General features: G+C 35.3%; 8 protein-coding genes and 1 long non-coding RNA gene across 14 annotated transcripts in view; 3 read left to right on the top strand and 6 right to left on the bottom strand.

The window, feature by feature from the left end:
* Positions 1 to 4,953: 4,953 nt before the first annotated feature.
* LOC126828240 (vascular non-inflammatory molecule 3) lies at positions 4,954 to 22,890 on the bottom strand. 2 transcript variants are annotated; one of them, XM_050557902.2, is made up of 3 exons: positions 22,737 to 22,890; positions 13,063 to 13,272; positions 4,954 to 8,164 (listed from the first exon to the last, which is right to left on the bottom strand). In XM_050557902.2, exons 2-3 carry the CDS (start codon positions 13,270 to 13,272, stop codon positions 6,827 to 6,829), a joined length of 1,548 nt encoding a protein of 515 aa, XP_050413859.2. In that variant the 5' UTR covers positions 22,737 to 22,890; the 3' UTR covers positions 4,954 to 6,826. The 2 variants fall into 2 exon arrangements, with proteins under 2 accessions (XP_050413859.2, XP_050413858.2); XM_050557901.2 differs by lacking the exon at positions 22,737 to 22,890 and adding an exon at positions 13,368 to 13,735.
* Positions 22,891 to 28,400: 5,510 nt separating this feature from the next.
* LOC126828239 (pantetheinase) lies at positions 28,401 to 39,283 on the bottom strand. Its single transcript, XM_050557900.2, has 3 exons — positions 39,176 to 39,283; positions 32,351 to 32,574; positions 28,401 to 31,603 (listed from the first exon to the last, which is right to left on the bottom strand). The coding sequence occupies exons 2-3, from the start codon at positions 32,561 to 32,563 to the stop codon at positions 30,215 to 30,217; spliced, it is 1,602 nt and encodes a 533-aa protein (XP_050413857.1). The 5' UTR covers positions 32,564 to 32,574; positions 39,176 to 39,283; the 3' UTR covers positions 28,401 to 30,214.
* A 5,698-nt stretch (positions 39,284 to 44,981) lies between these two features.
* Positions 44,982 to 49,879, bottom strand: LOC126828247 (uncharacterized). Its single transcript, XR_007682956.2, has 3 exons — positions 49,616 to 49,879; positions 47,945 to 48,157; positions 44,982 to 45,979 (listed from the first exon to the last, which is right to left on the bottom strand). It is a non-coding gene; the product is annotated as an uncharacterized LOC126828247 (long non-coding RNA).
* Positions 49,880 to 53,527: 3,648 nt separating this feature from the next.
* On the top strand, positions 53,528 to 60,814 carry LOC126828242 (uncharacterized). 2 transcript variants are annotated; one of them, XM_050557906.2, is made up of 8 exons: positions 53,528 to 53,662; positions 54,521 to 54,694; positions 55,120 to 55,276; positions 56,304 to 56,364; positions 57,530 to 57,680; positions 58,320 to 58,473; positions 59,052 to 59,167; positions 59,394 to 60,814. In XM_050557906.2, exons 1-8 carry the CDS (start codon positions 53,576 to 53,578, stop codon positions 59,586 to 59,588), a joined length of 1,095 nt encoding a protein of 364 aa, XP_050413863.2. In that variant the 5' UTR covers positions 53,528 to 53,575; the 3' UTR covers positions 59,589 to 60,814. The 2 variants fall into 2 exon arrangements, with proteins under 2 accessions (XP_050413863.2, XP_050413862.2); XM_050557905.2 differs by lacking the exon at positions 57,530 to 57,680 and adding an exon at positions 57,327 to 57,477.
* A 1,106-nt stretch (positions 60,815 to 61,920) lies between these two features.
* LOC126828234 (exportin-T) lies at positions 61,921 to 79,241 on the bottom strand. Of its 2 annotated transcripts, none has more exons than XM_050557891.2 (23): positions 78,854 to 79,241; positions 78,058 to 78,143; positions 77,572 to 77,698; positions 77,212 to 77,430; positions 76,472 to 76,555; positions 76,010 to 76,279; positions 74,779 to 74,858; positions 73,852 to 74,047; positions 73,030 to 73,092; positions 72,616 to 72,687; positions 71,949 to 72,077; positions 71,390 to 71,476; positions 71,095 to 71,214; positions 69,947 to 70,041; positions 69,202 to 69,367; positions 68,623 to 68,765; positions 68,046 to 68,331; positions 66,936 to 67,193; positions 66,631 to 66,679; positions 65,853 to 65,968; positions 65,295 to 65,342; positions 64,893 to 65,018; positions 61,921 to 64,713 (listed from the first exon to the last, which is right to left on the bottom strand). In XM_050557891.2, the coding sequence occupies exons 1-23, from the start codon at positions 78,911 to 78,913 to the stop codon at positions 64,687 to 64,689; spliced, it is 2,907 nt and encodes a 968-aa protein (XP_050413848.2). In that variant the 5' UTR covers positions 78,914 to 79,241; the 3' UTR covers positions 61,921 to 64,686. The 2 variants fall into 2 exon arrangements, with proteins under 2 accessions (XP_050413848.2, XP_050413849.2); XM_050557892.2 differs by having other exon boundaries at positions 71,390 to 71,458.
* Positions 79,242 to 80,567: 1,326 nt separating this feature from the next.
* Positions 80,568 to 84,633, top strand: LOC126828246 (60S ribosomal protein L18a). Its single transcript, XM_050557910.2, has 5 exons — positions 80,568 to 80,629; positions 82,161 to 82,340; positions 82,743 to 82,872; positions 84,001 to 84,110; positions 84,503 to 84,633. The coding sequence occupies exons 1-5, from the start codon at positions 80,612 to 80,614 to the stop codon at positions 84,593 to 84,595; spliced, it is 531 nt and encodes a 176-aa protein (XP_050413867.1). The 5' UTR covers positions 80,568 to 80,611; the 3' UTR covers positions 84,596 to 84,633.
* Positions 84,634 to 87,480: 2,847 nt separating this feature from the next.
* Positions 87,481 to 99,609, top strand: LOC126828241 (transmembrane protein 43). Its single transcript, XM_050557903.2, has 12 exons — positions 87,481 to 87,646; positions 88,119 to 88,289; positions 90,510 to 90,644; positions 91,519 to 91,613; positions 91,750 to 91,799; positions 92,855 to 92,924; positions 93,331 to 93,401; positions 94,000 to 94,124; positions 94,461 to 94,532; positions 94,934 to 95,035; positions 95,721 to 95,838; positions 96,596 to 99,609. Exons 1-12 carry the CDS (start codon positions 87,632 to 87,634, stop codon positions 96,820 to 96,822), a joined length of 1,251 nt encoding a protein of 416 aa, XP_050413860.2. The 5' UTR covers positions 87,481 to 87,631; the 3' UTR covers positions 96,823 to 99,609.
* Positions 99,610 to 100,254: 645 nt separating this feature from the next.
* LOC126828244 (uncharacterized) lies at positions 100,255 to 109,240 on the bottom strand. The gene is made up of 4 exons (XM_050557908.2): positions 108,882 to 109,240; positions 103,278 to 103,666; positions 102,586 to 102,775; positions 100,255 to 101,249 (listed from the first exon to the last, which is right to left on the bottom strand). The coding sequence occupies exons 2-4, from the start codon at positions 103,634 to 103,636 to the stop codon at positions 101,139 to 101,141; spliced, it is 660 nt and encodes a 219-aa protein (XP_050413865.1). The 5' UTR covers positions 103,637 to 103,666; positions 108,882 to 109,240; the 3' UTR covers positions 100,255 to 101,138.
* A 3,078-nt stretch (positions 109,241 to 112,318) lies between these two features.
* The window catches only part of LOC126826866 (optineurin), a 21,178-nt gene continuing 17,463 nt past the window's right edge, over positions 112,319 to 116,033 (bottom strand). For all 3 annotated transcript variants that reach the window (XM_050555964.2, XM_056102368.1, XM_050555965.2), the window contains exon 12: positions 112,319 to 114,472. In XM_050555964.2, coding sequence (XP_050411921.2) covers positions 114,344 to 114,472 — 129 coding nt within the window. In that variant the 3' untranslated portion in view covers positions 112,319 to 114,343. The remainder of the gene's footprint in view (positions 114,473 to 116,033) is intronic.

Here is a 116,033-nt window from a genome sequence, read left to right as displayed (position 1 = left end):
AGCAATTTGATGGCATGATGATTTACAAATAATAAATGCGCAAGTAATTCATCTTGAAGTAGCAGGACAACGCATTTGAGGCTATTTTAAAATAGTCTCAAGGAGGCACCCAATCCCCCCCCCCCTTACGCAATGTAGCACGTGCCGCAAATCTGTGGACTCTTCAACAAGAATTTTTTTAGCATTTTATTTACATCCCAGTCCTCCAAAATCTGGAATTCAGGTGGACGTGGCATACGAGATTTTGGTTGCAAACACCATTATAGGGCTTTGTTTTCGTCACGTGACTTCTCACGATACTGTTAGAATTATCCCTGCTTCTGTTCAATGTCTATGCATCTTGGCGAATTGTTTATACCGATACTTTGATTTTCCATATGAATCATTGATTTTCTGTTTGAAACAAATTTTAATACAGCAGAAATGTAAATAATGCCAAATATAGAGAGTACCGGTAGACTGATTATCATTCAGTGTCGGAAGTGTAATGGCGGTCCGTGTTCCAAAAAATCGCTATTTGACTAAATCAGTGGATACGTTTTGACATAGTACTTATGGTTTGTAGTTTAATTAAGTATTCTTGTATTGTAAATGCATTTTCAAGGAGGCATACGCTTGAATGAGAAAACACGAGTTTGGAAGGGTAAATGAATAGCATTCAATCGTACACGTAGCAATAAAAATATGCACGGCAGAGAACACAAACTAACATATTTCATAAGAAAACTGACAGAATCTTACAATCTCAACATAAACTGTTAATTTACGTTAGAAAACTAACCATAAACTAACAGTTAGAATCTTGACGTAAAAGTAACGTTAGATTTATGTTCAAATTATCACCAATAGCACTTATGTCATTAGCTACGAGAACGTGTTGTTGAGAGATGAGGTTTGTTATCTATTACTATTATGTCATTATATCTGAATGTAGTCCATTAGTATTCAAACTCGCATCCCGCTCAACCAGCCCAAAAATAGGAATGTTACATGAAGATACCCTTGTTGAAATGTCACTGGGAATATGCATTTCATATAATTGTGTCGTATTTTATTCGCTATCAATCGCTAGATGTGTTACTAAACTGAATGAAAGTCAGTCAGTATATTTGGAGTTATCACCCATTAACTTTATTTATCGCCCAATAATACATTCCACAGTAGATATCGCTTGTGTGATAAATTTCATAATCTACATGAATTTGATTGTCAGTTAAAAAGGAACTACTTTTTTTTATTTTCAAAGAACAGTTCATTTTTTTATTAAAAGTAACTTCTTTTTTTTATTAAAAATGAACTACTTTTATTTTATTGACCTTGATGGAAACATTGGGTAATGTAATCAGGTTCAGTAAAAATGAAATCTATAGCAAAGAATTATATTTATTTATTTATTTGTGCATGTAAGAAAGGATTGTGTGATAAATAAAATCTCCTACTCGTCTTTTTTTGTATCAAAAAAGACTCGTAGGAGATTCTCTATTTAACCAAACAAAGAGAAGTTTTTTTTAAAACACCAACGGTTAAGTCCCCAGCACACCAAACTAGTTCTCAATACCTTCCGGAAAATGTTGCCGAACGGGCGCAGACTTTGTGCGAACATGGTTAGCAACTGTTTACAACGACGGGAACAGGGCTCGAGAACCTTGAGTCTGTTCAAAATTTTCACCGTCCTGCATTTAGACGGAGTGACAACGTACCTAAAACGGGATGGGCGAACTACGAATGGAATTGCCGTACTTTGATCCTACAAGGGACGTGTTACAACGTGACATGGTCGAGCATCAATTAAGCTCCGATCACACCAAACTGGTTCTCACTACGTTCAGGAAAATGTCAATCTCGTTCAAACTCTAGGCGAACGGAGTGAACGTATAGTAGCAACTGTTTAAGTATTCACATGGATGTACAATCAATCATAATTTAAGAATACATATAGCATTAATGGGGCAGGGGGTTTACGCTACCCTCTTTAGGGACATTCTTACGCTTTTCCCCGCTTAACCTGATATATGTTGATTTGATTAGGCAAGGCGGCTTACGTCTCCCTCTTTGGGGACATTTTACGCTCCGCCCTGCTGTGTATTTTAATTGTTTAGTTTAGTTGCCAGATGGTTTACGTTTTTCTCTAGGAGACACTTTTACGTTCCACTCGGCTTCCTTTTTGCATAAGATTATATGCGTTTTGTCATTGCTATTTTCTCAATGTAGTCCCAGATAAGCTGAGAGGTCCAGTATCTGTCGTTTGGGGGTGGAGATAGGAGAGTTTTAAGACAAAGTGATTTGTTCTTCCCTTGTAACAAGAACAGCTGTCTAGTTGTTCGGATGAGACCGAAAAACCGAGGTCCCGTGTACACATTGGCGTGTACGTAAAAGATCCCTTGGCAGTTGGAATTCGATGTAAGAGTTGGCCGTAGCCCCGCACACTGTATGGCGTGTGCCCGTCTTCATTAGCCCAGGTTAGGAGCAGAACAGTAGGACGTTAAACCCCATTTCATTTCATTTCATTTCTCCCCTTGTAATTTGTCAGTCATTTGTTGACGTTCCTTCCTTGACTACGTCTATGGTTTGGAGCTTGCATACTTTGATTAATGGGTGATTGACATAAATATTGTCTACAAGATAGCTATCTATTTGATTGCGATGGGTGTTTTCTTGTATTAGACGGGTTTTCCATGCAATTTTGATCTTATACTTTGTTATGCTTGCAAATTCCTGATTTCTATATTCTAAATTATCCAACTGTTTTATGATTTAGTGACAACCCGTCCTTCGCTAATTTGTCGGCTTGTTCGTTGCCGAAAATATGACTTGTGAAGGGATCCATGCAAGAATCACATCCCTCCCACTGATTTTTATCCTTTGGTTCAGATTCCCAACTTCGTGGATTAAGTCTTGCCCGCTTCCTATTGGAGCTCGATTCAATAGATTTGATACTACTCAGGGAGTCAGACATGAATACGACTTTTTTGTGTGTCTGCCTAGCAAGCCTTCTAGTGCCGTTTTAATGGCATTCAGTTCTGCGGTGTACATAGAACAATATCATGATAACCATTTCCTGACGTTCAGCTTTGCTTTGGGTGTGTATATGCCATAACCTGTTGTCCTCTTTGCAGAATGCTGGGGTTTTATAGCCCTCGAGCCAGGAAGAGATAGCACACGTAACGGGAACACGTTCGAACGCACTAAGAACGAGACGAGGACGAGTTGGGCTGTCTCTAAACCTTGGGTTATAAACTATTTCGAACCAGATATCTATAGGTGGCGGGTAGCCGTCCCAGACTTCTCTCATAAGTTCGAACTCATCAGGCTTAAATGAGATTGTGCGACTGTTGTTTTTATATAGTCCTCGGGACCAGAGCACAAAATATATAATTCTCGGGTGGACCGGCTCAGTTCTCTATCACCGTAGCAACTGCTTCCGTTATTGGTGAACAGAGAGACCGCTAAAGAATTGCCGTTATAAAAATGCTTATTTGCATAGACTCTCAAACTCCCAACCCTTTAGACTATGTCGTTTACAACTTTTCGTCTTCAACGGAATTATCAGTGAGTTGAAATCCGACCTTGTATCTGTTATCACCGATTCTTTCTGTTATATATAAGAATAACTCGTGTTTTCCATTTTTTGCGTCATTTCCCGTTTCTTCAACCGTTACGCATCTATCGTAGTAATGATCTTCGTGTTGAAATTATATTTTGAATGTGCTTAACCAGTTTCTATCACATGTGATAATGACGGACACCAACATTGTCCTTCAAATCAAAATGGATTCACACTTATAAACTTTCGAAATGGATGGCTATACAATCAGATTTAGTCCCAAAGGGTACCCATCTTCTTTATTTATACTAGTTATAACCAGTTGCGAATGTATTGGGGACGAGCTATAACCAGTTACGAGCGGGTTTAAACTGACTACGACAGACTTGGACTGCATGGAAATGGCAAATTTACCCGATCTGAACTTGACACGAAATGACTGGGGACGGCGCACAGACGAGATGGACGTATTGTGGACTGTTTATGAACGAACTATGATCGTATTATAAACATTATTTACACATTCTAGTTATGTTCAAGTCCAACTTGATTAAGTTGACAGAATATTTCAAAGTTTAAATATTGAGTTGCATAGTATACCTTGGGCGATAGCAAGAACTAATTAGAATTTTTGTCAAACTTGAGCGAAAAAAAGATTAATAAATCTGCACTCTCAGACAAATCAATAACAATAATCGTTATTAATAATAATAACACGGGTTAATCTGTTAATCTGTGTTATATTTATCAGAAAAATGTCAAATCATTGAACCCTCTTAAAACAAACTGATCACCAGTTCAGAGGGAGAGGAATAGTGTGTGTCGCCAGTTGTGGCGACGCGGGTGTGGGTGCAGGTGATGTGGTGTAACGTTCTATCAATAGTAAAAAAAAGAAAGTAAATCTGAGTTTCTCTGGATTTTAAGCCTAGGGTTATCTGTCCTTGTCAATGGTGCAAGACCAGGGCCTGGGAATGGCAATTGTCTATTCGCTCGTACGAAAATTCGAAGTCAAGTTTAAATCATTAGAAGCTCGTTAAATATTCACTCACATTGAAAAATCGAAATGTTAGTAGGTGCAGCACAGCTGTCTAGTCAAAATTTCCCTCAGCGCACATTGCATTGTGTATGTCAGTCTTCATTAGCCTACCGAGACTATTATTAGCCCAGATGTCATCGAGTGTAAACCAGAATAAAATATATAGAATTATTTCAATCAATTTGTCCACTGCACTCAAACAGATAATAAAACACGAGACCGGAATTAAAAACATGAGTAGAATCATTGAAGCTTGATACAATACAAGAGATTGTTGGATAAAATATTTTAAATACACAAGATGGAAAAATCAGATAAAATTAACAATTTTACATCTTGATTATATCTTGACTTGATTTAAAACACACGCATAGAAAGGTAGAAAAAACAGATATATTTTATGAAGAAAAGACAACACAATTAATGGAATTAATTAATCAACACTAATGACAACTTTTGGTTTGGTTACCGTTTTGCCAATTCTAATTAAACTAGTCTTAATATCGCATTTTTGTTTCATATTTTTAAAATAAATTAAAGCCACTGATCGTCAATATCTAATTTTCAAGCCATAATCAACGGTATAGACAAACCCTCGATTCAATCGGATTAAACACTATTGATTTATGTTTGGGTTGATATTCCTTTTAGAGACCCAACTTTCACAATATTGTAGTTAACAGTGGATTAAACATCCCTCAAATGACGCTCAGAGACTTTATACTTAAGTGCATCTAATACCAGTTTCAGTTGCTATTGTTAAAAGTGAAATAATAAGATAAAATAAGTATTTTCGTATGTAGTACACAAAATGCAACAACGCTACTTAACTGTACATTGTGATGAATTCCATGCGATTCATAAATTCATTATCACAAATACACATTATTTTTAGTTTAATATTTTCACATCTACGATAAATATTTATATAATGAATATGTACAGCAATAATCATAATTATAAAATCTATATATCTTTAAATTTAACATCATATACTATGTAAAGAAATTTCATTCAATCACGGTGCTGGAAAGACGTCAACAATTCGGTCAATTGGGTCAGCGTTAGTGAAGAATCGTTAAAACGTTTAAAAACAATAAATCGACACTCTCTAAGTGGGTTCCCAACCTTCTTTTCGCCCCATCTAACCTTGTCAACTTTTCGAAAGTAAATTTACCCCCCCCCCCCCAGGGCAATATTGAAAAATTGTTTTAACCATATTATTTTAAAGATACATTATGTAAGATTTAGATAAAGAAATGGTCGTTCTTGCTATAATAGTTGGAAAATAGATAATGCAAATTTAATATCTTGAAATTTCATTCTGTTTGTAGTTTTGACAAGATTGTTTATTATCGTAGCAACAGTACTTTGCATCAAGACGTACTAAGCCTCGATTCACCATTTTTAATTAAATTGTTAAATGGCGATCGCGTTTATATCTCGGCCAACCAATGATTAGTGAGGTGATTATAGGCTTGTTCTGTGAATAACTGTCTAAATAATAGTTAATATAACTTTTGAAGCCAAAATAAAGACCTGCCATAGGCAGGTTTAGCTCTTACATTATGCATCTTTAAGTTTAAATAACAATAATAATTGCACATAACATGGTTTCTCTTATTTCCTTCTCAACTTCAGACTTTTTTCAAATATGATAATTAATAAAAATTGTACAAATTCAGAATGGAATTACATTCATGCTAGATTGGGAGACCTTGCTCTAGTATTTAGTGATTTACACAAATTACAGATACCATTCCTATAACCGTGAATGCAGTGAATATAGAAGTCTATCCCTATTTTTGGATTTCTATAGATGACACTTAAAACTAGTGAGTTACAAAACATACTATACTAACATTGATAAATGTGATTGACTAAACAGAAAGAACTATTTCAGTACCGATTCATATATCGGCACGGTTAATAATAAAGACCAGCCGTTTGACTACCAACGGTTATCGTAAGGAGGCATTTACGGACTGCAGTGTATTGGCGAAAAGCCTTATTTAGTTTTTCAATTGCCTTATATTATTCCATTCTTTTGGCGATTGAAACAAATCGACATTTGTCTGCCAATTCCACAGCCCCAGCTGGCTTTATTAGTCCGTAACGTCATTTAGAAATAAAGAGGATATCTGAACACTTCATTCCACGATAGGAAAAACTACATCTACGATTGATACATCCCGGCAAATGTCAATAAAATATTTAAAATATAAAAATTTATCAATGATAGATTATTAATTATAAAAACTACAACTGTTTAAAGCATAATACACGCACGAGATTAATAGAGCAACAGAGGCACAAATAGTTTGGCTGTTGCTAGAGTCACGTTCGTAGATTCGACCATAGAAACCGGCTGAAACCAATGGATACGTTCTCTGTCGACTCCATAGGACACCATCTTGGTAGTTCCATTCAGATAAAAGAATCAGCTGGCCTCGGCGTGAAGCTACATGCAGTGGATAAATGTAATTGGTGCTGAAGAATGCGTTGATCCTAAGATGAGTGAATACAGACGATGCATCAGTTGATTGTTTTCCACACGATTCCTGGGTACTGTTTGGGCACTTGAGAACCATGCAGCTTTGATAGTAATTGTACTTGCCATTTTTCGGTTGAGCGTGGTTTCCAGAAAATACCCCAAAGGCGTAGACATCCCCAGATCGGAACTCAATGTCATATTCGATCTCACAGCACATTTCTGCAACGCAAAGTCTCAATGATCGCTGTCTTGAATCCAAAATAACCAGCTTATAACTGTCACCGTTAACATCAGACATGAAGGTGTCCTGACTTCCTCCCTCGGCTTGCATGCTTGTTTCGTATTGTGGCAAGCGTTGTCGTACGGGACGTCGGATTACCCCTGTCGTGGCGACAAGAAGTTTGCCGCTACTTCCAGAACGATTATCGTAGTAAGATGCTACAACTCCGTCAGGACTGTAAATGCCACTACCTTGCTTTCCCATGTCCGGTCTGTGGACGTTAGCAGCTAGCATATTTATGCCAAAGCCTCGAGCAAATCCTGATAGAGTCTGAATAGCGATTCCGTTAGGATAACTGTCACGCCACGATGTTGGGCAAACCACATTGGGAATTCCCAGTTCATCAATCATGCGCATGGCTGGATCATAATGGTAGATTTCATCGCAAAAGTACAAACCAAATAGTCCGAAAGGTGTATTGAAGGACACCAACTCCGCCTTTTGGGGATAATCGTATTGAGGTTCGTTGTTGAGGTTTCGCTTGTTGTAGCTGGCAACAAGATCTCCATTACGGTCAAACACTACGGCTGTATTATACTGATACTGGCCGCCGTCGGGACAGTATCCATCCGCATTCTCGTCACATTCAATCTTGTTCCCAAGGTTACCAACAATATATAAAGAATTATTTCTCGCCATGCAGCTGAGATGGTGCTGTATTTTAGAATCAGGGTAGGTTCCTGGGTGTGTGCAGGGATTCCATTCTCCTTGTTTTGTAACAGGAACGTGTTCCAGGTATGGCGTAATAGTGTTTCGATCGAAATCCCAACCAAACAGACCCCCTTCCGGAAACACCAGTATATCTACTCTCTGAAAATAAACAAGAAAAACACAATTGAAATCATCTTTGACAGAATCATGACATTCACGCATCACAAGGACTATACAATACTTTTAGCCTTGAAATAATTCCTGCCGTATTGTGAAATGAAATGAAATGAAATAGAGATTAACGTCCTACTGTTCTGCTCCAACATGGCTAATGAAGACGGAATTATGAAATGAAAATGCCCGCGTCGTATATCTTTCGGTCAATGTTACCGTCCACCACTTTTATATATGTTATAGTTTAATTAGTCTCAAAATATAATCTTAATGTAAAGACCTTTGCTATGGTTCATTAAAAACGTCTACGTGCAAGTTCCAGATGTGACGCAAATACAGGACATCAATTATTGGTAATGATATTAGTGCAGCGCAGTGACAACTATGCCAAGGATTCAGCTCTCTTATAATTGGGCCTACCTGTGCGGACGAAGAATTGTAAATAAACTATATATACGTGTAACCATTGTACAAGTCAAATAGTGCCTAAATCATGGAACGTCTAATGCTATAAAAAAATCATTAGATAATGTTTTGCATTAAAATAATATATTTTTCTTCTGAGAAACAAGTGAATCATCTTTAACTAATTCTAAAGAATGCGAATTAAAAGAGACAAATTTATATGCTCTATAGAGTTGATTAATTCTTTAAAATCAATTCTATCAATACAGATTTTGATTTCATTAAAGATACATTAGTTAAAGGTACATTTGGAGTTCGCTCATTTAGTGTTGTTGCTGCTAATTTGTGGAACTCGCTACCTGAAAATCTTCGATCCAGTCCATCATTAGACACCTTTAAATCCAGACTGAAAACATACTTATTTGAGATATATATTGGTTTTTTGTATATGTGGAATTCGATATAAATGGACTTAATAAAGAGTTGGCCATTCTTGCTATAATAATCCAAAAATAGATGACAAAAAGAGTGAAAATATTGAAAATTTCATTCAAGTTACTTTATTCTGAACGGAGTTGTCACTGTTGGAAGTTTGGACTCGAAATAGGCATCAACTGTCCCCGCACCGTCTCCGAGAATTGCGGATCGTTTGATTGACAGGTGATAACACCATCCACATATTCTCGAATATTAAGTAATATTCTCAATGGCTACGGTACACTCGATTGGTATTGCCGTCAGTAACTAACGGTAAACGTTAGTTTGGTCAGCCATTTATTGATTTAATTATTAAATGGACGATTGTTTAAATCCAAGCTGTACCCAAGCCATCCGAGGGTCTACATAGCTGATTTTGAGCTTGTCATGTACATAAAGATCTAATTAATAATTTCTATAATATCTGAAGCCTAAAGAAAGACTTGCAATAGGCAGATTTATTTCTGAACTAATGTATCTTTAAACAGCATCAACAGCAATTTTAACTATCTGTTGATACTAACAATATTTCATTTAGCTTCAACGCCTTTTCCCAATTACCTAAACCAGAATGTTAACCGACTGGAACATTTTAAATAGATTTTTTTTAATTTTTGGCTGTTTAGTTCTTTTAGTTCTTTTTGGTTTTTCCCCTTCTAATTCTTCTAATTTTGTTTGTTTGGCATTTGAAGATATTTCCTTCCACGTGTCAAGTTCTAATTACACTGACGCTGGCTCGCCAGCCTGGAGGTCGGGTGTTCGATCCCTGCATTGGCCGAGAAAGTTCATCCAGATTTTCCGGCGTGGTTCCCCCTTGTCAGTGATGCAGGACGGAGGGCCTGACAAGGACAACTGTCTAGTCCTTCGGATGGGACGAAAAACCGAAGTCCCGTGTAAACATTGGCGTTCACGTAAAAGATCCCTTGACAGTTGGAATTCGAGATAAGAGTAGGCCGTAGTGCCGCTGTCCTGGCAAAATTTCCCTCATAGCACACTGTATGGCGTATGCCCGTCTTCAATAGCCCAGTTCGGAGCAGAACAGTAGGACGTTAAACCCCATTTTATTTCATTTCATTTTTTGATAAAACATTATATCCAAATGACTGGGTAATATATATCTGTTGCAAAGCAAGTACAGTCACTGCTAGTGTGCTCCCACGATCAAAATATATCTATTATGTCAAAAAATTCACCTATATCACAAGTCTTGCCTTATTCCACACGGTCAATTTTAAGTACAAAATAGATTGGGGCCCTTCGAGTAGTCGCACTAAAGCAGTCTTGGATTATCGAGATTACTTAATACGAAACAATATTGACAACTACAGCGAAAAAATCCGAATGCGGGAACTTCGTAGGAACAAAAGGCAAGACCTACAGCATTTATTCTTGTCGCTGGTGCGATCTTCAGAGATATGAAATAGTTAAAATAGTACAAGTTCAACAGCCGCCCACCCAATCCTATCTCATAGTCGATTGGAATTGAAAGGGGTAGGGCTAAAAGCCCAGACCCATGGCAGACTTCGTCAGGTCACCACATGTAGTTAGTGTCAGGGAACGTGATTGGCTGATTGTTGACGAAATTGTGGGTTAGGGTTTGTCTTACACTAATTCCTATCCAAACCCTAACCCTATTTACATAACCTATGACGAAATCTGCAATGGGTCTGGGCCCTTATTCACGAAAACTTAAACTAAGTTACAACCGAAATTTTAAGAAATACTGCAACTTCATTGGATATATGCAAATTGATTTTACTCAGCCAATCGAATTGCAGTATTTCTTAAAATTTCGATTGTATCTTAGTTTAAATTTTTGTGAATAAGGGCCCTGGGCTTTTAGCACTAACCAAATCATCGTGTGAAAATAAAAACGTCCATTTTCTTCAGGTCACACTAAAGTCAAAGTGACCTATCATTGATACAATAGTGGGTCTAATCGACTGTATATGGGACTATAATACGAATTAGCCTAATGAACGGAACCTTCATTGTCCTTCATTGAGTTGATATCTAATATAATGCATTTGAAAGAAAATTTAGTCTCTGTTAAAGAAAATAAACGGCATTTAAGTGAGATGATTTTAAGTTTGTTTTTGTTATCTGTTGTTTCGCCCTCAAGTGATGTTTAATGTTGTTATTTCTCGCGATATCCTGAAAGAAACAAGATTACATAATTGAAAATGTCACGAAAGCTTAAGTGATCATCTCTTTATGTATATAGAGTTTCGGTCCTCGATAATGAAACAAGCATCTTCTCGAGACATGCGTTGAAATTGCCATGTAATATAACCTTTGCCATCCCTTCTTTTTCCTTGCGAAGGAACAGTGTCAAGGTCGGAACACGCAGCCCTGATTAAGTAGATGAGTACACTCTGATCAAAAAGGTTAAACGATAAAATAAATAAACGAGACAATCTTGATGGTCAAGTACCGGTGCCACGATATTAAACAATATACGCAACATTTTGTTAAAAGTCATAACTTCTAACATAATAAAGCCATTTTTCATTAATAATATTTGAATTATTATAAAACGGCCAGTTCTTTACCTAAATCTTACATAATGCATCTTTAATTTGTACATTCCGGATGTAACTAAACTATAAAATTTCTGAGAATCAAAAATTATATTTAAAGATCTCCATGGTTTTTTATACGCGCACATTGAAATGTGGTCGTATATTGTTGTCGCCCCTGTCCGTCCGTCGGTCCGGCGTCCACAATTGCTTGTGGACGCTCTATAGGCTAAAATTAATATCCGATTGACTTTAAATTTATACACAGTGTTTAAGGTCATGAGACGAATAAGCCTATTGATTTTCAGCGAGTTCCGATAATTACTGCCAAAGTTATGGCCCTTGATCACTTTGAAAAATCTTTGACGCTCTAGAGGCTAAAGTTATCATCCGATTGACTTCAGATTGATACACAGAGTTTAAGATCTTCAGACGAACAAGTATATTGATTTTCAATGAATCTTTATGACTTGAACAGCTAAACCCATGATGTTAAAAGTTTCGAATACAAAACGTTAGCATGGGGCAGAAATTTATAAAAACCAAACAAATTCTAATGGTTTTCTGATAATAACTTAATGAGTTGTTACTCTTATCAGATTTTAATGTATTATAAATGTTTCATTACCGAAAAAAGTAAAAATAAGCGACAAGTCTTGTTGACTGCCCGGACGATATAGCTGCTGTAGGCGTATGTTTCGTTACCTGGCAACCTATATTTATAATCCGCAATGCGAATTGTTTTAGATCCCACCCTCCACCAGAAATGCAATAACTACCTCTATAACATAAATATCATACACCATCAGCGTCTGTCATCTCACATTATCCTTGAGCAGATTATTGGCAATATTTCTATGCATTAAATATAGAAGTAGAACTGCTGACTGTTTACGAATTACATGCACTGGAATATGTTTACAAACTATAGAAGAATTAGAACACGGGCTATGATATCACGCAATGATCCGCTTGCCAAGATAAATATAATCCACCCAGTAAGAATTATGGTATACTCCTACAAGTTCTCATGAAGATAAATAACTAGTAGACTATTTATTCACATCGTGTATTATAAGATGGAATCCGTTTGATTTTATTTGTCTGTGTCTTGTATCTCTTGCCCGCCCCCACGTTAAAATGATTTTAATCCCTCTCCATATTGCCAGTGGCGTGGTAAGGCGTACGGCAGCTGTGCACGGCGGTCTGGGGCGTAGCCCGGAATTCAAAGAAGCGCAAACTTTATCTGTTAATCAGTAACACATAAAGCAAACTGTTTGAATGTGTCGTAAGAAGACATTGGATTGGACGTTGCAAGGGTGGGTGCCCTTGTGCGCAAAACAAACCTCTGCCCGTTACTGCCTTTTGCCATTTTTGCATTATTTTGTTTTGTTTGTTTCTATTTTTTTCTAGTTGCCACATTGAGTGAATTCTGCTTTTTTTTAAAAAAAAAAAAAACTATTTGTAGTTTTCATTTGTTACCTTTAGAGCTGCCATTTTAGCTTGTGCTGAATAGATATCTATATTTGTCATGATGGTTTTTAAGGCATCTCTCCTGCTAACAACACCATCCTTGGAACCTTGTGGTAGAATTACAGCATGTTCATATACTGCCGCTGTAAACTCTTTCTGGCGTTCACACACAGCGACGCCTAGAAAGAGAACAACAACTCCTACCACCAACACATTCATCTGAAAAAATAAGAAAGAGTTAGGTTTAAATAATCCCAAAGATTTAAAACCACTTTATATTTGTACATAGATAATTGTCGGATAGCCCCACTTACACCGTCACGCAGCCAATACATAGTCAGGAGCTTAGGTTCCCGGGAAAGTCATCTCTACCAGCTATAAAAGTGGAATAATATTCGATTGGTAACACTGGCCCTTACTGCATTCAAACGACATAGGGTAAACGGGGTGATAATTCTAAATTTTGACAGACATTCCTTACGCCCAAATAAATAATACCACCAAATTTCTTTCTTTTTTTACCCCCCCCCCCCCCCGCCAAAGATTGAGAACGTGTCCTGTATCGCTTTTATATGATTTAAGAGTTAAAATTGAGAAATAATTGCGACATTCCTGTTCAAACATGCAATCTGAAAATTCTGAATTTGAATAGGGTCCCTCATTATCCCACTTTATAACGGAACAATTGTAAGAGCCAACGTCAAGGTTTGTCCTCATTATATAATGTGGAGAGACTAAAACGTCTCAATGCTTTAAGCTGAAACCTCCAACCAATAACAGCAGCTTATTTCTTTACATTTTAAAACATTTTTTGCTTATCATAAGTCACTTATTTCAATGTAGAACATGGAAAATATGTGGCAAGTCCTCTAGAAAAACCCTGGCACTTTAATACGTTTATGCTAGTTTGACGACATAATTCGGTGTATTTCCCTTTTGTCGTGTAGGTAACTCATAATTAATTGGTCTTAAATCAGTATATGCTGATTTTCTGCATTCTACACCAACAACTCCATCCATATTGTATTATTTCGCACTTTTTAACCTCAACTAACGACCCCTTTGTATGATATTAGAGATACAATTTATAGCGGACTGAGATTCTTTAATGGTCCTCATCATCCGACCTTTCACCGTTAACATCCTTTGTTTAGGTTGACCCCAGAAAGATAACAATAACACATGTAGAAGGCATATTGTTCTATTTTCTAACCACTGCTTTTAATTACCGTGCATCTTGTAACTAAGACCAAGGAAACGGGGCAATGGCGGCGAGTTAGGTTTGTAACCAATGGAGGCGTACTATTTGTTTCACTTTTTATATGTCCACATAAAATTAAAAATGTGGTCGTATATTGTCGTCGGTCCGGCGTCCACAATTGCTTGTGGACGCTCTAGAGGCTACAGTTAATATCCGATTGACATTAAATTTATACAAGGGTGTTTAAGGTCATGAGTTGGAGGCGCCTATTGATTTTCAAGGATTTCCAATAATTACTGCCAGAGTTATAGCCCTTGATCTCTTTGAAATATCTTGTCATGAGTCGAAGATGCCTATTAATTTTCAAGGATTTCCGATAATTACTGCTCGAGTGATCATTCGATTGACTTTAGATTGATACAAGGTATTGAGACGAACAAGTATATTGATTTTCAATGATTTTTGATAATTTGAACAGCTAAATCCATGATATGACATGTTTTGTATACTATAAACGTTAGCATGGGATAGAATTAGAAGCCAAACAAATTCCAATGATTTCTGATAATTACTTAATGAATTCTTACTCTTAATAAAATTTTAGTGTATTATAAATGTTTCATTATCGGCAAAACAAACAAAAAAAACCAAAAAAAAAACTTTTGTTGACTGCACGGACGACTTTAACCGCTGTGGGCGTATGGCTTGTTGCCTGGCAACCTATCTTTTTTTTTATTCTTCGATTGTTTTGTGTTTTTTATGTTGTTAGTATTTTGGTTGGAGTTTTAGTTAGTTTATAAAAATTTAACCGTTATTTTTTTTTCAAATATTGTATATCTTTAATATTGACCCAACCATACGAATTTAATATATGATTCAGGAATATTGAGTATACGATTCAGGATTACTGAGTATAAAATTCACGAATATTAAGTCTAGTCTACAATTCACGAATATTGAGTATACGATTCGACTAAATCTTGACTAAATCTTCGACTAAACCTCTCCCCCAAATTCTTAAACCTAACCCTAATAACAGATATCGGTGGACTAATGAACCCGCAGACTAGTGCACCTTAACCCTAAACCTAACCCAACCCCTAATAATAGATATCGGTGGACCAATGAACCCGCGGACTAGTGGACCCGCGGACTAGTGAGCATTCCCCAATTTATAACAACAGCTAAAAATATAAAATATCAATGAAGAATATAACGATTAACCTCGATATTGAGCAATTATTGTGGAACACTATATACACACTTCCAACTGTTATGACATTTAGTAAATGTATAAATTATACATGTCGCACAAAAATAGACAGGAAGAATACAAAATAACCGACATGCATTCAGTCAGTGTAAATAAGCCTATTATTCTTTCAGACATGTTTAAATTTATCCTTACCCTAACTTGTTATGAGACTAACGTCAAGGGCAATAATACTGGACAAAATTACAGGACGCTACAATACTTAGCAATGCAAGTTTCATTAACTTCTGGGGATATTCAAGATTAACCATGTAGGGCCAAAAAGGGTCAAGCGGTTAATGAACTGACTGGAATGCCCATAGTGTTTGACGGTACGATATTTCTGGATTCTCTTAGCTCCATTGTACTTGTTGGGTTTAACATTTGTGGAGTAAAAAACAATATGTAAGATGTAAAACGAGGTCCACACGAATACACATTGGCTGTGCAGGTGGAAAGTGCAATAAGTAAAAGAAAAGAACCTTTAAAATTGTGGATGCGATACATACAGGTAGAATCTAGAAGATTCCAAACTACTTCTCACTTTACAAGTTCACAGGACTAACAAACTTTTGTTTTATATTTGTATAGGACCTGAAATCGTGATAAAATGTGGATCAAAGCAACATGGTATCGTGGTACGATATTCAAATATTCTTTTAATGTTGAAATTATTTTGAGGTTAGATAATATATCTTCTTATTGTAACTAAATTCTGAAGTCATGATAAAAAGAGGTGGAAATAATTTGGCACCTTATTCAATATTCGTCCTTGACGCTGACAAACAGAATCCAGTATAAATACATATATATAAATAGTACCGGTAGTTAATGTTGTTCTACTCTCGTCACGATTTGTCCTAGAATTCACCATACATCACTTATAGTGGGAATGTCATATGTTTCATGTTCCATACCGCAAATAAACAATCATCTTCGATAAACCAGGAATTATATTAAACATCCTCATCTGGTATGAATTCGGTCTATCAAATAGTCACGATTTATCGAGTAACAATCTCGTGACTCTAGATGCCCCAATAAATCTCGATCGACAATTTCCAAATCTTCAGTAGGAATAGACGACGTCTAGCTTATGGCCATAGATCACCAATGATTGGTCAGCTGCGTCCTTATAACGTTCACTCAACACACCTCGGTCACATCCGGAATAGTACACTATAGACTCAGCCCTGCACGCAACCCAGGGTGTGCTGAAATCCAGTGAATTAAGGACAATCTAGCGTTTATTTTTGACTGCCACCAAACGCCAAATCCACAGCTCAGAGATAATAACATACAAACTAGAAATGGGGACCATTGCAAAACTCAGAATAAATTCGGCCATCTTTATTAGAAACGCCGACAAAGACCCGCCCGTTGTAATCCCCATAGATCGGATTACATCTCAGTCGTAGAAAGACAATTATTGAACACGCCTTTAAAAGATGCAGGATATTACAACAAATATGCAGACAACTTGGTATCCTACTATTACAACCGTGGTTATCCCAGATATACATTGTTGAAAGGAAAGTCCTATTTAACAATAAAACATCACCAAAGGATAATACAGTCCAGTTTCTAATTATGGCTTCAATCCACATTTGTTAATATACTTAAACACAAAACCACCCATCTTAACCACATATCACATCTTAACCACAGATCCACGTGTCATACTTCTTAACCATCTTAGACACAGATCATTTAACCAGATATCATCATCCATCTTAAAAACACAGATCATTCAACCACATATCACTCATCTTAAAACCACAGAATACTCAACCGCGTGTCATCCATCTTAAAGATACTTTCCCAGAAAATTATTTATTGGATGGTTATTTCTAATAAAAGTATTGCAATTTTGGTATATATAGAAAGTAAAAATATTCAATCTTACTTGAAAAATACTAGATTCCCTTAAAAACACCCATAGAACGCATATAGGACAAAAATGTAAGGGTTTCCCTAATCGGCAGCCCGACGATTAGGAGTGTCTGCTCGCGTCACGTCAAAGGTAGCACGCGAAGATTGGGCGATTGATGTATATGTTGATAAACCTGATGAAGAGTTAAACGTACAACACGGGAAAAGACTTGGGCAGTGGATAATCCGAAAATTTAATTAGGCTTCGATATTTATGATTTATTGATAACGATTAAAGACAAGATCGTCTTGTGTATGCAACGAAATCTCTTCCGGCTTCGCAGCCGTTGCTGGGTAGCGCGTCAGCTAAGTCACGTGACACAAACATGACTTCTTTTAATAGATTTTTTATAGTAGGGATATTCCCTCGCGAAAACAGTGTTTTGAGAAGGATTTGAAGCAAAATTTTGATAGATTAATTAGTTTGAATATGATTTTAGTCCAAATACATCATCAAATCACCCAGTTTGTTCGCAGGAATGTATCTTTAACCACAGATCATTCAACCACGCATCATCCGTCTTACCCACAGGCCTATCAACTATATATCGTCGATCTGAACCACGAGTTCGACCCCCTGTAAGTTACAACTAGTAAGGTAACTTGGCTAATCCTGTTTTTCCGAATCTCCAATTTATCTTCCGCTGCACCTGCACACAGAAATAATCTGGTTTCCATGAATGTTTAACCCTATTTTGTTCATACCTGATACACACCAGTTTGATAACATTTTTGATATGGACTCACCTCTCACAGATCTGACAGGGTTGCTTGGGAGGTAACATCATAGGCTATTTTGGTGACCAAAATGACATAAAGTACGTCATTTTGGTCACAAAAATAGCCTATATACACTTTGTTTTGTTTTGTTCAACCGATTGATATGATCGAGACCCGGAAATATGTTCAAAGCTCGTATAAAACTCGATTAAACAGGCCATTTCATGTGCTAATCTTCCTCATCAATTTAATGCTGTTTAATAAGACCCCCTTCCAGATCCTACTGCCTGTGGGGGGTTGGATGGCCGAATGGTTAGCACGCGCTCGCTGTATCATAAGGCTTGTCATTGAGTCAACTGATGTGGTTTCGAATCCCCGGTTGTACGTGACAAGGATTAGGGTCGCCTGTACAACCTCGTGGATTTTCTCCGGTTCCTCCGGTATCCTCCCACTGCTAAAGACCCATACGCGCTAGCAAATTATTGAAATAAAATTAAAACCATATGTTAGTCCCGAAATGACCTAGTTTGTGTCGAGTGGACGTTAAACCCAATTTCTCTCTCTCTCTCTCTCTCTCTCTCTCTCTCTCCTACTGCCCGTGGAAGCGGGTGTATATCACTTGTAGTAGTACTTACTGCTAATGTGACAAAATATATATATATAACACAATATATACTATAAAATAAAACTAAAAAATTAGGACATGGATTTCAGTAAGATTGCAGTTTCACGTATCTCCACCCAACTCAACAACAGACCGCCCTTCCCAACAGTCATAAAACAATCTAACCAAAGATCAGTCAACCCAACAAGAGAGCATCCACCTAACCATAGAACATTCTGGAATATGGGTGTTGTACTTTTACACCGCGAATTGTGAATGTGAGATTAGAATGAAAGGTAAATAGTATATCACTAGGAACTTGTTTACTATAAGACCATGTGTTATTTATAAAATCTGGGTGTGTCATATACTCTATATATACTACCAACACACAACAATATAAAACATTTTATATATATACTATAAAAACAAGCAATAAGAAATGTTCCGGAACATTCCTGATAATAAAGTCCTACGATCAGAGAAGTGGGTGGGGTCTGTAAACGATTTTATGTGTTATTGTTAACAAAAAGGATACAAACTTCGATTTGATTCACAATAAATGTGAAAAGTTTTCAAACTGTTTATTACCACGAACTTTGAAATCTGTATTAGCTACTACGTTTACAGCCCACATATTCATATATTACACATTAACTTACTGTTAAATAAATTTATTATGTTGGATAAATCACATTATTGCAGTATTACCCAAATGTTGCAAATCGGTTTCCCAAAACATCCAAATTCCATCTTTATGCAAATAGTTAATGTGAACAATGGTTTTGGCAAAGAGATTGGAATAGAATGGAATGAAATTCGTTGATTCGACAAAAAAATAGAGTTTAGGTTAGTCAAGCTACAATTCTGCTGGTCACTTTTTCAAATTAAAAAAAAACACATTTGGGTAATATATGCGTGACGGTTTGTGTAAAATGCTCTTGCATTCGAAATGATTTTGTTACTGGATGACCGAACCCTTAACCCAAATCCCAGTTTGGTAGAGTTCAGCTGAGATCAAGAGGGTAGAACCCAAAATTTAAAAAATGTATGTTTTAAATTCTACACGAAATGGTCGAGCTGAGCAAGATTATACAATGTCACAGATACATGTATATTGTTATCCTGTCTGATATGTTGTATATTGTCTGATTGTGTGTATCTAATTCTAAAGTATCTACTGTGATATATTGTTACTTTCTTGTTTTTATTTTGTTTTGTTGTTTGTGCAGTTGTCCTTAATTGTCTATTGTTATGGTCGATCCAGAAAAAGTTTCAAGTATTTCACAACGAAAATCATAAAGAAATATCAGATACAGCACGAAAGATGATATTGCCTTAGTAATCACAACATTTTCACTTTATAAAATCAAACATTAACCTATACAAGTTATCAAAGAACAGTTCGTGTCATTTCTAAATAGCTTTTAATATTAATTAAAACACCCGATATCTTTTCTTTTGCTTTTATAATCAGCAACCGATCAATCCTCGTAGAGTAATGGTTATTAAAACAATTCAGATAATTCTTTTAAAGAATTTATAACTGTACTAGGTGGTCTTTGTCAACACTTCACGATTCTAAGGAATCAATTTATGACAGTTCCATGCAGATTAAGGAGACACGGCCAAATTGTATTGAGTAAGAAAAACAAAAAGAAGCATCAACATACGAATATACTGGGTTTGAACGGTTTATAAAGATGATAAGGGCAGCCTAATGAATAATTCATATTTGAAACTCCCAGTAGGACATATTTGACTCTTTCCATGCAGTAGGACATATTTGATTCTTTTAATCCAGTAGCACATATTTTACTTTTTTCATCCGGTAGGACATTTTGACCCTTTCCATGTAGTAGGACATATTTGACTCTTTTGATCCAATAGGGCATTCATATGTAATGAATGGAGCAATATTCAAAGTTCTCTTTTTAAGGATCCTTTGCTCTGACTTCATTCGTTGTTCCATTAGGCTTAACGTCCGTTTACACCTTTGGTGATATCACAGACAAATATTTCCTGAGAAACTTGCCAGAGGGACCAAAAAATAGGCTTAGTGTAGCATGGGTAGGAGACGCGAGGTCGATTAGGAGGCCTATTCGATTCCGTTTCATTTGAGTAAAGACACAATGCCTTTTGCAGGGTAGCGTCCAAGGTAAATCGCATCCAAAGGAGTGGCGCCAAGTACTAATAATATGTATCCCGGTACTAACAATATGTATCGCATAGGAGACCGTGGTAAAGATGGCGAGCGTGTGTAGTCTGGCCCGCGTTGCTATCAACGATATGATCTTGCTACGGCTCGACGCCTGGCCCAACATGGCGAGTAGCCATAGTCGCGCTGCGACACGTTTCAAATTCCGGACACTAATTTTCAGCGACGGCCCATAGGGTAGGGAATGACGATTTTTTTCCACCCCTTCAAAACGGCTGGGTATTGAGAACAGTAAGTTACTGATTATGAAAGAAGAGGTCAACCCCACGCGGATCAATCGGGTAGGGAATGAATGTTGCCGTTCCTGTCTTTTGATGTAAATGACAACACTCTTGACTAAGAATGCCTGACTGTGCCATCGCCTGCTTGGACCATCCGCGGCCGTATTTGCGCAAGGACCAAGCAGGCGATGGCTTAAATCGACGCCTCACTAGGAACTAGTAATTGACAATGCACAACACTAGTACGCCATTTTTCTGGATTGGTAATGGAGGATAGATCTGGCTGGCGTCTGGGCCTAGTGGCCCTTACCGTTTTAATAACATATTCACCAGGCCAGGCGTTATCGGTCCATTGGCTTTCCTAAGAAAAAGAAACGGCTCCTTCCAGACCACCCGATTGTTCTGACTACTGATACAAACGATATCATGGAAAAAAATGGATCAGATCGACCTAGTTTAAAACATTATTTGGCCGAAATCTAAGGGGTTTAGTTCCTTTAAAGTTATTGACCATGACGTTAATTAAAGTACGATATTTTGACGTGTGACAGCAAACTGATTAAAAGTAAACACAGATAGACATAAACACATACTTGATTAATATATAATATAAAATATTGTCAACAAACTATCAATCTATACAGTATGAAAGGGTATTTCTAACTAATAAGATCACTAATTAAAACAACGAGGTAATTAAGCTATTAAATTAGGATTTTTGTTCATGTGGAAATTTAACCGAGTCGATCTCATAATTTTTTAATTTAACATTAAGCTCCTCCGTGTGCGTAACTCTGTACACAATACATTATACAACTCTACCATATTAATTAAAATGTAACTATTCACAGATAACTAAAGTATTTCAATGTTTGAGTACTTTGAAATACTGATGGGGAGTGCTTTGTTTTGTTTTTAACAAAATTTACACCCGAAATGGCCACATCAACAGGAGTAGACTTAATTAACACTATCTGGTGTTTTAAAATCAAAAGGTTTTGAAAAGGGAATGGAATAGTTCTACTGCACATTGTAGTTGGTGTATCTATATGTGTTTAAAGTGTTTTAAATCGCAAAGTGACCGAAATGACTTCAATCATTAATTAAACGTTGATAATATTGACCCAAAGGCACTCTCTGTTTGCTGTCTCATTAACCATTCCGTTAAAAAGAATTTTATCGCATTTTTATCTTTATATATTTAAAATTCCTATAAAATAGTCCAGCTTTAATGTAGATTTGATCAAAGTTAATAGAGAGTGTAATTAATAACTCAATAATTATTTGTTTTTCAACGTTTTATTCTCAAAGCCATCAAGGTCGTAAACAATTACGCAGAAAGGGCAAAATTAAACTGGGAGCGGTGGTTGGGGAAAAGGGAAATTGGCACAAACCAAATGTGCTCTGTTCATTATCTTGTAAGTGACTTAAATACGGCACCAAATCTCCATTTCAAATCAAAGAGCAGCTATTTTATATAAGAACTTTAATATTATATGAAAAAATGTCATTTATAGTAATAAATATAGTCTTACCTCTCGAAATAAGAATTGTCCAATCTACGGTGAAGAGATATTAGGCTAAGAGATGTGATGTAGAAATACGTTAGTCAGTAGAAAATTTGGTGTTCCTTAGTCTGCCATAAACTGTTGCCAAAAACAGACCATACACATCTCATTAACTTATACCATCCTCGCCAGCCAGGATGGGGCGTTGTTTAAATGACCATTTATACCGTCCATAGGGACAACGTTTATTATGATTTGTGTGTAGTTCGCAGTGAGCATTTTCATATTAACTGTCTGAGTTCCAAAAACAAATCTTTGTCTGCGTATGCTGCATTTCTTTTGTATTTATATAGCTGAGAAAAACGTTGAATCTGTATTTCATCTCGTTGATTTAAAATTCAGATTGCCACGCTTACACGAAGTATTAAAATGTATAGTAAATGTATAGATTTCTTCATGTAAATAAGGTTAGCGTTAGCCCTGTTTAAATCTCGTGAGCTCTAAATATGTTATCGTAAAGTGTCTGGTGACAATCGCGGCTACATTACGTCATAACGCGGGAAATATATTACGCTCAGAAACTAACTGTGTGATAAACGAGGCTATCCAAAATAGCTACACTGTAAACATTAGGTAATCGCCTGGCACGTGGAAACTTTTTATCATGCCTTGAACCACACAGCAGACGAACAATATTTTCACCATCTTTTATAGAATTTATATCAGAGATATTTGAGCCAAAGAATTTTCGTTCCAATAGCGAGTTTCAGCGACGGCCAGATTTACAGCAAATATCGATGTTTGCTCCCGATGCATCCAAGAGTAAAAACTGTCTTGAAATTAGCACTAACAAACACTGGGATTTGTTTTTTTTTTTTAAAGACGCCACTCCGTTGAGCGGCCAGTCATGAAAATTCCCTTTATTTTACTGTACTCGGGAGAGATTTGATTGGACGATGGGAATGGACATACTCCGTCAACAACTCTAGTTTTCAGTCTCAGTACAACAATTGCTAGAGAGGGATTTCTCGGACCATTGCTTCAGGAATATGATGAACTTTGTATCTAATACATTTTGTAAAATATTTTAACAACGTTTAATCGATCGGATGTGACGAAAACCCGAGGTCCCGTGTACACGTTGGTATGCACAAAAGAATCCAATGACAATTGCTGTCCAGGTAAAATTTCCCTCATAGCATACTGTATGGTGTATGCCTGTCTTTATTTATTATGCGGATAGTTGCAGAAAGGTAGGACATTAACAATATTTCATTTATTCATTATTTCAGAAATCAACCAAAGCGAATATTTCATGCGTTTTATTTTCTATGCGTAAATGTGAAATGTATGGATAAATTTGACCAGGGTAGTTGTTTTCTTCAATCTGTTCGGCTCCAATTGGGCTAATGAAGACGGCCATACACCATAGAGTGTGCCTATGAGACAAATTTTGCACGGACAGCGGCGCTACGGCCTACTCTTATATCGAATTCCAACTGTCAAACGTTCTTTTAGGTGCACGCCCATGTGTACACGGGAGCTAGGTTTTTCGCACCATTCGAACGACTATACTTTGTCCCTTGCCAGGCTCTAGGTCCTACACCACTGACAAGGAGGACCCACGCCGGAAAATCCCGATGAACTTTATCGGCCAACGTAGGGATCGAACACGGGACCTCCAGGTTAGCGAGCCAACGCCTTACTCACTGAGCCACCGTGGCTCCCGGAATCACAAAACAGAAGTATTAGAGTGTACTAGTATTTTATTCTATACAATTGTAGGTTGCAAACCACGTGTTGTGGTATGCCTTGTAATATAAAACCATCTGATTCTATTTATTGCTCACTAGAACACGTTCCACTATCTGCATTCAGAAAAATTTCCATAAACTACAGTGCAACCTGTGTATGCAGACCGGGGCTTTTTCAAAGGTTATGGGACGAACTTTTACTTTCATGTGCCTTATGGTATGTATTAATATCCTACAAAACTTTTAAAAAGAAACGACCAGGTAAAACTTTAATAACGCCTGTAACTGATTGTTTTCAGAATAACACTTGAGAGGGTCAAGGTGCTTTGTGGGCATGGATGGCAAGTTTTAATCTCGACCTCCCTGTTTGAAGGTAATATTCTATTTATCAACGACGGTAGTTTGTGAACGACGATCTATCGGTGACAATCTGTCCTGAAGTTTCGCAGATTGTTCGTTGGCGAAAAGAATAGCGGTGAAAAATATTCCACCTTTACCGTGTCACTAGGATATAAAACCATCTGATTCTATTTATTGCTCACTAGAACACGTTCCACTATCTGCATTCAGAAAAATTTCCATAAACTACAGTGCAACCTGTGTATGCAGACCGGGGCTTTTTCAAAGGTTATGGGACGAACTTTTACTTTCATGTGCCTTATGGTATGTATTAATATCCTACAAAACTTTTAAAAAGAAACGACCAGGTAAAACTTTAATAACGCCTGTAACTGATTGTTTTCAGAATAACACTTGAGAGGGTCAAGGTGCTTTGTTGGCATGGATGGCAAGTTTTAATCTCGACCTCCCTGTTTGAAGGTAATATTCTATTTATCAACGACGGTAGTTTGTGAACGACGATCTATCGGTGACAATCTGTCCTGAAGTTTCGCAGATTGTTCGTTGGCGAAAAGAATAGCGGTGAAAAATATTCCACCTTTACCGTGTCACTAGGATAAATTCTCAGGAAAATACATGTGGTCGTATTTAGCAGATACAACTGTATAGTTACCTTCATATCTATGAATGTGATAACAGAATGTTTTGAAAACAAACCAACAACTTGTTACAAAACATGTTGTGTTTATTCATATTCACTACACTCTAATATTAATGTATCGGAAAGTGGGGTCTAAATACGAAATATCGAAATTAACAGAAGGATGTGGCGTGAGGAAGGGTGAGGGTAGTGAAACTGTTTAGTGGCTACAAGCTACAGATAGTTAGTTCGACCCTTCTCGATAATTTGATGTCCTGGTTCCGAAGCTAATTTACGTTTTGTGCGTTTGGTGGCGAATCGGTCCAATTTATCAGCTCAACGTTGACTGCTTACAAGGGTCTGGTTGTTATATCATTTTTAATAATTGACTCAGGACAAAATCTGGGCTAAAACTAGCGGATTACATGACAATTTGTTCAAACAATTTTCGCATATATCAATATTTATTAATTTTCAAAACCAAATAATATTAATAGCCGGCGTTATCTGCGGTCGGTAATTATACAGCTATTAGTAACTGGAAAATCTAAACTAACACCGCCAGTAGACGCGACAGTTCAGGCTGTAGAATCTGTATTTCAATATTAATGCATATTGCAGAGGTCTATAATACCGCTGGAGGCGATATTCGTGCACTAGAACCCATAATGGTTTACATTCCCCAACGTATAACCATAATAATTGTTAATTTTCTTTACTGCTGATCAACAATAAAATAACTAGGTACTGCCCAGTTGTCCGTGAAATTAATAGTCTTAGTTGTCAAGTTAGATTCACGCTGCATATAGTGGTGTTTAGTTTCTGAATTACAAGGCCACTCTCAGTGCCTTCCTTTGCGGTTTAATATAGCGCGAAATGTCAAAATCACGAGACGACCAAAAAATAAAAATATAACCAGGTCGATAAAACGGACTGGAAAACTTGACAATGCGGCCTGTTTTGTCAAGATATTCCCCTAATTTATGGTGATTGCCACCTTGATTTACCTTTCTGCTACTTAATTGATAGCTAGAGTATAAGAGATTACCCAAGAGAACCACAGAATTACTCATACATCCCAACATGTAAAAGTTAATGGTAACGCCGGTTTGTGTTAATAATTCACACTGTCGCATCCAGGATATTCCCAACAAAGGCATTCCCTGGAGAATGATCTTGTAACTGGGTGGGCCCATTGATTGGGGTGGGTAGAGTGGTCTATCAACTTGATATCAATACAAAAGTTTTGTCGGTTCATAATTAAAGTTACTATTTTGTTTGTTTCCGTTTGAATTGTTATGTTTTCTTCGAATTCAGAAACCTTATCCGCACTGCAATGTACTGCTGAAACGTCTTTTCCTCGTATATTATGTGTATATGCCCCGACAAATACAACGGTATATAGAACCCTATCTATTCATGTTGCCCTGGTTTAGTTTGTCAACTTCAAAAAGCTAACAAATTTGCTGTTCTCGATGTAAATTTTTCCGCGAGTTAAATTGAATTCACACACGTCACATTTCTGTTCTACTGAGTCATGGTGAAATCGCATGACTATGTCCAAATGTTTTGTCATACACAAAGAATTTAAACGACACCCGACTGACTCATGTAATTGTAACTATATGAACCTATTTTCCGTTTGATGCTTTACATTGACTACACAACCCACTGCCATCTAATAATGCAATAAGAATTTGAATTGTGGATGACGGTGAAAGCAGGTTGTGTGTGTGTGTGGGGGGGGGGGGGGTCAAAAACAGAACTAATTCGATCTTGACATCGGTCAAAAAGGAAGAATATTGGCACATGATCATGGATGATCGATTCAAAAAGTAAATTCAAATATTTAGTGGAACCGAACCAGTGATAACAATAATGCATTCCTCTCTTTCTTTTCAGTGCGGCTCACTAAACAGGGGGTTCGAGATATTGAATTAAAAATAAAATGAAACCAAGTACGAACAATCCAAACCATAAGACAAAATTCGAAAATTAGACAAAATTCGAAGTCCTAAAAAACGGTAAAGGCGAAATAGTGTAATCAGCAAATGGACTGTTCACTGTGTACAAACAATGGTAAAAGGTGTCCGGAAGAGTAAGCTTACCCTGCCTGGCGCCACACCCGCCATAGCTGCATTCAAACCATTAGACGAAATCTCGGTATTTCAAGATTTAAGTATTTGATAAACAATAATATCTACCAACAATTTGTTTCCATATGGGTTATAACACTAATGTACTTAAATTTTATAGTTAACATTTCCGTAAGGTAACAACGTTGCAAATAGCAATTAGCATCGACAAAATAAAACATAAGAGGATTTCTATGAAGCAAAATGCCATATATCTTATTAAATATCATACAAATCTTATTGCTATTGATATAACCCATTTATATCGAATTGTTAGGGGTCATGGGGTCAATATGTACCACACGTGTTAAACACTGGTACATATATCCACCGATTCCATTACTCCAGTAGAATGAAACCGGTGTTCATGAAAGGTCAGGGGTGCTAATATTTTCATCTGTAAAAATATCTTCTTAAGTACGATTCCGTGTTCGAACATTATATTTATAAATAAGTCACCACCCATCCTAACCAGCGGACGAATTCATCAAAATTGAGTAACGATAGTAAGGGAAACTGATACATGAGATTATCATATATTGTTAAGTGGTACCAGATGGTTTGTAACGAAAGGGGAGTCGTAGTGGCTCAGTGGTTAAGGCGATGGCTCATTGACCAGAAGGTCCGGATTGACGGCTTATCAGGGATCAGCGATGTGGTGGGATTAGCATTTTTATGTGCTTAGAATTAAAATTTGAGTCAGGATTTTAACCTGTGCTTATAACCCCAAATATCAGTATATACGAATACTGATTTAACCCCAGAGGGAATAATAACAAAAGGGTCTACAGTTCTGAAAGTGGGTTAAAAACTAAAAACAAACTTGTTTTTTTAATAAATATATTATTAACATAAAAGAAAATTGATACAAATGATACAAATGTAGTTCAAAGGTGTCCATATCAAATTTTGTTTACAAAAAAAACTAATATACCTTAGGCAAACTAATTTAAGTAATCTACATGACTATAGGCTTCGAAGGGGTTAATTTACCTTAAGATATTACTATAAGGTTGTCATAATGTGAACTAACACATTATTCATACAATAATCTATAAACAACATTAAGTATTGTTTATATTTCTATCAACACCGACAGTAATATATTAAAACAAACAAACCTAGCTTCCCTTTACAAATAAACACTTTAAATTGGCTATATTCTATATCAAACACTATACTAATTAAATAAAGATTTTGCTTCGGATTTTGACACCTTTAAATTCTTTTCAGTGTTGAAGTACAAAAATAAAAGATGTCATCGGTTTTATATAGTGATCCACTGCTTCGGATTTTGTAACCTTTAAATTCTTTTCAGTGTTGGAATACAAAAATAAAAGATGTCATCGGGTTTATATAGTGCTCCCCTGCTGTTTAGGTGTTTAGTGTAGAAAACACAATAAATTAATGAAAAACGACGTTTGGTCCACCGGTACTATATATACATATACCATCCATACAACATTTCATATTATCGATTTTACTTAGTTTCCACCCCCTTAATACTTGGTAGCATTCCAAGGAAAGGGTTATCAGACAAAAACAATATGTAAAATCAAATGCAAAGATTTGCACGACCTGTACATCATTTCCTGACTTGCCATTCAGGATGATCTGCTTATTAAAACCCCCAAATTGAATGCAGTTAGTTTCAACAGAATGACCCTCACGTTGTAAAGCCAGGTCACGAGTTCACAAAGCATTCTGAGACTTAAGTTATGATTTTCTCAAATTTGTTCGCCTTATTTAAATAAAATATAGCCCTCTATAAATTTTTTGTTGTTTTAATGTATCAAATACACCAATAAGAAACTATATGCAAAGTTTTGTTTTCTAGAACAAAGATGTTTCTCATCAACAGTGATTGAAAGTGGAGTACATACTTAACTTAAGTCTGAGTACATACTTAACTTAAGTCTGAGTACATACTTAACTTAAGTCTGAGAATGCTTTGTGAACTCGGGATCAGAAATTAGTTCTAACAAAAGGTAAAGTGAAGCGACACCTCATGCGTGACTCAATAATATTCACATAGACAATCTTACTCTTATCCTTGGCAAAATCTAAATTTCAATTAATGATTATAAGTAATTCAAAACGATATCAATTAATGTTGTTTAAATCACGTATAATAGTTAAACATGTATATTAGTTATGAATTGTTACAAAAATATAATGGTAAATTTGATAATCATTTACAAATATTTGTCACAAAAAAAGTGATTAATTTAAAGGAATTTATTAACATATTAGAAGTAAATCTTTAGCAACGTCTTGTAAAAATAAAATGATGATGCTTTTTTTCAGGTCAACATTGAACGTACATAAATTCCAATGGATGAGATTTTTTCTCTTAAAATAGCATATTACTTCATAATGATTTCAGTTGGTGAGAACATAACAGGTTCCTGGATTTCGCAACACATTTCTTGATAGACTAAATGCGTTTCGTGTGTACCTATGTGCTTTGTATCGTAATTTACTTTGCTCTCGTATTTATATTAGGCCTATATGTAGGCCCACTTCTTGATTGATGTCTATTCCTTTTTGTTTTAAAATGATTGATTATTTATTTAATATGGCAGGACCTATGACGAAACAAAGATTTTCAAAAAATATTTTGAATCTTTGTAAAGTCTAATTGTTCATTCTAGTAAATAATCCACAAGCGATACTACTTCCGTAAACTGCTAGCAGTAAAGCAGGCGTAAGAAGCGATACATAAAGACTGGAAGATAAAGATTTGGACCCGCTTCCGGTAAAATGATATCCGGGAGGAAGTTTGTCTCGTGAATAGATCCTACCAAATAAGGAAACAGAGAGAACTGGGTGGGTGGTTTTGCGAGTCGCCCTTAAGACGCCGTTGTTGTATTTCCAGCCGTTCGTCGCTAAATTGAGTTGTCCGTCCCTTTTTCGACTCTTCAATACTTCCGGGAAAACGTAGTTGGTCTGGAACGTTCCGTAGATTTTAATGTCATTAAATTCAGAATAAGCTTGTTTGGTTGGTTGGCCGCAACTGGATCTGGTTTTGTTGGCGCATCGCAATAATGTGCAGATCTGCAGATAATATTGTCCTTCATGTGTGTGCAAACCGTCAAACGCACCAAACGCATACATATCGCTGTTGTCTTTATTAATGGCATACTCAAGGTGGCAACATAATCTATTGTTGCAGACGGACAGAACACCGGAGGACCTCTGCAACTCAACAAATGTGAACTTATCGTAGAAGACGTACGAGTGGAATGTTTTTTGCTCAGAAGAGGGTCGCTGTACCTTGTTGTAAGCTACATGTTGGTGTCTATTTTCGATGACATTAAGTTGCGAGATAATTAATTTTCCTCCACCATAGCCAACATCGTTATAATAAAACTTCTTTGGTCCGTCTGGTGTATAGATTCCACTTCCATGGAATCTTTTGTTTGGCACGTGGATATTTGCCGCCAGGAAGTTCACACCCATCCCCTGCGCAAACGCAGAGTGAAATTGAATGGCAGATAACAAAGGGAGAGCATCCATCCAGGCCGTGGGAAAAACGATGTTACTAACATTATAGCGTTCTATAAGAGTTATCGCAGGTTCCTCAAACAAGATATCGAAACAGGTAAAGGTACCAAATCTTCCAAATGGTGTTTCAAAAAACGCATAATTTACTGATCGCGGTCGGTCAAACTGATATTCGTAGAATAAGTTTTGTTTGTGATATCTTGCGATGAGTCGTCCATTTGGAGCATAAACAACGTTTGTGTTGTACTGGTATTGTCCGTCGGAGGGGCAGTTGGAATCTGTTCTTCTTGTGCATCTTTGTTTGTTGCCCATGTTAGCGACGATATACATGGAATTGTTGAGAGCCATGCAACTCAGGTAGACCTGTATTTCCGTCTTTGAATATCGATTGGGTTGGGTGCAAGGGTTCCACACTTCACTTTTAGGGTCCGGGATTTCTTCCAAGTAATGTTTGATTGAATCCCTATTAAATGTGTAACCATAGAGACCATCTTCTGGAAACACTAAAATATCTACATCCTGAAATGACACGAAAAGGCCATATATTCTAATGAATTTAGAGTTTTGACCATCGTTTCAACTAAATACAGCATTTACTCATGGAAAAATATACAGGAAGAAACTAGAACTAACCAGAGACACTTCTATGGGATGTTAAGACATAACAATACAAGAAAAATGTATAAGCTAAGAGAACTCCTCAAATGAAAAATGATATTAATTATCGTTTAGAATCTGGGTTTTAACAGGAAGGAGTAAGCATACTCTTGTAAAACACACGTCACTATTTATAGCTACCTAAAGCAATGGTTTGGGCCAAGATTTCAGCGGTCGAAGTTACTGGGTTTAAGATAAGAGAGCCTTAGGCACGTCAGATAATATGCATCAACAAATTTGAGGATTACAAGACACACAGGAAGAAGACTGAAATGAAGTGATATTGCTAGACTAAGAACTATATTATTTTTGATATTTAGATTGTTACGGTTATATTAAATACAGCGTCGGCAAGCAAATGCAATTTTGCGTAAGACGGTAAAAACGCCATTATCTTGTCGTGGTCGGTTAGCTACATCTGGTATGGAAAGACTATAACTATCATATTACTGTATAATCGAGATTAAACACCATGCCATCACCAATCTCCAATAGAACCTCCGGTGTGAAGCCAATCAATGTTGAGTTTGGCCTTTCACTTTGTGATCTTATAGGGATATTGTAGTATTGTTACATACGACAACCAGGGGTTAACCATGGAATATTTACCTGAGAAGCAGCAAATTTAGCCTGTTGGTCGTAAATCCGCAGATTTACCATCACATCAGCTAAGGCATTATGTCTTGATGCCACAGTGGAACGATTTGGTGGGAAAATCAAGGAATGTTCGTACACAGCAGCTGTAAAAGTCTTTCTATTATAAGCATTGGTAGACATGGAATTCAGCAGAATTCCTGCTACCACCAAGATTACTGGAAGCATCACAACTCAATCTGAAAGTATAAAAAACACCAGAATTTTATTCTTTACCGAGACCGTCAATATTAGAGCGTATTTTTTGGAAGCGTCTTAATATCCAAAATGTGACGAAAGCTTCAGATATTTGCTTGAGGGTAGAATGAAAGATTCTAAAAGTCTTCAAAAATATAACCAAGTATTTTCACTGAAAGATATCTGAGAGTACTAACTCAAATTTAAATTGTATTCATTTATTCGTACAGGGTTTGATAACACAGAATAAAATAATCTTGAATGTATCGTACACGGCACAGCGATAGCCCACTACAAGATTTTCAATCTGTTTTACAAACCTAATGCGACATCCGTCTTTTATCTCTGTCCAAGATGACTGACCTTTAAAAGGTCAGACCGCTGTAGTTCTAAGGGTGACGTCACCTCACAATGTTTACCAACAAAGCAAGATGGCATCGATAACGCCAAAAAAGATTACTTCTGTGGCTTGTTTTTGTTGTTTTAAAACAAACACGAGCAGGTCAATCAGATTAGACGGTAAAAAATGTACTTCTGGAAGAATTCAGAGTAAACAAACAGAAAAAACGTCAAATTGATGGTCACACGTGCGTTGTTTACATCGAACGTAGTAATATGAACTGGTACGGGCAAAATTATATCGTTTTACCCATTTTACGCCTCCGCGTACTTTTTTCTGTACCTATTTACGCTAAATATGGAATATTTTTTATCAAGATATACTTCAAACACCTTTATTTATTTTTCTAATACTAAAAAAAAATGTTTCAGAATTTAATTTGTCGAAAGAAAAAAGTTAATATTTTGTAGTCATTAAGTCGCATCGATGTCATCCTTATCAGTGATTGTAGCGGCCAAGCGAATATTCACTGCGGATCAGTGTGCAAGATTTTGTAAGATCGCACGTTTGCTTCCTGCCGCATACCGTGTAAAATTTCAAACCGACGAGCAACTTTTTGTCTAGTTGTCGAGCAACTTTTTGTCAAACTTCTTAAATATTTAGCAAATAGTCACCGGCGACTAAGAAAAAAATCGCCCGCGTTAAACAAGGTTGTATAATAAATTGTTTGATTTCATACGAGAAACGTGGCGCGGGTCAGTAAGTAGTAGTAGCTTCAGATATTTGCTTGAGAGTAGAATAAAAGATTCTAAAAGTCCTCAAAGAGATAACCAGCGTTAAATAAGGTTGTATAATAAATTGTTTGATTTCACGTGAGAAACGTGACGCGGGTTAGTAGTATTTTTATTTTCATATAAGATCAATAATCCCGGCTATCTTATGTATGGTGATGATACACCGTTTTGTAACTGGAGTAACTTAAAGGAGCTAAATCGCTAATATTTAGGACCTAGAAATTGACACAAATGGGTCGCAACGCATATAATAATGTAATATGAATGTATATAAACTGATTTACATTCAATCGTTTCCGTTTTTACTCCAATTTTAAGTCAGTTATGTTCGGCGAAATACGCCAGAAGTCTCCAGATAAGAATATGGGGTCACCGTTTGACAGGACTTGTATGTGTCTAGCCTCGTTCATCGACTCCCTTGTTACAAAATAATTAGTGCTGAAACGCATTATGGTACACGATTCGTGTACCAATGGTAAAAGGTTTATTTTGTCTTCAATATTGGATATCAGAAGCCCATCTTTTACCGGTAAGATCACAACATCAATGTTGATTTAAATTGACAATGTCGAAGACTGGGTGATATTGGGTTAGAGACTTAGCTGCCAAAGGGTTGGCTCTTAAGACATAAATCATGGCCATCGGAACTGTGTTATTCATTAGTTTAACAATTGTCCCGGGGACAGTAAACCCATCCTCTTATAAATTTCGTTCCGACATGACATAGTATCACATTCAATAGAAGGGGGGTCATGGTGATGAAAAGAGAGTTACATGGGCGAGAGAAATGTGATCTAACATAGTAACGTATATATATAACTAATATTGACAATATCATAAAACCACACATCTACTGGCAAACTGGCAAATACAGATTGGTTTGTTTAGTAATACCATGTTGTATTTTTGGACTTAAATCTCAAACGGGCATGTTGTCACAACTGATAATAGTGGTTTTCTCGTGTATTGTGGAATTGAGTATAGAACACGACCGACGCCAATAATACATTCATTAGTTCAGACCAGTGATTCTCAACCAGTTCCTAAGAAAATGGGGGAAAAACACGTGATCTATGACTAGTCTCTGTCTACGGTTGTATTCCGTCTGACTTAACCATGTTTTTAATTTGCAAAATTCAAATATTTTTCATATATATTTAGCCAGGTGTGCCGCTATTTTTTTATGTGTTCCAAGGTGTGCCGTTGCAGACTGTCATAGTACTATGGAATACACTTACTGCTTATTCCTGAGCGACATTTCGTCTAGGCTTCTCTAGTCTTTATCAAGCAATGATAAAATATAACATGTTACAAAACAATACTTGCTTATAGTCTGCTGCTTTTGTGGGTGACATCTTGATTGATTGTCATATACAGTTCGTTTTATATAAAATGTTGGCGTCGATTGTTGTCCATACACAACACAACAAGATATGAGAGAGAGAGAGAGAAATGGGGTTTAACGTCCACTTGTCACAAACTAGGTCATTTCGGGACTAACACATGGTTCAATGTTATTTCAATAATTTGCTTGCGCGTAGGGGTCTTTAGCAGTGGGAGGAAACCGGAGGACCCGGGGAAAACCCACGAGGTTGGACAGGCGACCCTACTCCTTGTCATGTACAACCGGGGAATCGAAACCCCGCCAGACCGTATGATACAGTGCGCGCGTGCTAACCATTCCGTCATCCACCCCCCCCCCCCCCCAACAAGATATGAATGAAGTAATTACAACAGGTTGGCGTCAGTTGTTGTCCATACACAACAAACAAGATATGAATGAAGTAATTACAACTTAGATCTAAAAAGACTGTAATTCAATACTGCGTTTAAGACGTTGCCAAAAAAGTAGGGACCCGAAAGATTTGTGCACAAAAAGGAGCCGCCTACGTATTATACCCTTGTTTAGAGAGTGAATAATAATGTTCATAACGTATTATAAACACTTTCAAGGTTAATTATTCCTATTAAATAATATTTACACTGTGATTATACATATTAAAATTATTAAATAAATATTAAGTCAGCAGAATAATATTAATGTTACATAGTTTGTTGTTTTTGGTGTGTATATTCCGTCTGGGTTCCGGTTGACATTAAGAGATTGACTAAGCGTCTGAAACTGCAATAAATTAAAATGCGTTTGAATTGGTAAGTCGCTATAGGCACAATCAGGGCGGGGTTGAGATGTCACCACGGTCCTTGAATCAACAGTGATACGGGAACATATTCCGGTCATTTTCCGTCACACTCCAACAAATGCAATTTGTATGTCGGTATATAAAATCAATTTATTTAGCACAAACATACAAAATAATATTATAGATATTTTCAGAACTGATTTGGAGATCCCTTTAATATTGGGGGCCCTGGCTTCAGCCATTAGGCACTCCCATCTCATTAATCGGGCCCTGTGCACAATTCGTGCATTGAAGCAGAATTACACCCTCCAATTCTTCAGTGTGTACATAGATATACAAAGTAAATAGATATTCAAAAATCTCAGATAACGAATTAAAGGACAACGACCATCACTTCAGTTTTTGGACCAATGTACTTTTGTTCATGTTTCACTCTGTAATCCTGTGCTATCAAAGCTTGAACATAATTCTATATACGTTTCATACCATATGTACGGTCATTGTGATTTCTCCACTTGAATTAAGTCAACAGTTTCTGAAAAAATGCTTCAATAATGCCCCATTGTTTATTTTTCTATAGAATAACGTCATTTGGCTATAAACAGAGGTTATTATAAGGTTGCCACTTGCCAGCCAATTAACAAATGTTGTATTTGATAAATGAGGAAGTTTTTTTGTTTTTTTTTAATTTATAGCCATTATGTTTTATATACACTAATAGCATGATTGCTTTTTCAAATAAACAATTTAATTATTTACGGTTCGTTTTAAAGTTTATTCAGATATTTATTTTATTTAATAAACGATGATGGCAATGGTTGATATATCAAGCAGTTTTATTATTTCCGTATTATATATTAATGTATTATACATACGACTTGTGTTTATTTCAGTTAAGATATTTATATAATTGATAATACAAACGCGAGGTCTGCGCCATGTACAGGGTAATGTCGATCAAAATGATGTGTCGCACGTTTAGAGAAAAAACTTCGTATCGGATGTAGAGCGAAACCGAACTAAATGTGACTGTGCTATTTTCCTATACGGTTTATTGTATAAATATCAAATAAATGCCAATGTTCCATGTTGAGCCATGTATATTAAATTCGTAGAGGGTCTCTATCATACCGAATGGGGTGCAAGCAATTATTCGTTTGATAAATCTACATTGTGTGTCTGTCTGGTACACAATGTTTGTGAGAGAGAGAAATGGGTTTAACGTCCACTCGACACAAACTAGGTCATTTCGGGACTAACATATGGTTTAATCTTATTACATTAATTCGCTTGCGCGTAGGGGTCTTTAGTAGTGGGAGGAAACCGGAGGACCCGGAGAAAACCCACGAGGTTGGACAGGCGACCCTACTCCTTGTCACGTACAACCGGGGATTCGAAACCACGCCAGTTGACTAAATGACAGGCCGTATGATACAGCACGCACGTGCTAACCATTCGGCCACCCAACCCCCCGGTACACTGACCTCCCAAGACTTGCGAATGGAGACGCCAAACTTTGATATTTTGAAACGCAACTCCGCCCATCAGAATTTTATTTCCATAACATTAAACTATAAAACCATTTTTGTCATAATATATCTAAGAAAATATTTAGATTTTTTAATACAGAGAAGGTATGTGTAACAATTATTTATCCAAAATAAACAAATTCATAAAGACTCGATCAACAGACCTACATATTCTTAAGAACGGTCCAATCCCGAAGGTCGTCGTACGCAAGCTTGGACTGGGTGATCAAACAAAGTCTATTCAGGACAACTATTCAAACCATCCACACCTTTTTTACGGCAACGTTTACAAAAATAGGTTTATCATAGCCGTGATCTTCCATTGGGTGTTATGACATGACAAAACTATAGTCATGTCCATCTTTGTCAGATTAGAGAGAGACAGTGAAAACTACTGTTACAGTATATGTCGGATCAGGCCCGTAACCAGTAGGGGGTGGGGTGGGGTGAAGGTGCAGGTGTGTGGGGGGAACACCCTGCAAAAAGTTTCGTCCCCCCCCCCTCCGTGTGAAAACAATTTCGACCATAAAAACAATAGATATACACTGCCCTCAACGTTAAGTATTTGAGAAAGATAAGAGAACATAATATGGTTGCTGTAATTGTGCCCAGATCGCGAAATGCCACTCCAGGATTACAGTCTATAACTAAATTCTGTGTAATTTCATGATGCTTATTATTATTACACATTACATCACAAAGCACATAGAGCAAAGCAATATTACATAATAAAACCAGATAACAAAGAGCATACTTGATAAAATATAAAAATTAAACATATTTTAAAGATATACGATTTAGAGAGCAAAAAACAGGTCGACATCCCTAATTGTGTGGCTAAGGCAAAAAACAAAAACCCAATCAAACAAGAATTATACGATTCAAGTTAAGAACTGTATGAAAGCCCTCCATTAAAAAGATATCATAAAAAAAACCAATAGACTTTAAATTTATACCATGTTAGGGGCTAAGTTAGTCTACAGATTAAAGTCCAAAGACTGTACATTTTAATTCTCAACTTAAAGGAGCTAAATCGCTAATATTTGGGACCTGGAAATTGACAAAAATGGGTCGCAACGCATATAATAATGTAATATGAATGTATATAAACTGATTTACATTCAATCGTTTCTGTTTTTACTGTAATTTCTAATCAGTTATGTTCGGCGAAATACGCCAGAAGTCTCATGTGAATGGCAATCTTTAGCGTCTGGTTTTTCCAGTCTACATCGATGATATTTATTGTGCATGCTCTCCAGATAAGAATATAGCGTCACCATTTGACATGACTTGTGGAATATGTCTAGCCGCGTTCTTTGAGTCCCTTGTTCCAAATGGCGCTGAAACGCATTATGGTACACGATTCGTGTACCAATGGTAAAATGTTTATTTTGTCTTGAATATTGGATATCAGAAGCCCATCTTTTACCTGTAAGATCACAAGACCAATGTTTATTGGAATTGACAAATAATTCGTGTTTTCAATGTCGAAGATTTTTGGTGATATTGAGTTAGAGACTTGGCTACTTTAAAGCCCCGTCAATATGGTGTTTAAGTCCACACACAATCAAAAGTACTGAATTTAATAGAAAACAAAATTATGGTCATCATAAGTTTACATTGGTTTCGATTAATTTCATCTCGCCATCTTTATCTCTCTTAGACATATACAGTAATATTAATTGGGGTACTTTTATGTCATCCTTCATCCAAATACAGATGATGCAATAAAAGCTACTAAATTACTTACGAAAATGTATATGAAATGAAATAGATGCTTTAAAAATGTCCAAACTTACCGAAGATCCCAACTGCTTGAAGCCAAAGAGATTAGCTACGAACCAGATACTTGTCCTCCGGACCTCGGGCGTGCGACTGAAGGTTGATATCATGATACAAGTAAACACTATCTCCATAAATTACTTTAACAAACATCCGTTTATTTTATAATTCTGTTGATAAACTTTCACATACCTCGATTACACAACCGGCACTTAAATCAAAAAACATCAACGAAAAAGGAAAGAAAACGACGTAAACTGTTCTTCACGTTTAAGGTTAAAGCGAGAACGCGCCAGAATAAAATGCACATGCATAGTTCACGACCACACACAGCCAAAAGTACTCTTACCGGAAACAAAGTCGCTTCCACCGAAGTTGATATCGAAGACTTAGTTCGGTCTTGAATAATGACTATCTATATTAGTTGCTGTTAATATCACGCCGTCACCTTTTATTGTGCATGTTTTCGTTCAGGATGGCCCATCTTTGTGAAGAATGTGCCGACCCAGGTAATAAAAACAGTATTTACATAGTTGTGTTACTTTAACTTTTTTTTTAAAAGTTGAGATAGTTGTGAACAGGCTGGCTTATTACCCCTTTAATGTCTTTCTCTAATTTCAAAGCAGCACGTGGTCTAGCGCATCACATTGATATATACATTACGTCAACCCCAGCAGCAGAATGAATAAAAAAAACTTGGTGTTCCCTGAAAAACATATATTTGTAGGCCTACACGATGCAAGTTCATAGACAACGTCATTTATTCAAATTTATTAGTTTATTAAAAAATTAAGTAAACTTATTAGGTAAAATTGAGTAAAATTATTAATCAAAATATACATCTACAGGAATGTTGGTGGGTTATTTTCCAATATTCATAAACTTGTCATTAAAACGTGTTATTTCCGGTCACAGGTCATAGATGTTTTACTATCTTTGAACGGCCATTTTTTTCCAGATCAATATTTCAACGACAGATGTGTAGCGTTTTATAATTTCTTACATTGAACTATTTGACTGAGTAACAGGATTACGACCCCTATTCACCTCTAAAGAAAAAACAAACATATCTTGTGGTAATTAATGCATTAAGAATACGAGAATACGGGAATTAGTGTGTTATTTAAATGTTAATTCTCCAAAATAACACTGTCTCATGCAACCGGATCTGCATTCCTTAGATAAATTTTAACATTTGTTTAACGTTAAATACTTAAAAAAACAGAGCACAGAAATGACCAGATCAGATTTACTGAAAGGTATGAATTTCTGGATTATATGAATTAATGGATGAAATGGATCACTGGATGGTATGAATTACTGGATGCTTTGAATTGCTGGGTGATACTGATTACTGGGTTGTATGTTTAACTGAATGATATGGATTACTCGATGGTATGATTTACTGGATGGCACGGATTACTAGTGGTATGATTTACTGAATAATATGGATTACTGGATGATATGCACCACTAAATAGATTGATTTACTAGATGATATTGATTACTGAATATTATGATTTACTGAATGGTATGATTAGTACTTTGAAGTACTGGGTGATTTACTAGATGGTATGGATTACTGGATGGTATGATTACTGGGTGCCATGAAGTACTAGGTGATATGAATTGCTGCGTGGTATGGTTTAATGGTTGATATGGATTACTGGGTGCTATGGATTACTGGGTAGTATAGATTACTGGATGGTATGGATTAGTGGTATGGATTAGTGGGTGGTACGGATTAGTGGGTGGTATGGATTACTATATGTGTCGACATTTCCCGTCTTAAAGCTCATTTTATTATATAATTGTTGGACATGACCGTGGACCTCTGAGCTTTATCAACCTAGCCAAAAAGAACATATAATATCATATTCCACCAAAACCTTAAACCCACCATGATTATCAAAAATCCAAAAACAGGCCCATTTAGTGTTAGATATGTTTTCATGATCGTCCGTTAAACCAATTGAAAATCAATAATAAATTTTTAAGATTTGAAATTGACTGTCAAGACGTCTATACCGTTATCTGATCGATTGCTGGACAGCTTTGGCTTATATTTGGCATACAAACAATCCAATTTGAACATGCCCAATGTTTTTATTAACAACTGATATATAAAGCACCCTTTCCTCTTTAAACAACTGTACCTATCTGGGTATGTTTATATATGCTACGATTATTATATACACAATATATATAACATCATTCGTACATAATACATATGTCGTTGTTACTGACCAGGGTACATTATTTATATTTAATCTAGTTCCTTTAAGTGTAGACGGGCGTCCTGAATATTCTTTCTAGAACACCTGGTACCTCTTCTCATTCGAGAAGTTTACGTCACTAACTAATGTTTCATCACTTTTTGTGTGTATAAAATTAATAAAATATAACTTAGGTTCAAATATTTTATGTCCACATGGCGTGGGCTAAATATTTAATTACGTTTGAGAAAATTAAAATTAAATCTCAAAATGGGAATAAATTAAGTAGATATATCAATATATTCTGCTTTATCTTTTATAACTGATTACACGTCGTGCCAGTTTCCCAATATATTTTAGATTAGATACGATTTCACCAATATATGTTTTTAGATTTTTACACTGCATTATCAGTTCGGCACAGAACAAAAAACCCCACTGATTTTAGCTAGAGCGGTCGTCCGCATTGGATACATAACAATCCAAGACTGAGAAAATGATTGAAGCACATTAAATTTGAATCATATAGCATAATACTGAAGATTAAACAGTCAGTGATTTCTGAGTGTACAGTGTTCCATTATATCGAATAGCCAAGCCTTGCTTATCTCGAAAACTCTTACCACGAAAAGACAATCACACGCCATAACAACCTTAAAATACTTTTTTTCATGGTAGATCAAAGTAGATTTGACGCGGTAACTGAATCCAACAATAACTTAAATTTGTTTATAAACCGGGACCAGAGACCAGAACCCGTTATATGGTTCTGATGCTCGATTTTCAATTGCCATACTTTATTCCGCTAAGGGTTGGCATCACGGTTGATTTTTTTATATTAGGGTTTAATAGCTTCAGCATCTAATATTTAATCGAGCATGTAATTTTGGGTAGGTGCGCAGACGACATTTCCGAAAGGGTCAACTTGACATTAATAAAATCGAATACAAATTTGACCTAATATAGAATAATATGTAAACGTGAAGCAGAAATGCTGTTCTGAAAGGGTGTTCTCTCTACGCTGCTTCTGTTTTGTTTTGATTCGGATTGGGTGGGGGTTAGGGTAATCTTTCAGAACATAGACCGTCAAAATCCCAACAGAACCGCACTATTTGGTAAAATTACAGAAAACAATATGTTGTTCATTTGTTTATATTATACTTATGTTTTCAACTTAACTTAGTTGGCTGAAACTGAGCACATACATTTGGAACAGCCCAAGGAAGCACATTAAAGTGCACAAGTAAATCATAGTCTGTATTACGTAGACTATTGTGGAAGCCATTCGCTTGTACACGTCAAAATAAGCAGTGGAAAATTTTCATTAAAGCCGTTTTAAAGAGCAAAGGTCAACACGGGAAGAAGTAATAATTCTGTGTCAAGAATTGAAATATTTTGGGAATTTACATGGTTTCGGTAGCAATGGCACATATACCGCGTTTTGTTGGTGTGCGACTCAAGTTGGAACAAGTTATATAAACCTATTTCTGCAGGGTGTTCAAAACATTTCGATGGCAGGGACATGGAAAATCTAGGATCCCTCTGTATGACTATATAAAGACAAATGAAACTGCTTAGAACATTTACAATGGTGCCTAAAATTGATGCATGTTTCTGATTTTTATTATGGTTTGTCCGAATAATTCCACCAACGTTTATTGCTTTCATTATTATATCATATACCTGAAGCAATTATACAAAATGACTGTCTCAACTCGTTCGTTCGTTCGTTCGTTAGATGGGGTTAACGTCCGCTTACACCGAAGGTGATATCGCAGACAAACGTCTCAAAAAGAAACTTGCTAGTCGAACGAATCGTGATTGAGAGGTAAGTCTAGAACATGGAAACAATGTGATGATGGAAAATGTAATTCGCAGCCTCCACGCCCCCACGCAGTCGTGCCTTTTGAAAAACAGTGTCTGGTCATATCCATTCTTCTTAGGAATTATTGTCGAATGCTTCTCATTGGTCTATCTAGTTCACTGTCAATCTGATTAAAATGCAGATCTATATTTCGTTTCGTTTTTTTTATACTTTCGATGGCCTACACTACATGAAGATCTGACAGGTTAGAGCCATAGGTCACGTCAGGGGTCAAAAGACCGACTTATGACCCTATGATGTCAGACATTTGATTAACCAATCAGCGCTGATGTTACTATATTATACTGGATTACCCACAGTTCCGTGCAAAACACGCCTAAAGCTCGCCGTGACAGACCGTTTCATTGGCTTATCTCTGACACCATTCAGAACACGAGTTAAATAACAACTCTTCCAGATCCAAGTGTAGTAAAGACAAGTAAAACGAAATTTTGAACTATAAAAACGAAACGAAATAGGATCTGTGTTTTAACCAGATTGGTTCACTGTCCAACCAATCAAAATGCAAAATCAGTCTCGATCATTTTGTCTCAAAACTCTTTGCGGTTGCCATATTATAGGTTGTGTGCACTGATCAGCAGTGAATATTCGCTAAGCTGCTACAATCACTGATAGGTTGACATCGGTGCGGCTTAATAAGCCCCCAATATTAACTTTTTCCTTCTGCAAATTATATCCTAGAACATTTTTTTAGCATTAAAATAATAAATAAAGGTGTTTGAAGTATATGTAAGTAAAAATATGTCCTCTTTAGTACAAATGGGTAAAATGAGTAAAAGGCACCATTCTGCCCGGACCAGTAACGTCTTATGTAAACAATAATTGACGCCGCGTGATGTGACGTGGCGTGTTGAAAGCAGTCATCTTTTACAGAGTTATTAGAAGACTTTCGTAATCCTCTGTGAAACAGACTGATATTGTCATTGCATGAATATTAAAAAGACACGAAATGCTTTTTTTGTGAAATCTAAAATCGCCAAATTTCTTTAAAGAATATTTTTATTAAGGACATTTTTTTATAAAACATAATACATTCACTTATCTAATGCGAGATATCAGTGTATTTAGCGAAAGCCGCGTTTAGAGAATTTTCCTTTTTGAAAGAGCAGCCAATATGTTTCATAATCTCGAGTCTTATGGCTAGTGTTTTCCATACCACAGAAGCCACACTGGCGTGCACATAAAAGAACCCTTGGAAATTTCCACTAGTGCCACTGTCCGGGCAAAATTTCCCTTATAGCACACTGTATGGCGTATGACCGTCTTCATTAGACCAGTCGGAGCAGAACAGTGGGACGTTTAACCCCATTTCATTTCGTTTCATTTTACTGAAGCCATCAACATCAAAGGGGTTGATGAAAATAATTTCCAAGCTCGATTTAAGAAGTACATGCTGTTAACATAACAAGATCATTCACGATAAATAACTCAGTTCGTTGATATTCCATTTCAAAATCATGAAAAATATTTTAAAAAATGTATCAAACTGATAAACAGGCTGTTTGAGAGAAAATACTACCGAGGTCTATCTTAGATATTGGATTTGGGGTTTTTACATCTATCGATCAATAGGGCCATTCGACATAAAACATGATCATTTGAAAAGTGAAACTGTTGAGCAAAACAAATACCATATCACATCCTATATCTGTAACAAGTATATACCTCGCGCTGCATTTATGCGAGTGTCTAAAAGTAAATAAAACTCAAAATGAAAAACAAGTTGTTGTTATATATATATATTGTGTTTGAAAGATGTAAAACGGATTAGAACCGCATAACAAAATTAAATAGTATACTATTGTATTTAATATGGTGGCCATTAAGAGTGGAGATCTGTTTTCAAAGTAGATAGTTCTCTGTGTGCAGAATGGTGTAAAGTTAACACAATAAGTCACGTGCCATGCTCTAGTCTATATAATGATGATTTTGTGTTACAGATCACATTTACTACATCGGTTTATTTTCTGATTTATTACATAATAAACGTATGTTTGTTTAATGTTGTTTTTTTTACGGTTGACTGGTCGAAGAATGACGATTGGAGACACAATTTTCCGAACTCGAAGTAAATATAAACTTTCCGTCCATGTACATTAAAAGGTAGCCTTGCTGTAAACAGCATGTTCGTCAAATACCGAAAGTTATGGTCATCTAATGTTCTCATTAATTTTCTTTTGATTTTATGCCGCCATCTTCTTTTTCTATTAAGAACTTTAGGTCGCCATTTTGTTTCTTTGTTACAAATAATTATATCCTGCTTTCAACATCTGAAATAAAAATCGCTATCTGACGATTTTTCCAGAATAAATTTGTTCTCGTTGTAAAGATTACACATTAAGCCGCCATCTTGAATTACAATACTATATACTTTACAGTTGGACTGTTGGCATAGAATCGAACAACTTGTTTTGGTCGGAATCGAACTGGTGACGTAAGATGTTCCATTTAGAGTATAACCTTCGACCCGGCAGAATACGCCCATGAATCCTGATCGACCCAAGACTTCGACCTCACAAAGGGTTAATATTCCCGTGTCCCGTTGATTCTTGACTGTGATCGACGTCAAAAGTAATGGCGTCGTACTGGAACTGTGTTCGCATAAATACAGCAGTGTAGAGTTAGCTTCGGGAACCTGTCCATACTCTCTATAACATGTTATACGATTATATTCTGAATCAAAAACCTCAATCGTAAAATCATGTAATATGTACCCAAGCCCTGAAAAGAATTTTAATCGAAAATTAGACAATCATAACTGACACATGTTGAAGAAAGAGCAAACTGGTTAATCCCGGTGAACTTTCTCTCGGCCAACACGGGAACTCCAAGTTAGCGGACCAACGTCTTATTCACTGGGCCACCGTGACTCCGCACAAATTAAAATGATAGGATAACACTCGTCGACACGTCCGGTTAGATGTAGGATAAACCAATTTTAATGTGTGCCAAATCGTCCAATGTCACTCAATGACTACATATTATGGATATTCATAAGTGGAGTCAGTGGCGGCGCCAGCCGTCGGTGATTGGAGGGGCAAAGCTGGGGCAAAGTCCAAGGTTAAGGGGGCAAAGGCACGAGCTTCAACTAGGGGTAGGGGGCCTCCCGCAGAAAATTTTGAAAAACAGGTTGCCGGAAATGCAGCCTGGCAGTATTTCAGGCACTGATCGATGAGGTGAAGTGTCAAACGAACGGACTTGCGAATCACGACGAAGCCCACTCAAGAGCGTCAAAGTAGGGAGTCCTCCCCCAGAAAATTTTGAAAAATAGACTGCCGGAAATGCTGTCTTACAGTATTCTGTCAGGCACCGATCGTCGAGATAAATAGATCTGACCAGATACCGTCCGTCGCCTGATCACTAGTTTATCCGACTAGAGAACAGAATGTCAAACGAACGGACTTGCGAACCTCAACGAATTCCCCTTGTGAGCGCCAAAGTAGCGAGTCCATTAAGGACCTCGCCAAGAAAATTTTGAAAAATAGACTGTCGGAAATGCTCTACAACATGCAAGTTTATGACTGAGTGGGGATGTGGGATTTATTCACCGTAGAAGGTATTGATTACCGAAACGTATCACAAATACTTTTTTTTATTTTCTAAAATTATTGGGGAGAGGCAAACAGAGGGCAGACCATAATAATGGGGGGGGGGGGGCAAATGCCCCTCCTTGCCCCCCCCCCCCTGGCGCCGCCACTGAGTGGAGTAAGTGATGTAATAAGTAAATAAGAGAAGTGTGTAAATAAATAAGACAAATAACACAAAATCGGGCATAGTTTGGTCGTTAAAAGTCCACTTTCAGAGTATTTCATGAAGACAAAAACATAAATATAGCTAATCATTATGATAAATAAATTCTAGGATGTTAGAAAATATATTTCATATAAAAAACAGTATGGTTGCTGAAAGCATCCATTTAAATCGTCGTGTTTCCAGATAAAACGCGACTTTTAATTGTACTTATTTATCCGGAACTCGCGACTATAAAAACACAAGAGTCGCAGTTAAGGGGGTTGGGTGACGTAGTTTCCTAGAGTGTCGCGCTTCGAGCTCTAGCTGACCGGTCACCTCTGGCTTGTGGTGTGACCGTATGTGGTTTGGGGATAGGTGCACCTTCTCAACCCCGTGGGTTTACTCCGGGTACCCCCACAACATAGATCCCTGCGCGTGCTCTAAAATAATAAAAACAAGATTTGTCTGCCATATCACCCTCGGTGGAAGCGGACGTTAAACACTACTAGATGTTATGCTAGTATGACGAAAAGGGAGTGTTACGATACACCTCCTTTTTCGGCGACCTGTTCATTGCTCTGGCTCGGAAGTTAGCTACATGCGCAATGGCTACTAACATATTTTACTTCTTGTTAGAAAATCAGAATGGAGGAGAATTTGGATGATTTGGGACTTTCGATCGTGATATATGACAAAGCGGTAAATTAAAATTTATTAGTGTTACAGACACTTTCAAAACCTGAAAATAGCCATTGCGCGTTTCATTTTCAGAGACGCGAGTCGCCGTTAGGCCAGCACGAAGAAAAAAGGGACGATGGGCGACTTTATCGTCGTAGTGGCGTGTGGGCAACCCGCGACTATCAAAACACGATATTCGCCGTTATGCCAGAGCGACGAAAATGTCGACAAAAAAGCGCCGATGTTGTGACATACAAGCTAACAGAGTAAACTTACCTAAATGACTAGTTGTAATGACGACACCATGTATAAAAAATGTGTCAGGAAATATGAACTGGTATCCAGCCTCTGGTTGACCACTATCTTTATCCGATCTGTAACACGTGTCAGAACTATCGTCATATCCATACTCGCTTCTGCCATCCATTATAGTAGATTCAGATGTACCATCGATTAGTGATGCTTCAGACGAAATATCCCAAATCATCTCTAAAATGAAATAAAATAAGTTTGTAAAATAATGTGGCGCACAACCATCTCTTAAATGATATAAAATAAGTTTGTAAAATAATATGGCGCACAATTTGATGAGGTCTAGCTCAGACAGCTTCTACAAGCCAGTTGACTATTAATGTTAATATTATATCAGACGCACCCAATGCTTTAGAAGGCTAATGTGTTCATTTTTGTTTGTTAAGTTTATAAGAAGAAATCATACGTTACGATTGTTCAATTTTTAATAATTTTTGGACCAATGGCGGGGGGCTGTGGTGTGTTTGTTTTTTTACGGGAAATGGGATAATGATGATAACCATTGATTTAGAGCACTGTGCATCTCTAGCACATACTTATTGACTTTATTCCTGCCCGCGTTTCATTGTGCCAATAATTATATTTCAGCTGCATTGTGCCTCGCCAGAATTTCCAGTCGAATCAGTGGTACATTATCATAGCGTCCCGGTATAATAAACTTTGAATATTCAAGTAACTTAAATCTACATGTATTTGTGGCACCCACCACTTTGGGAAATTCTACATACGCCACTATAACTAACGGCGTCCTCGCTCTACTCTGAATATTTTTACCTCACTAATATAAGTACGCATATTGTTGTGACCTTCGATAACTTCAAAGGATCTATGGTCTTTAAGATTAACCACATAACAAATTCTCATCATTTGGGACACACCATAGTGGTCCTAATGGAGATTATGCTTGGGATTTCTGTTCTCTTCTGAGACTTGACACATTATTTGCAAAATACAATTTATTTGAAGTGACATTTCGACTTGTATGGATAACCTCTTTTTTGGTTATTTGAGTATACAAATTTAGCACCATCGGTGCTAAACAGGAATCAAACTCCGTCAATACAAAATGACATACGAATATCTTGTGGACTTCTATTAAATAGGGGGGTTGGATGGCTGAATGGTTAGCATGCGCGCGCTGTATCATAAAGTCTGTCACTGAGTCGACTGGCGTGGTTTCGAATCCCCGGTTGTACGTGACAAGGAGTAGGGTCGCCTGTCCAACCTCGTGGGTTTTCTCCGGGTCCTCCGGTTTCCTTCCACTGCTAAAGACCCCTATGCGCAAGCCAATTATTGAAATAAAATTAAACCATATTATGTTAGTCTCGAAATGACCTAGTTTGTGTCGAGTGGACGTTAAACCCCATTTTTTTTCTCTCTCTCTCTATTAAATAGTTGTACTTTCTATTTCAAAATCAGCACACTGAGTAGAATTTGCTTTTAAGAATGTAAGGATCGCTTCAGTTTTAACCTAAATTATCTTTACATGCATAATTCATTTTTTAAAATGAAGTGGGTATGAATGTGTCGAGAGGGTGCTGTTGGTACTGGTGTGTACCCGACAACGTTCGGCTGTCTCCGAATATCTTGGATTTTCCCAACTTCGTTTTAAAAATACAGGAAAGTTATACTTACTACAAATAACTTTTTGATTGAGAATAATCCAAAATACAAAACACTGTATTGCTATATTCCTCATTTTCTTTGGTTAAAATAAAATATAAACTTTAAATAAATTTAGTCGCAAAAGTTAAAAGATGTCCTTTCATTCACAGAGCTTCAGTTAAACTGACAATAAAATTATTGGAAAATCTTTCCACTAGGAAACACGACAAAGCACTGAAACTGTTTGTATTTATTTAAAGTGACTGTGACTTCATCGTAAATTTTGTATTAAGTTTCTCGGTATGTCTGTCTGTTTTACAGAGGAACGGGTGAGATTAGATGTTTGTCGTATTACCTTGACATGGGCAGTGATTGAAAACGAGTTAATATGTGTGGAATATCGGCTTTTTTTTTAAAAAAATCAAAAAAATCAAATTCACTACTGTGTAATAGTAATAGTATCAAGAAAGTGGACTAATTGAAATGCCTATGGTGAACCTGTTATTTGACCAATAAGCATATGATTTTCACTTATTTAATATGAATATGTTTGACAAATTATGTAAAATCTATGACGTTGGTATTGTCTTTTAATTTTCAGCGAATAATTAGTCGCTTCTGCGATTTTTTTGAATATGATATGAAATCAATTACATGGATTTTTCTGTTGAACGTCCCAATGCCGCTTTAAATTTTAATGTCAAACGACTATATAATGCTTTCGAGTTACATTAATTATATTGTTTTATTTTCTGATACACCTTCATACACCTAGAAACATAATAAACTATTTCTTTTTTATCTTTGTTGTTTCTATTGGTTCTGGCGCTTGACTCATCACTTAGAACGCAAAGATCGAAGTCTGGAAATTACACCAAAGGGACTATACTCTTAATTAGTCATGTTTATTTATATAAAAATGTTTTTAACATTATTAGATTACCAAATTGATCCTAAAGCCCGTTTTCCATGTAATGATCCTAATTACATTGCATTAGACCGACCTTTTCGGCGCCGAAAAGGCACGCGGAAACGCCGAGAAAACGCGTATTGCTACATGGAAAACAGGCCTTATGGTGACAGATCGTCGTGTTTTCAGATGTAATGCGATAGTCGCTTTTAAAGTCCCGGTGCGCCAATTCAATTTAAGCAATATGAATCACCTGTAAAACTACAATATTGCGAAAGACGAATCTCTAATAGGAATATCAGTCCAATATCGGTTCAATTCAGTTCAGCATTTACAAATATATATATGTGTAATTGAAGTTTCCTCGATTATGTTGTTCGCTAGGCAATAGACCTGCCCCATTTTGTTGTCCACGAAAACTAAGAGATAGGACTGTTTTAATTACAATTAACTGTGTTCGAGCAGGGTATAGTAGCAACTGGGAGCTCTAGAACTTTAAGTCTGTTCACAATTTTCCCCGTCCTGCAATTAGACAGGGGGGCAACGTACTTAAAACGAAATTGGACGTAGTATGAACGGACTTTCCGTACTATGAACGGAACTGCCGTACTTCGACCCTACTATATGGGACGTGTTACAACGTGACGTGGCCGAGCATCAATTAGCAGTACTCTATTTATTTTATTTTATTTCGTGGGGGTGGGTGATTTTTTTTTAGTTTTAGTTATTCTTATTGTACATCATATATTTTTACTAGTATTGAATTTGTAGTTTTGCAGAGCTGTTACAAATTCATTTGATGGAGAATAAAACCATGTCTATATTTAGCCTTTTTTGCATAATTTAAAAACCAATAATTTATACTTCATTACTTTTTAATGTTACGGCATGCAATTATATAAAAAAAAAACCTTTCATATTTAGTGTGTTCATTTCTTTCTTTCTATAATTAAATGGAGAGAGTTCAGTGGAACCAACTTCTAAGCTCTTTTAGTTTATGAATGGTTGTAGATGTTGGCATCATAGCCTACTGACGTCCACAACCACCCACAGCTATACACATGAATTTGTAATCTGCATCTATAACAAGGCCATTATTACTATTGAACAGAAGCCTCTGTAGTTGTGGTAGGCTACATGGTTGCAGTCTTGAGAGACTTTCTAATGACTATATGTTTCCCACCCTAGGGCGATTCTCAAGACGTTGTAGAAGGACTCGAATATTCGTGCCGAACACTAATTTATATTCATTTGTTTCTGTGTTTACTGTAATTTACAATCAGTTAAGCTCGACAAAATACGCTGAGTCCAAATTTCAGTCTACACCGGTAGTATTCTCCTGTGGGGTATGTTTAGCCCCTTTCATCTTGCAAATAACACTCAAGAGCATTCTGGCACGCGATTCGTGTGCCAATGTTAACATTTTCATTTTGTCTTAAATATTGGTTATCAGAAACCTATATTTTCATCAACATAGAAGGGGAGATAACTACATTTAAGCAAGTAGATATCTGTAGACCACCATAATTTTATGTTCCACCCCACTTTAATGTCATGTATAGCTCTGCCCGGTTCATGCTGTAAATTCGAGAGAGAGAGAGAGAGAGAGAGAGAGGGGGGGGGGGCATGCTTAGTTATGAGACAAGTTTCAATATAAGATGGTTTTAGCATGGCTCTCTACATTGGTAGCCGCGATGGAGAGAGAGAGAGAGAGAGAGAGAGAGAGAGGGGGGTTTAACTTCCACTCGACACAAACTAGGTCATTTAGGGCCTGACACATGGTTCAATTTTATTTCAATAATTCGCTTGCGCCTAGGAGGTCTTTAGCGCAGTGGGAGGAAACCGGAGGACACGGAAAAAAAACACGAGGTTGGACAGGCGACCCTACTCCCGACACGTACAACCGGGAAATCGAAATCACGCCAGTTGACTCAATGACAGACCTTATGATACAGGGCGCACGCGCTAACCATTCGGCCATCCAACCAGCGCTGGATTCTAGATAAACAAAAACAAACTATGTCATTTAAAATGGTGAGAGGAGGGGGTGGGGCGGGTGAACGGTGAAATCAAAATTGGTACGTTTTTACTGTAAAGTTTACTAAGAGAATTGGGGGTATGGGAAAGGTGTCACGGTCGTACTGTGCTTTAAATCCTTTATCAATCAGCAGATGGTGGCATGGGATGGGCATTCAAAGCGCGAGATAATGATATATAGACATCACAATTAATTGCATCAATGAAATTGAATCTTGTTCATAATAAAAATTGGATTTCTCTCTTTAAAAAGTTCAGTGTACTTATGTAATTTGGAGAATGGCATCATTATGTTTTTATGTAGCTTCTGAGTTTGTCAAAGTGACGCTCGAGAAAGATTCTAGGCATTCTGATCCGACTTCCGAAAATGACAATATACATGTACCGTACGTGATATCATTTAAAATTATGTAGGACTAGGCCTACATGCTTATTTTCTTGGTGGGAGATTTAATATGTAGCCCACTTCCCTCTTGAAGAGTTATATTAGAAGCACAAATTTAGATACCACACGTAGACAAGTAGGCCTAATGTGCGAATTTGTCGTAAGTCAGCTACATGTATATGCCTACCAAATTCTACGGTCTGGTAATTTGTATATTTTTTTTAAAATGTTGGTAAAAAAAAGTGCAACGCTGCCCTGACAAAACTTTGGCTCGATCATCCGTACTTTATTTTCGTCTAATTAAAGCATTATTGGGTTCGTCATGATTTGTGTGATTTGTCTGCGGGCGTTAAAAATGCTATTTCATTTCTTCTTCTTCTTCTCTCGGATGATGATGGTTAGTTGTATTTTACGTCCGCTTCCACCGAGGTGATATCGCAGGTCACAAGGAAGCTATTTCACACACACATATTTGTATGATAAAAAACATGTAGTCTAGGTTATCATACGATAATTTCAATAAAGAAACCTGCAGGGTCCTGAAAACCAAGAGTACATGTAACCAAATATTTTTATCATGTGACCAACCACGTGGTTAATTTGGCGGGAGATGTGGCGTCTTTGGGGTTATACAGGTCACTAAAACTAAAGATCAAGAATGGCTACTTCAACTTATGAAGAACTTAGACGTAAAAACATCGAAGACAACAAGAGGATTTTAGCACAACTAGGTCTTGTGAACCCGGTGAGTTGATAGGAGTAAATTTTTAGTTGTGATATGTTTCATTAATTAGCCATTTTTAACGATAAATGTGTTTATCAACAGAGACACGTGTGTTTGTTAATTGAATCTTTAGCCCACATACTTCAATATTTGATAAAATATACCGTTTTGTATGCCAAATTTTCATTTTTAATTTACATTATGCCTTCCAAACAAGCGCAATGGTGCGGGATGGTGATGACTAGTCATCTTGTTACTTTTACTGTCCTGTCTTCATTTGCCCAGTCAGAGCAGAACAGACTAGGTTTTTAAAACAACACTTTGACTTGGTTTCACTTTTTCTGTCAGAAACCTGTTTTCAGATTTTTCCACTTTTTCATCCACTCAGTACATTAACATAGTCATAACAATCGTGGGGGGTTGGATGGCCGAATGGTAAGCACGCACGCGCTGTATCATAAGGCCTGTCATTAAGTCAACTGGCGTGGTTTCGAATCACCGGTTGCACGTGACAAGGAGTACACTAGGGTCGCCTGTCCAACCTCGTGGGTTTTCTCCGGGTCCTCCGGTTTCCTCCCACTGTTAATAGTGTTAAAGACCCCTACGCGCAAGCGATTAATCAATAATGGAAATAAAATTGAACCATATGTTAGTCCTGAAATGACCTAGTTTGTGTCAAGTGGACGTTAAACCCCATTTCTCTCTCTCTCAATCTCATAACAATCGTAAATTTCTGAATATAGATTAAAATAAATCAAGTTTTTGAGAACTTATCGTATTACTTATTTAAAGTACTATTACTATCACTACACAACTCGGATAAAATCTTACATAAAATTGATAAAATACATTTAAATTTTTTTTTGTACTCATTCACAGTTTCGTCCTATTCAAAAAGTTGTTAAGAAGGGAGTCAGAAAAGCTACTCCGTTACAAAATGTTCTCCCACGACCAAAAACTAAGAAAAGACCGGTTACAGATATTGAAGAAGATTTAGAAAATTGTGGATCTTTAAGAGAGGGTCGTAGAAAGTCTGCAAGAATTCAAGGAAAGGTAAGTTATATACAGGTACTAGGATATAGCTTTGCTAATAAATTGGATTGAAATTAAGTAAATGAAATTAGTATGTTAGTGCCTTGATATTAAAAGGTACTGTAGGCCTAGAAAAATCGATCGCTAACTGAAACCTACCAAATAAATGGTGTTCTATAAAGAACACAAATCAGTATCCAGTTTTCGTATTGAAGGAGAGCTGTTATTCGTCTTCACAGAAACCCAGACAGAGATTTTAGTCCAGGTGACCCTGTCCCAAAATACAGTCAAGTGATCTTTTCTTGATCATTATTCATTCTAAATTGCATCTTAAGGCATCAAGTTATGTATATAGACAATATCAACTATCAGTATTTAATGTCGTAGCCTTCTCAACTATCAGTATCAATTGTAGCTGTCTTAACTATCAATATCTATTATTATAGCCGTCAAAAGTAAAAGACGATGAGTACATACCAGATGAAGATGAAGAATCTGACGAAGAAGATGAAAATGGGCGTAAAATTAAACGAAGAAAAACTACAACAGCTACTCATGTTAAAGTTCCTGCCAACAGACCTAATTTCTATGGTGCTGTTGAAGGTGAAATTTTTCTACACCCTTCCAAAAAGTATATTTGTGATAATTTTGATCACGTATACAAATTTAAATCATTGTGATTTGCACGTCCAAACCCAACTGCATGAACCTGTATAATCTAGGACGGTTCCGTTAATTACAATCCCATGTATTTTGTAGATGGGACTGGGTGGCCATATAGATCATAATATAAGTTATTTTATCTGTGCAACTCAACGGTTCGATCATAGGTTTGTATGTCAAAAAGAGGGGAGTTTCCAACCTAACCTGCTGGGTCTTCTCCAGTTTTCTCTCACCTCTAAAGCCAAATATTGTTGAAGAATTTTTCCGGCGTGGTTCCCCCTTGTCAGTGATGCAGGACGGAGGGCCTGACAAGGATAGCTGTCTAGTCCTTCGGATGAGACGAAAAACCGAGGTCCCGTGTATACATTGGAATGCACGTAAAAGATCCCTTGGCAGTTGGAATTCGATATAAGAGTAGGCCGTTGTGCCGCTGTCCGGGCAAAATTTCCCTCATAGCACACTGTATGGCGTATGCCCGTCTTCATTAGCCCAGGTTAGGAGCAGAACAGTATGACATTAAACTCCATTTCATTTCATTTTGTTGAAGAAAACCAGGGACTGTTAAAATTGTTTTTGTGACACTTTTTGGGACATAATAACTGAGATAGAATTTTCAAACCTTGTGTAGATGTTTATTTAGGGAATGTCTTGACTGTGTTCGATGATGAACATTGTCGGCTTATACTAAGCATAGCCAATCAATTTGATATGTTGATAATTTATAACGAAATAACTTGAATTCTGATTGAGGTACGAAGTTCAGACTTGTTTTTAAATGATCTTTTTTGCTTCTGCTAAGCAGGGATAAGAAATTTGATTTGTTGTAGCTTTGAAATGTGATAACTTTGATTCTAATTAAAATGGAGCAATAATTCTTGATATGCAGTTTCATTAGATGAATGTCTAGACTGTTGGCATTTGGAAATAAAAATAAACAATGTGTTAACCCCATTTTGTTTTCTTGTAGGTGTTGATGTAGGAACTATTTGGTTAACGAGAATGGAATGTTGTCGAGATGGTGTGCACAGGTATTATGTAATCTTTATAGAAAATAACTACTACAAAATTGTATAAATAAGATATGGTCCTGAAACGTATACAAAAAGGCGACACTCTGGCGCATATCCAAGCTAGTAGAATTTCTCCTGGTTGTCTAGTTTCTTCCTACTGCCAAAGACCCCTGCACGCAAGCATATTATTGAAATATAATGCAAAAAGATGATATCTTGGCACAATCCAAGGTAGAAGAATTTCTCCGGGTTGTCCGTTTTTTTCCCACTGCCAAATGCCCCTGCACAAGCAAATTATTGAAATATAATTGAACCATATGTAAGTCTCGAAATTCTAGAAGAAGACTTTTGAAAAATAAGTGTACATTTTTATTATTCGATTTATATAGCGCTTCATTACACATGACTGTTTATACATGCATTTTTTGTTAAAATTTTTGATGTTATAATGACAACATTTGAAAATCTGTGGGTTTTATTCATCATATACTACACATTGACAAAGGAGAGTGAAAGAGAAATGGGGTTTAACGTCCACTCGACACAAACTAGGTCATTTTGGGACCAACACATGGTTAAATTTTATTTCAATAATTCGCTTGTGCGTAGGGGTCTTTAGAAGTGGGAGGAAACCGAAGGACCCGGAGAAAACCCACAAGGTTGGACAGGTGACCCTACTCCTTGTAACATACGCTGGGGAATCGAAACCCCACCAGTTGACTGAATGACAGACCTTATGATACAGCGCGCACGTGCTAACCATTCGACCATCCAACACCCCCACATTGGCAAAGGAAATCTGATAAACATTGAGTGACTCTTAAAAATGAATGAATTCATTGCACATTAATAAATATTTCTGGTGACTTTATCACAAATTCTAAAAAAAAATTTAAGATCTATAGTTTTGAATTTAAAATTTGTAGGCCTCCTAGATTCATAAAAATGTATTACAATAATCACTTCTAAAATCATTTTAGACCTCCTGTTTCCGGTATCCATGGAGGTGAAAATGGAACATATTCTATTGCTTTATCGGGTGGATACGAGGATGATATTGACCTCGGGGAATGCTTTACATACACAGGAGAGGGAGGAAGAGATCTGAAAGGAACAGTTCAAAAACCAAAGGTTAGGCTTTCAATTGATATATATATATATATGTATGGTTTATTACTTTTAGACCTACGGTTGCGGGTATCCATGGTGGTGAAAATGGAACCTATTCCATAGCTCTGTCTGGTGGATATGAGGATGATATCGACCTTGGGGAATGTTTTACTTATACTGGTGAGGGAGGAAGAGACTTAAAAGGAACTGTTGATAAACCGAAGGTTTGAAAATTCAAAGATCAATTAAATGGCTAGATAGTCCAAACTGTATAAATGTTATTCGGGCTTTTACTTCATGACTGTGATGCTTAAAAGATGACTTCTCTCATACAAAATGTATGAATTAATGATATCATTTGGACTAGAAACATATTCAAACTAATTTATTTGTCAAAAGCTTTCTTCAAATCCCTCTCAAAACATTTTATTGAAAATATCTACACTATAAATACTTTTTAGTTTGTACTGGACTTTCTTTATTAATAGTAAGTGTAGGGGGACTGCACCACACATAATTTACACAAAAACAAATATACGGACAAGACATATTACGCAGAAATCACAAACAAATGCACAATTCAAATAAAATATAAAAAATCTTTATTCAAAAGTTTTAGTTCAAATAAGAATTCTTAGTTTGTACTGGGCGTTCCTTAAGTATAAAAAATCTAACGCATAATTGTTGAAAAGAGCATATTTACTTTATTCGGAAGTTTTAGTTCAAATAATTCATCAGGTTGGACATACATGAATACAGAAAAAAATCCAAAAATAAAATTGATTCATTGGTTGCCTATGGAGAGGAATTTTTATTTTTCATTGAAATATTGCATGTAAATAATATTTTATAACTTATTTCAGAATCTTCGAACAGCACCACAGTCTCGAGACCAGACATTAACACGTGGTAATTTAGCTTTAAGTCGTAATGTTGAGACAGGAAATCCAGTTCGAGTGATACGTGGATATAAATTAAGAAGTCAGTTTGCTCCAGATGAAGGTTACAGATATGATGGTATGTATCATTTTAATTTGCCAATTATTTTAAAATTTCAGTTTTGTCATGTTTAGTTTAATGTCTTGTCAACATCAAAGACAATGCAAGATGGGAGAATTGTTTGGATAAAAGCGTATCGGCCTACTCTTCTTTAATTAACACTGTTTAGGGTTCTTTCACTTGCACAAAAATGTCTACAGAGGTAGACATCGGTTCCTGAAATAACCTGAATTGACATAAAACCTGTTTCAATCCCCAGCGGCAATACTATATACCGGGAAACACACTAAATACCGGAAAATACCCTAAATAGGTAACCCGGAGCCTGGTCCTCTGTGTGCCTGGGTTAGGGTTAGTTTCCGATTTATAGTATAGCCCTTCTCCGGGTTACCTATTTAGGGTGTTTTCCGGTATTTAGTGTTTTTCCGGTGTTTTCCGGTATTCAGTATAACATGGTGTTTTCCGGTGTTTTTCGGTATATAGTATAGCCCATCCCTTCTGTTGTAAATTGACTACACATAATTTATTCTCTATATAAATTGGTTTCAAGGAGGTAATCTCTGTATTTATTATTTAACATATTGTATTTTAAACAGGATTATACACTGTAGAGAAATGTTGGTTTACCACTGGTATGTCTGGTTATGGTGTGTGGAAGTTTGCATTACAGAGATGTAAAGACCAGGCTTCACCTCCTTGGGATATAACTCAGGTTATTAGTTTTATTTGCTCATTTCTGGCTGTGTATTGTCCTTTGTCCTAGATCCAATTGACTTGAAATTTATACACAGTGTTAAAGTTAATGCGACAAAGAAGCCTATTGATTTGATCAATTTGAAATTTACACGCTGAGATGAAGAATCCTATTAATTTCTGATACTGTCAGATTTATCATCGTTTTTTTCCATTGATCATTTCTTGTAATATTTATATTACAGGATGAGAAAGAAATTGGAAAGGAATCCCCCAAAAAGGAGAAGAAGTCAAAGAAGGTTGTTGCAGAGGTGGACACAAAAGCAACAAAAGAATCTGCAGGAAAGTTATTGCGAAGTGATTCTAAAGATTCCACGCTTTCAAAAGCTGATTCTGGAATCGAATCTGATTGTTGTTCTGTTGCTGGTAACCAAAGTTAAATGTTTTTCTTAGGCATGGTTTATTTGAGTAGTGCTGTAATAATTGTAGACACACTAAATTAGATTTGTCTTTCTTGTGCTTTTAAAAGGAGAACATTATTTTTAAGTTTGTCATGCCCTTTGCAATAAGTAATTACAACTTGCCGACTCAAGTTTTATTTTTGTAGAGATAAATCTTCAAACTGAACTTTTTCATGCCAAAATTTACTCATTGATGGACTTCCAGTTTTCCTTTAAATACCCTTAGAATTAAATATCTGTCGGTCAGGATAAATAAATTCTTTATCACATAAATAAACTGGCCTCAATCTTTTCCACTGATTAAATCAAATCATCACCTGGCTACCCGGATAGTTCAGCCACATGAATAAATACCTGAAAGTGACATAAGTTTATGTATCTTATTAAATAAAATCTTTAGCATATTGGTTGTCGACTGCTTTCCCTGCAATCTTTATCATGCTGGTGGTTCAGTCGCATGAATAAACATACTCAAACTTAGGTTAGATTGAGAGTTTCTCCGGTAGTTTAAATACTTGCGATTCAGTCATATGAATTAACAATCTCAAGGTTGAATTAGGTTATGTATCATCCACATCAAAGTAAAACTGGAATTTCATTACAATGAAAAAAAAAAATGCAGCCTCAACTGTATTTGTTTATTCATATAAAGCTGAAACTTGTGTGTATTGTTGCTGCCTGATAAATAAAATATTTAATATGCCGGTTAATAAGGAGTAATCAGAGTAGAAATAACTATAGAATCTCTTTAGCACATACATCAATTGTAAATAATATATCATTTCATCACAATGTGCTCAGTTCTTCTCACCAAGATCTCAATAGTTTTAACTGCATCATGATCATGAATCCAAATATAGTTTTTCATTAAATAAAATTTGTTGTATAATTATCGATTATAGTTTAGTGCATCTTCTGATCAAATTTAGCCAATGAATAGTATAGTATATAATGTTTTATCAAAACATTCCAGTCAGAAATAAAAATGACAATCCGACTCTAACCATTGTAACATTGAGATTCCATTGTAGATGTGGTATCAAATCGTTAAAGCCTCAAACTTTATAAAACATTGTTTGGTTATTTTGCATGTTATGTTTTTATCATCCTTATTTTTTTAGGTTGAAGAAATAAATAATTTCTAATTGTATAAATTCATTCTATCATTGTTATTAATAGAATTAAATTTTATTTTACAAAAATTAGTTTGTGTTTATGTATTTTAACTTCTTTGGAAGCTTGACCAAATATATTGGTGTTTTAGACCGGAGGCTCAGTGGGGGGTGGGGGTGTCCATCAATTGGGCACAAAACCAGACCCAACTTTTCTATAGTAAAACATTGTGTAGAATACAATGCTGAGTGGTAATCAGTCTCTCATATTCAGGGTCAAATGGGGTCATTTACACTTTCCATAAAAATGTAAACTTGCTAAACTCACCTTTGTTCTTTCTGACCCCGGAGGTCAAGAGGTCAAATTTTCCGTTTTTGCACTAGGGAGATTTAAAACAATAAAATGTCAAGTGTTTTGTGCCCATTTGAATCGAATGGCAATCCCTAGCGTCTGGTTATTCCAGTCTACACCAACAGTATTGATTGTGCATGCTCTCCAGATATGCCGTCACAGTTTGACATGACTTGTGGAATATGTCTAGCCCCGTTCTTCGATTCCCTTGTTACAAATGGCGCTGAAATGCATAATGGTACACAATTCGTCTACCAATGGTAAAATGTTTATTTTGGGTTAAATATTGGATATCAGAAGCCCATCTTTTCCTGGTAAGATCACATCATTAATGTTGATTTAAACTGACAAATAAATCGTGTTTTCAGTGTCAAAGACTTTGGATGATATTGAGTTAAGAGACTTAACTATTTCAAACATGCATTATTCAAGAACTAAATCTGCCTATTGCAGGTTTTTCTTTAGGCCTGAAATGTTACATAAATTATTAGACATTAACTTACCAAGACCATAATTAACTCTCGATGCCATTGGATGGCTCAGATATTTAGTAAATTTTAATATGTTTTGTCTCTGATGAAATAACCGTGACTTTGTATTATAGTAATGACAATCAAGACTAGACAATAATTGTGTCACTGATTATAGCGAGAACTGTCAGCTCTTTATACTTAAGGCCGCTTTAAAAGACACAAGGAGCCAGGTCATTCACAAATATACACCATGAAAAAATTAAAAGCATCCCACATAAATCTGTGCCATGCATAAATTAAAGTGCTTGTGAGAAGTTAATACACATCGCAGTACCAGTTTGAATTGAAAACAAAAGATCAATTATTTTCAAGATGTTTGTAAAGAATTTTATTGCAAAGCATTTTTACTTTTAACATTTATTCCATGGGTTATAAAGACATTCTACTTAAATGCCATGAAGTAGAGATCGATTATATATAATAAAATGTCTTTAGAACTACAAGATTACCTCATTATAACCCTGTTCAATTAAATTTGTACCCTATAAATACTGTAGACAATTCCTCAATCTGATTAAAATATAGTCTATGTTTCGTTTTTTTATACTTTCATTCAATGTCCACTAAATGAAGATCTGAAAGTTGAGGTCGCATTAGGGGTGATATGAGCGGCTTTTGACCCTATGACGTCAGACATTTGATTAACCAACAAGTATTGATGTTTCAAGTGGGTATTTGGAAATACAACTTTTGTTTTGCACCGCATGCCAAGAACTTGCCACGCCACAACAGACCATTTGATTGGCTAATCCCTCACATCAACAAGAACGTGGGTTACATAAGTCTTTCAGATCCTAGTGTAGTAAAACTAAATTTTAAACAACGAAACGAAATAGGATCTGCGTTTTAATCAATCCAAGTGTAGTCGCTGGAACCCAAATATCAGAATTATAGTGAGGTTCTTGTGTAACAACTTTTTAAGCCACAAACTCATCAATATAACAAACAATGATTTTCTCTTCCCAATAGCGCTGTTTTCTAATCTTACTATTATTCATATAAGACATAAAAGCAGTATTCCTGAAATTTGACACAAATTTATGAATGACTCTTAGTTAAAAATCCCTTAATTTGTGAAGCACACAACTTACTTTGATTTAAAATGAGAAATACAGAAAATACATGAAACCTGACTGCCTACTAACATCAATTGTCAGGTCTACAGCCAGATGACTAGTAGTAACTGATAATTACTAACCTTGTTTTGACTATTCAAATCACCATAAACAAAATGGCCAAGAAACCAATAAAAATGGGTCTGGTTACAAATGAGATTATCTTTATATAGAATATATCTAAGTATTTACAATGCCCTGATTAAATGCATATTAACCTATAATACAGCATGCTTTAAATAAATTAATTTGTATTTTACAATATTACCGGTAAGAATGCCACACTTTTAGTAACATAATAATATTTTTATATCTTAAAAAAATACAGATGTGACTTGTAAAATTTGATTTATCTAAGTTTAATATTATTTTATTGAACTGATCCATACTCATTTACATTTTGACCTACAATAAAAATTTGATTTTTAATAAATTTATGAAATATTTGAATTATTTTATTTAGAGTAAATGACAAAAATGCTAAGCTCATGGAGGGAAATGTGACACAATACAAGCCAACAACTTTTACTAATAGACAATAAAAGACATAAACAGTTTATCTATAAAACACTTGTGGAGCATTCTATGTATGATAAAAAGTGTTAGTGAAGTAACTTTTTAGATACCAAACAAGTGGAAACCGGTGATTTAAAAGGAACAGCAGAATCTTCCTCCTACATTACAATACTTATAACAAGATCAAGAATTTATCATCACAACCTATTTTTCCACAAATATAATCTCTTTTTTTTTATCGGTTCACTTAATAAAATAAAGGTGACCTTGGCAGTTCAAGATTTCCTGTCCTCTGACAAACTGACTTGAAAACACATTTGTTCAATTATAAAATTCTATAGTATATGCAGCAGAGCCTGGTGGTAATAAGAGTCCCAGATTCACTGGGACAATATACCTATTCAAATATCCTTTGTTCATAGCAATAATTATCCTTCTGGATGGTTTCATGCAAATTATTCACAAATTAATTAATGTGTGAAATATAATTCTAATAAAATACAATTTATTCTCATTTCATTTTTGAAAATTTTTAACAACAAACTGTGGCCAATCATTTTGTATAATAGTAAACAATCAAATTTTTTAACATAACATTTTATAAACAAATTTTATCAACAATAAATAAATATAGCAATATATATATATTGAATATATTAACAGCGCTATTGGGTTTTACCATATTTATTATAGGCATACAAAATGAACCTGTTTTCAGTAGTCTCTATCATCCAGAAAAATATTCTACGAATATTAGTCTGGACAGGTTGTCAACATTTGAGAAAAATTGGCTAGATAATCCTGTCTTTCACATTATCATAAACAATGTCTAAGGGAGGTAACTCCTCTTAAAACAAGACATGTACGCCCATGAAATTAATTTAAGAATGTCATTTCAAAAAATCCATTTGATTGCATGCGAGTTCAATATCTAACACTTTTAATTTTTTATTGTAAAATTTCTCTCTTCATGGGCCATATCTATGCTTTTAAAATTAATCCTAATTCGTCGTCACGATTCATGTTTGTTTATATTAATGCAAGAATTATGGGATTTATTGTGGGAAGGGGCGCAACTCTTACTAGACTTGGCTAAAGAGACTGGATAATCAACCACATTAAAAACCAAACTCCCGGTTACGCATGGGCAATGGACTTTACGTCAAATATTGACAACCTTCCCAGACACTCGGTATGTTGAAGACTAGGAGGTTCTGGGTGACCGAGACTATGTTTTCAGAAAAATTACTTTTAATTCATTCCAGGAAAAGGATTGTCATGCTTCCATAGAAATTTGTTTTTTTGTATGCCTATATTTTTGAATAATAGATTTAATGCCCTTTTTCTTCCAGGCAGATTCTTTAATATAACAAGAATTATTAAAACAATCAATTAATTGTTTATACATATATAAACTATATACATTATTTACATCCATATTCTATTCTGTCATGACTTCGCCTTTGTAAAAAATATCTGCAATTAAAAGACAATTAAATACATTTAATGAACTAACTTTTCAATGCAAAATTATAAATAAAAATATTAGGCTCAAATTTTATTCAAATTTCAGTTACCAAAGCACAGTATTTTTTCTCAATATAGAAGTCAAAGAAAATATTTAACAGATAGAAAGATTAAGAACATTGACTTACTTTGTGGTAATTTCTAAATGTTTTACTGTCTGTGCGTAAAGCATGACAAAATTCCTGAATTAATTCTGGAGGCAGATTAAGTTTTGGTAAATAATCTGATTGCAGATAGATTATCACTTCTTCTCCCTACAAAAACATTATAGAAATTAATAAATAATTTCTCAGACCCAGGAAATACACAAACTACTTGATAGAGAGATGGAAGAAAACAGGAAAATGAAGTTCATCAAGCAAATCCTAGGCCATTTCTGGACAACCCTAATCACTGACAACTGTGAGACTGATGCTACAATCATATTGAAAACAGGCAAAGAAATAATGTACTAGATCAATTAGAGATTTCAATGAAGTATCACAACTTGAAAATACAAAACAAAAGCTTTTCATCATAAACCATCTTACCCTTTTATCAACAATACTTTTTAAACAGAGAGCACTTTCACCTAAAGCCTGAAATATAGTTATAATCATCATATAAACATACATATACCATGACTAAAGAGTGTTGGTCAAGAAACTTTCACGGGCTTTTCTTGCATGGTTTCCTCTGATATGTATGTAAAAGACAGAGGGAAAAACTGAGGTCCTGTGTACACCGTGGCATGCAGGTAATAGAACATTTATCAGGTGGAATTTGACATGAGAATAGCCTGTCATGCCGCTGTCCGGACAACTTCCCCGCATGACAGAATGCATTGCATGTGCCTGCTTTCCTTTGTCCAGTTGGTGCAGAAAACTAGGAAGTTAAACCAATTTTTATTTCATTTCCATGACTAATATATACAAGTGCAATTAAAATGCACCACTTTTATACCTGATTGATTGTACACTCATTTGAGAGATTCACATTTCTGACTACAGATCAATATTCTGGTTAATCTTGAGATATTCTCATACTTTTCAGTACTTTATATATTCTATAATAGCCACTCATCTATGTATTAAATTATTTCAACTTACTAATGTTGTCTGACCGTCTGTAAGATCAAAGGTTGGTTTTAATGGTGCAAGGAAACAGGCTGGTATAATATTATTATACATAAAATCAGCAAAACCCAATATACCATCATTACCACCTGCAGATAGAAGAAAAATAATATGTTGTTATTATGTATTGTAAATGAAATGAAACGAAATGGGTTTTAACGTCCTATTGTTCTGCTCCGTACTAGGTTAATGAAGATGGGCATACACCATACAATGGGCTATGAGGGCAATTTTGCCCGAATAGCGGCACTACCGCCTACTCTTGTATCGAATTCCAAATGTCAAGGGATCTTTTGCGTGCACACCAATGTTTTTTGTCCCATACGAACGACTAGACAGCTGTCCTTGTCAGGCCCACTGTTCTGCATCATTGACAAGGGAGAACCAGGCCAGAAAATCTGGATGCATTTTTTCGGCCAATGCAGGGATCGAACGAACACCCTACCTTCAGTCTAGCGAGCCAGTGTCTTACCCACCGTGATCCTGTATTATGTATTGTAATACTACCATAGCTATCTGAATACTCTTAGTATCCCTAATCAACCTCTTAAATTTGAAATTTTATCTAAATTTGTGAAACATCTTTTATTTTTCCAAAGTAAGCATTCACTTTATGGTGCTTTGGAATGTTTATAGCTTTACTAGCTACTTTATCAATATCATAATTTATCTTAGATTAATACAATGAAGCACTGCCAAACCAAACAAGCATCAGTCTGTAAAACCAGTTTAAGATTTAAATTAGACTTACCCCAAACTTCTATCAATTTTCTGAATATATTAAAACACATTTTCTGACTCTGAAAAACAATGGAAAAGAGATACACATAAATAGCACAGAACCAAAGTCTTACACCAAGAGTTATCCTTACAGCCCACAATAATGGTAAACATTGGAAAAAATCAATTAAAATCTTGACTAAAGGATATATTTTAACATAACAAAATTGCTCTTTTTGCATTGATTTCCTGAACATAATAATTGCTTCTGCCTCATGTACTCTGATATATAACAATACAACTCCACTAAAAGATTTAACAATGAAAATATCTAACCTGTGGATCTTGAAGTTCCACCGCACCTTGGATTAACGACATCAAAACCTGATCCAAGTTCTGACCAGCTTGTGCCTTTAATACATCAAATACTTGATATGATACAATCGTAGATAGAAACTGAAAGTAGCCTCGTTCTAACATCTTCTTCTCATTGGCTGCTATCTGATCACGTTCATCAGAAGGAGTTGAGATAACTTGGAATATTGTACTTACAAGGGGCATAAATAAACTGTTTAAAAACGGGGTTATGTCCGTCTGTAAAGAGAAGTTTTAATGAAATATAATTACAAGATGAAACAACCACAATAGATGCCATTATGTTAAAACTATTTTACTCTTACTTTTGAAATAGATTAAATTGTGGCATAATAATTTATGTCATCATTCAATTTTCTATTCATTACTATTTTAAGCGCAAATAATAAATTCAACATTTATATATTATTTTAGTCCCCCTTTCTATTTACTAAGAAACTAATTTTAAATAAACTGTAATAGTGGTCTTAAAATATTGAGTTGAAGAGGCATCGCATCCCATTCCATTTTTATAGTTGTGTTTCTTACAACAACTTACCGTGTGAGAGAGAGAAAAATAGGGTTTAACATCCACTCGACAAAAACTAGGTCATATTCGGGACTAACATATGGTTCAATTTCATTTCAATAATTCGCTTGCGCGTAGGGGTCTTTAGCAGCGGAAGGAAACTGCAGGACCCAGAGAAAACCCACGAGGTTGGACAGGCGACCCTACTCCTTGTCCATTTTAAAATTTCTCTATTATATTTATTTGATTAGCATTTTTTTGCATTGCCTGCTGTAATCAGAGAGCAAGAGAGAGAAAGAAATTGGATTTACTATCTATGGTACAATTTTATTTCAATAATTTGCTTGCACACATGGATATTTAGCAGTACAAGAAACCTTAGGAACCAGAGAAAACCCATGAAGTTGGGCAGGCGACCCTACTCTTTGTCATATACAATCTTGGGATTGAAACCACGCCACTAGAATCAATGACAAACCTTATGATCTAAAGTGATACTTTAGACCACTTGACAACCCAACCCTGCAGTACAATAATCATTGATAAAACATTAATATACAAACCTTAAACTTCATAATAAGTTGATTAATTAGGGGAATAAAATCATATAATTCTTTCGTTTCTGGCTGTTTTAACAAATTTTCTAAAGCTATTGGGACAAATGGTAGAATCTCTTCACCTAGACAAACCACCATTCTATGCATATACTGACGTACACCCACATGTAATAACTGTCGATGAACGGGGGTATTTAAGGCATGTAGGAATATTTTAAGTAGTTCTGTAAATGCTTCAATACATCCACACTGTTTCATTGTCTGTTGACTAGAAAATCCTTTACTTGTACGACTGTAAAAAAAATTATATATTGTATTAGAAAATAATTTAAAAAACTGCCCTGTTGTCAAAATATGGTGCATGTTAATTGTTGTTTCACAGATTTCTGTTATGTTCTATGAAGAATACAATATCTATTCAGCAGTTCATGCTCCAGAATTTTTTTTTTTTATAATGAGGAGGGGTTTACATAGCTAAGTACATAACATAAACCCTAACCCTTTTATTTAAAAAAGCAACCCAATATACAATACAGTAAATGAGTTATATACTTATCAGGACAGACTAGACGAAAAGACATACCTTGCTAAAGCCATTGCATTATTTACACATTTAGCGTAGGCCAACTGTTTATCTTCATCATTCTCTTGATATAACTTGGTTAATAAACCTTCAAACTTACTGGCTATAGGTGCCAATAAATTTTTCATTAATTCTTGTTTTTTCTGTAACATAACAAATAAATACAAGTTTTAAGAGAAGGACAACCCAGATCTTACTGAATCTGCTATAAATAGAATGAAAATCAGGTTTGTCTTTTCAACATTACTGACGGAACCGTGAGATAACTGTATTCTGTGTAACTTGCTACTATGTCAACCTGGAACATTCTGGAACCGATCAACGCGAGAATAATACAAGGTAATTAAGAAAAAAACCAGTGTAGAATGAATTTAAATTAAAAGAGTCTAGTGGTCTTACAGTACACTGTACACAGGACCTTTGTTTTCATTCTGTCTGAATGGCAAGACATGAAATAAAGCAATATTAAACAAATGGATTTTGTTTTTTACAATTTAATGATATGTTCGAGAACAGAAACCCCTCTTTAAAAAAAAGTCAGGAATATGTCACAGGTATAACTATATTTTGTAAACTAACCTCTGGAGGAAAATCACTGGCTACTACAAGAACCCCAGCAGTTTCATATATAAATAGCTGATCATCGTCTGATAGCAGATGTTGATAACCATTATCTGGTGTATTTAACGCCAATAAATCCTGGATTCTCTTTAACACATCTTCCAGATATGAATTCATATGTTGTCTGAAAATTGGAATAGATACAATTCTATTTATTCTAGTCTTAATTAATAATTTTAATATTTGTAACAATTAACAAGGTTTAACAACTATAATCTAGGTCCGAAATAAAGTTTTGAAGTGGGTTGGTCTGATGTATTATATAAATTATTGATGAGAAAAAAATCTATATGATCTAATTTTTATTTTGAAATATTATAAAGTCAATTTGTTTACTGAATTTCAATTTGATTTATCTTGAACTGGCTCTATCTGTGGACCTCAAATTTTATATGTTACAGATACTCAATCCACAATGCTAATCAGCATATAAAACTTAATTATTAAATCAACACTCTATATTATTTACCCAAAATGTACTTAAACTTTTTAAAATTGAAATGTCATCTTCGTCTTTTCTTTAAGCAAGTGAAAAATAGACCTTTACCCAATAAAAGATGCCAAAGAATACATTAAATTCATCCACTACGTTCAAACATTTATTGAAGGATGCCTGTCCAGTTGGATATATGATAACTTTGTAAACAAAAATGAATACCAACTCCCAATTTAGAAGTGAGAGATTCTCAAGAAAATTACTTACTTTAAACCCTTGACAAATCTTGAAAATAGATATGATGTCCGGCTTCTAACTTTAGCTGATCTGTTTCGGAATCCACGCTCATCTAGAAATGCCATCTACAAATATATATTTAAATAACAATTAGATGCATGAAAGATGTTTGGTTTGATACACTCTCTACAAATTCATTCAGAATGCACATAATCATAAGGACAATATTGGGAGTTAAAATTAAGGTTTTATTCAGGTCATCTCCTCTATGAAAAATCCTCCACGACAAGCCAAAATATAACAAATTTAGTTGTACCTGTCTAAATGTCTGGTACTACTAATCGCCTGATATTTTGAACTTTTAGCTGAAATTTTACTTAACCATGCATTATGCAAGAGCTAAATCTGCCTATTGCAGATCTTTCTTTAGGTCTGAGTTATCTCAATTATTAATAAGACATTATTTAACTTATCCAGACCATAATCAACTCTCGATGCCATCGTTCACCTGCGATATTTCGTGGATTTTGTGATAGATAATTGAACATAAAAATGGATGATTGAGACTTTGCTTATTACCACAACACTAGTAATGACGATCAAGGCTAACCTAAAATTGAATCCCTAATATCTCTTTATTTAATCTTACCTAATTGAACTTTAAACTCAGAAAAAATACAAATCTGTCCCAGACAAAATGACATGCACTAGAGGAATTTTGACTGACAAAGCCTGAACTTGTATCCGACATGATCTTTGACAGAAGCCGGATTTCCAGGCTTATTCCACTAGTTCTACATTTTTAGACTCATCTGCTTTCCAATGTAATCCTTTTTGGGTACCCCACTAACTTGAGTTTTGTGTTTGCATCCCTCCCATCCCCAATTAAAACAGTATGAGGGCAAACTTGAACTGGTCTGTAAATCATACAAAGCAACAATTGGATAAACAAAAACCTGACTGATCACCTCTTGTATCATTAATGTTTAACATAAGAGAGAGAGAAAGAGAGAGAGAGAGAGAGGGGAATGCGGTTTAACGGTTCAATTTTATTTCAATAATTCGCTTGCGTGTAGGGGTCTTTAGCAGTAGGAGGAAACCAGAGAACCCGGAGAAAACCCACAAGGTTGGACAGGCGACCCTACTCCTTGTCAATTTAACATAAGAAAACTACTTACTAAGACTTCTGGGATATGTTCTGGTTCACACTGAAAGAATTTATCATATCGTACAACCGTTTCGAAGAACTGTAACAACACACTTGTATGACCTTGACAACTAACACGACTTTTAATTAACTGTAAAATATAAACAAATCATATTACAACAATTCTATTGTTTTAGGTAGATTGAGGTTTTAGACTAAGCATACTAAACTGACATAAAATGTCAATGTTGATATCTGCTTGTCTGCTTTCTCATCATTGAATTTCAACAGAAATGTAACAAAAATAGATCGTAAAATATATTTACCAATCTCATCATTTCCTGCAACGCTGAAACTTTCGTAGGATTTCCACTAAAATGTTGACCGTGTGACGCCTGAAAAATATCACATGACTTTACCGATTATAAAATACACAGTTTTCACTCCTAACTGTTCAGTAAAATTAATTGGTATAAACTTCCATTTATTGGGAATAGAATATATTTAAAACATTTAGTTAATATCTATAATTTGCACTTACAATATAAATGAAGTAGGGTTTAATGTTCTTACTGCTCTGCACCAACCAGGCATATAGCATACAGTGTGCTTTAAAGCCAATTTTGCCTGGATAACCGCGTTTCTGCCTACTTTTTGTCCAATTTCAAGGATTCTCTTTTTTGTCGTCCCACCCAAATGACTAGACGCTGTTCCTTGCCAGGTCCTCCATCTGACAAGGCGGAAACCCAGCTGAAAAGTTTGGAGCCACTTTCTAGTCCAATACCAGGATCAAACCTGAATCTTTCGGTAAGTGTGTCAGTGCCTGATTCCTTGAGCCAACATGGCTCCAACTCAAAACATAATAATAAGATTTACAATACTCACAGGTACTGCTTCACCTAATATATACATTAAATACACAGCTATCTCTACATCACGAAAATCTGTTGATTCCCAGACAGGTAGGGTTCTTGTTACTACATTTAAAACTGTTCCTATTAATAGGTCAGTATCCTAAAATACAACAACAAATCAGTTGATATTATATATCACAAATATAAATATTTCATCCATTTTAATAACAATATGTTAATAATATCCAATCTACACTGGACCCTCACTGTAGCATGCTTCGTTATAATTTTAAATATCAGATGGTTTCAGCACGGCTCTCTATATTGGTATAGAGGAGCTCTGATGGTAGAGACTCAACAGTAAGCGTAGGATGACCACACCACCTATAGAGAAACACCCATAAGACAAACCAACGGACAAGACACACAATACACAGACATGGGAAGTTATTATAACCAACTAAAGTATATCAAATCAAGTGAATGATTACGGGGTCTAGTCATAATCATCCACTGCAGTGTACAATCCTGGAAAGGTTGAGATTCAGGCTTCATTCAAAATGAGCACTACTCACTACAAATGGGAAAATCCACAACAAAAGGGTAGCATATAAAGGGTGTATTTACTAGGCCTACTAGTTAAACAAAATCTCAATAAAATGTCCCTAATAATTTGTGTAAATTTATATCAATCTTACCAGTAATGCCAAATTATTAAAGATAACTTTTAATTGTTTTCTGTATTCTAGAAACATAGCTTCATCCTCCCCCTAAAAAACAAAAATCACAATACAAAATATACTCAACAGATAATTTTTTTTACTGTATCAATATATGGATGAGAAGCAAATGTTGCTTAGCATAGCCGATTAATGCGGACCAATATTTTCTTATTTCAGATGTTAAATAAGGCCACAATTAATTCCACTTAGTTTCAAAATTCAGTCCAGACTTTTCAGTATCGTGAGTGTAAAATTTTGTTTTTAAAAACAATCAACCAATACTAATTCAGGCAGATGAAGCACATTCTGAATGATAGAATATGTAACTGATGTTTGGTTCATCATTAATGTTAAATGAAGCTTTGTATAATCAAACAAGTTAATATTTACCTCCTGTTCAAAATTATAAGATTCATCAAATTTCATCTTAGATATAATTGTATACAGTAAACCCTGCAAAGTACAAACACAATTTTAAGGCACCTTTCACAGACGTTATCTGGCACAATAACTCTGTAGAATGATGAGACATTACTGACATATTATTATTTATTCATTTTGCCTTTCAAAGACAATTGCCTGTTTTCCCCTCAAACACCAGCATGGTAATTGTTTCATAATAAAAATAGTTTTAAATAATATTCCTGAAGCAATGGCTACAAGCATGATCAGCTTATTTCTTTGCTACTGTGACTCAGATTAAAATGATTAATACATTTACAAGAAGCTTTCCAAAACAGAAGTTAGCAGTCACACTGTATACTAATTTAACTATTCTAATATTACTCCAATCCTCCTGTTTGATTCAATTGAAATGGTTAAAGATACATTATGTAAGATTTAGATAAAGAACTGACCATTCTTGCTATAATAGCTCAAAAATAGATAATGTAAAATTTAAAATTTCATTCACATTACTTCATTCTGAGCCAAGTTATCACTGTTTGTAGTTTTGATAAGATGTGTGCGTTGTGGTAACCAGGGCACTCGTATATTCGAGACTTCTAATCTAGTTAAAATCTTGACTATTGGATGCCATCGAGAGTTGATTATGGTCTTTTTTTGCTAATAAATGTCTAATTAATAGTTTATATAACATTTCGGGCCTAAAGAAAGACCTGCATTTGGCAGATTTAGCTCTTGCATAATGTATGTTTAATCAATAATACATAAATGTAGCATATAATTTTAATTTGTAAACATCTCACTCACTTCTACATTTTCTCTCTGACTAGGAGTAAGAGGTACTACTTGTTTTAACAGAGCAATGTAGTCCTGAGCAAACCCTGTCACTGCTCCAGAAACATCATCATCCTCATCACCAAGGAAACGTAACATAAAGGGTATTTTGTGTTCTAATGCCCGAAGAGTTATTTGTGTATTTTCTTGGTCGTTACTTTTTACCAGCCTGTAGAACAAATGATTTTATTTTTTAAACAGAGGTTGAGTAGTTGATAAGACATACATTTTAAAGATTTGTTTATTTTTGACTAAGTTCCTTTCTACCAGTTGATATCTCTACATGACTCTATTAAGTTTAAAACTTGCATGAAATATATGAGAGAGAAAAAAATGGGGTTTAACATGCACTCAACACAAACTAGGTCATTTCGGGGCTAATAATTGGTTAAATTTTTTATTTCAATAATTCGCTTGCGCGTAGGGGTCTTTAGGAGTAGGAGAAAATCGGAGGACCCGGACAAAACCCTACTCTATGTCACGTATAACCGAGGAATTGAAACCACGTCAGTTGACTCAATGACAGACCTTATGATACAATGCGCACGCTCTCACCATTTTGACCCCCCCCCCCCCCGGAAAGGTATAAAATAAAATGAAATGGGGTTTAACATCCTACTGATCTGCTAATGAAGATGGGCATACATGTGCTTGCTATGAGGGAAACTTTGGCCGGACGACAGCACTACAGCCTACTCTTATATTCAATTCCAACTGCCTAGGGTTCTTTTACGTGAGTACCAATATGTACACATGACCTCGGTTTTTCATCTCATCTGAACGATTATATGTAATCCTATGCCAGGCCCTCTGTCCTGCATCATTAACAAGAGGGAATCATGTCAGTTTGTTGCTAGAGGAAGGATATGCTTCAAGTGACAAATAAATTGACCAACTTACTTCTGCCATGCTAGTATGAGACTAACACCTATACCATTAACGAGTTTAGATAATTTAGATAAATAATCCCCTTCTTCATCCTAAAAGTATAAAATCAATTTCACTATTTAATTTTCAAGCAAGGAACACAGCACAACAAAATACACATTATCCCCTTTCCCAATGCTATTTTCAGGGTTGCTTGAATTGATTGTCTGTTTGTAACATTTCAAATCCAAGGAATTGCAATAGGGTGACTTGGAAATGAATCCGGTCACAGTTCTGTCAAACACACAATCTGATTAAAATACAGATCTATATTTCGTTTTGTTTTTTTATACTTTCGATGGCCTACACTCATAAAGATCTGACCGGTTGTAGCCATAGGTCGCGTCAGAGGGTCATACGAGCACCTTTTGACCCTATGACGTCAGACATTTGATTAACCTGGTTAACAAATCAGCATTGATGTTAGTAGATTACCCGCAGTTCCGTGCAAAGCTTGCCGTAACAGACCGTTTCATTGGCTAATTCCTCACACCATTCAGAACACGCCAATGATAACAACTCTTCCAGATCCTAGTTTAGTAAAGACAAGTAAAACGAAATTTTGAGGATCTGTGTTTTAATCAGATTGTAAAACACATGGTTCTCATGTTTATTCAATAGACTATTTCGAGGGATTGAGAGAATACAATTCTAGAAAATTTAATCTTGTAACCAAGTTATACAGGTCACAATTCTATGGAATACAATTACTGCTTTTTACTGAGCGACGTTTCGATTAGGCTTCTCTAGTCATTATCAAGCTATGATATCAAGCTCAGTAAAAAGCAGTAATTGTATTCCATAGAATTGTGACCTGTATACTCTAGTTCAATTACTAAATGCCATTGAAACAGTTTAACCAAGTTATATTGCTCTGAGTGATATTGAATTTAAGACACCAATTTTTGGGGTCAAATCTGGGCAGATTGAAATACATGGATACACCATCTTATTCAACGATACATGGATTCAAAACCAACTGAGACTAAGGATAGAACATAATGCATGTGGTTACAGATTTAGCTTGGTAACAGTTATGCTGACTGAAAAAATAATTAGTCTTTATATGAACAGCTTTCTCAGTTTACTTTCTCCACTTCCAATATACTTAGAGGTTTACCTATTGAATAAAAAAAAGTCCAGGTTCCAAACTTACAAAACATGGCCTAAGACACAAAGTATATATGTCTACATTTTTACATACCTCAGAAGGATTGAAGACACCCTGGCTTTCCAATAAAGAAACAAAGGATTCGATTAATTTAGTTTTAGCGACAGGATCCATGCCTTTAGATATTATTTCATATATACAATCACAGGCGCTTTCTCGTAACAGATTATTGTTGAGAAATCGTAGGAGAGCTGTGACGAATCTGTCGTTAGCAACCAGATTAATGTCAATCCATGACACATATTTACCAACAACCTCTAGACACTGACATGTTATTTCTGGATGTGATGTCTCATAACCTGTCTGTAAAACAAAACACAAATTTGTATAACATTTTCGAAGTAAATTATTTTTATGTCACCAACCAAGGCATGTCAAAATTATACAAATAATGAAAAAGGTAACTGGGAAATCATTGTAATCTCAGGCTACTTTTCCCAATTCTAATATCTTTAAATATAACCAAACACGTAGACTTCTAAAAATAATAATTACCATAATCATAAACCAAGATTCTGCTAACTGTACAACATACTGATCTCTCATAGCATCTTTTATTAATGTATTCCTCTGAGTTTCCTTTATTACAAAATATATCATTTATTAATACAAACACTAAATCTATATACGAAATATAATACAACAAACAAAAAATATCTGTTTAGATTGAAATTATAAAATAAAATCCCCCAAAACAAGTAAAGTTACAGGAACTATGAAAAGGAAAGGATGGAGGGGAAAGTTGGGTGGGGCTTAAAATAGTCAGTTACTTGATGAACAAGGTGGGATGGGGCCCAGTGGTATAAAGTGTTGCGCTTTAAGCTCTAGCTGGCCGGTTACCTCTGGCTTGTGATTGTGGTTTGGATCCCTGGTGAGCGTATGTGGCTTGGAGATAGGGGTACCTTCACAAACTCGTGGGTTACATCGGGTACCCCAGATTCCTCCCACAGGAAAGACCCCTGTGCATGCGCTAAGATAATAAAATAAGACAAATTGTCTGCGACATCACCGTCGGTGGAAGTGGACGTTAAACACTAATAGAAGAAGAAGAATGAGCGAGGTGGGTGACACGCCCAAAATCTTAATAAACCTAGAACAATACCATCGGCTATGTACAAGTTTAGAAGGGCTTCTGTTTCAATAACATACACCTGTCTTTCCCTTCCCCCGCCACTCGCCAAAAAAAAATAATTCCAACACATATGACCATTTTCCAACAAAGAAAATCTACAAACCTCTTGATTATGAATTATTTCTCTGTCAACAACCTCACTATCAATAGCCAATAGAATTCGCAGATACATATCAACAGCCATGGGACCGATACGCAATGTGTCTAGAATGTCAGAGAAGAAAGTCGGCCATCGATGAGGGTAATCAACGACATAAACAAGGGAGACAACCTGTGCTACTTTATTTCGAATAAAGTTTTTATTCTGTGACGCACCATTTCCCTGTAAAACAAAATAAGAATAAAATTAATTATGTAAATTTATTACAGTTTAATTATTATCTTGCTGTCTGAACAAAATGGATTACAAAATGTAATTTTATGTGTGCTAGTTTAGAAATCAATACATGTAAGTTTAACTTACCTCTATTTGTAAAAGAGCAACAACAAATGATTTAACAATATCATGATCATCTTTTGATCCCAATAGGTAATTCTTCTTTAAATAATTCTCAACAACTTGTAGACAAAAAAACTTCACATGATCATTGCTGAAATTAACAAGTTAAAAATTAATTATAGACGTCATTGACATTTGATCTATTGTCTGCAACTCCAATATTTTTTTCATTCAATTTGAAAAAAGATAAATCCAGTGTATTCCCCACATATTGTAAATAAAATGTAAAAAAATAAATACAGGTAAACGTATTGTAAAATGAGAAATCAAAGTAATAATTCCCGTTGATAAACTGCTAATTAACTGTGAAAAATTACCTACAGTCCTGGTCATAGCCTAAATACCAGACCGGACTTACTTGCATTAAAATCAACCAGCATAGGCGTGTAGATGCACAGGATTATTACTTACATTATTTAGCAGAAATATATAATAATATGGTAGCCCTACCTATGATATGTTCCACTTGTGAAAGCCTGAGCACAAAGTTTCCATCCATTCTCACACGATTTCAGCTGTTCAAAATACTGCATGGCCTATAATATAATAATATGCATATAACATCATAGAAAATATTACAACTACAATGTACATGTGTCTAACAATGCATACATGTAAGCCTAACATCATAGAAATTATTACATCTACAATGTACATGTGTGTCACAATATGCATACTATAGCATCATAGAAATAAGTATTACATACATCTACATCGTACATGTATGTGTGTAACATACATACACATTTAAGGCTTAAGGTTATGAAAGCCTACATTTAGTATGTAGAACATAGAACATATTATATTAGAACTAATAGAAGACAGGCTCTGAAATTATTCCTCACAATGTTCATTAACATAAATATTTCATGATTGTTAGATCTATGTACCTTATTCTTTATTATGAAATTTGATAAAACAAAAAACACATTTGTCTTAGACTAATATCCTACATTTTTTATTCAATTTTACATGTATTTAATTTTGCTCCACCTGCATATTAACATTGACCATATTTGCATGTCTAAATTCTATAATTGTTGTGTTAATATTATATCTGTCATCAAAACATATCATTCTGATAATTCAAACAAATCTTAAACAGGATAAAGAAGCAGGTTGACTTTTAATTTCTATCATTTTCAAGTTATCTTCACCCAAATTACATTGTTTTTCCATTTACAAATTATCAATATCATCAATCAAACAAAACATTTACACACTGACAGTGACACCAAATACTTACTCGATCCCGAGATCCATTGTCAGCGTTTGGTCCTAACCCCTGTAATGCCAACTCATCCATTTTTACGATAAATGTACATCAATTTTTAATTTATTTCATAATTTAATCTGTTTAGAAAATGCTAAGAAGTCATCATTTTGTTTTGTTTATGAACTGTCTGGTGAACTGGTTCTATCTCAATCTGATTTCACAGCAGCTGTTGTGATTGACACGCCTACGACGTAATTTACTTCATAACTTTTGCCATTTTCTACTAATATTAAAACAATTGTTGTGCCTCTGGGAACAGTATGTGATCTGATTGATAATTATTTTGCTTATATTTAGCAGATAATTTTGTTATTACACCTCGACACTACCACGTTTCATCACTCCCATGCTTGTTATTCGTTAGTAACGGTTGCTTCCAAATTTACACCCGGTGATGAAACGAAATGGGTTGAGATCATGTGACCACGGGTGTATTGCACGATATTGCATGATATTATATGGATGTATCTATTTATAATCAAACCCACTACCAGTAGCGGATTATCAGTGAGGCTGATGAGGCTGCAGCCTCAGGCCCAAAGATTTTGTAAAAAAATTTTTTTTAGACTTGTCTGATACGATTAAAACGCATAGACAATGAATGTTAGGGGGGTTGGGTTTAGGCCCACCGGGAATCAACATAGGCCCTGACCCGAAATTAATTAGGCCCACGCCATTTTAAATAGGCCCTATTTAAAAACTAAATAGGCCCTCCAGCAACTGCCGCCTCAGGCCTTGGTGGAGCTTAATCCGCCACTGCGTCCACTACTGATTGCTAATTAAATCAAAGAATTAAAACAGCCTATCAGAGGAAGTTCTAATGTTATAATTATTATCAATTAATTAGAATATAATAAAAAGTCATATTAGTACCATATGATACTTCAACGAATTAAAGGCATAAAATAAAGTTTATAAGTTTGAAATGATAGTATTAGCGGAACATAATCGAATTTTTAAACTAAAAATAAATAGATATAATAAGGGACATTGGAATTGATGCAAGTCTGCAAGGGGAAATATGTGGGAGTGGGATTTGTTGGGAGGAAAATAGAATGATTTTATATACCGCCTGCCCCCATATACACCCCGCCGTTTTTTTGCTGCTGCAGAAGTCTGATCGCTTGTGTAGAACCTATTTGATTTTTATATTTAATTGAATCTGCCACATTGTACTGATAAACTGTTTTATGTGGTAACTATTCGGGGGTTTTAATTAAAATGTCTTTAATAGTAACGTTTACCTGTTGACTTAAGAATTTTGTCTTTTAATTCGGGGGGGGGGGGTAGATTATAAAATGATGATGTACCCGACTCGGGAAGCCCTGTATCAAGTTTTAATTTTCTTTTAAATATTAGCAGCCATTCACAAATCCCTCAAAAGTGGAAAAAGAAGAATATTTTGTAAGACACTTAACTGGTCTTGAATGCAATTGATTATTTTTTATGTTCTTGTTGAAAGTTCTACTACCGGTTGTCCGGTTATTTTTACGTTTTTCGGTTTGGACACTGCGATCCAAAATTTGTATCAACCAGTTAAATAAATCGGGTTTTGTGTAAGTTTTAAAAGATCAATAATTATTTCATAACTAAATAAATTTTCGACAATTTCTTCAGTAATATCACATTTAATATCAAAAATCGAAGAAATAAATTGAATTATTTTTTTTTTTAATTCCGGAAAAAGTCACGTGACACGTTCTTTTCCCCCTCGTGTAATTTAGCAAAATGAGGGTTCGTGGTGAGGTACGGCCTTTAATGTGTAAAATAACGTTTTGAACCAACTAAAATTAAATTGTATTTATGTCCCGGCTTATGTAAAGTCATTATAATGTCTCCTTTGTTCTCAGTTTTTAGTTCAAATACAGTTAGACACCGATATTTATTAAAAATTCCTGAGAAATCCATCCAAGATGGCGGCTAACGAAAACACGTGTGTTACAAACACACAAATTTCTGTCTCCACAGCTCTATTTGTCATGCAACAAGCTTGTCTTGAATAAATAATTTAGATGTCTTAAACGGCACTTACGTAGTGAACCCCTGGCCATGTGACATTTGTGTTGACCGCGAAATCGGTGGCTAGGTCGTGTGAAAAGTGCAGTTTTGGGTCATATATATGTTTGATGTGACTCCCATTTGATTTTTGTGTTATAGGTTTTATTCTTAAATACCCAATCCTAACCCTAATAGAAGTAGGAAGTTCCATGTGAACACAGTTCGGACGGCTAAGCTCTACTTTTTCGGTGTAAAAGTGATGGAAATAGGAAAGGGAGTCTGATTCACTGCCTGATCAAACATGATCGCCCAGTTTAGCTGGTTCTGGTTGGATTGTTCAATCTTCAGTTCAACATGGATAGCTAATTAATAAGCAGGCAATTTTAACAACCATTATCAAATTCTGCATAATTGAAATGTACTAAAGCTTCTCTGTCTTAATATCTAAGAAGACCCTCATGAATCACTCCGACTGAATTTGCATTTATTCATATAAATAATCTGTTTTTTTTATCAAATTGCCAAGATAAAATTTGTACAGGACTGAGGAAACTACTTTACTAGCATAAACATGATAAACAGAGCCAGGAGGGAATTAAATCGAGCAAAAACATGCAATATTTGATGGTTACATAGAAAACAACAAAACCCCTCAGTGTAGTGACAACTTGTCACTGCTCATATGTCTTGCAGTGTTTGCTGTCCACTTTATAATGTATAATTTAATGACAACTTGACTTTGGTCATGTTCCTACAGTAAAGACTTAAAATGGTGAACAGGCTTTTGTTTACGCTTCTGCTAACGTGTGGAATGAATTGCCTAGTCATATTGTAAAAATTCTACTAATGTTGCTGGGTGTTTTTTTTTAAATTTTAAACATGTTTTTAAACTATTAACATGTTGACATTTTAATGTTTTAGAACTATTTGTTTTACATTGTATGAATTTTAATTGTGAAGAGCGCCGTGGAGCAGCTTGTTAGCTGGAGCACTTAGCGCTATACAAATTGATTATTATTATTAAAAGATATCACAGAGCTTCAAATGCATGTAGTTTTCTTTCGACTAAATTAAAGTCCTGAGAGCATTCCACTCAGAATTTAACCTTTTCATATCTGTGAATACTGTGATTTCTTCTTTAATATAAGAATAGCTAGGACTAAGACATTATTGTTGATGGGAATTTTATTCCAAAACAAACTTTTTTTTAGTTGAAATGTTTTATTAAGACATTTCTATGTCATGATTGTAAAGAAAAATTTATTATCTTTTTTATTAGTTGAAACAGTATATGGTCTATGGGCGCCATACGCCATCTGGAAAGATGACTGACCCTCCAATTTATAAAATGAACATCTTTGCACCAGACAGGTGTTCAGCTAAATCACGATTCTGGTATTTTGTCAAAAGTTTGAAGAAAGTGAAGAAAGCTCATGGTGAAATTCTGCAATGCAAATTGGTAAGTTACCTGCATTATTACATTATTCTTGCAATGTTTGCCATTGGGTTTGGTAATGAACTTCATAGTGTTCTTTTAAAACATTAATAGAATGATTAACAGTTAGGGGTTTGACTAGTTGAGGTATATTTAACCCAAGATGCATATAAATGTTCTATTGCCATTGGGATTTGTGTTGAATAGCTGCTACTACAAGAGTAACAAGATCAATTGTTAAATGTTTGCAGCTTTTAGAACAATGTTTGTCCAAAAGTTTGACATCTAAGAGCACAATGACACCCAATAAAGGCTGAAATAGCATAAAATAGAAAAATTTATTCAGTGCTGAATTTGATCATCTTCTTTCCATCATGTGGAATTTGATTGTTCTTTAAATTAATACAGTTGATTTTATTTTATTAGATTGGTGAAAAGAAACCAACACAGATAAAGAACTATGGTATCTGGTTACGTTATGTGTCTAGAAGTGGTATTCACAACATGTACAGAGAATACAGAGAATTAACAGCAGCTAAAGCTGTCACATCCAGCTGTAAGTAATACATTCAAACCCAATAACCATATCGGAGTGAAGTGGTTATATTTGTCAAGTCTATTGTCCAGAACAATTGGCAACACTTGTTACTTCTATATCCTTTGTCTATTTTTTGCCAAAAACGTGATGGTGCATCCTAATCCAACACTGATTTTCGAGACAGAAAAATTACTGAAACGATAATGGGAAAGGAAAGGTTGACGGCTTTCAACTCTGCCAACTGCATCGCAGAGAACAAAAGCACATGTAAAACTCTTGGTGCATGCTATACCTTACTTGTTGCCAGTGATACATGTATGCCTTTAAGTGTTGCATGTGCCAGGTTATATAAACATTCTACATTCTGCATATTTTCTGTATGCAAAACTAAACATGGTGCTCCCTTAGGCTATAAAATTCCCTTGCAGACCTGATCTATCATCAACAATTACGGAGAATAACTGACAAATAAATAATCCTTAGTTTCCACAAGTAAAAGGTTCTGTCAAATTTTTTATACTACCGTATCTGAGAAAAAGAGATGGCAGAATGATTGTGTTTGACAAAAGCTTGGAATTTGACAGGAAGCTTTATGTCTAAGCTTGTATTAAATGTGATTTTCGTTCCACCATAATCTTCAATTAAGTCAGTATTCCTACCACTCTGCAAATCTCTTTAATGTGATCTTACACTTTCCAGATAGTCTAAGCTTATGAGTCGAAGCTTGTATTAAATGTGATTTTTGTTCCACCATAATCTTCAATTAAGTCAGTATTCCTACCACTCTGCAAATCTCTTTAATGTGATCTTACACTTTCCAGATAGTCTAAGCTTATGAGTCGAAGCTTGTATTAAATGTGATTTTTGTTCCACCATAATCTTCAATTAAGTCAGTATTCCTACCACTCTGCAAATCTCTTTAATGTGATCTTACACTTTCCAGATAGTCTAAGCTTACGAGTCGAAGCTTGTATTAAATGTGATTGTCGCTCTGCTCATCCATAATCTTCAGTTAAGTCAGTACTCTGTCTCTCTACCACTCTGGAAGCCCACTCTAAGGTTCTTGAACTTTTTAGACACCAATGGCATAAATTTCTTTACCCTAGTAATACATGGTTAAACATTGTAAATTACATTGATTTTCAGATCGTGATATGGGTGCCCGTCACCGAGCCAGGCCATCATCTATACAGATCATTCGAGTTAAACAAGTTGAAAATGAAAAAGTACGAAGACCCAACATCAAACAATTTATTGTAAGTTTACTATATTTGATTGGTTTTATTGTGCATTCCTGTTTTACATTAGAAGTTGATGTATGCAAAGAGTATTGTTTGTTAATGACTGGTGAAGTTAGTAGTTGAATTGAACAATGGAAATAAAAAATGGCGTGATATGGAGTATCTGTAGATCTCTTTATTTCTTTACATGATATTGTGTACGTCATTCTTACAAATCTCAGAACTGTGTGCATGTATGTTTACAGACTCTTTTGTACTTTGAGATTGTCATGTTGCTGCTTAAGTCATTGTTATTTAATGACCCACAAGCGGAGATAAAACTAAAAACTTTACAGTATAATTAAATACCTAATCTTGCTTTGTTATTCTCCCTATAAATAATGTTTGTTATTTCTTCTCTATTTCAGAAACCGAATGTGCGATTCCCTCTGCCTCATAGAGTTAATCATAAGCTTTATGTACCACGATTCTCTACGAAACGACCACAAACTAAATATTAACTGTCGTCTTGTATAGAAATAAAAGTGTCATAGAGGGATTTGTCTTCTTGATTATTTATTTTAAAAGAGATGAGTTTTACACAATTTTATAATGGTGGTTTTTTGGTGTGTCACCAAATTAGTCCCTGTAATCCAGTCCCCTAATTATTTGAATGATTAATTAGTCAAACTCCATGAAATGAAAATTTAGTTGTCAAGTGATTTCCCAAACTATAGCAATACCTAATATTTAGTTAAACTAAAAATCGGTCCATTTAGGCATGACATTCACTCGTCCCCATTTAGAAATTGATTGAGTGTTGTGATTGTTTAGTAGACTGGGCTCATCACTAAACTTCATGGGAGGTGGTAGGGTTCATGATTGAGTTTGTCGCTCAGATTGTGGAATACACTAAAGGCAGTGTACATATTGTATCATTGGCAAATGAAATCTGGAAAGATTCAGTTGGAAAGCGACTACATATATGGGCGAAATTCCAAATCCTGGTATATCGTAATCTATCAATGTATGGTTGTGCCATAGCCCTTAAACCCTAGGCACTTTGTACATATAAAAATTTGACTGATGCGTTCCTTTTAAGAAAATTAGTACTGGTATATTCCTGGACAGTGTCAACTACTGTTCCTTAACCTGCTGTCACGGTAGGATATAGGGTTGTGCCCAATCTGATTAAAACTCAGATACTATTTTGTTTCGTTTTGGGGATCACGTGGGTAAGACGCTGGCTCGCTAGCCTGGAGGTCGGGTGTTCGATCCCCGCATTGGCCGAGAAAGTTCATCCAGATTTTCCAGCGTTGTTTCCCCTTGTCAGTGATGCAGGACGGAGGGCCTGACAAGGACAGCTGTCTAGTCGTTCGGATGGTACGGAAAACCGAGGTCCTGTGTACAAATTGGCGTGCACGTAAAAGATCCCTTGGCAGTTGGAATTCGATATAAGAGTAGACTAGTGCCGCTGCCCGGGCAAAATTTCCCTCATAGCACACTGTATGGCGTATTCCCGTCTTCATTAGCCCAGTTTAGGAGCAGAACAGTAGGACGTTAAACCCCATTTCATTTCATTTGTTTCGTTTGTTTTATAGTTCACAATTTCGTTTTACTTGTCTTCACTACACTAGGATCTGGAAGAGCTGTTATATAACCCGCCTTATGGATGATATGAGAGATTAGCCAGTGAAAGGGTCTATTACAAGTTTTTTGCGTGACTTGCACGGAACTGTGGGTAACCCACTAGAAATAGCAGCTCTGATTAGTTAATCAAATGCCCGACGTCATCAGATAAAAAGCTGACGCGACCTTCCACTACAACTGGTCAGATCTTCATGTAGTGTAGGTCATCGAAAGTATTAAAAAAAAAAAAACGAAATGAAGCGAAATATTGATCTATATTTTCATCAGATTGGGGGTTGTGGCTTACCCCTTAGAACTTTGTGCATATAAAAATTTGACTAGACTATTCCTTGAAAAAATAATGTGATATATTTGATACTGTACAACCCAAGCTACTATTCCTCGTCCATGGGCTTCACAAGATATGGGAATAGTGCTTCATATTGTAAGACGGGTTGTTGGGGTTGCCACAGCTATTCACATGACTCAAAGTTCAAGGAGAAGCCTACTAATTAAGACCCATTTCAGGTAGTCTAAAAATGCTAAGGGATCTCTTTTCCATCCCAAATCGCTTTTAGTAGAGCTGCAAACAAAATACTTTGTAATCCAAGCAGAGTTTATTAAGGTTGGAGAAACTGAGTCTATGACTAAAGTTCTGTGTTGATAGTACCAATCAATACAAACTAGGTCTTTCAAGACTAATACACGGGGATGTATGTACATACTCTTATTGGTTGGAGGGAACTCACTTGTTTTCTAATATTTATAACCTTTGATCGAACTGAAGATCACTGGGATGTTACATAACACACACAAGATCCATCACCCACTGTCATTGAATCGAGAATTGATGGGAGGGGAACCACAACAAGCAAGAAGATTAAAATTATAGACTGTTAGTCCAACCCATCCAAAAATGTGTGTCCAACCTCATAGGTTTTCTCTGGGTCCTGCGGTTTCCTCCCACTGCTAATGACCCCTACGTGCAAGCAAATTAATGAAATATAATTGAACAATATGTTAGTCCCGAAATGACCTGGTTTGTGTCAAGTGGACGTTAAACCCCATATGCAGTTGCATATTACGGTATGCATAATTGAATAGTTACAAAAAGAGTTAAGAACTCTTATTCAGCATATAACGCTAACTTGAAGTCCCTACCCTTAACACAGTTTAGACTAAAATGATTTAGACGGTTCTTGGGTCAGAACTTTGAGTATTATAGAAGATAATGAGCTATAGGAAATGAAATGGGATTTTTTTAAAATAAACAATATTTATTCAGAAACTGAGGGGATTGGGGAACAGGCAAAGCCTTTATAAACCCCTCTCCTGAAATGGGATTTACCCTCCGATTTTTCTGCACCAACCGGGCTATGGAAAACGAACATACGCGCTATTTCAAATTGAAGGATTCTGTTCTTTTACTAGTTACTTTAGTAACGAAAATATGAGAGCCCTACATAACAGAGCAGGTAGGGCTCTCATATTTTCGTTACTAAAGTAACTATTCTTTTACGTGCATATAAAGCTGCTAGCATATTTACCAAGAAACTATTATGGGTAAATTCAATGTAGGGTGGTTGGAAGGCGGAAAATGAAGAAGAGTACCTAGGCGATAAAAGTATATTTATATTAAACAACGGTTGTAATTTGATTAAATAGTTCATAAAAAAAACGTCTACTTTCGATTCTTTTCCACTTTTGATTTAGCACGGCTTACCGGAAGTTGATTCATGAAGGGAATTTCCCTTATCCACGCCACGTGACAGGAATTGGCCACTGTCACATTGCCCTGTAACATGTTTTGTTTACAACTTTAATGCACAGTAGATTCAGAGAATCGTGCTTGTGATTATTACGAATAGGTGTTAGATATTCTACGATTTACAAATTTATGTATTGGACATTACGGGTGCGCATCAGCAATGTATAGACAGCAGGCAAGTATCATCTAAAATGTTTTGTTCCATCCGGAATTGTCATTTTAATAAATATGAAGTTCATAATAATAATAATAAAATGTTTTATTGAGATTTAACAATTGTGCTGCACCTGGGCGCTATTGCACTTTCGTACCTCTACCAGTTCCCGTGGTACGAAAGTGCAATAGCGACCTGCACCTGTTCTGTTATCTCTTGAAATATAAAGCCGGATGTTACTCTCTATGATACGTGGATATAATGACATGTTTTCCCCAATCAGCCAATGTACATAATCTGTATTGTGTTCAGTATATTGTGGCAAGGGTGATCTGCCACACTGTACACTGTACACACACACCCTCCCCCCTCGATGTAACCTATTTTAAGTATTTATATTTTCTAGTTCTAGCTTATATAAGGTACATCATGTGTTGAAAAGTATTTTCATCAAATGAACATCTTTTAATTTTTTTTCTTCTATCTCTTAAAGTATCCAGATGATCCTGGCATGCACAATAACCAAGGCAGTGGCTACAGTCATACACGTGTATCTTATCGAAGGAACGCGTCATTTTGTGAAAGAATAAAGTCCAGTCTTGTTGCATTTGTAGCAGGTTTAGTTTTATTGGCAGCAGGAACTGGTTTACTATTTTGGAATGAGGTATACTTGTATAGTAATATTTACCCATATCTGGACTCCTATAATTAGCTATTTATAGCTATATTTAAGTTTGTTCATGGAACACCACCTCAATTTTTGTGCAAGTCTTGTAGAATTGGGTGATTTATGTTAGCTATGTGAATAATTACATTAGGTGAATATGAGCATTGTAATAATATTATGCCCTTGACCGGTTATTGGTTCCATATTCATGGACAAGGCATATCTCAACTGAAATGATTGATAAGTTGATACATAAAATGAGCTATAATATGATAAACACAGTTAATTTGTTTCAATTCTGGGTGAAAAACAGGATATCACATCTGACACGTGTGCGGGTAAAGTTACTACATGTAAATACATCATTAGGTTTAAGTAACTAATCACATAATTAATTGTATGGATTTGACCAATTGAATAATTAATAGCTGAGATCTGGGCATATATAACGAGCAGAACATGTGCTCTGGGGGTAGACTTAGAGAGCCGATACCATGTAGATTCATAGGGAGATATCGTTGAGGTTCAAGCGACACCATTATGGGTCAGTAGGGGTTGCATCCGTAAGCTCATTCTGCAAGTTGATGGGGTGGAGAGAAAGACATTTTAATTTTAACCCTGTAGAGCCCAAACATAGAATGGTCACGGGAAAAAAATATTACATGGTGGGTTTTAAGACCGGGGGCATCAACTAAACACCTTATACATAATTTTTTGATGGGCCACCATTTTTAACAATATTTGGCAATGTTGCATATTTGCAACAGCTGTTTATTGAGGGTACAATTCAGACGAGGTATAACATGGGGAAACCCCCAAATCAAGAAAACAAAATTGATATGAAATAATATTCTTTAATAGAAAGTTGAAAATTGAATGATAGAGATAGAGATAAATGGGGTTTAAAGTCCAGTCAACACAAACTAGGTCATTTCAGGACTAACATATGGTTTTTAATTCTATTTCAATAATTCGCGTCCACTCGACTCAAACTAGGTCATTTCGGGACTAACATATGGTTTAATTTTATTTCAATAATTCGCTTGCGCGTAGGGGTCTTTAGCAGTGGGAGGAAACCGGAGGACCCGGAGAAAACCCATGAGGTTAGACAGGCGACCCTACTCCTTGTCACGTACAACCAGGGTTTCGAAACCACGCCAGTTGACTCAACGAGAGGCTGTATGATACAGCACACACACGCTAACCATTCGGCCATCCAACCCCCCTGTGAAATAAACAAAATATGCCAATAACTAAATTCAATCATTCCATTTTGGATATCCCATAAAAGAGTTATTTCCCCCTATTTTGCCTTCACTAAACCCCAATGTTGCATATGTGCAACAACATTAAAAACGATTCTAAAGTAAAAATAATTCTATGAAATGCGGAACAATTTAGTATTGTAGTTACGCCCTCATATGTACCTATAAGAATAAGATATATGACAAGTTCAGCATTCACCTGGTATTTGTACATTAAGGGTCCAAAGATGAGGCAGTGACACAGCGTGACTTCACGTGGGGGCCGCCATATTGAGAGGCCTAGTATACATAGTGACTGATAGATGGAAACAATGTATGTTGCAGCTATGCAACACTGGGTTATAAGGGTTGCAATGAATATTAGGAAAAAATGTGTTGTCAATTTGAGTTTCTGCACTTACCAACCAGAGATATGTTGTATATATGCAACAAGGGGCGCATGTAGACTATTGTGTAACCTGCTTCGATATAAAATGTAGAAACGAACTGTTGTACTCTTGTTCCTGGTGGACAAACGTCTTACCTGCTGATAAAAATAAAAACACTACTTGAGTCCTAGCAACAGAAAAGAATTACAATAATGTAGGTCAGAGACAAGTTTTGACGATCACCGGTTAATAAAATCTGCAGCAGGAGAGGATATGCGTCCCACGATGGATGTGGTGAGATTTTTTGAGAATTTGCGATTTACACATCTGGCCGACGATGTATATTACTACAGTCTGAGATGATGAGGAGTTTTCTATCACTCGATTTGAAATATCAATTATGCATAAACTATCTTGGTTGGTTGGTTGAGTTTATAAAAATTTTGATTTGGAAATCAGTAGAAATGAGACCTATAAGAGTTAGAAAATATAGAACAAATGTAGAAATGATGAACAACTATAGTTTTATCCAGAAGTTATAAATTTTTTTTGCACAAAATGTCTTATTCTTCTTATTATTATAGGGTAGAGCCGTACAGAGGGCCCAATCTTTAGATGAAGGTTTAAGTGTCATAATACCTTTATCAACTACAGATGTAGCTTTTGAGGCTAATAATGGAAAGCTGGTTCATTTGTCAGGACCTTTATTTACAGAAAAGGTGAGATTCATTGCTTTTTAACAGGTAGGGGCTGCCATAGTCAAATTGTTACAGAATGTTGGTATCTCCAGTGTAAATCTTGGCATTGGACGGAAAAACAAGTCTATCATTTGAATGGTAAACTAGTGGTTTTACATAAGCTAAGCATGTTCATCAATCCCACTGCTGGATTAAGATCCACAGCGGCTGTAAGCACTTAAAAGATTTTGGTGCCCTGATATATATGTAATTCAAAATATAAACAACAATAAACCACAAACAACCGCCAAGCACATGATTGAGTTTTTCTGGGATTTTATACATGTCATTATTAATTGCGACAAAACAGGTAATGGTATGAAAAGAAAAAAAAACATTGAAAAATTAATTGAAAGTTCATAATTAATTTTTAAGTTAAATATTTTAAATTTTGCATTTAACACAGTAGACATTCTGAGGTGCCCCCATTGATATGATGCCCTAAGCACATGTTTATTTTTCTTAATGATTATTCCAGTCCTGCTCAATTTCACTGAATGAAATTAAAAAAAAAATGGTTGTGTATGCAAATTCTTAGTGCATATAACAGATCTCTGGTAGTTACAATTCGAAGAAGAGCAAAGGATATACTGTTGTCTAGGTCAAATTCACTGCTCGAATTGCCCACATGACTATCAGAATAAAATTACCATATGTTAGTCTCACAATGACTGCTGTATTGTGTTGGTTTCAAACTCCTAAGATAAATGCACTAAAAAAATTATACTATTTTCCATGACCAGTTTCTAACTGATGGTTGTTATAGTGTAATTATTCATTTTGTTTATTATATAACTAGGCTGTAACAGTGGTAATTCTGGTGTAACTATTCATGTTGTTTATTATATAACTTTAGGCTGTAACTGATAGTGATTATGGTGTAACTGTTCATGTTGTAAAGTTAAAGAGAAGAGCAGAGATGTTACAGTGGGTAGAGGAAAAACAAGTCAGGTTAGTAAATTAACAGATTATAAATTATATTCTGTTCAAAGTAATCAATCCTACATCTACTTTCATTTATAACTGGAGAATTATTTTTATGATTATCAATTTGTGTGACAACCCAATTTGTATTTATATTTTACAGGGAGTATAATGTAGGTTCTGAAGTGAAAGTAGAGACAAGTTATTCTTATTGTAAGTCAACCATAAATCATCTCAATATTAAATAAATGATTACTACTAGTAATGAAATTAATGGGGTTTAAAGATGGGTTCCGCGTACAAACTGGGTGATTTAATGGTATATATGGACTAAAAACATATTCAAACTAATTAATTTGTCATAATTTTGCTTCAAATCCTTCTCAAACATTGTAATTGTGAAGGAATGTCCTGCTATAAAAATTCGATCAAACCAGGTCATGTTTACGTCACGTGACTTACCTCTCTTGGAAGTCAGAGGAGCATTCATTGCATACATAAGACGATGTTGTCTTTAATCGCTTACTATTTATTACAAATATCGAATCCTAATTAAATTCTCGGATTATCCACTACCCGCGTCTTTTTCTGTCAGTTTTATCTCAGAAAGTGTTGGACGTCTAACTCTTCATAAAGTTTATCAACTTGTACATCAAACACTCAATGTTCGCGTGTGACCTTTGACATCACGCGTGCAGAAATTCCTAATTGTCAGGCTGTTGATTAGGGGAACCCTTACATTTTTGTCCTGTATATGCTTCATGAGTGTTTTTCGGGGAATCCAGTATTTTTCAAGTAAGATTGGATATCTCTACTTTCCATATATACCAAAATTACCATACTTTTATTGGAAATAATTCCACCCGATAAATACTTTTCTGGGAAGCCATCTTGAACATCATGCTTTTCTGCACGACCGGGCTTGTGAAGTGTGTATGGTGGAAATTTGGCCTGGACATTTTGAGTTGTAACTGTCAAGGGTTCTTTTACGTGCACACAAATGTGTACACAGGACGTGTTTTCTTTTTCTCGTCCCAGGCAAATGACTAGACACTGTTTCTTGTCAGACCCTTATTCCCTTACCACTGATCAGGGGAAACCATGCTGGAACATCCTGAGGAAGTTTATGGGTCAACACCGGGAGCAAACCTGAGATCTCATGGTTAGCGAGCAAGCATCTTATTCGCTGAGTCACCACAGCTCCCCAAATTTATACTTGTGTGAAGCTCTTTGGTGACTTTGTTATATATTAAACTATTTTATTTCAGCTTTGGAATGGAAAGAAGAACTAATATCAAGTGCATCATTTGATAGTTCGATTGGACACGAAAACCCCAAGTAAGTTGGAGATACGTTAGGACTTTTTATAGTTTAAATTGAATAGTATTTTGGGTTGCAGAAAGTTAAAAAAAACAAAACAATGTTATCCCTTGTGAAATGAAGTTAAGGGAGGATATTGTTAACGAAGCATATCTTATAAACCTTTCAAGATATAGTAGTTGACCAAGCGTAGACTTAAAGCACCTATCACAGACTTTGCCAAGAACAAATTATCACACAACGTATATAAACAAAGCCTGGGCATAAGGAACACCTGTCACAGACATTGTCAGAGATATTGTAGATGAATAAGTCATCTTGGTCCCATGGAGATTTTATATGTAGGCATAACTTAATTTTAGATTTTAATGGTATCACTAGCTAGTTGCTATGATATATATTAATGAGTTGCTTCTACTTTCAGAACCATGCATGTAAAATCTAACATATTTATTGCCAATCCAGTACAGGTTGGAAATTATCATCTTTCAGAAAGTAAGTAAAAGATGCACATTTCCACAAGGATATTTCCAATAAAAGTATGGCAATATTTGTATATATGCAAAGTAAAAATACCCAATCTTACTAGAAAAATACTGGTTTCCCTGAAAAACATTCCAATGGGAGAGCACAAGACAAAACTGTGAGGGTATCCCTAAAAAGGCAGACAATCTCTTGGAGTGACATAAGGAGTGCTTCTTATGTCTTGATCTAATGATCAATGGTTGTGAGAACATTTAAGAGAATTACACGTCCTGTAGACTTTGTGATTAACCGACTGAGATTATTGTGAAGCACATGTTTATCAAGTATATATAAGGATCCCTCTAAAACAGGATTTTGTTCATTTTTTAGAGGCATTTAGTAACTGGATAGAACACACACTTATGGAAAACAGCTTCAATATATTTAGGAGACGTGTTAGCTTGATAACATTGGGTGAATACTTTTCGAAATGTTGTCCAAATATATTAGTAGATGTTTTCCATAAGTATGTGTTATAGTTTATTATGATTTTGCTTTTAGAATCCCAAATCAATGTTGTAGTCACGTCCTTGAATATTTAGTTGTATATTTTCTTGCTTTGTTTCAGAACTGATAAGTTATATAAATGTATTTAAACCATTGAGTAATGAATTGGTCAATTTACCACAAAATTCTGGTTTGAAAATATATATGGGATATGTATATAATAGTTTTAATCCTCAACAACCTAAGGTATGACTCTTCTTTTGGCATTTTTGTTCTGGTAAAACTTTACCTGAGTTCATATTTTATTGTAATTATAATAATACACATATTATTGTCCTGACTATTTCCAGAAGCACATGTTAAATAAGGATATAGTTTCAAATTGCTAATGCCTTTTTAAGTTCAAATTGATGGATTGAATGCAAATGCCCCAGGATAGATTTGAATACAAATACTCTTGGATGGATTTGAATGCACATATACTTGGATGGATTTGAATACATGAGTAGCCTTGGGTGGATCTGAATAGGAATACTCTTGGAAAGATTTTGATTGAGTGTGGCTATTATTTTATTTGAATAGGTTGGTGATATAAGATTGATGTGGGAATATGCTGGTATCAGTGGAATGTCTATGCTTGGTATCACAGACCAGGTACTTTAACTTCAAGTGTTCTCTGTTCAACAAAAAGCTGAAAATTGGAAATATTTGCAAGGGATTTATTGAAATAAGAAGAGAAATATTTTTATCTTTTCTATCAATGGCTATTTTTTATAGTTAATTTGATACTTGTGGCCAAGTTTCTGTTCATTTTGAACAAGAAAATCATCTAAATCCTTGTAATCAAAGCTGATGAAGGGAACAGGTGTATTCCGAAATTTACTTATAGACCAATCCAGATTAATTCTTATTCTGCCCTTCTCCAAATCCTGGATTTTCCCTTGTAAACTAAGATTTGAGATTAATTGGGGGGGGGGGGGGTCAGTAAGATTCTGACTTAAGCAATCAAACTGGAAGTGAAATATATTTAAATGTCTGATAATTGAAATCTTCAGGTGAGTGTAATAGCAAGACAGTCAGGTACACATCTAACCAAATATGAAACCGAGGCTGGAGATGATTTAGAAATATTATATCCTGGTGTTTTAACTGCAAAGGTATATAGTTAAAATTTCATAGTCAAAATATTCTAATATAAACAAGGAAGTCTGTTCCTAATTGTAAAAGAAATTATTTGAACCATATATGCATCTGAAATGAGAGTGCAATCTGCCACTCCATTTGGCTAGTGACAGTGTTCACATGAGTTAGTGTATACATGCCTGATACACAACAATTTGTGTTCAACTATGGTATTCACACGAGGCAGGATAACGGTGGCCAAGTGGGTAAGACGCTGGTTCGCTAGCCTGGAGGTCGGGTGTACGATCCCTGCATTGGCCGAGAAAGTTCATCCAGATTTTCCAGCGTGGTTCTCCCTTGTCAGTTATCAGTGATGCAGGACGGAGGGCCTGACAAGGACAGCTGTCTAGTCGTTCGGATGGGACGGAAAACTGAGGTCCCTTGTACACATTGGCGTGCACATAAAAGATCCCTTGACAGTTGGAATTCGATATAAGAGTAGGCCGTAGTGCCGCTGTCTGGGCAAAATTTCCCTCATAGCACACTGTATGACATATGGCCGTCTTCATTAGTCCAGTTTGGAGCAGAACAGTAGGACGTTAAACCCCATTTCATTTTTTTAGTTTTATAGAACATCTGATAACATTTCTTATTTGAGGAGTTCACATAGCTAACAATATCTGTTGTACATTTGAATTTATTAGCTATATAATTTTATAGGAGATATTTGAACGTGAACATGTACAGAATAGTATGATGACATGGGCTATAAGATTTGGAGGATGGTTGATTATGTTTGTAGGTTTCGGATGTTTAACAAGTATTGTAACAACATTAGGTAAGTAATGAATAATGAATGAGAATTATGGAATCTTTCTGCCCCTCACATTGCATAGAAATAAAAGATACCCATGTTAAACTAGGAATGACCTAATATTGAGTGTAAATGATTTGTTAAACCCCACTCCAATATGAGACCTGGTCTTCCTTATAACCCTATGAACCATATATGTGAATATGACCATCACTATAGAACTTTGTACAGTGGTGATCAGAAATTGTTGCCAGATACTGGATATATATGTTTACATTACATCAGGGTGAATAAAATCATTAAACATACATTATGCAAGAGCTAAATCTGCCTATTTCAGGTCTTTCTTTAGGCCTGAAATGTTATCTGAATTATTAATTAGACATTAATTAACCTATCCAGGCCATAATCAACTCTAGATGGCAGTGCTAGCCTGCGATCTTTAGTGGATTGTAAGCCGATTTACTGCATAACTTTCCTTCTCAATTAAATGGATAATCGAGACTATGCTGTTTATCGTACTGACTTTAGTAATGATGACCGAGGCTTATGGGAATTTCTCGGTTCATAGTGGATCAATTTGAATGAAATTTTCACCAAATTGCCTTTACATTATCTAGTTTTTAACTATTATAGTGAGAACTGCCAACTCGTTACCGAATCTCCCATAATGTATCTTTAATAGATCACCCAAATTCAGCTTTTTATTTTCATTTAAATTAAAGATGTCTGTGCTTTTAACTATCTTTGCATTAAAATTGTAACTATTTTTTACTTGTAGTTGATTGGATACCAATAGTACGAGATCTGGTTGCTATGGGAGTTGGTGCCATGAATACAGCATTATCAGTTAGTCTTTCTATAACAGTCATAGCCATTGGCTGGATTCGGTATCGACCTATGTTAGGTTTTACCTTATTAGGAATAGCTTTATTACCCTTACTTGTCTCAAAATTACGGCGATCTCGACCCACCTCATCAGGCTATAATAGAAATTATTATTCTTAGTGTAAATTATCTTTGTATATATTGTTGCTTGTAGAATGTTTCTCCCACCTCATCAAACTAGAATAGAAATTATTATTCTTAGTGTAAATTATCTTTGTATATTTTCTTTGTATACATGTATATGGCTGCTTGTAGAATGTTTCCATCCAAAAATCAATGAATGCTATTCCATGCCAAAATATGCGTGATTGTACAATCCTCAAAAAAAAATTTATACAGAATTTTTATAGTCACCAGCTGATGTGAAATGTTAATGAAGTCAAACCTCCTGTAAGGTATATCCTTACATTATCATTATTAAACTGAGTGTTAAATAGGCTTTGTTTATTGTCTGTTTCCATCAAGGTGATGTCACTGACAAAATATATCTCGGCTTTAATTTATATAGCTTTTATTAAACCTTCACCGAAACCTTTTATGATATAATGATATAATATTCCATCAAATGTTGATTGTCTGTTGATCAGAACAAAAATTGAATATTAACATATATTTAAAAAGATTATCATCTTAACCCTGAAAGTATTAATGAAGTAAGTAGAAAGCTGATGTTTTACTTGATCTCTTGAACTTCATGAATAATATTAGGCTTGATCATTCAGGTTTATTAATAGTTTTTAATTTTGGTCTGAATCATATTTTGTATGTTTGTTTATTTTTGATGAAATATTATTACATACATTTGTCTATTTTTTAAAAATTCTAATACTTGGCAGTTCTTTTGTTAGATATGCAACAATAAATTATAGTTAATTATTACTAAAATAATGATAAAACGTTTCTTGAACTGCTTTAAAAAATATTCCTTGGAGGTCAAGAAGAAAGAGCTTCTACTAAGTGTGCAACTGCTTCCAGTCCTAGCTTTAATAACAATATAAGATGGTTTTTTTTATAATATTTTCACTGAACACCAATCTAACTAAATTTAGATTACAATTCCATTTTGTTTGGGTGGTTCTCTTTTTTGACAGTACATTGTAATGAACCAACTTTCTATCATCATGACATTTATATCAGACAATAGTAATCCAAATAATTATTACCCTATTTAATCAATCAGAATCTTCCTCATATAAGCTTTCCCATAATTCATCACAATATGCAGCCCTGTATACTAATGTATGGTAGTCAGTTTGATATGTCAAAAATTTCATATGATGTGAATGCCAACTTTAAACATTGTCAGATAAATCAAAATGAAAGTAGTTATCTGAATTTAATCAGATTGCTGTATGGACCTATAGTAGAAGTTTTGTATTGAAACATAACATTTTAATGCTTTAAATATTTTAGTTTTTTTGTAATACAGATAGCTAGCTGATAGATGCTTTAATAAATTGATATATGGTTGTTATTGTTATATAGATTAACTGATGGTAACATATTGATCTAAGTTTATAAATTCTGTGTTAATGTTTTGACAATGTATGTTTGATAATTTTAAATTATTTGTAGATTTTATGATTAGTAATGCATTTAAATTATGAAATTATTGGTTTTAGATTTTAACCCAGTTAATTACATATATTTAATTTGTTTATTTAATAATTGTTACATTCCTACAAACTCCCTCCCATCCATGCAGTATAAGTTAGTTGTCCCACTATTTAATGTTTTTGATCACACTTTCGGTTTTGATCACAATTTATGCACACATTTGACCTCTGTATAAACTTACAAATGGCATGTCTCATACATTTATCTGAATTCTTCATCAATGAAATCAAATTCGTCTTGATAAAAATTTACAATTGAGTTATTCTGAAATCGTCAAACAGGTTGAAACTGTATATCATTTGATTTGCTTGAGAGAAAGCCTTCATCATTGTGAGTTGCACTAACAATTGTTTTGATTTTGCTTTGTATTTTATACATTTGTTTATATTTAAACATACATTATGCAAGAGCTGAATCTGCCTATTGCAGGTCTTTCTTTGGGCCTAAAATGTTATATATTAGACGTTTATGAACATGAAAAGACCTTTTATCAACTCTCGATGCCATCTTATGTGTTGGATTTTTACTGCATTTGAATCCGAATTACTGCTCAACGCTCATTGATGATTTAATCCAAAAATGGATAATCGAGACTATGTTTTTTTATTGTACAAACTTTAGTAATGATGATTGAGGCTATGGGTAAAATTGAAATATCTTGGTTCAGAGTGGAGCAATTTGACTGCCATCTCTTTATCTAATCTTCCATAATGCCCCTTTAATTAATTGAATAAGGGTGTAGTTCTAGTACATGTAATATGTATTGTGAATTAAAACAATTCACTGAAGGTCTATTGGGTAAATATTTGATATACAACTAGATATTCAACCACCATAAATCAACAGTCATGTCAGTACTGAGCATGGAAGGTGTGACTCTTTTCAAGTCAATAAATCAGTCTAATAAGAAAATATCACTGTTGAAGAGATCCACCAGCCAGACATTGTTGAGCCAATGGTAGTTGTTAGAGATTTATACCTAAATCTTACATAATGTATTGACTACTCGAACACTGAATTATTTAGTTTATAGATGAATGATTACAGTACTCACATAACTTAGTATGTGAATATATTTTATATAAGGATGTAACCATTTCTATAAATACATCTATTATTTTCTCTGATATTTGGGAGTGTCTGATGTTTGAGTCAATGTGATATACATATATACACTGACTATGAGGGTATTAAGATGAATTGATTCTTGCCACACTAACATAAACCATAATGTAAAACTAATGTAATTTATTTTATTTTTGAAATAAATTGTTTTCTTTGTTTGCCATTTTTAGTAATTAATCTTTCTTTATTACACATTCATTATCCACGTGCAGTATCATCACTTAAATCATCCAGTAGTGTTAGATCATACTGTTGACCAAGACCATTCCTCCAGATTTTTTACCGTGATATCCCCTTGTCAGAGGTGCAGGACAAAGAGCTGGGTAAGTAACAGTGTCTAGTCATTCGGATGGGATTAACCGATATACCACATACATGTTAGCGCGCACCTAAAAGATCCCTTGACAGTTGGAATTTGACTAGGTGTAAGTGGAAAAACTGCTGTTCAGGGAAAATTTCCCTTGTAGCACAATGCATGACATATGCCCGTCTTCATTTGCCCAGTTGATGCAGATCAACAGGACATTAAACCCCATTTCATATATTTTTTACATCATCCTGCAAGCATTCCCTGTGAACTCTAAATGATTTATAGGTGGCATGGATGACCTATGGGTGACATGGATGGCCTATGGGTGGTCATAATTAATCTGGGTCTTATTGTTAACATTGTCTCTCCTGTTTGAAACACTACGAACATCAACAAATTACAAAATATTACTTTATTAACAAACTTTAAAAATCTTTAATTGAGAAGATAATATTTAAATAAACAAACAAATATTTCTAGAAAAAAATAAAACCATCAGGTACATATATTTAAATAAATAAACAAATATTTTGATTTTATTTTGTGTCCCAGTTTTAAAATGAGAAGTTACATTAGGCTTCTAATAGTTTTAATAATTAAATTTCCATTGTTCCTGTAAATTATTCCATGTCATTTCCTATGAAAAAAATCAAACATTTTGATTCTTAATTCATGCTTATTCCTTTTTGATCTTGGCCAAAAATAAATTCTCAACGTATTGATTTGTTTTGTGAGATGACAATCTAGTGTTGTTCAAAATTTTACGTCTGTAGATATAATTGATTGTGAGTTTCTGTTATGAAACGAATAACACGTTAGATCAACAAAATCCAATAGCTTTTTGTATTGTGAAGGTCTAAATTCAGTTAGTTTTTCTATTTGAAATATATTTGGTTATTTTACTGTGATATGATAATACTGACAAAGTTAATCACAGGTTTGGAATAAAAAGTTTTAAATGCTTGTTACATTCACGAAAAAAACATATACAAAAGTGAACAAGCATTTTTTCATTGTCCTTGTCCCAAAAGAATACAAAATGCAACTCTGAAAAGATATCATGCACATCCACATTTAATAAATAACTAAATATTGTATATAATATAATGCACAGTTTGATTAAGTTCATTTTTACATTAATGGCTTGAAAGCCTTCAGCGTCTGTTAACATCCAATGAAAAGTCTTGTTACAACACTGGGACTTCCAATATGATAGACATATTTGCACAACAAACGTGGTTTCAGTATAAGGCAGGTGTTGGTACAAATACCAACAAAATTGTTGTGAGGCTCTTCTATGTAGTATTGGGAACACACTATAATGCAGATTTAATCTGTAGACGTTGCCGTTATATTGCTGTCCCTGTACAGATATATGAGCTCCTTATTTTAATGTACAGCTCCAGTTGATTGGATTATATCTCATTATTTCGCGATCATATAAATTTTCCACCGTACGTTTCTGTTTTAATAAATCCCACTGCTTCTCCATCAACTGAAAATAAAGTAAAATTATTAACTGACATTTTAGTATGTATAAGAAATTACCTTTTGCCAAATTTTTGGTCAGATAAAATCAGCCCTGTAACTAGGGGGGAGTGGAGGGGCAAAAAGTTTCGCCCCCCCCCCTGTGAAAAAATTGTCAACCATAAAAAACTCCTAGATATACAGTGTCTGTCAATTTCAAAGCACCCCTGAGAACACTTCCCGCCCCCTCGTTGCTCTGAGATTGTTACAGTCCTGGATAAAATGAGACATATTTGTGGGTATAATAATAATCATCTTATTTAGTGCTGGAATTCCAACCAAAAGACTGCTCATTGGGGCAAATTACAGCGTCGTTAAATCATTAACAGAATGACTGTCAGAATAGTTCTGTTTTTAAGTTCCTTTTAAATGATTTTATATTGTCAATGTTTTTTACACTTTGTGGTAAAGAGTTACCAACAATGGGAGCAGCGAACTAGTAAGCACGATCAGTACGATTTTACTTTGATGAGGGTACCATTAGTAAATCTTTAATCTTTAATTGCGAGAAGGGCAGTAATTGGTAAGAAGTTTTTTTTAGTTTTAGGTAACCTGGAGCAAAATCACAGTGGAGACAGGTGTAAGTTAAAACAGATATTTTAAAAACAACTGAAAGCCTGTGTAAATCCTTGAGGACCGGGGTTATGTGTTGACTTTGTTCTGGTTATGATTCTCGCTGCTTTATTTTGGATAAGTTTGAGTGGATTTAGCACCAAGACAGAAATCTGGTAAAGGAAGGAATTGCACTAACATTTTGGCTTTTACAGTCTGATTTTCCCAGTGTTATAAAGATGAAAGTTTACAGCACAGCACGGCATGTTTTAGTTATAAACTTTTTCATGTTTAGCTCTTGATCAAACATTACCCTCTGATCAAACATTTTTTGTTGCTTGTTAATTTCTTGCAAAAATCAAAGGCCTTTTTAACCATATATAGCATTCAGCACTTCTTATAATTGTAGCGGGGTTGGATGGCTGAATGGTTAGTGTGCGCGCGCCGTATCATAAAGTCTGTCATTGAGTCGACTGGTGTGGTTTCAAATCCCCGGTTGTACACGACAAGGAGTAGGGTCGCCTGTCCAACATCGTGGGTTTTCTCCGGGTCCTCCTGTTTCCTCCCACTGCTAAAGACCCCTTCACACAAGCGAATTATTGAAGTAAAATTAAACCATATGTTAGTCCCAAAATGACCTAGTTTGTGTCAGTGGACGTTAAACCCCATTTCTATCTCTCTCTCTTATAATTGTAACGGTAAGCTCAGTATGAAATCATTATAATACTTTTAAAATTACAATGTCTACGTACCATTTTGTTGTCGTCTCGGAATCTTTTTAAATAACTGAATTTATTACTTTGATCTTCAGAATCTTTTTGTAAACATTGTCGATCATACTCTACAGCTCGTTCACTTTCCTGTACTTTTTCCACCAGATGGCGCCGTTTCCACAAATCTTGATCTGTCATCTGTTGTTTTAATACTTCTCGGAAATGTTTGCTGAAAATACAAGTAAAAATTTAACAGACATTCTTACAGAGGTAATTAAAGTAAAAATGCTCTATATCGACCAAACTCCTTAACACTGTCTCTGTACATGACGAGGGCTCTGTCACACATAACAGTTTGACATTTTAATGCCTGCTGGCACAAAGCTTGATTGCAGTTTTGTCAGCATGTGTACAGGGGAAATTGTAGTCAAAGAAAAAATCTATCAACAAAGAATGATTCAACAAGGAATATTCACATTCCAAATTACAGATGATATCTAATTGTCATGCCCCCATAATAGGATTCACTCGGGTACCAGTTTAGGTCTTGACATCAAAACCTGATCATCCAGTCCTTCATTTTCAGCAAGTAGTCCTAGAACAAGAGGGATCTGTACATCCTCTCTGTATCAAATTCCCCACTGATATGGAGTGCAAGAGCACAAGCAAAACTACATTCAAATTTTGAGTGGCTTCATTGGAATTTGAAAACTGATATAATTTAAACTTACTTGTATGATTCTCTTTCAGCAGGATTTCCATAAAAGGCTTTTGACCAGGCCGAATGATATCGTTCATGTTCACGTTGCTGCATTAAAATACGTCTACAATCATTGTGGTAATGTTGCGGAATCGTTTCCCAGCTGTCATTAATACGTTTCCGTGGCAACAGGGGACCAATTGGATTAATCCTCGCAGGAGTTTGAATATAATCCCACTGATTGGACAGATTTGCTGGAGGGTAGGGACCATAAATAGATACTGATGTGTGAGATCGACTGATTGGTTGAGGGAGAGAACATGTTCTACTCCTTGTCAAAGGTACCGGTACAGGTGTGCTGGCTGGAGTTATTTTTGGCAAAGATGTCATTTTGATTCTTTATGATGTGATTACTAACACCTGAAAGAGAGAAAGGATTTGATTAATTAACAAATATTGGCTAAGACAATCAGTCTGCCACTCAGATGAGCTGCATACTCTGCCTAGACCAGGTTATCGCGAGGTCAGGTAATATTTGAAACCAGCGGCTGCCAGGCAAGATACGCCCACAATTTGTAAGAGATGGATAGAGAACTTAAGCTAAACAAAAAGTGATTTTTTTGACAATCAAGGGCCATAATTCAGGCAGTTACGATCTGATATGCGCGAATATCGACAGGAACCAAGATCTTTGGGTTATAAAGATATATTTCAGATCAAAATCGTGACTTCTAGAGGTTCTGCAACCTTGATATACCACATATTTACACTATTTGCATACGAAGGGCGGCAATTTTATCCGACAGTATTGGTCCCATTTTCACGAAATGCAAACTCAGCCATGATTAGGGTGTAACGGTGATATATTCAAACGTTTTTTTCAATCGGATAAAAATTGTGACCTCTAGAGGGACCACAAGCTAAAAACGTGATTTTTCTTACAATCAAGGGCCATAATTCAGGAAGTTATATAAACATGCATTTCAAGTCTCATCAAGATCGGATCAAAATTGTGACCCCTAAAGTGTCCACAAGCTAAAAACGTGATTTTTCGTACAATCAGGGACCATAATCCATGCAGTTATAATCCGATATATGCCAATATCAAAAGGAACCGAGATCGTTGGAAGATAAACCTATATTTTAAGTTTCATCAAAATCGAATACAAATTGTGACCTGTAGAGTGTCCACAAACAAATTGTGGATAGACAGATGTCCCGACAGACAGGGGCAATGACAATATACGTCCACATGAAAATGTGGGCGTATAAAAACTGGTATCAGACAGTTTCTAAAGCCTTCAAGATATACATTTTGTGATAATGAATTGAGGTCAGGGTCATGTTTCACAAAGCACACCAATGACTTACACGCACGTAAATCAACAATTTACAACACAACTCTACTAAACTGTACAGAACTTTATGCACATTGGATCACAGCATCTGCATTTCTACTCTAGCACAACCTCTGATGTCAACTGGTCTAATATGAAAATAAACAGATAGGAATGTTTTGGTGGGGTTGTACCATTGTCAAACTGTTCAAGTAAATTTACCCAGTCACAGGTGGAATTTTGTCATGGCAGCAACTTATTTCCTTCACTTGAAATGAAATGAAATGAAATGGGGTTTAACGTCCTACTGTTCTGCTCCTAAACTGGACTAATGAAGACGGGCATACGCCATGCAGTGTGCTATGAGGGAAATTTTGCCCGGGCAGCGGTGCTACGGCCTACTCTTATATCGACTTCCAACTGCCAAGGGATCTTTTACGTGCACTCCAATGTGTACACGGTACCTCGGTTTTTCGTCCCATCCGAACGACTAGACAGCTGTCCTTGTCAGGCCCTCCGTCCTACATCACTGACAAGGGGAAACCACGCCGGAAAATCAGGATGAACTTTCTCAACCAATGCAGGGATCGAACACCCGACCACCAGACTAGCGAGCCAGCGTCTTACCCACTTAGCCACGTTCCTTCACTTGAAGGGCTGGATTAATGTGGGCACCGACTGGGATGCAGCCAGGGGACCAAATATTAAAGGGACATCCATATTACCATAAATAAATACACGTCATGTTCTGGTAGAGAATCTTGTTATAGCAGTGACTGCATTCCACTTGCAGGACTGGATTAAACAGGGGGGGGGGGGGGGGGGGACTGGGCTGCTGTCAGGGACCCAAATTAGTTCTAAGAATAATTATTTGTACCATAAATAAATATGTCACAGCTACATTAAGGCAAACAGGGGGCATACTGACATGCAAATTGCATTTTGTGTGGGTGGGACAGACAACGACCAGAATATGCCCCATTTTCACTGTTGATGCATGCGCCCTAGTGACATTTTCTGCCAGTGGTCCCATACATGCTTAATCCAGCCCTGTTCGTACACACAGGATATAAATTAGTTTGTTCATCTGAACAGTTTAACACACATACATGTTATCCCTGCAGACATTAGAGATATTATTATTATGTTATTATCAGCTGGTTAAAAACCTTCATTGGCTTGGCTTTTGAATAGGTAGAGTGAATGTGTGGGTTATCTAGAGGTTAACTATAGTTTCTAATATTACCCCATATTTGTTACCAGACACGCAAATATAACTGAATTAATTAACCAAAATAATGCTGGCCTCCCTTCCTCTGTCCCACTTTAAAATATTTTGTGGCCATCCTTTCTCAAAAATCATACATACAACACTGGATACTATATAAAATTAAATACATTTATCTAGCCATTAGGTATGGTGTTGATTCATTAACCAAGGTCATTGTACGAAAGTAAGACGCTAAAACCCATTTCTTTTCATTTCAATAACATTTATTTTCTTGGTGAATAATACGTCTTATTTTAAATCAAATAAATTCAGTAATAAGTTTTTTTTTAAAAGAAACCCCAGTTGACTAGATTAAAATTTATCAATATGAATAGAAACTGATTGACTGTCTATTTACATAATTCTATATATATACTAAATGTATTGACAATAGATTTAACAGGTAATATCCCGGTACCTACTTATAAAGTTCTATGTCTTTTATATAATATTCTTTATTTCTTTTTAATCAACTGGGTATAACCTATGGTGCAACATGTGTAAACACATACACTACATATAGGCTTTAATTATAACATGTTTATTATAATAAAATAACTGACTAAAGACTGGTTTCAGTTAAAAAGAAAGTTACTCAAGTGTTGTTAAAAGTAGGCCTACTCCACCCAACTGGGTTTTTTATTTTAAAGATTTATTTCATACATTTTTATGGTCTTCATTTCAAAGGGTCATTATTTTATACGGTTTTGTGGTATTTATTTCACAAGTTTTTATGGTCTTTATTCCACAAGTTTTTATGGTCTTTATTTCACAAGTTTTTAAGGTCTTTATTTCATAAGGTTTTATATGGTCTTTATTTCACAATGTTTTATGTTTTATTTCATAAGGTTTCATATGGTCTTTATTTCACAATGTTTTATGGTCTCTATTTCATAAGATCATTATGTCATAAGTTTGTATAGTCTTTATTTCAAAGGGTCTTTATTTTATACGTTTTTATGGTCTTTATTTCATAAGTTTCTATGGTCGTTATTTCATAAGTTTTTGTGCTCTTTATTTCATAAGGTTTTAAGATCTTAATTTCATAGGGTTTTATGGTCTTAGAAAACTATCTAATTAAATTACCAAACTGGAATGAAGTGGCATTTAATGTCCTTCTGCTACTTTTCTGCATTAACCAATTTAATAAGTAAAGGAAGATGAACAATAAAATAAGAAAACTATAAAACCTTGTATAAAAGATTCATATTCATACTAATAATATGTAACTAAATAAGGAATAGAATCCCATATCAAATAATTATAGCGCAATCAACTATTGGGTTGTTAAAAAAAATCAATCTAGAAGAGTACACCCCAAGGATATATATTTAACTTTTGGTCTCCTAACACCAGCACCCCCTACAATTAATTACAAATGAAATGAAATGAAATGGAGTTTAACGCCCTACTGTTCTGCTCCTAACCTGGGCTAATGAAGACGGGCATACGCCATACAGTGTGCTATGAGGGAAATTTTGCCCGGACAGCGGCACTACAGCCTACTTTTATATCAAATTCCAACTGCCAAGGGATCTTTTACGTGCACGCCAATGTGTAGACGGGACCTCGGTTTTTCGTCCCATCCGAACGACTAAACTGCTTTCCTTGTCAGCCCCTCCGTCCTGTATCACTGACAAGGGAGAACCACGCCGGAAAATCTGGATGAACTTTCTCGGCGTGCAGGGATCGAACACCCGACCTCCAGGCTAGTGAGCTAGCGTCTTACCCACTTAGCCACGTGATCCCCCAATTAATTACAATTTGTTATAAAGTCTCTAGAAGAGTACATGCCAAGAATATATTTTCAACTTTTGCTCTCCTACTACCACCCCCTACAATGAATTACAATCTGTTATAGGATATTAATCTGTTCATAATTGGAAAAGAATCTATTATAAAACATGTATAACAATACCTGTGTTTATAACAATTTATGTCAAACCATGGTAATAACTGATTACTAATCCATAAATCTATAAATTTTCTCGTTAATTTACGGATATGATGTCAATCAATATTTTAACACCAATATCCGGATAATCTATCAGCTTTTCTCGATAAAGTATTATTTGTTCCTAAAACCAATTCATGAAGATTGGGCTCTTATAAAGGGAAGATATCATTTTCTTTGTTAAATACAATGTATAAATTCAACAAGGAATTGATCAGGGTTTAATAAATAAATAACACTGTATCAAGGTTTATAACTGAGATACATTTACATTCATTTTTTTTATTTTCTGAAGTTTCAAGAGCAATGCAAAGATAGAGAATTTTAATTCTGAAAGTGGCATTTTCAGCCATTCTTCTTCAAATTCAAACTTTTTAGGCTTCCATGATTCATTTGATTTAATCAACCAGACATTGTATTATGTTGTTTATTTTCAACAGATTGAGTTAAATATGTATAGTCTATATAGCTTTTTATTTTCTGGTTATCATGGGTTATCCTTAAAAAGCAGATTATTCATGACATATTATAAATCAATCATTTTGTACTTTTGGGTATTTTTCATTATCATGAAGGTATCTCATGGTTCTTAGAATAAATAAATAAATAAATAAATAAATAATTTATCTTTTACCCATATTAATTCCCCTTTCTGACTAACAACATTTTGCCATACTTTTACAGTGCATGACTTTATTACATGAAAATTAACTGAAGACATTTAATAAAAATATTTTTCATAGCTTTGAAAATTATAAAATGTCCCAAATAACAATATCTCATCCATTTCCTAGTGATTTTGATATTAATTTGGATTTACATTTGTATTTCTCCTATTTTATTTTAACAATATTTTTAAATTTTCTCCAATTTTATTTTAACAATATTTTTTAAAATTATTATCAACAGCAAGACTTTAAAGTTTGGTATTAGCATGACGTATTTTATGCGTTAAACCTTGGGTTGAATTATGTATTGTTGGGTATAATAGACTTGTTTATTCTATACAGCATGTTTAATAAACTTCAATCAAAACCATAATAATAAACTACTAGTGTATATAGACTTACTTACCATCAACATTATTATTATCTACCTAATAAAACTTTCTATATCTACTAATATATAACAATGAAACTACCGTTATACGCTCAATACACTGTCACAGGGGACACTTGCTATCACGTGATGACAACGTCGCTAGGTTACCTAAGTTGCCTCGTTCTAGCGTTAATCTAAGCGTGTAATACAGGGTATTATTCCCACTTGTTTATCTCGGAATTAGTAAATACATACTTATTGTCCCATGATCAATATTGTTTAACTCTTATTGTTAAATATAGATCGACTTAAAGTCTACTTGAAGCTAGAGTACAATACACACATTATTATCTTAGATCGCTTCGTTTACTCTTATACGTGATGTGGGTAAGAAGTACGTACTGGATTAAACCGATAAAATGTTTTTGCGCTTTATAAAATCGCATACTGGGATTTTCAATTTTAATTTATATCAAAGAGAGATGGAGTGATTTAATTCAGCAAAGTCAATCGTAAGGAAATATCATCTGAAAAAGCGGTATATTATTATATGCCTGATGATCCCCGTACGCCGTAGTGGGTGAAAGCGCTAACTAAGATGAAATTAGTTTTTTCTTTCTAAAAACCTCATATTTCTATACTTTTACCCGAGAGTAGAATCTTTTATTTATTTTATATATCGTGATCGTTGTGCATATACAGATCTGTAGAATTTTGAGAAAATTGTCCTCCATTGTACAAATTTAATCAGCAACGCAATAAAAACAAGCCAACACAGCGAGGCTGATGTTCCACGCTGAAATCCCAAAATAAATAGACTTTTGTTGTTTTTTTACTAATATTTTTATTACTTTAAATGGAATGCAAAAAATCAGCCCATTTGCCTATCTTGCTCTTTATGCGCCCCTGGTTGTTATGTTCCAAAGAACATGTATTAAACAATCAAATTGCTTTATCTCTGCTTTAGAGGAAAATGTGCATCACCTAATAGACACCTACACCAAGTTTAAACATGCTAACTCAATTAGAAAGGGAGTTATTGTATTCCAAAGTCTCGACCAATCAAATTAAAGTCTTTAGCTAGCATAAGCAGAAAATGTTCATCATCATGCAAACTTTAAAGGCTCAATACCACTCTTGTTGTAACTGAATAATAGTCCCAATCTTTAATCAGGTTAACAAATTGTACTATTTTACAATATTCCAATTAATTGATGATACAAATTTCATCTTAACACACCTAATTTAAAAAATTGGAAAAATTCAACTAAATATGATTTGAAAAGCCTAACGTAAACCTTTTCAAATGTGACTTGGATTTAAAAATATTTTGGAACCCTCTGGACAAGTAAAATAGGATGTAATGGATAATTTAAACAACAGGTAGGACATTTAAACATCTAATACTTAGAATAAGGCTATTATTTATTTTCTGGAACTGTCAAGCCAGCAATTTAAGAGTGTTATCGTCCCTTAAATTAGTCAAGGTATTGATAGAATGAAACTATACCCACTTTCACTTCTCTCAACTCAATTACAATCAACGTTTATCGAGCTCTAAAGTCTCGACCAATCATACATACTGATCACGCTGCTTACCTGGCTACAGTAATATTGTTGCACTAAACTGGAGTAAGACGGAAGGCATCGGTAGTGGAACCATTTCTAGCTGCTTACACTGAGCAGAATATGCATATTATCGAACTCAGTGAATAGTATTGATGTAATCTTAACTCTCTTTTAGTTGGTCTTCCTTGTCGCCTATTGCATAAACTACAAAATGTCCAGAATTCAGCTGCTAGACTGGTTACCAGAACAAAACTGAATGAACATGTTACACCCATTTTGTACACCTTACACTGGCTGCCAATTATTTATAGAATCCGTTTTAAGATTTTACTCTTAACTTTTAAATGTTTAAATGGAATGGCACCTGCGTATTTGTGTGAACTAGTAGAATGGTACTCACCATCACGAAGTCTACGTTCATCAAGTGACTATCTCCTTAAACGTCGAACTGCGAGACTATCGACATATGGAGAAAGATCATTCTCGTACCAAGCCCCACTGCTCTGGAATGGACTTCCGATTAATATACGCAGGTGTCACACCTTACCGACTTTTAAATCACTTCTTAAAACTCACCTATTTGTACAAGCTTTTACATAATTTATCTATGTTTTATAATTTTATAGAGGTTCCATAATTTTTATAAACAATTTATTTTTGAATAATTTTATCCATTATAGTTTTTTTTTAAATGATTTTATTTCTTTTTGTATGATTTTATACCATTATTGTTAAGCGCATTCGAACACTTTATAGTGGAATCTGCGCTATATAAATTTATGTAATAATAATAATAATAATGAAACAATACACAAAGTTTCATTACTCTCACTTAATTAAAACAAAAGTTCTCCAATCCGAACAACACCCTACCTGCAGAAAAAATAGCTTGATTAGCATTTAGTTTTTGAACGTTAGTTAGGTACGCAAAGTTATTGTGTCTCAAAGCATAAACTGCCATCAACTAATCAAATTGTTCTTCGCCTAAGCAGAAGATTCTCTTCTTCAAACTCCACCAATTAAGGCATTCACCTAATAAACACCTACACCAAATTTGAACATTCTAGCACACTTAGAAAGAGAGTTATTGTGTCCCACCCAAAAAGTGTGACAGACAGACAGACGGACAGACCCATTCGAAAGGGGGGGGGGGAAATACCAGTCAATAATGACAGTGGTCTGATCCCTATGAAATTGTAGGTTATCCCTAGTCTCGTTCACCCACAACCTCCTAATATTCGTAAAATATTTGTCTGAATGATAAGAGACATTTGCCCAGGAACGTTTTTAAAAGGAGCTAAATCGCTATTCTTTAGCACCTAGAAATGGACACAAATGCCCAGGAACGTTTTTAAAAGGAGATAAATTGCTATTCTTTGGCTATTAAATGGACACAAATAGGGCGCATGAATGTATATAAACTGATTTATATTCATTCAATCGTTTCTGATTTTACTGTAATTTCAATTAGTTATATGGTTATATGTTCGGCGAAATACGCGAAGAGTCCAAATTGAATGTCAGTCTTTGGTGTCTGTTTATTTACGTCTATATCAGTAGTATTCTCCTACAAGGGATATGCGTAGCCTCGTTCATCGAGTCACTTCATACAAATGGTGCTCAAAATCATTCTGGCACGCGATTTGTGTGTCAGTTTTAACATTTTCATTTTGTCTGAAATATTGGATATCAGAACTCCAACTTTTCACGGTAAGATATAAGATAACAACGTCAATGTTGCTTTAAATTGACTAATAATTCGTGTTTGGAATGTTGAAATAAGGAAACGTTTTTGTAATTACTATGATATGAGTTGATATTATTGGTGGATTTGGGCAAGTCGTACTGCCTTCTGTTATCTTCTTTTGGTTGAACAGACTTGAACAAACACCTCACCAAAATTATTTGATAAATTTTCCTGACTTTAATAAAAAGAAACCAGCGGTTGCCAGCCAAGATACGCCCACATTATGCAAGAGATGGATAGAGAACAAGCTTCAAACAAAAGTGATTTTCGTACAATCAGGGACCATAATCCAGAAAATTATGGTCTGAAATGCCCAAATATCGAAAGGGACAGATCTTTGGGGTATAAAGATATATTTTAAATTTCATCAAAATCGGATGAAAATTGTGACCTCTGGAGGGTCCTCAACCTTCAAATTACAAATTTGCATAAAATTTGGGATTTTTCATATAATCAGGGGCCATAATCCATGAAGTTATGGTCTGATACATGCCAATATCCAAAGGAGGAACCGAGATCTTTTGGAGATAGACCTTTCAAGTTTCGTTAATAAATGGATATAAATTGTGACCTGTAGAGTGTCCACAAATTAATTGTGGACTGAGGGATGGACAGGGGCAACAGCATCATACGTCCACATGAAAATGTGGGTGTATACAAAGACAATTTATAGATATTATAGATAGTGCCTCATAAATGTGTTCTTTCCTAGGTGTATGTCATTTGAATGAAATTTATTGCAGGTTGTACATATATATATATATATATATATTATAGGTCCAGCCTAGAGAGTGCAATTAACAGCGTAAAGTCTTCTCTTGGAAGCAACATATAATTAACCAGAAGCAACATCATAAATATACAATATCAAATAGAAAACGATTTAAAACCTGTCAATAACACTATATAATATAAAGCTTCCCAAATACTGTAATTTTAATGAAATATTCTGAAGTCTAACAACTAGTTATTTCTTGTACAGAAAATTATATAACAAATCACCATACATCATTAACAGAATAAGACTTTCTCTGATAACGCAACAAAGTTAAAATTCTTGTAAACAAAAGTAGGGCTGGTATCAACTGCCATAATTAATAGGTTATTTCCAGTAATTATTTATAACATAAACGCAAGATAGTCTTTACCTGACTAAATTTTGACAAAACCTGGGTATGCGTTGGGTGAATAATATCCATGTATATACCTCAAACATTATTTGTAGGATCACAATTTTAAGAATGGAATTTAAAACTAGTATAACAATACATAACTCATTACTCATATTGAATACAATTTACAAAGTAATATATAACACATATTGATTACAAATTAGATCTACTATAGTAATTATACTCATTAAATACAATTAACAAATACTATAGCATTACATGTATATAATTACAGTAAACTTTGAATAAGTCGGATCTAAGTGGACTGACCAATTTTATCCTATTTAAGCGAAGATCCGTGTTAGCTGTAGACGTAAATTCAATCTTACCTCGATTAGAAATAAACTGCAAGAGCCGGATAATAATTGATTCAAAGGCACATTTCAAGCTTTTGTTCGTATATGCGAGTAGAAAACTTCCGTTTTGGTGCGAGTAGATAACTTCCGTTTTGTCGCCATCTGTGAAAAATTCCTAAATTTTCTCGTACAGCAGACAGCAAGTTTCGAATTTTCTGTGAAAATTCTATTATTGTGCCGCGTCAAATAAGCTGATTTGAGTCAAAATCATAGGGGAAAGTATTTTGGGGCTCTGTGCATGGAATACCTAACCGCGTTTTTGACCATCGGGACAAAACTGACTTAGATCAAATAGATCAAGCATTTTAATCCGAGTTGAGCGAAGATCCGACTTAGGAAATCCGACTTAAGCACATAAATTTAATTAGAAAAACGCACAGGATCGAAGGGTCCAGTTGAGCAAAGATCTGCCTTGTACGAATCCGACTTATGTAATATTGAATAACAACAAATCAATAACAATATCAGAATTGGAATACACAAAGGCATGGGTCATCTAATCATAAGCAATTTTTGTGAGCTAAAATGCCCCATGGCCATTCATGTAAAATAATATTTTAAGGAATCTGCCTTTTCAGAGTCAAAATTCAAGAAGTCTGCATTAAATGTGGGTGTAGAAAAGGGGATTCCTTAAGATATTTTAGCTTCTGTCTAATCTAAGTTCATACATTCCACCACATGGATCTGTAGAGTGTCTAAATCTGGACATTGCAAGTTACATTTTGGACAAATAAATTCTACCTCTTCCTCTTGATTATACATGTCTTCTTGTCTTGTATTCTGTTTAATGAGAAAATAATGTATATTTGATGAGTAAATGAATAATATATGTCAGTCTGTAATACATCTTGTAATTTCAAGCTAATATCAGTCCAAAAATGGTTCATTGTAGTTAAAGTAGCTAAGTCTCTAACTAAATATCATCCAAAATCCTCAATATTGAAAACACGAATTATTTGTCAATTTAAATCAACATTGATGCTGTGATCTTACCGGAAAAAGATGGGCTTCTGATATCCAATATTTAAGACAAAATAAACATTTTGCCATTGGTACACGAATCATGTACCATAATGCGTTTCAGCCCCAGTTGTAACAAGAGACTCGAGGAACGAGGCTAGACACATTGCACCAAATCAAACGGCGTCGCCATATTCTTATCTGGAGACCATGCGCAATAAATACTATGTAGACTGGAATAACCAGATGCTAGAAATTTGCATTTGATTGAGACTGTTGGCTTATTTCGCCAAACATAACTGATTTGAAATTAGAGTAAAAACGGAAACCATTGAATGTAAATCAGTTTATATACATTCATATTACAGTATTATATGCGTTGCGACCTAATTGTGTCAATTTCTAGGTCCCAAATGTTAGCGATTTAGCTCCTTTAGATATTTACAAAAATATGATGGAAATATTCTGATTGGATCCGAGCAGGGAGATTATCCACCACTCATATTTTGGTTTGGGTTAATTATCAAATGTTAAATAACAAGCCAACAGTGAGACTGATGTCCCCCGCCGAAATCCCCAAATAAATAGATGACACATATTAATTAATCGCACATTTATTTTTTTCAAAAGTATCGAGCAATCAAACTGATTATCAACTATACACTAAGTTTCATCACTCTCTATCAAATAGAATCAAAGTTATTTTGTCCCAAAGCATCAACCAAGGAAATTGCTTATCTCTGCTTAGCTTTAGCTCGATATGTTAATCATTGAGCTCAGTCAAGACGAACATCTACCTCAATTAGAAGCAGAGTTGTTATGTTCCAAAGTCTTGACCAATCAAAATGCTTATTGCTCCTTAGCCTAAGCAGACAATTCTCGTCATCGAACTTAGTCAAGGTATTGATGTAATGAAACTATACACCAAGTTTCATCACTCTCACTTAAATAGAACTAAAGTTATCGTGTCCCAAAGCATCAACCAATCAAATTGCTTATCTCTGCTTACCCTAAGCAGAAAATGCTCATCTTCGAACTCCATCAAGGCATTGACCTAATAAACACCTACACAAAGTTTGAACATTCTAGTTCAATTAGAAGGAGAGTTATTGGGTCCTAAAAAGTGTGATGGACAGACAGACGGACCGACGGACAGACAGACGGACGAACCCATTTTAATAGTCCCCTGCTTTCTTCGAAAGGCGGGGGACAATAAAAATCATTTGAGAACATTTTAGTGAGATATCGTAGGAAAAATGTATGATCGTGATATGTAACTTTAAGACAAATTTTCACAGCACCCAATTTATAAAATGTCCTCTAAGCCAATGTTTGAAGTTTGGTAGGTTTTCTTTTCAAAGTTTGTATGCAATGAAGATAT

Source organism: Patella vulgata, chromosome 7 (genome assembly GCF_932274485.2).
Source record: "Patella vulgata chromosome 7, xgPatVulg1.2, whole genome shotgun sequence".
Classification (NCBI taxonomy): domain Eukaryota; kingdom Metazoa; phylum Mollusca; class Gastropoda; family Patellidae; genus Patella; species Patella vulgata.
The sequence above is the reverse complement of the archived record's forward strand: the minus strand, read 5'-3'. Positions and strand labels throughout refer to the sequence as shown.

Excerpts from the sequence above, each read along its gene's own strand:
- LOC126828239 (XM_050557900.2), bottom strand. The coding sequence starts at position 32,563 with ATGCTTCCAGTAATCTTGGTGGTAGCAGGAATTCTGCTGAATTCCATG. Across the intron at positions 31,604-32,350 it reads CTAAATTTGCTGCTTCTCAG|GATGTAGATATTTTAGTGTT; the intron begins GTAAATATTCCA and ends GTGTCATTTCAG.
- LOC126828241 (XM_050557903.2), top strand. Across the intron at positions 88,290-90,509 it reads GTTTACTATTTTGGAATGAG|GGTAGAGCCGTACAGAGGGC; the intron begins GTATACTTGTAT and ends TTATTATTATAG. Across the intron at positions 93,402-93,999 it reads AAATTATCATCTTTCAGAAA|AACTGATAAGTTATATAAAT; the intron begins GTAAGTAAAAGA and ends GCTTTGTTTCAG.
- LOC126828244 (XM_050557908.2), bottom strand. The coding sequence starts at position 103,636 with ATGACATCTTTGCCAAAAATAACTCCAGCCAGCACACCTGTACCGGTA. Across the intron at positions 102,776-103,277 it reads GCTGAAAGAGAATCATACAA|CAAACATTTCCGAGAAGTAT; the intron begins GTAAGTTTAAAT and ends TTGTATTTTCAG. Across the intron at positions 101,250-102,585 it reads TCCGAGACGACAACAAAATG|TTGATGGAGAAGCAGTGGGA; the intron begins GTACGTAGACAT and ends CTTTATTTTCAG.
- LOC126828234 (XM_050557891.2), bottom strand. The coding sequence starts at position 78,913 with ATGGATGAGTTGGCATTACAGGGGTTAGGACCAAACGCTGACAATGGA. Across the intron at positions 69,368-69,946 it reads AGATTTGTCAAGGGTTTAAA|ACAACATATGAATTCATATC; the intron begins GTAAGTAATTTT and ends TCCAATTTTCAG. Across the intron at positions 68,766-69,201 it reads CCAGTGATTTTCCTCCAGAG|AAAAAACAAGAATTAATGAA; the intron begins GTTAGTTTACAA and ends GTTATGTTACAG.
- LOC126828240 (XM_050557901.2), bottom strand. The coding sequence starts at position 13,388 with ATGTATTGGCTGCGTGACGGT. Across the intron at positions 13,273-13,367 it reads TGTATTGGCTGCGTGACGGT|ATGAATGTGTTGGTGGTAGG; the intron begins GTAAGTGGGGCT and ends TTATTTTTTCAG. Across the intron at positions 8,165-13,062 it reads CTAAAATGGCAGCTCTAAAG|AGAGTAGATATACTGGTGTT; the intron begins GTAACAAATGAA and ends GTTTATTTTCAG.
- LOC126828246 (XM_050557910.2), top strand. Across the intron at positions 82,873-84,000 it reads TAAAGCTGTCACATCCAGCT|ATCGTGATATGGGTGCCCGT; the intron begins GTAAGTAATACA and ends ATTGATTTTCAG. Across the intron at positions 84,111-84,502 it reads CCAACATCAAACAATTTATT|AAACCGAATGTGCGATTCCC; the intron begins GTAAGTTTACTA and ends TCTCTATTTCAG.
- LOC126828242 (XM_050557906.2), top strand. The coding sequence starts at position 53,576 with ATGGCTACTTCAACTTATGAAGAACTTAGACGTAAAAACATCGAAGAC. Across the intron at positions 53,663-54,520 it reads AACTAGGTCTTGTGAACCCG|TTTCGTCCTATTCAAAAAGT; the intron begins GTGAGTTGATAG and ends ACTCATTCACAG. Across the intron at positions 56,365-57,529 it reads TGTCGAGATGGTGTGCACAG|ACCTACGGTTGCGGGTATCC; the intron begins GTATTATGTAAT and ends TATTACTTTTAG.